The sequence below is a fragment of the Pelodiscus sinensis genome, chromosome 8, assembly GCF_052426305.1.
Source record: "Pelodiscus sinensis isolate ZL-2025 chromosome 8, ASM5242630v1, whole genome shotgun sequence".
In the NCBI taxonomy this organism is placed as follows: Eukaryota; Metazoa; Chordata; order Testudines; family Trionychidae; genus Pelodiscus; species Pelodiscus sinensis.
The window spans coordinates 46,358,007-46,502,185 of record NC_143059.1 but is presented as its reverse complement, the minus strand read 5'-3'; the positions used below and the strand labels follow the sequence as shown (position 1 = coordinate 46,502,185).

The window sequence follows — 144,179 nt, the reverse complement described above, 5'->3', positions numbered from 1 at the left end:
TTTCTTTGCCTTCAGGTTTCTGAGCCTTTAATGTGCACTTAGGTCACATTTTCAAACTCTTCTCCACAAGCATGAGGGCTAGAAACTTCTGTGTTTTAAATGAAATTTGATATTCTTATGCAATCTCTTGATCTGGGGTATTAAGAACAACATCAAGTATCCCAAGACTCACAATAAATTTCAAGTGTTGGCAATATCTTTTGTAAAAGCACTTTTTCTTCTCCCCGGTTCAGATCAATATAAAAATAAACATGCATGTGATGAAGTGGGTCTTTGCCCACGAAACCTTATGCTCCAACACATCTCCATTGATGGAGCCATGTAAAGTAGTTTACTCGACATAGTCAATGAAGCAGGGATTTAAATAATCCCTTCTCCATTAAAATAAAAATGACCGCCGTGCTGTGCCGACAATCAGCTGATCTGACACAGCACGGCAGTCTATACGCGGCATGGTCGACAAGTGAAGCCTTTGTTGACTGCTCCAGTATGGCTAGTGAAATGATGTTTAAATCCCCACTTCATTGACTATGTCGAGTAAACTACTTTACATGGCTCTATCGATGGAGCCATGTAGTCTAGATGCACCCTAAGGTGCCACAGGACTCCTTGTCGCTTTTGCAGATCCAGACTAACACAGATACCCCTCTGATACTTGATATAAAAATAAAATTATTGCATCAAGGTGTACAGAGTGTCCTTTCTGGTTAAAATGGCAAGAAACTGTTTTTTCTTTGTGATCTTGTCTGATATCTGTTTTGTGAGGACACTCTCTCAATGACTTAACCACCTGCATTCTGCTACAAAGACCTTTTACATCTTCACTTGAAAGGGAATCCTCTGAACTGTCATTCATGTTAGAATTCGACACTCTCCAAAAAGGAATGAACAAACACTCAAACTATCTTACCCATTACCAAGATAGCTTCCCCAATTATCACCTCTAATACCATTAACTCACAAACATCCCACTCTCCCCACCTCTAATATCATCAATTCACAGACACTTACCTTCCTTCCTTCCCCCCCCCCCTCCCCCTGCATCCCTCTCCTGTTCTGAAATGTGATTTGTCCTTTTCATATGTGTTCATTTTTTTAAATTGTATCCTTTGGTACATATGGTTGTGACTATTTTCTTCCACTATTTGATCTGAGGAAGTGGGTCTGGCCCACGAAAGCTCATCATCTAATAAACCATCTTGTTAGTCTTTAAAGTGCTACATTGTCCTGCATTTTGCTTCAGCTACCCCAGACTAACACGGCTACATTTCTATCCTTAGACTATGGCTTTCACTTGGAGTTATAAGACTCTACCTTTTCTTTAGTGCAGTGCAGATGCATGTACAAATATTATTTATAAGACAATATTCTTTCCACATAGGCTTACATATTATTTTTCTGAAAGAAACTCTTCCCCATTGTTCTAATGTAACTGGATTGGGAGGGTTTTGTGAGGATGTCTTTAGAGGACAGCAGAGGTATGCATCCTGGAAAGAGTTCCTCCCCTTGGTGTAGTGACAGTTTGGTAAGTTCCATCTGAAAAATAAAAGCTGATCTCTTTGCTGAGTCATAGCCTCTTCGGAGCTGAAGTGCAATAGCTGGAGTTTAGACAAGAAGGGAAATGCTTGTGTTCTTAAAGCAAAGGTGAGGAAGGCTTTATTCTGCAATTTTTTGATGGGGTAGTTTACTATGGTCTTAATAAGATTTTCTTTAAAACCTTACTGTGAAAGTGATTGTCAAATAATATTATAAGACTGATTCTGTCTGTATAACTTCACATTGATTTCCATGTATTACAGAGCTTTGGAATGCAAGCTCTTCTAAGACAAATGTAGGGGGAATATTTGAATTGTGACAGCTTGCTCCAAGGGTATGTCTACACTGCAGTTTAAAACCTGTTGCTGGTTTGTGCCAGCTGACTTGGGCTAGCAGGGCTCAGTCTACAAGGCTGTTTAATTGTGGTGCCGATGACCATGGTCAGGCTGGAGCCCTGGAGGTAGGCCTTTCAAAGAGGAGAAAGGTCCCAGAGCTTGAGCTTCAGTTGGAGCTGGAACATCTATAGCACAATTGAACAGCCCCAAATCCTGAGCCCCATGAACCCAAGTCAGCTGGTACGGACCAGCCATAGTTCTCAGTCATATTCTAAACATATGTATGGACTCCATCCCTCTGCTAAGGCAGAATATAGTGCTACAACTGGAAACAGCAAAAATTAAATTGCTAGTAAACTTGATCCTGGGTAAAATGAACACTGGTTTGTGTGTTCTTTTTATATTGTTCATTTTATATTGTACCTTTCTAGCCATCCATTGATGTACACGGTGAGACAGAATAATATAGTTCTCTAAAGATGGAAAACCTGTTTAGAAGGCAGCTGCAGATGGAAAAGGGGCACTTTGCCAATGGGGCAGACTGGGTAATTAGAGGAACTGATCAGAACATTTCCTTCAGAATAAAAAATTTGAGAGAAGGCATAGTTAGTAAAAGAAAATTTTTTGTCATCTTATCCGATCTAGTGACCCGACTGAAGGGTCAGGAGGATGGGTTCCTCCAATGGTGGAATTTGCTAGTACCAGATAAACTGTCTATTCTGTGTCTCTTTTTAACTCTTGGTTTACAATCCACTTCCTCAGTGTTGTGTGATCTCTCTGTGATTTCCTTAACTCTACCAAAAGTGTCTGTTTCAATCTAATTGTCTGAGGGGTTTCTTCAGCCATTGGTTTAGGTTTTGGTTGCTTTTCAGGATCCACAGGTGCAGTAGCTATATTTGGACTTGCAGTTACGCAGTTCATTTAACCATTCAACCTTTCTTATCTGAAGCTTATCCACATACTTAAGTGTAAAAGGCTGTGTTTGAAAGCCAAAGAACAGCCTCCTCCCCCAAGTATCAAGCTGGAAGGAGGGAGTTAGATTACTTGGTAGAGCGTATGTCTTAGTTACTTACTATCGAGAAACTGTACACATTCAGGGTACATCTAACAGGGATAAAAGCTGTGTGGCATAGCTGTGGCTGGCCCAGGTCAGCTAATTTGGGCTTATGCAGCTCACGCTGTTGAGCTAAAAATCACTGTGTAGAGATTTAAACTTGGGTGGAGCCCCTGCTCTTGAAGCCTCTAGCCTTGAGGATTCCAGAGCTCCGGCTCCAGCCTGAGTCCAAACATCCACACAATGAACATTGCAAATCCATGTCAACTGATGAGAACCAGCTTGGGGAGAGGTATCCCCATGTAAACATTTCCATAATGTACAAACAATAAAATGTGACACTAACCATTTGAAATTGAAATGGTTGAAAAATAGCATTTTTGTGGATCTCTACCTATATACTACTATATACAAGAAATATTTCTCATGGTGAATATTTTAAAAAGATAAACGGCAACCTTTTTAAATGCTGATCACTGTATACATTACACACACACTTTGTTAAGAGAACATTATTAAAGTTGCAGAAGACATGCACATAAAAGTTAGGAAATGCCAAAATTAAGGTTACATGGTATGTTTCTTTGGGACGGTGGGGTAGCTTGGCGTATCATTTCCTGAAGCTTTAAAAAAGCAAACTGAATTAATAGAAATTCCACCATTGTTGTCGTGCTCACGTTCACAGGGATCATCAGCCAGGCTGGAATCTTTAGATCCACTGTACAGACCTCTGCCACTTGAGCTTACCAAGTCACTGATTGACATCCTCAGTGAGAACCTGCATTAGGGAGGAATGGGGTTTTGTTATTCGGAGAGTGTGTTTTGTAGCTATTTTCCGATAGCAAAGGAATGTGTCTCAGGAATCTTGGGTTCCTTTCCAGGCTGTGGAGGGGAGTGTACTCTAGCTGACATAGACTCCTCTGACCATTTCTCCCAAGCTTGACCCATTCTGCCCTGGTCCCTGTAACTTGTCTCTGTATCATGTCTCTTTCCCACTCCAGCTCTTTGTGCCAGTTCCCTTCTCCTCACCTGCCCAGTCCTTGTCTCCTTGCCCAGCTAGTCCTAGCTTACCTCTCTGGCTCACCGTCTAGTCCCAATCTTCCCTTCTCCACTGTCAGTCTCTCCCCTCCCCACACCCAGTCCTAGTCCCTTTGCCAGCATTCTCAGGACTGTCCTCTCAGTTCTTCAGGTGACCTATGTCTATTCCCTCCCCTTCACTCCCAGTCCTATTCTCCTTCCACAGGCTGTCTCCCATATCCCTCCAGAGCACTTTGCCCAAGTGTATTTGCCCAACCTGTCCCAGTTCTCCCTCCACACACAGATCCTTGCTAAATTGGTCTCTCTCTTCTTACCCCTTTTTCTTGGAGGGTTCCTAATCCCATTCTCCTCCCATGAATGAACTCAGTGTTCATCCCTGGTCAACTGGGTCCCTAATGCAGCCATTACAGTGAAGATCTGTCTTGGCCCCTATAGCCTTGGACCATGGAGCATACTCAGTTACTCTGTGGAAATCATGCACGTGCAGTCTACTCAGCTTGGCAGCTGTGAAGGGGTGCTCATTAAGGACACAATCTTCAAGAGATATATAGCTGCCAAAAATGAAGAAGTGTCTTAGCGTGTTTTAACTGGGCCCCCGCCCTTCCCTAAAGACTTATAAATAGGCCAAATCTGGGTGGATTTTCACAGGAATGACAAAAGGTGCATCCCTGATTAAATTTGGCAGAATTTGTCTTTTTAAGTGCCAGCTTCAAATCACAAGGACTCTAGTGATAATTTGAATATATTTTATTTAACAAATGGTTTTCTAGCCTTTTTTCTGTGCAAATGCGCTAATTACAGAGGAAAAATCTAGCTTTTGTGCAATGTCACAGTTGATATTAAGCATGGCGAGCCCATTCAAATGCTCTTGTCTCATAGCTGAACAGTGATAGTTCTTTACCTGCTTCCACACGTTATATATATATAAAATTAACTAAAAAGAACCCAAGTGTCTAAATTTGAGGCCTCCATTGAGTATGAGGCTCAGGCCAAATGGCCCTCCTGCCCCCGCTCCACAACTGGCCCTGGGTTTTGTGATTTATTTCACTGAATCACATTAATGTCACATTAATGGAGGGATTTTTTACATTTAATTTCCTTGGCATTTAAAGAATAAAAAGGAAGAGCTGAGCAGAACAGAGAAATAGCCATTTCAAATAGAAGGGGGGGGGGGTGCCATTTCAGATAGAAACACTAGCTTTGCACCAAGCAAGGTGACTTCATTAACTAGTGGTGCTCTGAAAAAACAAGCTGTACTGCCTGTAATGCCAGAGAGGACGGTATTGTACTTGAACCCAGGATTTTTAGTTCAGTTCTTGGCTCTGCCATAGATTTTCTCTGTCATTCTGTGCTTCAGTGTCCCATTTTATACATGATAATAATATTCCCTTTTTCTCACCTTTGATCTCAGCCCTGATTTAGAGAATCACTGAAATATGTGCTTGGGCCACTACAGATGTTTTACATTGGTCTGCCAGTGTAAAAGGGCTTTAATGTTGGTATAAATTATATTTGCCTCCACATTAATGCCACTTTGCACTGCCTAAGTAATGGATAGCACTTACCGTGTACATGAGAATCAGGTCCACTTTAGACCATCCCTTCTCAGTGCCACACTTAAGAACTCGATGATTTCAAGGGAACTTGAACCCGTGTTTAAAATTAATCACATGCTAAAATGCTGTCTTGAATAGGGATTCTGTCCTGAATTTGGTCCTACACTCTTCAAGATAGGGATTGTTCTTACTATTTGTTTGAAAAAGGTGTAGCCAGGGGCAAATTTACAATGAAACATACCATGTCCTGGCATGCCAACCCCTCCCCCACCAACAACATGGAGCCCCCAGGCCTGGGCAGTCGAGCACTGGGTCCGACAACTCCCCCATCCCTGTACAGGGGGCAGCTTCTCTGTGTTAGGGATAGTCGCTCTGCAGCGAGGGCTGTGGAGAGAGCAAGAGAACAGGGAGAAGCAATTGTTCAGCCACATTGACAATAGAAAGTGCCTCTTTACAAAATATTACAATGACTTAATTGTTGATTTTGTAAAGAAAAAATGTAGAATAAAAGCTAGCTGATTTTTTTGTCAAATTGAATAAGTTTCTTTAGAGGAAGTTAACCTTTATTTTTCCATTTGTGCATCATCTATACATTTTATTTGTACACATTTTCCATGTTGGCTTAATGCAAATTCAAGCTTTCATCTAGACTGGAAGTTCTCAAACTGTGTCCCAAGAACTCCATTTAGGTGAACTGAGGAAAGGTTGTTATGTTTTTTTGTTTTTATAAAGCGCTCTTAAAAGCACTTTACAGTGGTACAAACAATATATGGAATGATCATTAAGTGGTCCAATGAGACCTTAGGCAATTTTCAGTTGGTCTGTGGAAAAAAAGTTGAGACAACAAAAACAATCAAGGTACCTCATTTTATTTTCATTTAATTTTTATTACTTATAATATAGAATCATAGAACCATAGAGCTGGAAGAGACCTCAGAAGGTCAGTAAGTCCAGCCCCCTGCTCTAGGCAGGACCAATCCCAACAAAATCAATCCGACCAAGACTTTATCAAGCCGAGACTTAAACACCTCTAGGGATGGAGACTCCACTACTTCCCTAGGTAACCCATTCCAGTGCTTCACCACCCTCCTAGTGTAGGAGGAGGATGAAGAAAAAAAGAATGAAAAATGGGAGGGACAAGAAGAGTGAATGTTCTTTTTCTTGGCAAGGTCCCAGGGGGAGCCTCAAAAAATGAAGCTGAGCACAGGGCTCCACTAACTCTAAATCCACCACTGGATGTAGCATAATGAGGCATCAGTCTCAGTTGAGACTTAAGGGCTGTCAGAATATATAATTTGTAATATTCCATTTCCATTGCGCTGTGATACAAATTAATAATAGTATGTATGAAGACACCCTAATGAATCTTAAAAATATATGATTTTGCTGTTGGATAATCTATAGTGGCAGGATAGCTCTAGATACTGTTGTTTAAATGATGCAAGTCTGAGATGATATGAGACATTGGTAGAGTTAAGGACATCACAGAAATACCTTTTCATTTAATGTGAGTGGACCCCAGAATCCTATTATAGAAGATAATGTAGTTGAATATTATCTAGCCCATAGACTTAATATTAACTTGAGGTGGAAAGGTCTCAGTTATCTGCACTCATCCATGCAGGAAAGTCTGTGATGATTGTTCAGTGAAGAGTAGAAGTTAGAGAGAAAATAAAGCAGATAGAAAAGGAAAGTGAATATCCTGCTATGTCTCCTATATGGAACCTGACTTATTTCCTTATAGGAGAGTGCTACGTTTCTTTAAAAGAGCTTCAAAATTAAAATCTGTGATGAATGAAGTGAAGAAATCAGGATTCAATATGGTAATTGAGAATGGGCCTTATAAATTACACACGAAAGGAAATATTCTTGCAAGCTCAGCAGCTATTTTCTTGGTAAACGTCATTGAGTTAAAGAGGAACTAATGCACTACCAAGACAGATTCTGTGACAGAAGCCAGAACCAACAAGCCTTTTAAAATGTTCCTTTGGTCTGTTAATCAAAGCACATCCTTTGGATGAAAAGGGGAGGAAAGCTCAGGTATTTTAAAGCAGGCACATAAACTATATTTGAAAATTCAGATATTTGCCTTGCTTCAATACTCTTACTTCAATTCCTAACGGCAGGCCCTTTAGCCATCTTTGGAGTTAAGATTTTGAAATGTTGACTCCAGCATAAAATGGCCAAAAACGATTGTGAAAATTCTGTTGCCAATAGCACATTGGTCCATAGAATGTAGTGTGCCTGGCTATGCAAAAGATATATCTTGCATATATTCAAAGCCAAGCTTTCTTTCTGATCAATTATTTACTATAGGCTTGCACTTGACAATACTTGGGAACTAACCATAGCAACAACTAAAATAGGATCTGTTTTCTTTTCTGCTTGTTGTTACTGACATTGGACTCACAGACAGGCTGTGTCTACATTGGCCCCTATTCCGTAATAGGGATGCAAATGTAGCCCTTTGGAATAGGCAAATCCGCGGGGGATTTAAATATCCCCCACGGCATTTGCATTAACATGGCTGCCGCTTTTTTCCGGCTTGTAGATAAGCCGGAGAAAGCGCCAGTCTGGACGCGATCCTCCGGAAAATAAGCTCTTTTCCGGAGGATCTCTTATTCCTACTTTCAAGTATTGAAGAAAGGCAAATATCTGAATTTTCAAATATAGTTTATGTGCCTGCTTTCAAGTAGGAATAAGAGATCCTCCGGAAAAGAGCTTATTTTCCAGAGGATCGCGTCCAGACTGGCGCTTTTCTCCGGCTTATCTACAAGCCGGAAAAAAGCGGCAACCATGTTAATGCAAATGCCGCGGGGGATATTTAAATCCCCCGCGGATTTGCCTATTCCAAAGTGCTACATTTGCATCCCTATTACAGAATAGGGGCCAATGTAGACACAGCCATACTGTATGGTGGTATTATAGCATTTAGTCATAATACTGCCTCAGGCTGTGTGATGACTATTCCTGTCAGTAGTGGGAGCAGTGGGCTTGTATTTATGATGTCCTGCACCTTGTGAGCTAATTTGCAGTAGTGTAAGGTGGGTTTACCAACCAGAGTGGTTGTGTTTTCCTCCTGCTTTGCACTCAGTTTGTACTGTTGTAAATAAGAACATAAGAACATAAGAATGGCTGTACTGGGTCAGACCAAAGGTCCATCTAGCCCAGTAGCCTGTCTGCCGACAGTGGTCAGAACCAGGTGCCCCAGAGGGGATGGACCGAAGACAATGATCAAGTGATTTGTCTTGTGCCATCCATCTCCAGCCTCTGACAAACAGAGGCCAGGGACACCATTCTTACCCCCTGGCTAATAGCCTTTTATGGACCTAACCTCCATGAATTTATCTAGCTTCTCTTTAAACTCTGTTATAGTCCTAGCCTTCACAGCCTCCTGTGGCAAGGAGTTCCACAGGTTGACTATGCACAAGGAGCAGTGCAAAGAAAGGGTTGATTGGAAGTGGAATGTATTTTACTAGAAAAAAGAATATGACCCGCTGCATGTAGTACCATTCCAAATTGGATAATTTACAATGGTCTAGCTAATCTTGCACACATTCTCAGACAGTAGCAAATGCTGCATAGGATGGGATAAAGCTTCAGTAATAATCTTGTTCTGAAATACTCTCTGTTTTTTGGAGGGGGAGGGGCAGAGAGAATAATAAAAGCTGAATATTGGATTTTATTCTAAGCCGCTGTTGATAATTACTTTATACCCTAACACATGAAGACTGATATCTCTAGGTTCAATAAACATTTTCATTTTTAAATGTGTTTAGAGCTGTTAGGTTACTTCTTGGTCTTATATTATTGAGAAGGGTAAATGGGAACATTCTCTTGACCCTCTATACATCACTTGTTAATTTATATTCCTCCTAATTTCTTCCATTCATATTTATACTATAGTTCTTTCAGAAGTGTGAAAAATTCATACATATGGTGACTATATTTTCTGAACCAAAATTAAGGACACGTTAGCCATGCCTTCTGAACCCTATTAGCCATACCTCCTGACCCTCATTAGCCATGCCCCCTGACACAAGAAATCCCACCCCTGGAGGTAGTACTCCAGGGATCAAAATGGACACAGGACTGGAAGTAAAGGGTGTCATGTGACTCCTCTAAGAACTCCTCCCACCACCCTCTACCAATAGGGTTGGATTTGACCCCCATAAGACCCCTACCATGCAACTAGCCTACAATTGCATTAACCTAACTTGCATTGTCTTAACTCCAGGGGAGAGGCGGGGGCAGTGTTCCCTCTAAGATTTTTCCACCCATGAGAGAGTGAGTTTTGTCTTGTGCACCAGTATTGAGCCCATGTGCACTTGTTCAGATGTGTGCCACTGTGGCACCCAAGTTATTAATAAATATCTTATAAACCTCTCTCTTTTCCCTCTGCTGCCATGTCTCCTACCCTTCGCTTGCCCCATATGCTCCCTTTGTGCCTGCTTCCCCCCACCCCTCACCTGCTCTGCTGTCTTGACTCCTGCCCTTCTCACTCTCTTCAGACCTTTGGGGACTTCCCCCCCTCCCCTATGCCAGCCCTTCTGTTCCCCCACTGTCCACTCCTCCTCTAGCCCCACTCTGATCATCTGTAGCTACCCCTCCTCATCCCCTCTCCTAACACCTCCCTCTATCCACTTGCCCTGCCTTTCTCCTCTAGTGCCCATCCCTCCCCTCCACATGTCTGCCCTTCTGCTTCATCCCTACAATACCCCTGGCACCTGCACCTTCCCTTAGCTCTGCACCCTCCTGGTACCTCTCCCTTCTCTCACTGCACCTGCCCTCCTCACCCACTTTCTTCCTGGTGCCCACCCCCTCACCACTCTCTGCCCCAGTTTCCTCATGCCCATCTGTGTGTTCACACATGACTTGCTCCGTCCCCTGCCTTCCTCATGCCCACCCTTCCTTTTAACCCCTCTTCTCCTAGCATCCACCCATCCCCTCCCCTCTTCCTCCCTCTTGCCCCCATTGTCCCTCCACTCTCTCAGCATCACCCTGTCCCTTCCCCACTCCAACTGACACCTTCCCTCCCCTCTCTCCCTGGTCTTTCCCCTCATTGTCTCCTTGTGGCCCCCAGGCATTTGTCTCTCTTCCACCCTGCTCCTTGGTGCTTTCCCTTTTCTTCTCCTGCCCTGGCCTCCTCCTCTCTCCTCAGCGCAAGCCCCTTCCTCTCTCACCCCCACTTTGCCCTTAGTTTTCTCCCTGCCCCTTCCCTTACCTTCTGCCTTCCATGTGGGAAGCAGTTTGCGGGGGCTGGAGCCAGGGCCCCCGCAGCTCTGGCCCCAGCTGCTCCTGGGGTGGAACTGTGTGCTGGGACTGGAGCAGAGGCCGTACATGGTGCTATTGTTAGTACCGCAGTCCCAGTCCCCGTGGGCGGCCCCTGATCCAGCTGGAGTCAAGTGGCAGCTGCATGAGGCCTGTTTTAGTGAGGTTACTCTGGCTGGGGGATGAGGGTGGCCAGGTGGGTCCAAGAGCATACCTCGTGCAGCTGCCGCTTGACTCCAACTGGAGCCTGGGCCGCCCATAGGGACTGGGTCCGTTGTATTAAAAATAGCACCATGGGTGGCCCCAGCTCCAGCTGGAGTTGAGCAGCAGCCACACGAGGCATGCTCTTGGATCTGCCCGGTGCCTCCCGCCCCCGCAGCAGCTGCTGTACAAAGAGCAAGCGGCCATCTGGGGATGGAGGAGAAGGTGGCACAGCTGGATTGAGCTGTGTGCAGCAGAGGCATCCCGCAGAGGGAGGGACAGAGAGAGGGGGCCACACAGTGGTGAAGCAAGGGTTGGCAGGAGATTGCCCGGTGGCAGTGTGCACTGCACTGGAGCTCAAAGAATGCTCCAGACTCCAGCTTCTGACCCAACCCAAAAACCATGCTCCACTGAAAAAGGCCCTAGCTGTTCGCTGGCAAAGCACTCAGGGAGCCACCTACATGTTGTGGGAGGGAGGCATTGCTGATGTGCCACATTAGGGTCTCCGAGGCTGTCCCACCAGGGGAGGAAAATTGTGGTTCCATTTCTAGCCAGATCTGGTGGGGCTTTTCAGAACATTTCCCTACTTGATGGGGCACCAGGACAGAGCATTTAAATTTGGGACTGTCCCAGAAAAAATGGGACATATGGTTAGCGTAAGTATACACGATTTATTTTACAATGGTATATGTTTTCTTCTCATTTCCTATCTCCTGCTTAACGCACTTTAACATCTTATTCACCTGTTAGCCTACATATTCAACATGCTCACAACAATAACTTGCTTGTTTCTCTACAAGATAACAGCTAGTCCAAAATCTTTGTGTGTAGGATATGTCCAATTCTGTGCCTCCTAATGGATATTATCTTGTACTAATCAATCCTGAATTACATATTGCCTAATTACTTTCTTTTGCTTGTGTTTTATATTCTTCCCTGTTCCTGACTCACCTACATAATTTTGCATTTCCAACAAATTTTTACACTTTGCTATTCATTCTGTCTTCCATGTAACCAATAAAGAGTTCAAACACCACCACTCTTAGTGCTGAGCATTGAAGTTTTCTGTTATTAATGTCTTTCCTCACAAACTCCCATTTATTCCTGCTGCTTGCTTCCTACCCTAAGTCACGCGTTTATCATGTTACTCTTTCCTTAAGAACTAGTTCAGTACTAGTTCTCAGCCTCTGAAATTCAGACCTGCATAGAAATTCCACAGCAGCAGTGGATATAGGGCAGGGCGAGTGAGGCGGCTGCCCCAGGCCCTGCGCTTCAATAGGCCCCATGCCAGGGACGGACTGGCCTGGTGGGATACCGGGAATTTCCAGGTGGGCCATCTGCCGAAGGGCTGGCTGGCGGCTGCTGGAGGAGAAGGGGGATTGTGACGGGGTGCCGCAGCCCTGCACTTTAAATTCCCCAGTGCCGGCCAGTATGGGCCATGTGGGGCCAAGGGAGTGCATGCGCAGCGTGCTGAAACGCCGTGAAATAGCTGAGAGGGGAGACGCCCATGTGTGGCATGACATCATGGCCTGGGACTTTAAAACTGCACAGCCCAGGGTTGCACTGCTCAGTTCGGCATGTGGTCTGGAGCCTGGGCTGGGGTCGCGGCCGCCCTGCAAACTGGAAGGCAGAAGGTGGATGGCAGAGGAAGGGGCTTGTGCTGAGGGGAAGGGGGCAGGTCAGGAGAAGAAAGGGGATGGTACCAAGGGACAGCGTGGAGGAAAGACAAATGACAGGGGACCAAGTGGAGACAATGAGGAAAAGGGCAGGCAGGGAGGTGTCAGTGGGAGGGGGGTCAGGGTGATGCTGGGAGAGGAGAGGGTAAGGGCATTGGGGGCTAAAGCGGGGAGGGAGAGGTGTTGGGAGAAGGCTTGAAAGGGGGGTGGGCATGAGGAAGGGGGGATGGAGCAAGGCATGTGTGAGGGCACAGGGGCATGAGGGGAACGGGGGAAGAGGGTGGTTGACGGGGTGGGCATCAGGGAAAAAGAGGGCAAAAAGTGCAGAGTCAGTGAGGGAAAGGGGAGGCACCAGGAGGATGCAGGGGTAAGGGAAGGTGCAAGTGCCAGTGGATTCTGGGGGTGAAGCAGAAGGGCAGATGCCTGCAGAGGAGAGACCAGCACCAGAGGAGAGAGGCAGGGCAGGTGTGTAGAGAGAGGTGTTAGGAGAGGGGATGAGGAGGGGTAGCTCACATGATCAGAGTGGGGCTATTGGAGGAGTGGGCACAGGGGAGGATGCCTTTTTTCTATTTTTCTCCAAAGGGGGGCCCTGCAAAATTGTGCTGCCCTAGGCCCCACAAAACTTTCATCTGCCCCTGATCCACAGAGTGTAGTTTAGAAATCTGGGGACTGGTTTAATATTATCTCTGTTATTGATGAACTTCACCTGAAGACCAGATTGTTACCTCCTTACTCCCATTAGTGACCAGCTATTTGTATAAGCTAGTCCCAGTGATTATCCCAGCTAGTCACTGGATTTAGTTGGGTATGTAGATGCTTGTTAGTGGGAGAAAAAAATTCACAGTACTTTACCCATTTTAAAATGTATCATGAATGGTTTTCTGAACTATTGCTCCTTTCAGTGGTAAATTGAAAAAAAAAAACCCCCACAGGCTTAGAAGTGGTATCATTCTTAATACTATTTAAAAAGTGGTTTACAGCTTATCATTGCTCTCCAGTACGGATGCTGGTTTTCATGATTAAAAACATATTTGTTCAAGTGCTTAACTATTAATCGGCAATGCTGCTTTAAAATTGGCCTTCACAAATTGGAGCCATTCTAGTACAAAGCAACCAGAAAAGTAATATATAAATGATCTACCCCACAAGACACTAATTGGCATTTAATATTTACTGATTGAGTAGATGATGGTCAAGGAAATAAAAAAAGGGGATGGAGATTTCCTGATGAGCCATAGAACAGCTATCACTTCTCCAATCTGGAATAAAGGCAACTAACTTTAGACTGCAATTAGACATTCTATTGTAAAAACTCCATAGAAACCCACAATTGGGCAGCCAAAACTTCTGGTAATTTTTGCCCAGTCATTTTTAATGATACACTTACACATCCCTTTTTCAATTGCGCACTAAGAAATCTAGGGATTACACTTACTGTCTATATGTCTGTTGCTTTAAAATAGTAGAATATGCCTTGTGCTTAAAACTAACATATTGTTCTTTACCTACAAATGAACCTATTATTGATGTAACTGCAAATTCCATGCATAGTTCTAGAATAGAACAACTGGCTCAGAGATGCTTATGAGAATTAGTTAATATGTTTCTACAGTGACTTCTGAGATGCAACATGCTACTTAAAGGGGATCTACTGTTACAAGAGTGATTTATAAATATGATGTTCTGAATATGTTAAAATAGTTGTTAGATAAGATGCTGAATATATAGCATAGATATTGGGTTTTATAAGACAAATAAAACATGTTGTTCACTGTAAATGGTTCCTCTTTATATAGAGTTCTGTACCTTTACAACTCAGTGCAATGGAGTAAGTGGCGTAAAACTTCCATTACACAGATTTCCTGGAACATCATTATGTGCTTTGAGGAGAGAGCAGGCTGCATGGGGCCTTGACTTATTGCAGCATGGGGTGCAAGGGGAAGCTGGTTAATGAGCTAAGACAATGGAAGTGTGGGAGGAGATGGGGGAGGGGGGGAGAGAGAAGAATAAACAGCATCCTGTAAATGGCTGCTGCAGATTACTTCCAACTCTGTTATCACTTTCTTTCCTGGCATGTTCTTGTGATAGCACAGATACACATAGCCCCATGCAGTCTTGTCCTAAGTGCTCAAAACTATTATCTTGAGGGAGTCATACCTAGGAATAATTTTAAAAATAAGCAATGTAAGTAACTGGTGGAGAGGTTGAGGCAGAGTCTGCAAGTTGTTTGTACCAGCATGCACCAACATTTCCAAAAAATAAAAAAAAGTAAGAGTGGGAAAATTTTGGCATTCTTGATGGGCAAGCCACGAAATAAAAATTGTCAGCAGCCAATGAGTCTCTTATTAAATTATGCAGAAAGCAGAAAGTCAAATTTATTGTAATCACTTACACCTTATTCAGATTAAAAGTACTTTTTTTGAAACCATAGTATTTTCATTCACATACACGGTGAGATCTGGACAGTGGTACAGTTTTTCTTTTACTCCCATGATAGCATTATTGATATGCTCTGACGTGTAGATGAACTTGGTTTTCTGTAAGAGGCCAACATACTTCACTCATTTCATTATATTCAATTGATAGCTTCATTTAAATATTAATTGTATATAGCACAAACTAGTATTATGGCTTTTACTATACTAAACATTATAAAGCATAGTATGAAGTTTCCAATAATAACAATTAAACTGAACTTTTGAGAGAATGAGACTACATAAATGGTCTTCTGATATTTGCTCTCTAAAGACCCTGATGTCAAGATTTCAAAAAATACTGTGATTTTTTTTATCCCTTTCAACCCTAAAAAACAGATACAGTCAAATTAAATGCAGTGGTGTTTTATCACCCCATGTATTCATAGCAAATATTATGTAAACTAATATTAAAGCATATTTTAAGGACATGCATGTGTGCATGTGCATGTACACATGCAGATGTGTTGAAAGGCTAACGTAAATTCTGGAGCCCTCATATTTGCCTGTTCCCCAGACAATCTGTTTTCTTTCCTAGGAGTGATATTGTGGCTGCTCTGTTGTGTTAATTAACCATCTCCTTCCAATGGAAAAAGGTCAAGATGTCCACACATGTTCTTTTTGATCTATCACTGCCGCTTAATTTCATTGGATATATGATTTTGTTGCCTTTGACCAGGATTGATGGGTCCTTTTGGAAGAGTTGAGTGGATCATACTTGAGTAGCTGAATTCATTCCTGTCAGAGAGATGATGGTGGTGTTGGCTAATTGCTCATCTAGCCAGAAGGCATTTCTGTGAAGGAAGGAAAAGGTTCTAGTCTGTCACCTCACCTGCTCAACATGAATGTGAGGCTGTTGAGGAAGATACAGGCAGTCCCCGGGTTACGTACAAGATAGGGACTGTAGGTTTGTTCTTAAGTTGAATCTGTATGTAAGTCGGAACTGGCGTCCAGATTCAGACACTGCTGAAACTGACCGCCAGTTCTGACTTACATACAGAATCAACTTAAGAACCCCAGGCGTCCCCAAGTCAGCTGCTGCTGAAACTGATCAGCAGCTGATTCCAGGAAGCCCGGGGCAGAGCAACTCTGCCTGGGGCTTCCTGTAGTCAGCGCTGGTCAGTTTCAGCAGAAGCTGACTTGGGGACGCCTGGGGCAGAGCAGCTGGGGTGCTACTGGACCAAACCAGCAGCACCCCATCTGCTCTGCCCCAGACGTCCTGATTCAGCCGCTGCTGAAACTGACCAGCAGCGGCTGAATCAGGACCTGGGGCAGAGCAGCTGGGGTGCTGCCGGGTTGGTCCAGTAGTGCCCACGGGCGCTGCAGGACCAATCGGCAGCGCCCCAGCTACTCTGCCCCAGAGTCCAAAACAAAAGCCTGGTCTGCTGGGGGGGGGGAGCACACTAGCTGCGCCCCCTCCCCCCAGCAGACCAGGGACACGGGGAGCAGAGCCGCAGCGGCAGCGGGGTGCCGTGCCTCTGAGGCTTTGCTCTGGCAAAGCCTCTGAGGCGCGGGACCCCCCCCCCCGCGGCTGCGGCTTCAGTCCGGGTGCCTGTGGTCTGCTGGGGACCGTCCCCAGCAGACCACAGGCACCGGGACCCAAGCGGCAGCAGCGGGCGGGTTCCTGCGCTTCTGAGGCTTTGCCAGAGCAAAGCCTCAGAAGCGCGGGAACCCCCGCTGCTGCCGCATGAGACCCGGTGCCTGTGGTCTGCTGGGGACGGTCCCCAGCAGACCACAGGCACCCGGACTGAAGCCGCAGCCGCGGGGGGTCCCGCGCCTCTGAGGCTTTGCCAGCGCAAAGCCTCAGAGGCGCGGGGAACCGCCGCTGCTGCCGCTTTGACTGAAGCGGCAGCAGCGGCGGTTCCCCGCGCCTCTGAGGCTTTGCGCTGGCAAAGCCTCAGAGGCGCGGGACCCCCCCGCGGCTGCGCCTTCAGTCCGGGTGCCTGTGGTCTGCTGGGGACCGTCCCCAGCAGACCACAGGCACCGGCACCCAAGTGGCAGCAGCAGCGGTTCCCGCGCTTCCGAGGCTTTGCTCTGGCAAAGCCTCAGAAGCGCGGGAACCCGCCCGGTGCCCCTGGTCTGCTGGAGACGGTCTCCAGCAGACCAGGGGCACCGGAGCAGCTTACGAACGGGGCTTTCTTGCCCCGACTTCCGGGGCGAGAAAGCTCCGTTCGTAAGTGCGGATCCGACGTAAGTCGGATCCACGTAAGTCGGGGACTGCCTGTAATGAGATAATTGGGCCCATGTTGCCATCAGCATGTTGTTAACACACACAAATATATTTAAAACAATGAGTAGTCCTGTGGTGCCTTGTTTGTTAGTCTCTAAACAAACAAGATACCACAGGATTTCTCATTGTTTTTAAAATTACAGACTAATACAGCTACCCTTCTGAGACTATATCAATATATTTAGTTTTCATTGGACCTGCAATATGTGGTATCCTTGCTTCCATGGAGCCCGGCAGAGATAGGAACTTAAATAAAAATGAGCTGAAGTTGCTTAAAAATAGATAAAATGGAGAAATACTAGAGAATTCAACTGAGATGGTGTCTGCCCCCATTGAGGGGCATCCTTCAGAAATCAGGCTTCCATTGTGGGGATTCTTCTGGCTCCTTGTTTGATTCCAGTGCCTCAGGGAACTTCAAGGGCTAGAAAAGACTTTTTTCACCTGCACTCGGTGTGCCATCTGCACCTATTTCTTATTGATACGGATATTGTTATAACAGTCCATGCTTTTGTGACCTCTAAATTAGAGCACTGTACTATAGACTTCCTGATGCAGAATATGGTGATCTGTTCATTTAATGGGACTGAACAGAGGGGGCACATTAACCCTGTGCGTGGTGACTGCTGTGGATTCTGCTTCACTCCTGAGCGTAATTCAGGATGTTAAGCTGAGGTTTTGAAGCTGTGCATGATTTAGATCCTAACACATGGTGTATCTCCACATGCCCCACTGCAGCAGTTAAGAGCAGCTGACTCATTCTCAGGGCACGTCTACACTGCATCCCTAGTTCGGACTAGTGGGGTGGAGCAGGGCTGGGGAATGTGGCGGGGAGCTTGTCCAGGCCCCATACACCCCTAGGGATGGCCTGACCCTTCTAACCCTTTGATTCTCTATCATTTATACCAGGGTGGCTAACCTGTGGCTCTTGAGCCACGTGCAGCTCTTTGCTCACAGAAATGCAGCTCTCAGGGTTAGGGCTTGTTCGGAGCCGCATGCCCACTTTGTGCACGTGCCCCAATTCCTAGAGGGAGAAGTGCGTGGCTGTGCCCCATTACATCCCCTCCCTAAGCCCCTCCCCACGTTGCCCTTTTCCACCCCTGCTATGCTCCCTTACCCCCTCCCCTGTGTGACGCAAGCTGGAGGATTACAAGGGGCTTGGCATGGCAGCGGGAGCCGGAGCAGCGCAGAAGCCTGCTCTGCCCCGCCCTGCCCCCCTCTCCCAACCCACTGTGTTTGGCTTCTCCGCAGTAGGGTGAGGCAGAATGGAGAAGCTGAGCGCAGTGGGCTGGGAGAGGGCAGCAAGATGCCGGGCCGCTCTGGCTCCCCCTGCCTCAGTGAGTGTAGGGTGGGAAACCCCGGCTGCTGCCCTATGCCAGTCCCCCAGGTAATGCCTTGGGTCCTAGCCATTGTCCAGTCCCTGGCACTCATGGCAGATCTAAGTATTCTCTATCATCTCTCACAGTTGCTTGTCTAACCTGCTTAAAATGAGGCAGATTTCGCAGCCTCCCTGACAATTTAGTGTTTAACTTCCCTGACTCTTAGGAAGTTTCTCCTAATGTCCAACGCAAACCACGTTGTTGCCATTTAAGCCCACTGTTTCTTCCCTATCCTCAGAGGTTAAAAAGACACATTGTCTCCTTTCATCTTGTAACAACCTTGTAAGTACTTGAACCCAAGATGTCCCCTCCCAAGTCTTCTCTTTGCCAGACTAAGTAAACCCAGTTTTTCAATCTTCCCTCACAGGGAATGTTTTCTAGACCTTTAATCATTTTGGTTGCTCTTCCCCGGCTTTTTTCCAATTTGTCCCCATTATGGCCAGGAGGAAGGGCACCTTTCCCCTGGCCAGAGGAGGTCTGGATGAGGCTGGGTGGAGGCCAGAGAAGGGGCACCTATAGTAGCTCTGATGCAGGTCCATGCAGAGGACTGGTGGGGAAAGGTGCCTCTCCCTGGCCACAGAAGCTCTGGGTAGGGCTGATGGGCAGAGATGCCTCTCCCTGGGCCCCAGTCGCTGCTGTTCCCAAAATAGCGGTCCAGAGCCCCAGTCCCTTTTACATTGCCAAGCCCTGGAGCAACTAACTGCTTCCTCCTTCCTCTCTTCCCTCCATTCCCTGTTGGAAGCCCTGGCTGCGTAATAGTTTTGGACAGCAATCTGCAGTGGTCTAACTTTTTTTATTTGTTCTTTTCCTTCTTTCATATATTGTTGCTGAAGGTGGTAATATTGCAACTTTTGATTTATTTGCTCTGCTTCTGAGAGAATTTAGAGTCATTTAGCCTGGGGAGTGGTGACAGTGTTTTCATTAGGAAACACAGCCTTCAACCTCTCACCCTGTGTCTTGCTTGTCTTAATGAAAGCATTAACAGAGTTCATGCCTTTAAAAAAAAAAACGCTGCATTTGGAAATCTGAGTGTTAAAATTGCCCTGAGACATAGTCTTTCTGTTCCTTTTGAAAACCTAGAATGTTTTAACCAGGGGTTTTAGACTGTGTTATGGACAGAAAGTGTTCAGCCTGCTTATTGCTCTGCTGTATGAAATTGCACAGAAGTTGGTATTTGAATATCAGCAACATGACTAGAAAGAATGAAGCAGCATCCAAAATCAGATCAGCTTTTTTTTAAAAAAAAAAATCAGATTATAGCTTTAAAATGTTCAGCTCTCTAGGTCTGGATATTGCACAGCTACCTACACAGAATGAAAATTACCCTGGCAAGGTCAGCAGTGACAAAACAATGCATCTGCATATCCCCAGCCTAACAATAACTTCAGTGATGTGCTTCAGACATAGGAAGGCTCTGTTTCATACCTCACTGAGCATTTCTTGTTCTTGTTGCTTTGAGCATTTTTCTCACTTTGGTTGAGGTTTGCCACCACCAGCAGCAACAGCTCCCTCTCTGCAGAAGACATCAGTCTCTCTGCTTTGTCTCTCGGGGGAAGTTTATCATCTACCTTTTTTAAAAAAAATTCTTTATGGGTAAAAACACACATTAAGAAACCTAACCAAATGTAAGGGGAAGGGCATTCATATCTTATGCAAATATTGAGATTTTTGTGTGAAACGAGGGAGCTGTAGATGCAGGCTGTTACTTAGTCAATTTATATCATATAGGAAGGATAGGCTCAAAAGTCTATTGGAATCAATATGTTTTTCTGTTGGCTACAGTGGGGTTTGGAGCCATCCCTTGGTTTGCAAGACCATACTTTCCTTTTTTGTTAAACAATTCTTCAGTTATGCTTTGTGGCTGAATATTATTAATCCAAATGAATGTTTTAAATGCACAGCTACTTATTGCCATGTGTCCAAGTGTTGGCTAAACACAGTGTGTATATTTAATATACTATTGCAATACACAACCTGCAATCCTGTAAAAATACCTTCTTCAAGTCTTCTGGAAATAGTACATCCTATATGTTCTTTAGCATAATAAAAACGTATCCCTTTCTTGGTACTTTACATTTTTCAAAGCAAAATAACCATTTATATATATATATATATATATACACACACACACACACAGTGTCCAGCTCTCAAAAAAACAGACACATTTTAGCCTTCACATCACAGCTCATATGCAGAGGTTTAATGCTGTGTCTCCTGGGAACTGTTTTTGTATACTCTGGAAATCCATAGGAAAATATTTACCCTTAAAATGCAATCAAGTTTTGTAGACACATAGCTGATCTGCTGAATAAGTGCTTTGTGTGCAAACTGTCACAGACTGTGAATTAGCCCAATTTGATTACACTATTTTTTTCCAGAATGCATTCACACTTTAACATGCATGTCGGTGCCATCAAGCTCTGGCCCAAACTCCTCTTTTTTGTTTAGTTCATTTTTATTGCCAGAATTTAAGAATAGTTTTACATATGAATGACTGTTGCAATGTACGTGCACCCCAACCCATTCAAGTATGGACACTGGGATTCACTCTATAGGGATGCCTCCCAGGTTTGTGACCCCACATTCCATGGTCCAGGGCAAAGGCACTTGCCTCAGTGTCCCTGGAGCAGCATGGTCTATAAGCCAGAATCAATGCAGTGGCCCTTTGCTCTGGGGCAGCGTGGCCTACAAGCCAGAGTCAGTAAGGACCTCCAACAAAGGGCTGGGGGCCCAGAAAGGAGAGCCAATGGCCCAGGACCCTGACAGTGGCAAAGCAGACCACCACTGGCTCAGCAGAGAATCCCACCAAAACACACTGAGCTCACCTGGGTGGGAGGTACCACTTGCTCACCCACCCAGGGCCACATGCTACTATAGTCTTTGGTGTGTCACTCCATGAAGCCTCAGGAGCTCCAGGTTCCTTAGTGCAGGCTGCTTCCCGATGATCCATTGACCATGGAAACCTAATCTAAAACTGGGGGCAGGAGCTGTTGCTGGTTCTCAGCAGGTGCTTCCATCATACATCCTTCTTCTCTAACTTCCCAGCTAGACTGAGCTGAGCAGCTTCCCTTTATACTGGCTCAGCACCTCGAGCATGCCTGATATGGTCAGTGGGATGGGACTTCCTCAAACACAGTGTGACGTTAACCCTTTCCAGCCGAGGGAGGGGTATGCTCACCCCATCACAATGACATACAATGCCACAGGCTGCTGGCGGGCTTTGGAGCCAGCCTTATACTACCACGGGCTGTTAGAAGTTGTTGTGGGGCTCTGCTCCTGTCACCTACTGCCATGGGGCTCTGCCCCCAGACAGGCTACCAGCCCTACTTCCCCCAGCCCTGGCCAACCTTCCTGCCATTAGGTTCCTGGGCTCTCTGGTCCAGGAGCACCCTGTCAGACCAGGAACGTTGTCAGACCAGAGAATGCTGGTTTTTAGAGGTGCAACCTGTAGTTAACACATTTCAAAGGACCAGTCAAGGAGAAGTGGCCCATTAACATTCCTCCCATCAGAGGGAGGAATGGAAGTGAGAAAAACCAGCTGCTGGGCTTGGGGGCATTGTTAGCATATTACAGCCATAAATCAAGGTGGATGGCACCACACCAATCTCCAGAAAGGGCACATCTGGGAAGTTTGTGGTCACTGCTGTGTTTCCACCTCTACTCCTGTCTACTTCCAAAATCCTTGGAAGCAATTCTTCTAATGCCTACAGCCACTGGCACCTCTAAGAACCTGAATGAAGATTGATATTTCCTAGTACACACAAGCCCTGGTATTATCTTATATTGTTTACTTCTGTAAATAATTTTTTTTTGAAGAAGCAAACTTGTGGCTATTCAACTAGGGCTCCTGAGGAATTTGCCTTTTTGGCTTAATAATAGACATGATCCAGCTCCTATTGGCTTTGTTGGGAATTGGCCCAGGCCTTAAGACCTAAAGAGCTAATTCAAAGCCCTGAAATCGGTGGAAAGATGAGGCTGCAAAGGGCCATGGCTGTTTGAAATCAGATCACTGCATCCAACTAAGTCACCCCCTAATTCTTGAACAAATGGACCCTTTCCTGAACATATGCATTAGATATGGTTAAATAATGTTCTGTGACTAAGTTATCCAACTGATCTAGCTCCTTTTCTCTCCATTCACAAATAGTTTGCAGATTCTGATTTCTACAGATCATTCATTATTTACAGGTATTTATTAAATAGACTATACAAACAAATTTCAGCCTGATTGTGTGCTTTTTGGTATGATTATGTCTACTTCTGTTCAATATATATTATTCATGATGTGTGATTGGTCATCTAAGCCAGGTGGCATGGTTTCAAACCCCTAGCTGCATGGCTGAAACATTTTCTATTGGAGAATAATGAATCATTTATAACATATTTTCAGTATGGATTTTTGTATGAATCTTCATATCTGCTAAAATTTAGCAGGAGGAGGTGGGGGCGAGGGGAAACCGTAGAATAAAACTGGTGGTGATCTGAATATTGTTAAACAATGAAGACTATGACCCGCTTTAATAAGACTGGAGAAAATTCATCAGCTTTGTCTACACAAAGAGGGAGAAAATTAGGACAACTCTAATATGAATGATTAGATAAACATTCAGTATGCCATAGTTGTAGTGTATAGCATTGGATTTGATTCATCCATCCTGATTGGAGTCCAAGAAGTTGTAAAAAGTACTTTCTGTTGAAAACTGAAACTTAACTTTTTGCCCCCATTGAGGATGCTGATAGACTGCAAGGTACATGGTACCCAGGAGAAGTTGTTGATATGACTTTGAATTGGTTGTAATTTGTTATATGATACTCAGCTGCAGCGGCGGATTTAGGGCAGGGCGAGCAGGGCGGCTGCCCCGGGCCCCGTGCTTCCCGAGGCCCCGCGCATGCGCCTTGGCACCACGGCGCATGCACTGTGTCAAAGGGGGGGCCCCGCAATATTTTGCTGCCCGGGGCCCCGCGGCGCTGCCCAGGGCCCCGCAGCACTTTCATCTGCCCCTGCTCAGCTGAATGCCTTTAGGTTTCTATTAAGTCTTTGCCATAGAGTAAAATATACACATCCAGGCTGAGGTATTGTATGTATTTGTAATCTTTCCAGTGACATGTGATAGAAATTGTAATTAACTATTGGTGAAGTTTTATCTATCCTGAGCATGGTATGTAAGTATTCAAAAATAATTGTCTGGGTATCATTGCTTGTAATGTGCAGTTTAATCTCACCTATAAATATTACCAATTGGAAAACAATCCCAACTATACATATAAAATGATGGGGACTAAATTAGCTGTTACCACTAGAGATTTTGGCATTATTGTGGATAAGGTCTCTGAAAACATCCACTCAATATACAGGAGCAATCAAAAAAGCAATCAGAATGTTAGGAATAATTTAAAAAGGGGTAGAGAATAAAACAGAGAGTATCTTATTGCCTCTATATAAATTCATGGTACACCCACATTTTGAATACTGTATGCAGGTTTAGTCACCTCATCTCAAAAAAGATATCTTGGCATTGGAAAAAGTTCAGACAAGGGCGACAAAATTATTAGGGGTTTGGAGCAGCTGCCATAAGAGGAGAGATTAATAAAACTGTGATTTTTCAGCTTAGAAAAGAAGAGACTATGATAGACATTTGACAGGGGTCTATAAAATTATGACCAATGTGGAGAAAGTAAATAAGGAAAAATTATTTGCTTCCTCCAATAACACAAGAACTAGAAGTCACCAAATGAATCAGTAGGTAGCAGATTTTAAACAAACAAAAGAAAGTATTTCTTCACACAACACACAGTGAACCTGTTGAACTCTTTACTGGGGGATATTGTGAAGACCAGGACTTTAACAGGGTTCAAAAAAGAACAAGGCAATTTCATAGTGGATAGGTCCATCAATGGCTATTAGCTGGGATGGGTAGGAATGGTGTCCCTAGCCTGTTTGTCAGAACTGAGAATGGGTGACAGGGGAGGGATCACTTGATGATTACCTGTTCTGTTCATTCCCTTTGGGGCTCTTGTCATTGGCCACTGTCAGAAGACAGGATACTGAGCAAGTTCAGTGTTTTTCAAAGTGGTCCATGAAACCACTCTGAGAAACCTGCTAACTGGCCACGCCAATTTGTTTACTTACTGGCTCTGCAGCCACAGAGCCTCACAGCTTCCATTGGTTCCAGTTTGCCATTTGCAGCCACGGGAAGCAGCGTGGGGTGGGCTGCCACTTCCCGCAGCTCCCTTTGGCTGCAAATGGTGAAGCAGGAGCCAGTAAATAAACAAACCAGCAGCCAGTTAGCAGGTTTCTCATAGGGGATCCGTGGACCACTTTGAGAAACACTGACCTAGATGGACCTTTGGTGTGACCCAGTTTGGCCATTCTTATGAAATGCAGCAATAATTCTTTGTTCTATGGTTGCTCTTTTCTGTTAGTGAAAAAAACGTAATATTATAATTCTCCCCTTTCTGTGTCTAGTTTGAGATTTATACACAGCACCTTCGTGAAATGCTGAGACATTGCTCTAGGGAAGAAGTATTGTCCTGTACAGAACTGGGAGCCAGACAACCTAGGTTGTATTTCTGGTTCTGCCACAGACTATTTCTGTGACCTAGAGTGAGGTGCTTAACCACGAGGTGTCTCCAGTCATTGTCAACAAGACTTAGGCTCCTAAGTCACCTAGCTGCATGCCTCCAGCTTCCATCCCGGACACACCACATGATCCATTGTTTACAGCCAAGCACTGAGGTACAACCGCATATGCTCCAACCCCTCAGACAGAGACCTACACCTACAAGATCTTCAGCAAGCATTCTGTAAACTGCGATACCCAGACGAGGAAGTGAGGAGACAGATTGACAGAGACAGATGTGTACACAAAAGCCTCCTGCTACGGGACAAGCCCAAGAAAGAAACCAACAGAACACCACTGGCCATCACCTACAGTCCTCAGCTAAAACCTCTTCAACACATCGTTAGTGATCTACAACCCATCCTGGACAATGATCCCTCACTTTCACAGGCCTTGGGGGGCAGGCCAGTCCTTGCCCACAGACAACCCGCCAACCTGAAGCATATTCTCACCAGCAACTACACACCACACCATAATAACTCTAACTCAGGAACTAATCTATGCAACAAACCTCGGTGCCAACTCTGCCCACATATATACAGCAGCAACACCATCACAGGACCTAACCAGATCAGCCATACTGTCACTGGTTCATTCTCCTGCACATCTACTAATGTAATATATGCCATCATTTGCCAACAATGTCCCACTGCTATATACATCGGCCAAACTGGACAGTCCCTACGTAAAAGAATCAATGGACACAAATCAGATATTAGGAATGGCAACATACAAAAACTTGTAGGGGAACACTTCAGTCTCCCTGGACACACAATTGCAGATCTAAAGGTAGCCATCCTGCAGCAAAAAAACTTCAGGACCCGACTTCAAAGAGAAACTGCTGAGCTACAGTTCATCTTCAAGTTTGACACAATCAACTCAGGATTAAACAAAGACTGTAAATGGCTTGCTAACTACAAAAGCAGCTTCTCCTCCCTTGGAATTCACACCTCTAGATCAGCTACTAGAAGTGGGCCTCATCCTCCCTGATTGGATCCACCTCGTCATCTCCAGCCTAATTCTGGCCTGCATATTTATACCTGCCTCTGGAAATTTCCAGTACGTGCATCTGACGAAGTGGGTCTTTGCCCATGAAAGCTTATGCTCCAACACTTCAGTTAGTCTATAAGGTGCCACGGGACTCCTTGCCGCTTTTGCAGATTCAGACTAACACGGCTACCCCTCTGATATTAGGTACTATTGAAAATTTTATCCAGTGTGTTTAGCCACAGGGAGCCAAAGGTTTTCTTGGTCAGACCCTTGTAAGCTATCACAAAAACATGTATGTAAGTTTTCAGACAACAGTAAAAATAACAAGGAGTCCTGTGTATGTATGTAAGCAATTAGTCAACTACATGATATGCATATGTTTATCAGGTGGTCAAGTAGTGATTCAACGTGTTGCTTCCATCCCCCATTGCTGCCTGAGGTAGCAAGGGAGAAGGCAGGAGCCAGTGCTGGGTGGAGCCAGCTTAAAAACTGGATCCCCCAGCACTGTCTCCGTGGGGGGGCAAAAGAGACAGAGACATAGCAGGGGGCCTGGGCATGAGCCAGAAATCACCTGTCCCAACTTGCACCCGGTCACAGATGTTGTGCCTCTGCCTTTCAAATGTATTAAGAGCCTGGTGTCTCTTAATACATTTAAAAAGCAGAGCCACAGCAGGGTTAGCGGGGCTAGGAGCTAACCCTGCTGTGGTTCTGCAGTTTCCTCCCTTATTGACTAATTAAGTTGTTGATGGAAATTCATCGACTACTACTGCTGATTAAACACAATTTAATATCCCTAGTCCCGTGGCACATTAAAGACTGTTTGGGCATAAATGTTCATGGGTAAAACCCACTGTGTCAGATGCACTGGAGTAGAAATTAGAGAGGCAGGGATATATACATATATATGTACTTGTATCCCAAAGAAGGAAGTTATTGAGTGTAGGACCAGTGCTAATGAAGACAATTCAGTCAGCGTGGATGTGGTTCACTCCCAGCAGCTGCTGGGGAGATGTGAATATCAAGAGATAGAAAATTGCCTTTGTAGTTAGAGAACCATTCTAAGTCCTTATTCAGTCCTAATTTGATTGTGTTCAATTTGCAAATGAATTACAGCTTTGCTATTTCTCTTTGTAGTCTGGTTTTAAAGGTTTTTGTTTTTTGTAGAAGAATAGCTGCTTTTAAATCTGTTACTGAGTGTCCAGGGAGGCTAAAGTGTTCTCCTATCCATTGATGTATGTTACCATTTTTGATGTCTGATTTCTGTCCATTTTATCCTTTGGCGTAGACAGTCCAGTTTGGCCAATACACATGGCAGAGGGGCCTTGCTGGCACATGATGGCATAATTCACATTAGCAGATGTTATGGAGGACTAATCAATTAATAATGTAATGAGCCAATCATGTACTTTGAGAGACTAAGATAGCTATCAATCTCAGTTATCAATGTACCAATAACATGAAAGCCACAGTTTATTTCCTCATCATTATTCCCATGTTAGTATATTAATATCTAGAGCAGGAACTGGTCTGATACCAGTAGTTTAGTCACCGAAATTAGTGATTAGACAATGACATATCAGAATCTCCATATAATGTAGAGCTCTTTCAGCATCTCTGCAAGAACGATGGGATTTATACCAGTCATGTCTCATGTGGCTTTGCTCCTGATCTGTCTATCCAGTTGAAAAGCATCTTAACTCTGCATCTTCATTTCCTAGTGCAACTTAACTTTTTGCCCCCATGTAATTTCTATAATAGTGCCCTATGGTAATTGATCTTTTTGGTATTGATTTCTGCTCAATACCATTGAGGATGCTGGTCAACTCTAAGGTACATTGTACCCAGGAGAAGTTGTTGATGTGACTTTGAACTGATTGTGATTTGTTGTTCTTAATTTTAGTTCAAAACCTGAAATAGCCATCATAGCTTATTCTTTCCTTCTGAAACTGTTGACCATAATAGCATGCTTATTTTGTGTCTACTGTGGTGACTATATGTTGTATTATTGTAATTCATCTTCCCTTTCTTGGATATTTCCTCTCTGGCTTTGTTTCCTTTGAAATGACAAAACCTTTTAAATTGCTTGTTGTGCCCCTGTCATCACCTTCCTAATTTGTCTTGGAAGAATAGACTGAATAGCTCTTGGATCGGAACTAGTGATGATAAGAATTGGTGTTACTGGACTGGGTGCATCTTCCTTATTCCTTTTGACATTTCATCCCCACTTCCTGGGGGTAAGGTTTTATGGATAAGTCATTAACAACACAAACATGGATATAAAAACTACTTTGCCTGGATATTTACCTCTGCCTGTGGTAAAACTGCTGACTGTCATGCTGCCAGTTAACTATAACTGTATGTAGAAATGATCTGCAGAATACACTCTGTTGTGCACCTGCTATTCCAACAACTAGTTTTGTATCAAGTGTTCCAGATTCTGTTGATTTACAACCCATTTTGCTGAATTTTTAAAATCATTATATGCTTTTAAAAATATATATATTTATACTATCTGAGGTCTTTGAATGACAAAGCAAAGATACCTAGATTTTAAGGCCAGATGGGATCATTAGGATAATCTAGTCTTACATCCTGCATAGCACAGGAAGTTCTCCTAGGCTATGTCTAGACTGCACACCTTTTTCGACAGAGGCTTTGTTGATGGATACTGTTGACAAAGCCTCTGTCGAAAAAGAGCGTCTAGACTACAACCACTACTGTCAAGTCTAGACTCTCTTTTTCAAAACAGCACAGTTTGCATGCAATAGCACCATTTTTCAAAAGAGTACTTTTGAAAAAAGGCATTATTCCTTGTAAAATGTGGTTTACCACTGTCCACAAAACTGCCACATTCTGTTGACTTACTGTCAACAGAACTCAGCGTTAGTGTAGACGCAGGTATAGTTTTTTCAACAAAAGCCAACTTCTGTCGAAAAAATCCTGTAGTCTAGACACACCCCTAGTGATTCCTACTTCATTTCCAATGTTTATTAACCTCACTGATTAACATCAGGATTATTATACCCTTCCTTTACCAAAAATCACTTGTATTTTGTTAACTGTAGGTTACCTGTTGATATGCTGACTCTAAGCACATACTATTTTTGAGGTGGAGTTGAGTAGAGGGCAAATGAAATCATTTGAAGTGAGTTTGGCTCTTGATGTGTCCATCTCCCCAATCACCTTTTTCTCATCCAATCCCTTTCATTACCATTCCAATTCCCTCCAATTTATCACATTATAAGGTGGAATTATGTGTACAATGGATAGCCATCAGCAAAGCACTTTGCTGGAATACAATTAAATGCAGATATTTAATCTTTATTTATGAGCTCCCAGTTGCTATTTTGTGTTAGCTAATGCTGTCCCCTGATTATGGTACATTTTCTGATTGTTATAGATAGGACTCAAGGTAGAATTAGCAGTGCTTATAAAGTGTGCTTGGTTGGAAAGGTGATGCCAAGCAGAAGTATGCTTACAGCATACTTACATTATATTACTTACTTATGTTATATGCTTAATATAATAAATATATATTACTTACTTATATTATATGCTTTAAAAAAATGAGGAGTAACGTTAGTTCGAACCAAGGGGCTTGGTTTGAACTAACGTGTCCTGGCGCACACTTTCACTTTCGAAACAGCTGTTGAGCGGAGTAACGCGCCGGTGAGATCATGCTAATGAAGTGCAAGATATTAAATTCCCGCTTCATTAGCAGTTTTGGTCGCCTACATTTGCATCCCTAGTTCGAACTAGGGAGCAAGTGTAGACGTACCCTAAATGTGTAGTTTTCATTCACACTTTTGGGGGCTAAGAGGTTCATTCACTCTGTGTCCATTAAAATGTTTGCCTTTCTTCCAAGACTTTCATAGATTCATAGAATCCTAGGGCTGGAAGAGAATCCAGCCCCCTGCTTAAAGCAGAACCAACCCCAACTAAATCATCCCAGCCAGGGCTTTGTCAAGCTGGGACTTAAAAACCTCTAGAGATGTGTTTAGTTATAGAAATTTAGTTATAAACCGGGGACACATCAGTTGGAAGTAACGGAAGAGGAGAACAACCTCGGAATCCTGGTTGATTACAGGATGACTATGAGCTGCCAATGTGACATTACCGTGAAAAAGGCTAATATGGTTTTGGGATGCATTAGGCGAGGTATTTACAGTAGACATAAGGAGGTGTTAGTGCCGTTATATAAGGCATTGGTGAGACCTCATTTGGAATACTGTGTGCAGTTCTGGTCTCCCATGTTTAAGAAGGATGAATTCAAACTGGAACAGGTACAAAGAAGGGCCACTAGGATGATTCGAGGAATGGAAAACCTGTCTTATGAAAGGAAGCTCAAGGAACTTGGCTTGTTTACCTTAACCAAAAGAAGGCTGAAGGGAGACATGATTGCTCTCTTTAAATAAATTAGAGGATTAAATGCCAGGGAGGGAGATGAATTATTTAAGCTCAATACCAATGTGGACACAAGAACAAATGGATATAAGCTGTCTATTAGGAAGTTTAGACTCAAAATTAGGCAAAGGTTTCTAACCATTAGAGGAGTGAAGTTCTGGAACAGCCTTCCAAGGGAAGTAGTGGGGGCAAAAGACCTATCTGGCTTCAAGATTAAGCTAGATGGGCTTATGAAGGGGATGGTTTGATGAGATAACATGATCTTGGCAATTAATTGACCTTTCACTATCAGTGGTAAATAGGCAAATGGTGGGAAGATAGGAGTTACTATAAAGAACTTTTTTCTGGGTGTCTGGTTGATGAGTCTTGCCCACATGCTCATGGTTCAGCTGATTGCCATGTTTGGGGTCGGGAAGGAATTTTCCTCCAGGGTAGATTGGCAGAGGCCCTGGAGGTTTTTCGTCTTCCTCTGTAGCATGGGACACAGGTCACTTGCAGGAAGATTCTCTTGGGGTCTTTAAACCATCGTTTGAGGACTTCGATATCTGAAATATAGGTGAGTAGTGGGTGGGTGAGATTCTGTGGCCTGCATTGTGCAGGGGGTCAGACTAGATGATCATAATGGTCCCTTCTGACCTGAAAGTCTATGAGTCTATGTGTGAGAACAGTGATGAAAGTTTATAAATATGTGTACTTATCTACTAAGTGTCGACTGAGCATACCCAAAACACTACCAAATAGCACTGGCTTTCACTCACTCCCAGTTTGAACAAAAATGCTATTGGCAGTAAGACTCCCTTGATTCATCCAGTTTTCAATGTCCAGTTTTCAGGGTGAGTCATTTGGGAACTATCATTATTATTATTATTATTATTAAATAGATCTAAAAGGTAATGCTTTTTTAGCCACACTAAGGAGATCATTATAAGCTCTTTCATAAATTGAATACATCCAAAGAACTGAAATTCTATAGACAATGTTCAGCTAAATCCTGTCTTCAGTGCTCTGAATCCAGCTGTGTTGTGTGTTCATGCTGAAAGGGTTTGGGGAGGTAAAATAAAATAATTATTTAGGCCTGTTAATAACATGCTTAAGAACAATTTCATAAAGAGCTTTTGGATCATGTAATGCCATCTGTGTTAAAGTTGATTACATTTAATTATATAGACATGAATTCTACAGTAAAATGGATGTCGTTGCTTTAACAGTTTGTTTGTGTTCAAGACAACAGGCTGACAAAGTTAAACAGATGGAATTAGAGTTGGAGACACAGTCTGCTCTTAATTAGTCTAGTATAAATGAAAGAATCAGCTGCATTTCCTTCCTTTTTACTGTTCCAAGGAAGGGGTTGAAAACTACTGAAACTGCTGAAAAGTTCAAGAACTCTTATATTTTCAGTCTCAGAATCTCAAGTGTTCTGTACATTATTCAAATATGGCAATATCCACCACATCTTCCACTTTCATTTAAATTATTTATATAGTATACATAAAATTCTATTAATATAATTCATTCCCTGTGTTAATTAGGAGGAATACTATGTAGGCTGTATATCCATATGAGTTACATAAAAAGCCAACATTTATTATACGTTGGAAACACATTCTCTTGTATAAAACACGGAATGAATATATAAATAATGTTTATAAGAATTAAAATTATGTTCATGGTTTCTCAAATAGTCTGACCAAGAAAGGGTTACTCTGAACTATAACTGGAGGATTAATCTTTTGAGTAAAATCCAGGTCACCAGGATTGAGCATGAGTCTGTTCAAGCTGTTTCTAAAATTGTACTAATCCTACACAAAAACTTTGCCTAGACTTTCATCAGAGGAAAATGATTACCATGTATCATTATATTAACAATGCTTACGCAGATCTACCCAGGAGATGGACATAGCAAATTTATTTCCTTTCTTTTCCATCCCCAATCACACCTTAATCTTGTTCTGACTAGGCCATTTCCACCATCTGATATTCATCTACTAATATATTTTAGGTATTTCCAAGGCACCTATATCTGAAAAAAATCCCTAGAGATAATAATCCTGTGGCACCTTATAGACTAACTATAATATAAATATATAGTATCATAAGCTTTTGTGGGCAAAACCTATTTCTCCAATGAAGAGCTCATATGAAGAAGTGGGTTTTGCCCACAAAAGCTCACGATACTCTCTCTCTCTCTCTCTCTCTCTCTATATATATATATGTTAGCCTCTAAGGTACCATAGGAATGGGCTGCTCATTGTTTTTAAAGTTACAAACGTGTCTGTCCTTCTAAGGCCCGAGCTAATGTCATTTCCCTAACAGAATTCCACTGTGTCCATCTCACCATGGTCCAGATATTTTTTCAAATCATATGGGTTGTTGTGATATATGAAATCACATTTCTTCATGAACAGAAGGTGCTTATTAAAGAAAACAACTATAAAGTACAAACATGGAAATGGACTTCCATTTATCTTGCCTTCTGAAGGAATATTAAGGGGACAGTGCCGAATACTTTTTGTTTATCAATCTTTTGAGTAATTGGTGGTAGAAAAGTCAGATATCATTTCAGCTATAAAATAAATTCTTTTTTGTTTTTTCTCTTCCATAACTCAGAAAAAGTCAAATTATTGTCCTCAGATATGGAAAGTTTCTGTCAAAAGGGAGAATTTTTTAGAAATTTCACAGCTTTTTATAATTTAAGAATATAACAGCATGGTTAGCTTTCTTAACCTAAAGTCAATAATAAAGTGTGTATCTAGTGCACTCTTTCTCAACCAGTGGTATGAGTATCCTTAGGGGTACTTGAGAGAAGTCCTGGGGGTGGGAGGGTTGGGAACATCAACACAACTGAAATTTGGAGAAAACTGAATTTTTATTTTAAGTTTTACAGCACTTTATTATTTTTGTACTTTTTACACCCAAAAATTTCATTGCCTGCCCGGCTACGATTAAGTTGTTTAAACAAATGTGTTGCAACGGCAGGAAAAAAATGGTGTATCTGAAAACTGTAGGTACTGGGGGTACTTATTTTTTTTTTTTAAAGGGGTACTTTATAAAAAAAGATTGAGAAACACGGATATAGTGTACCTATGTAGGTAAAAATAGCCAGCCAGAATTTCACTTATGCATGGATTCCTATGATCCTAACATAGCCCAACAATATAGTCAAACTTAAGGTCCTTTCACACACATTGTCACTCACATTTGCTCCCGGAAAAGAAGTTTTTTTTTCTTTTTCCGAGTATAGCCAGGTGGAAGAGGTGGATGAGGCCTTTTTTAAACAATTAACAAAACTATCCAAAGCCCAAGATTTGGTGGTGATGGGGGACTTCAACTATCCAGACATTTGTTGGGAAACTAACACAGCGAGGCACAGGCTATCCAATAAGTTTCTGGACTGCATTGGAGACAACTTTCTGTTTCAGAAGGTTGAAAAAGCTACCAGAGGAGAAGCTGTTCTGGATTTGGTTTTAACAAATAGGGAGGAACTAGTTGAGAACTTGAAAGTGGAAGACAGTATAGGGGACAGTGATCACGAAATAATAGAGTTCATGATCTTAAGGAAAGGTAGAAGGGAGACCAGCACAATTGAGGTAATGGATTTCGGGAAGGCAGATTTTGATAAGCTCAGAGAACTTGTAGGTAAGGTCCCATGGGAAGCAAGACTGAAGGGAAAAACAACTGAGGAGAGTTGGAAGTATTTCAAAGGGACGTTGTTAAGGGCCCAAAAGCAAACAATTCCGCTGTGTAGGAAAGATAGAAAATATGGCAAAAGACCAGCTTGGCTTAACAAGGAGATCTTGCACGATCTCAAAATAAAAAAGGAGTCATATAAAAAATGGAAACTAGGACAACTAACAAAGGATGAATATAGGCAAGCAACACGGGAATGCAGGGGCAAGATTAGAAAGGCAAAGGCACAAAATGAGATCAAACTAGCTACAGGCATAAAGGGAAACAAGAAGACTTTTTATAAATACATTAAAAGCAAGAGGAAGACCAAGGACAGGGTAGGCCCACTGCTTAGTGAGGAGGGAGAAGCAGTAACAGGAAACTTGGAAATGGCGGAGATGCTCAATGACTTCTTTGTTTCGGTCTTCACCGAGAAGTCTGGAGGTGTGCCTAACGTAGTGAATACAAGCAGAGAGAGGGTAGGTTTAGAAGATAGGATTCACAAAGAACAAGTTAAAAGTCACTTAGGAAAGTTAGATGTCAGCAAGTCACCAGGTCCTGATGAAATGCATCCCAGGATACTCAAGGAGCTGATAGAGGAGGTATCTGAGCCTTTAGCTATGATCTTTGAAAAATCATGGCAGACAGGGGAGATTCCAGAAGACTGGAAAAGGGCAAATATTGTGCCCATCTATAAAAAGGGGAATAAGAACAACCCAGGAAACTATAGACCGGTCAGTTTAACGTCTGTCCCAGGGAAGATAATGGAGCAGGTAATTAAGGAAATCCTATGCAAACACTTGGAAGGTAATAAAGTGATAGGGAATAGCCAGCATGGGTTTGTGAAGAACAAGTCATGCCAAACTAATCTGATAGCTTTCTTTGATAAGATAACGAGCCTTGTGGATAAGGGAGAAGCGGTGGATGTCATATACCTAGACTTTAGTAAGGCATTTGATACGGTCTCGCATGATATTCTTATTGATAAACTAGGCAAATATAACTTAGATAGGGCCACGATAAGGTGGGTGCATAATTGGCTGGATAACCATAGTCAGAGAGTTGTTGTTAACGGGTCTAAATCCTGCTGGAAAGGGATAACAAGTGGAGTTCCTCAAGGGTCTGTTTTGGGACCCGTACTGTTCAATATCTTCATCAATGATGTAGATATTGGGATAGAGAGTACGCTTATTAAGTTTGCGGATGATACCAAACTGGGTGGGGTTGCGACTTCTTTGGAGGATAGGGACATAATTCAAAATGACCTTAGCAAGTTAGAGAAATGGTCAGAGGTAAACAGGATGAGGTTTAATAAAGAGAAATGCAAAGTGCTCCACTTAGGAAGGAACAATCAGTTCCATACATACAAGATGGGAAGCGACTGTCTAGGAAGGAGCATGGCAGAAAGGGATCTAGGGGTCATAGTGGACCACAAGTTGAATATGAGTCAACAGTGTGATGCTGTTGCCAAAAAAGTAAATATGATTCTAGGTTGTATCAACAGGTGTGTTGTAAGCAAAACTCGTGAAGTCATTCTGCCGCTCTACTCTGCACTAGTTAGGCCTCAGCTGGAGTACTGTGTCCAGTTCTGGGCGCCACATTTCAAGAAAGATGTGGAGAAATTGGAAAGGGTACAGAGAAGAGCGACAAGAATGATTAAAGGTCTAGAGAACATGACCTATGAAGCCAGGCTTCATGAACTGGGCTTGTTTAGTTTGGAAAAAAGAAGATTAAGGGGGGACATGATAGCGGTTTTCAAATATCTAAAAGGGTGTCACAAGGAGGAAGGAGAAAATTTGTTCCTCTTGGTTTCTGAGGACAGGACAAGGAGTAATGGGCTTAAAGTGCAGCAGGGGAGGTTTAGATTGGACATTAGGAAAAAATTCCTAACTGTCAGGGTGGTCAAATATTGGAATAAATTGCCAAGGGAGGTGGTGGAATCTCCCTCTCTGGAGATATTTAAGAACAGGTTAGATAGACATCTGTCAGGGATGGTGTAGGTGGAGCTTGGTCCTGCCTTGAGGGCGGGGGGCTGGACTCGATGACCTCTTGAGGTCCCTTCCAGTCCTATGATTCTATGATTCTATGATTCTATACTGGACTTAGAGCCATCTTCCTTCCAAAACAGATTTCATTAAGGCACGATTCTCAGCAGGCCAACTCTGTGATAGCACTGGTCATGGCTACTAAGAAGGTTATCATGCTGTCCCATGATTTTGCACAAGATCACAGAGAATCTATTCTCATCCTTAATGTTACCTCCTGTGACTTAGTTGTTCCCTGGATGTAAGGAATAAGAAAGTCGTAAGGTGTAAGAAATTTTTGTTTGCCAGAGTTCATTTCCCAGGTGAACAGCTACTACTGTCATGCCAGCTTTCTCCTGTCAGAGTCCATTAACCAAATCTGTATTGATTTTAATTCAGATGGAGCCAGATAAACTAATTTACAGTTCAAATTCTAAGATTCGCACAGTAATGTATTTTGTCTGAGAAATATATGCACAAAAATAGCACATGAAATGATTACATTAGCAGAACCTTTGGTCTAATGTAAAACATACCCTCTATCATAAGAAACATAATTTTCTTGTGTTGGGATGTGCAGACTCTGCAATCTTAAATGAAGAATTGAGATTACACAAGAAGAAATCGCACACGTGTAACATCCTGGAAATGAGGACTTAGGCATCAGCAACACTGCCAGTCTATTTTCATGATAAATGTTTCATGCAATAAACAAATATTTATGAGTAACCCTAAAATTATAAATGAATTCTTCCATAAAAAGGACAGAGAAAAAAACATCTCACAATCCTTCGTCATGCTATTTAAAATGGGTAAATGTTGCTAGCATGGGGTTTCTACTCAAGTCTGTGAAGCATAGCTGTACCGCAGACATTACTTTAAAAATGAAAAACAATGTTGGACTATTGATTTCAGACACTGCGATCTCAAACACATTTTCCAGTCTTGATCTTGAATAACAGGTCAGGAGGCAAAAAGAGCGATGAGTCAGACTAAAGATGGCATTAATAAGGCACCGCAAGCCATCTTTAATATAAAACATGCAAGGCATCATATACATAATATATTCTCCCAGTATCAGAAATATGAAGCATTTATTATTTTGTTTAGATGAAGTAAGCTGAATTGCCCCCATTGGCCTTGCGTGATTCATTCTTATTGCAATAAAACAGGAATTGTAATAGCAGAAAAAAGCCATTTAAAATAAAGGCTATTAATGGATTGCCTCAGATAATCGCCTCCATACTGCCCGTGTCTATGTAAGTGATTGTGCTGCTGTATTTAATGTCATTCCTCAAAGCATTTCTTTTGAAAGTTTTAAGAGTGGCAACTGAGTATCAGCTACTGCAACCAGAAAATTGGGGCAAACGATGAACTACTTTTATGTCTTCTTGCATGTAAGAGGTTCTTGTGGCTGAATTCTGTACAGCCCAGAGTTCTGTTTATTAGGGACTTTTCAGAAAGTGAAACACAGGTTCAGCTATTGTATGCTAACGAGGGTATCCAGACTTCTATAAAGACTATTCTTTTTTGAGTGCTTGATCATGTTGATTCCATTCTGTCTCTATGGCTGTGTCTAGACTGCATCCCTTTTTCCATAAAAGGGATGCAAATTAGACACATCACAATTGCAAATGAAGCGGGGATTTAAATCCCCCCGCTTCATTTGCATAAACATGGCTGCCACTTTTTTCCGGCTCGGAGCTTTGCCGGAAAAAAGCGCCGGTCTAGACGGGGATCTTTTCTGAAAGATCCCCGTCTAGACTGGTGCTTTTTTCCGGCAAAGCTCCGAGCCGGAAAAAAACGGCAGCCATGTTTATGCAAATGAAGCGGGGGGATTTAAATCCCCGCTTCATTTGCAATTGCGATGTGTCTAATTTGCATCCCTTTTACGGAAAAGGGATGCAGTCTAGACACAGCCTATGTGTATGTGTACATGCACCCACATGCACAGTCATTGTAGACTTTTGCCTTAGTGTTATCCTTAGGGCCAGCAGCTGTGCCTCTGAAGTGACACAATGGTATTGATATATCAGGTGCCACTGATCCTACACCCACTCACTCCCTTTTCGCCTTCCATGATGATTGATTGGAGCACAATGTATTGTATTGCAAAAGCATTAGTGGTTCCTTCAGCCCATTGTTCTGTCTCCTTTTCAGGTAGATTTTAGGTACTCAGTGTGATCATTCAGTTAAGTGTAAGATAGTTTTAGTAATTAGTGTCCTGCCTGGGACTCACTGCTCAAAAGGATGGCCACTAACCTGAACCTGGAGGTCAAATAGCTAGTGGAGAAATCCGACAACCCCTTCAACATCATATCATCCTCCACCCCAGCCTGGGTCACATTGCCTATCCACCCAGGGGAAGTTGTTGTGGTAGACACTTGCTTCCATTCTGCCTGTCACCAAGAAAGCAGAAAAAAAGTATGTCTTGGCAAATGGATTTGAATACCTGTCTACCCACCTTTCTGGGGGGTCCCTAGTAGTCTCTGCTATGATAAAAGAGACAGGCAGGGACAGGTCAGTGGTACACTAAAAAACAAAGATGCCAAGAGGCTAGAATTGTTTGGCAGGAAAATTTATTCAACAGCTACCAAGCAATTTTGGATATCTAACCATCAGACACTGCTGGGCAGGTACAGCTACAACCTGTGAGACTCCAAAACCAAGTTCATGGCAGGCCTTCCACAGGACCAAACTCAGGAGTAGATAAGGGCAAAGCAATGGTGAGAGGAACCTTCCAGACGGTCTGGGACACTATGGACTTGGCAGCCAGGGTGGTTGGCTCTGTGTTGGTCATGTGATGAAGTTCCTGGTCAGGGTCATCAGGGCTGCTCCATGCTTGAAATGGAGTAGCATCCAGAGCAGGTAAAGGGGGATAAGGAAAGAAAAAGTGGCTGGGGGGAGGAGAAGGAGGAATAATTGGCTGAGAGAGAGTCAGAGGGGAGGGAAGTTTGGAGGGTCCAATCTGCATGAGGAGGGAGAGGCAGGAACTCAGCACACTCAAGCTTCCTAAGAAGAGGGACATAAGGGGCTGACTGAGTAGGGTAGGTGGGGGAAAGAAGGGGTGAGTGGGTGCTGGCATTGGGGTGAGGTGGAGGCAGGGGGGAGTAAGTTTGTGCAGTGAGTTGGGGGGAGGTGTGGATAATTTGTGCTTTAGCTGGGAATTAGGACAGGACAGTCTGCTGGTGCCTGCTAATTTGAGAAGCAGGATTTTATCCCAGTCCCCACCTGTGGGGAGCAGATTGCACAGGGATAGGTGGGGGAAAGGAAATCGGTGGACGCTGGCTTCTGTGCAGGTAGGTGGAAGCAGGGGACCATTTGTTTGGAGTGTCGTGACTCACTGCAGTCCTCGCTGTCTGACTGGTTTGGAGAGAAGCAGGCTAGATGGGATATGTATCTGTGCCAGGACACTTGCATGATTACATTTCATACCAAGTTTACATAGGTGTTAATGGCTTAAGGTAAGAAAGAAAAATATTCTTTTCAGATTTTTTGGTGTGTTGCAGATATATAAAACTCTGATCTTAATGATTTTTTTAAAAAATCTGTTACTAATTAATACATGGTAAGCTGTATTGCATTAAGGCCAGATCTTTGCTATCTGGTAGAGTTATGAATCAGAAGTAGCAAGTATTAGGTGTGATGCTAGTTGTTTTGTAGGATGAAACCTTATTTGCAAGCTCTTTGAAATATGTGTCTGTCCACAAACCCTGAAGTCATGTGTCAATTTATTCTGAGGCTTCTACATCTATATATATTGTGTGTGATGTTTGTTTGTATTGGTGGTGCACATCCACACACTGCATTAATATTGGTGTTGTACATAAGGATTTTCAACCCACCCCCAAAAAAATTCAACCCACCCAAAGATAGAAAATGTTAGAGGGAACACTGGCCCCAACCACTGCCCAGGATCCACTGCCTGCTTTTTCTTCAATCCTTCCAGTCAGTGTGGTTGTGACTGATTTTGGACTGTTGGGTGCTGGGCACAGTTTCTTTGGGCTGCATTATGTAATTTCTGCAGCGGCAGGGATTGGGGGAGGGGAGGGGGGGGAGGATGCACAACTACTGCCACCGTGCAGTGCCAGGTTCTCTTCCCCCCCCCCCAGTGATCCCCAAAGTTGCATATTTGGGAACAGGGTGCCATGGGGGGAGAGGATGGTACAATGGCAGGAAAGGGTGAGGTTTGGGGGCCAATAATAGACAGGCCCCGTCCCCTAGCCTGCCAGGTCCACAAGCCAGGAGTTTGAGACTCTTGGTCTTGCAATGCTTTACCTGAAATGATAATTGCAGTGTCACTCAATTCACCTCTATATTATTCTATTTTGTCAACAGGCAGAAAAGTCTAGCCTGTACATCCTTTTGCTAGAAGCAGTCAGTCCTCTCTGAGCAGCTGACACACTCTCCTTAGTTTGTTTAACCTTTTCTGTAACCATTATAAGTATGAGATGTCTGCAGATAAAAAATGCGCTCAAGATTTCTACTGGGCTTTACCACAGAGGACACTGTCCTTGCTGAATAGGTTTCACTGAATCGGATAAGAGATTTTACAGCCTCAATCTTAGTTAATGAACACAAGAACAGCAGTAAAGCTAAGAAAACATCCAAATTTTAGAGCATCTTAACTATCTAAATGTGACTTTCCCAGACTAAGCAGAACAAGTCCCTCTCCAACCATTCCCTCCATGGTAAACCACAAATTATTTTAACAAGGGCATCCCTAATAAGTAAAAAATTAAAATAACTCTTAATTAGACCAATAAATTATAGGAATGTGACACAGACAAATTTTCTGGCTTTAATCTCCCAGCTAAGATTGATTGGAACTTAGAGATGTCCCTAAATAAAATCTCTCCTCAGCTTCCCTTCAGCTTTGATTGGTTCATCTCCTGTGCTGAGAATGTGCAAGACTTGCAAAACTGCCTGACGCTTCCTCTTGTAGATTTTTTGTGGTCACTTGTAGCTGTGCTGTCTGCTCTGCTTTGTACATGTACAAAGAGAAAAGCCATGCAAATTTTTCAAGGGCTGAAAAAAAATCCTTTACAGTATGAGACATAAAGAGCTTAATCTGTTTACCTTATCCAAAGCAACAACAACAACAAAAAATCTGGAAAAAAAACCTCAAACAAACCAAGAGGTGATGTGATTTTGGTATACTTTCATCAGGGAGAAAATACCAAGTAATAAATGAATCTTTAACCTAGATGAGAAATGCATAATAATGGCCGGAAATTAAAGTCAGACAAATTCAAATTAGAATAAAGGGCATTTTAACCATTGGTACAAATTAACAAGCGCAGTAGCAAATGCCACATCTCTAAATGGATTAAAACCCAAACTAGATGTCTTTATGAAAGATGTATTGTAGTGAAACATAAGTTATTGGCCTTACTATACAGAGAACTTGTGAAATTCCATGCCCTGTGTTATACAGGAAGTCAGATTAGGTGATCTATTGGTTTCTTCTGGCTTTAAGATCTGCAAACAAATCCACTGTTCTCCCTTTGTCAGGCCATAGTGGAAGACAGAGAGGAAGCAATGGATATGGTTTAATTTAGGCCACTTTATTCACTTAAATATCTGGGACCACCTGGCAACAAATTGTACAGTGCTTGTCAGTATCCCTTCCTTAATCAATTCCACATATTCTCCACCCACGGCCAGCTATCTTGCAGCTGTGACCTCCTCCCCCCACAGTTCCTTTCTGTGAGGTGAAAGGGGGCTGTGAGGAGAAGGGTCAGCTCCCCTCTATTCCAAATGTAGACCCTCAAACTTCTTCCTCAGCTCCTTTGATGGATGCTTTATTTCAAATCCTGGACCAGTCCCTGTCATCTGATAATTGTATCTCATACATATTGAATACCTGCAGTGGACATCGATCACAAGGAAACACCAGATGATGCCTGGCTGTATCCTCTCCCCACTCCCCACCAGTTCCCAGATATTCACTGATTCCTTTCTTTTTTTAAAATTGATGTGAACCATAGTCACATCTCTTGCCTGCTCCCAAGCCATTAAAGAGTGTATGAGGGGACTCAGCTAGTCCTGTAACAGGCCCCTCCTCTCAGGTCAGTTCAGGATTGCCTCACACACTGAGCAGAGCTCTGTGCTGCCAAAGACTAGAAGACAGTACCTATGTGCTTAGTATATAACCCTGAGCCCTCAAATCCACACCCATTTGCATGATCCTTGAAAGTAGAAATACAAGAAAATTAGCTCTGATTCTCTACCTAAAGACTGATGTACATTCTGTGTGCACTTGAATGACATCATTCAATTACCTGAATCATTGTGGCCCTTGCCCTATCTGGAAAAGTTTTCCATTAAAAGCATTTTCAGAACAGAGCGTCTAGATTGGCACGGACACTTTTCTGTAAAAGCATTTTTTGTGGAAAAGCATCCGTGGCCAATCTAGACGCACTTTTGCGAAAAAAGCCCCGATCAACATTTTCGCGATCGAGGCTTTTTTGCGCAAAACAAATCTCAGCTGTCTACACTGGCCCTTTTGCTCAAAAGTTTTGTGCAAAAGGGACTTTTTCCCGAAAGGGAGCAGCATAGTATTTCTGCAAAAAGCACTGATTTCTTACAGTAGGAAGTCAGTGCTTTTGCGGAAATTCAAGCAGCCAGTGTAGACAGCTGGCAAGTTTTTCCAGAAAAGCGGCTCATTTTCCAGAAAAACTGGCCAGTCTAGACACAGCCATAGTGTTGGGTGATCTGCAACATTGGCAACTTACCATTGCTTTGTTGTCACTCCAAAAAGGCATGATTTTGTTTGCAAATTCTAATCCCTAAATAGCTTCTCCTACCAAAATGGTAGTTTTACAAAGAAATATCAATGTACAATGTTCTAATAAAATGCTACCAAGTTACTGAAGCTACAAAATTAAAAATAATGCTAAATGTAGCAATGAAAATAAAAACAAAAGCATTTAAACAAAATTAGTATTTGTAAATTGCTAAAATCACTGAGTTCTATAAGGTGCAAGCATGTTCATTGCATTTGTTAGATAACAAATATATCGCTGGGGATAATTGACTTCTTGGTCACCTTCTTGTTGCTTGTATAGCAACAATATTTTGACCTCAGTAAAGTTTCATTAAGTGTATAGTAACCTATAACAGGGAAAGTGTTAGCCTTTGGCCCCCTCTTGTGTCTGGTTCACATAAAATGAGAAAATACTATAGCTACCAGTATGTGGACTTTTTCTTTTGCTCAAATAGATATCTCATACCTTCCAGTGATGAAGATCCTGGTTCAAGCCCAGCTTGAAGTAGTACTTTGGAAATGTAGGCTCAGATTCTTAGCTGCACTGTAGTGACTTTGTATCTCAGCACTGGTGTAAATACTCACGTAGTTGGTCCTGGAAGTGTCCCCCTCAAAGTAAGAGGCTCTTCTGGTGATGTAGAGAGCTCCTCTACCGTCACCGTGTGGATAGTATATAGAGGATGTGGCAGGGGTAAGAGGGAATGCCTTGGGCATCACTATGTCCAGCTGATTCCCGGCCGCCACATGTCTTTGAGGCCATTGGAAGTTGAAACATTCTAGAGCATTAAAACAGACCCTGTCTGGTCCACTACCAGTTCAGGATTGAGAAAGTACAAAGATGGTTTAAATCCATGTTGCACCATGCATTCATTCTGCTGGCAAGCTGCAGCTGAGCTCTGGTTAAATCAGTATGTTGCATTGAAAATCTTTCCATACGCTCACCTCAAAGCTGAATAGTAGCGAGATAGGGAGAAACGGACTGGAGGGGATAAGTGTGGTTTGGCAAAAGTAAAAAGGAGTGAAAGGGTGGGAGTGGAGCAGAGGGGCAGGGAATGAAATAGAATACAAAGGAGCAAAGATGAAGAGGGAAAGAGATGGGTCCCCCAAATTTTAGTGGATTTTTCCCCACAGAAGATAATTCAATAAAGCCCTTTCTGCAGAATATAGGAACTACTACTTAAAAAATAAATAAATAAAAGCAGATGTCTGTCAGCCTGGAGCACTCTAAGAGCTTTAAAAGATAGGATGGCTTTTAAGGATTGTAGGTTAAGAAACATATTACAAATGATCAATTGTATACATTCCAGGATTAAATGATTGCTCTTTACTAACACTACATCATCATCAAAACAAAACATAGCTGGATTGCTCCAATCTACCAATGATGATTTGATTTAAATAAAGAGCTGGCAGATGAATTGCTCTCCATGTAAACTCTATGATACCTGAATCTGAATTTTGTTCCCTGGAGCTGAGCAATATGTTAGATCATGGCAGGTCGTACCCTCTGGTGTTTGTTTGAAAGCAATGTTCTTTTAAGTCCTGCATTTATCCCCCCAATCCGCAGATGGTTTTAATTAATCATTTGGTTGCACAGACATGCACTAACGGACAGCACTTGCTTTCTTCGTGTATCACAAGGCTAGGACAACTTTTTAAGACATAACTTAACACTTATTTCATGACTTCCTATAACTATGCTTGTCTTAGTACACACAAAATAATGTGATCATGGACATCATTAGAAAGCTGCTTTAATCTAGCCAGTATAACTTCCCATTATTATCCCTTGGAATAATAGTTTAGTGCAGCAGTTCTCAAAGTTTAGCAACCCAAGGAGCCCTATTTTGATTTAAATTTTTTGGCAGACCCTCAAACCCTCCACTTAGCTGTAGGCCTCAACCCATCTCCACTCTTTCTCTCTAGGCCCGCCCCCAAATACACCTCTTCACACCTTTGCTTCACCCCTGCTCCTCCTATTTCCTTTATTTGGTATTCCACAGTGCCCCTTGCTGAGTCCTCCATATCCCACAGTGCCCCTTGCTGAGTCGTGCCCACCTCCTGCCCAGGCCCCAACCCACTTCATGATGCCCCACGGACACTCAGTGGTTGAGGAAGGCAAATAAATATTGCAGGACGATGACCACAGGCAGAGGGAGCCGTGATACAAATGTGTGGCGGTGAGAGAGAGGCTCGGATGGGGATTAGGGAGCTCATGCAGCAGAGGGAGGGGGGCAGAGAGCAGTGAGAGATCCCTCCATTGGGAGAAGGGGCTGGGATGAGAACAAGAGGATCCAAGGAAGGGTGGGATACATGGGGACGTACAGGCCATTGTCAATAGCTACAGGAAGGTGTCTGGTGGGATTAGCAGTTTCTGCAGCCCTTGGGGAAAAAATCTTCAGTATCTCAGTGACCAAGTCCAGGTCCTGGAGGTAGGAGCTGTCCAGCAGGGGGTCCTCACCTGGTGGGGAGTAGAGGGAGCAGAGGTGAAGCAGAGTGGCCCCGTGTAGCCGCTGCCTGGCTCATCTCTCTCAAAGGATTTCAGTAATCCACATCTGTGACCCCAGCACCTAGAATTGCCAAAGGGAGGGGGGTGAGATGACAAGCAGACTCCCTGGGAGTACCCTTGTGTATACCCAGGAGTCTGCAGACCAATGTTTCCTCTGAGCTGTGTGGCAGCACAGCTTCACAGCTGATTAACCAGCCTTGCCTAATCAGAAGCTCAGAGCCCCGTGCAGACTGATTGAGCGGGGCTGATTAATCACCTGTGAAGCTGTGCTGTTGCCCAGCTTAGCGGGAACACTGCCACCAACCCTAGTGTGAGAAATGCTGGTCATGTGCATACATGATGGACCGATAATGTTAAACCAGTGGTCCCCAAACTTTTCGGGCTGCCGGGCGCTTGGGGGCGGGGCCATTCATGGGCTGTGCATCCGGGGTGGGGCTGTGCGTGAGTCGCGTGCCCGGAAGTCAGGGCCAGCACATGCGCCACGTGCCTGGGGGCTGGCACCACTATATGCCGCAACCCCGGGGCAGAGGCCGCCCATGCGTCTTGCGCCCGGGGCTGGCACTGCACATGTGCCATGTGCCCGGGGGCAGGGCCAGCCCAGATTGTTCAGCGGGCACATATAAATGGCCCGGCAGGTGCCATGGTGCCCGTGGGCACCGCTTTGGGGACCACTGTGTTAAACTATGCACGTCCATTTCTGAGCAGTCTAGTGATGCATTTTTGTGCAGCTTCTTTGTATTTGCATTTTTCAGTTCCTAAAACTACTTAATATGGATCTGCACCTTGTTCAATGTATTTTATACTGTACACTGATCTAGCTCATTAGACAGTTTTGGTTAGAGTCCTGAACTTTGGAATTCACTTTCTCATGTACCAGAACCCAAATGTAGCTACTTTTAAGCAGCAGTGCAAGACACCTTGTCTACTTTGACTTATTTTTGTCAATTAGATCTGTAGCCAAGACTATTATTTCCATTTCATTTGTAGAGGCATAGAGCTGGGATTGTATTGGGTGGGGCTGTAACTCCATTTTGGGCCAGTAGTTATTCATATTTTTTCCCTTTTATTCTTGGTACCATACCCAGATAACCCAGCAAGAGAGGTCCATGCAAAAGTTAGGTTGCCACAGCCTCACTTGGTCACACAATGGTAGAAAGGGAAGTGGGGCTCCTCTTGTTCTCCTACTTGACCCTGCTCAGATTGTGACTCTGGCTGCCAAATTGGCAATGCGGTGTAGGAAGAAGTGGAAGCAGAGGGGCAAAGTAGGAGGAGAATTGGCTCAACCCCACTCCCCCATTTATTAAGCTGAGTAGCAGAATGGGGCAGGAGGGAAGGAGTGAGCTGCTCCATGAAAAGAGGTAAAATGATTTATTCCTCTAACTTGACCAAAGGAGGGATTTAGACTCTGAATTACAATTAATTCTCTGATCTGTTCCTGAGACAGAGGAGCTATGAACTGTCCTTTATTCTAGGCAGACTGTAAAGTTAAAAATCTAGATTGAATAAATAATTATTGTATTACATAAAGCATGTATTATTTATTATTCCTGTAGCTTTTAATTCTGTAAGGGTATGTCTACACTAGCCCCCTAGATCAATCTAGGGAGGCTAATGAGGGTGACCGAAATTGCAAATGAAGCACGGGATTTAAATATCCCGTGCTTGATTTGCATGTTCCCGGACGGTCGCCACTTTAGAAATTGACTAGCCCGAAGTAACTGCCCGCGTCTACACGTGGCAGTGAAACGGGATTCCAAAATAAAGCCCTAACTCGAATTAACTGGTATTCCTCTTGCAATGAGGTTTACCAGCTAATTTGAGTTAGGGCTTTATTTCAGAATCCTGTTTCACTGTCGCATGTAGACACAGGCAGTTACTTTGGGCTAGTCAATTTCTAAAATGGCGACCGGCCGGGAACATGCAAATCAAGCTCGGGATATTTAAATCCCGTGCTTCATTTGCAATTTCAGTCACCCTCATTAGCCTCCCTAGATCGATCTGGGGGCTAGTGTAGACATACCTTAAGACATTTAGGGACACCAACAAATATAAGATACTATATAAAATGCTTATTGCTGTTGCTTTTTTGTTTCTGATATAAACTCACAGAGAGTTTTTAGCTAAACTCTGTGGAATCATTTGAAACAATGTCTTCTGATGCTTCTATGTAGCTCCCAAATACTTTCTTGCAGATGAATATCAACCCTGATATATATTTCATGAATTGTCAGGAAAAAAATAAACCCATTTTTTAGGCTGTAGGAAAATAAACCTTCCATAGAAGTGCACATTTTACAGACCACTGTTAAAACTTTTCAGCTTTCAAAATTCTGAGATAGATCCTTTGTTAGGGTATGTCTACACTATGGGACAAAATTGAATTAAGATACGCAACTTCAGCTATGTGAATTGCTTAGCTGAAATCGAAGTAGCTGAACTCATCTTTTGGTGCTATCTACACAGCAGGAAGTCCACTCTTTCTTCAACTTCCCTTACTCCTCGTGAAAGCAGGGTTACCAGCATTAACCAGGGTTCCCCTTTTACTTTGAACTAGACCACTAATTTGAACATTAGAAGATCGACAGTGGCAGCTTCAATCTTCCTCCATAGTGTAGATGTACTCTTAGTGTAAATAGGCAGAGCATCCATGAAGTCAATGGAGCCACATCTGTTTATATCAGCTAAGGATTTGGCCCTTTCCCTTGAGACTTCACATCAGCCAATCAATTTACAAAGAATAAGGTAAATTCAAATAGGTGGAACCAGGATTTAGCAATTTTGCAACTTCGAGTCTTCAAACCCAGGTGCTTTTTTCCATGACAGTGCATAACTAACTCCTTTTGAAAGAAGGCTGATCCTGCAAGGAAATTGATATCAGCACGTTTCATTAACACTCTTTGAAAATCCCAGATTCCAAAGTTTCTATACATATGATAAAATTACAAAATCACTGCAACCTGTAGTTCAATCTGTGACTGCAGTATAGCATATTGACTCAGTGATTGTCCTTCGAAGTCCTTCAGAATTTGCTCTGTTATAATGGAGCCAGCTGTTCCCACAGGAGTTTCAATATGGTAAACTTCTGTTTTTACAGGTTTATAAATCCACTATTGCCTCTGCTCCAAAACACACACACACACACACACACACTTATTCTATTATATAAGAAGGGAAGAAAAGATTAAATTCTGAGATTAAAATAGTCCAATATGGTCAAAGCCTGATTGAATTGTATGGGGATATACTTTTGTTGTGTGTGGGAGTCCACCACTTTAGCTGATTTCAAAAATGTTCACCAGTGCTATCTGAATGTCATAAAAAAACAAATTACTGTGCAATGTACAATACTCAGGAAGGAAAAATCTAATGCTCAAATACAAAATGGGGAATAACTAGCTACAAAGTAGTACTGCAGAAAAGAATCTGGGACAGTAGCATGGGAACAATTTTTGTAGTGGGGGTGTTAAAGTGAACCACCTTACTTCAGTTTGTGAACCTCACTGCCCCTTCAGAGTGGGGCCAGAACCCAGGACCCCGTATGTGAGACTGGCAGCCAGGACCCTGGATCCAGCTGTTTGGCAGGATCCTGCAAGTGGGGCCTGAAGGGAGAGGCTAACAGCTGAGACTCTTTGCATGGGGACAGTAGCCTAAAGGAGCCCAGGGCCAGAAGCGGAGCCCCTGGGCTGGAAGCAGAACCACCGGGGAACAGCAGAGCCAGTACCTGGAACCCTCTTTGCAAGGCCTCCAGGAAACCTGGGCAGCAGGGGTTTGTGGCTGAAATGCCCAAAACCAGGGATGCTGCAACACCCCTGCACTTCTCCTTTCCATGCCTATGATCTGGGCGTTACAGTGGATCTCTAGCTGAATGACAGCCATACTGTGATGCACTTGTGAAAAAGCTGTTATTCTGCAGTGTATTAACAGGGGGGGACATATGTGAGACACAGGAAGTAATTGTTCTGTTCTAATTTGTATTGGATTGAGCTTCAGTGGAGTATTGTGTTCAGATTCATGTGCCACACTCTAAGAAAGATGTGAACAAATTAGAGAGAATCCTCAGTGCAGCAACAAAAGTGATAAAAGTGTTAGAAGTCATGACCTATGAAGAAAGGTTAAAACAACTGAGCATGTTTACTCTTGACACAAGCAGACAAAGGGTTGGTCTGTTTTCAAATAAGTTACGGTCTGTTATAAAAAGGTCTGTGATTAATTGTTCTTCATGTCTACAGAGGTAGGACAAGAAGTCATCAGCTTAATATGCAGCAAGGGCGATTTATTAGATATTTGGAAAAATTGTGTATTCTAAGGCTCCAGGGGGTAGCCAAGTTAGTCTGTACAGGATAAACTTAAAAACAAAAAACTGGTCTGGTAGCACTTTATAGTAACAAAACATGTAAATGGTATCATGAGCTTTTGTGGGTACAGCCCGCTTCTTCAGATGACCGGAGTTTTGAGTTTAGGATGTGCAGACCCAAAATAAATAAGGGAGAAGGGGGAAGAAAAAAAAGGAGGGGGAGCAGGAAACAAGGAGCAGACGTTATGAAAAAATCAAAGGGAAAAACAGGAAGGCAGAAGGGTCATCAGTATACACCTGGGCTGTGTCTAGTCTGCATCCCTTTTCCGTAAAAGGGATGCAAATTAGACACATCGCAATTTAAATCCCCCCCACTTCATTTGCATAAACATGGCTGCTGCTTTTTTCCGGCTCGGAGCTTTGCCGGAAAAAAGCACCAGTCTAGACGGGGATCTTTCGGAAAATAAAGCCTTTTCCGAAAGATCCCTTATTCCTTTTTTAAAGAGCCGTTTGCACCTTCATTGAATGTTAGGTTGGTAGTCCTTTGGGGGGAAAAATAAACTAGGAAATAAAATTATTGGTATTTTTATTATAAAGAAGAAAAACAATTTAAATAAATCTTTGTCTTTATTTTTTTATATAGGAGCAGTACATTTAGATGATGGTTTTTGCTTGTGTATGTTGTGTTTCATTTTTAAAGAAAGAAGGAAATGGGCTTCATCTGTAGGTTGCTGGCATTCTGCTGCATTCTCATCAACTACTATAGTGGGCCTCAAGTTCTTCGAACCAAGGACTTTTAACCCAGCTCTGTCCATTCCTGGGGGGTCCTGTGATTTGATCTAATGAGGCACAAGTTATGGTTATACAGTATCTTTTGTTGTTTTTGACCATGCTGCTAGAGAAAACAACTTTGATTTAAAACAACTTTTCATGGTGACATTTTAATTAATTTATACTAAAAATTGCTACATTTTAAAGGTCAAAATCCAAATAAAATGTTTTGAAATTATCAAAATATTTTTCTTGACCAGCTCAAATATGATTATTCTCTTCTGATTTTCATTTGCAGAAATATTTGCGATTTTTTTTTTACTTTTTCTTCCATTTCAAGATTGAAATATTTTTTAAAAAATCTCTAAAACTCTCCTGGTATGGCAAAAAGGTTTTCTGCCCAGTTCTATGAAGTTGGCAAGAAACATGAATTGTAATGGGGATTTGGTAATGTTCAAACGTGATCTTCACATCTAAGCAGCACAGCGAAAGGAATTAAAGGAAACTTTGGCACAGTTGGGATAATTAGCCATCTTTCGTTTGCATGTACCTGAGGTATCTTTACATAAGATTTTTACATAAGAACAGCCATACTGGATCAGACCAAACATCCATCTAGCTCAGTATCCTGTCTTCCAATGGTGGCCAATGCCAGATACCGCAGAGAGAGTGAACAGAGCAGGTAATCATTGAAGGTGCATCTATACTGCATCCTTAGCTTGAAATAAGCTACGCAAATTGCTTAGTTTATTTTGACTTAATTTCAAAATAGCTTATTTAGAAATTTGGCACTGTCTACACAGCATCAAATTTGAAAATAGAGCACTATTCCAAAACCTGGAACAAGGTTTACAGGGATGTAGGAATAGCTATTTCGAAATAACAGGTGCACTGTCAAGATGTGGAAAAAGCTATTTCGGGATACCGAAAGTATCCCCAAATAGTGCCACTGTCTAGACTCAACCTGAGTGATTCCTTTACTGTCATCCATTTCCAGCCTCTGACAAACAGAAGCTAGGGACACTATTCCTACCCATCCTGGCTAATAGTTTAAAAGATGGACCTAACCTTTTGTTTTTGTTATAAAAACAGCAGCTTCACAAAATTTTACCTTGAATGAAAGAAGGTATATTAAAGGAAGATAGACAGGATTATTGACTTTAAAATCACATAAATGTGTCCACATCCTCCTGACCTAGTAACAGACCATGTGTGGACTGAGGTTAACATTCTGAATAGTCTTTCCTGATGATTTTTGTTGTTATGAAATGACGTATGATTGAGCCACTGAAAAATAGAACGGTAATTATAGATCATGAGGAAGAAATGAGGTACTTTGAGTGATCTGCTGAGAACTTGTGTAGCAAGTTTTGTTCCCATGGCCGGACATATAACAATTTTCAGAAAGTGTCTGTAAACTAAGAGTTATGTGAAATTGGATTAAATAGAGACACATTTTAGAACTATTTTTCTTTGGTGAAACTTGCTTCTGGGCAGACAGGACAAGGGTTATGCATCATGTAAGATTAGCCTCAACAACCAGAAGAGGAAAATTGTACATAGCCTTTGTGCTATATCTTTCCCTATGGGGATGAATTTCAGCCACTTTGACAAAAATGTTTATTTTAGCTTTATTTCATTTTGCAAGGAACATAAAAAAAGTCCTACTAAACCTCTGATGCACAGAATGTGTTCAGCATAAAAATTCAGTAACTCTGCTGATCTTACCTCAAGAGTACTGACTTATCTTCATTGATAATTTGGCATCCTAATTTCTACACATCCAGTATTGGACATTCTGTGTATGTTTAATTATGCTTTCCCCCAATTCAGAAGTTTTGTTGTGGAACAATCATGTGTACACTACTTCCAGTGGCTGACATTAAAGTAGTAGAGAGTCAAAGCTTTGTCTACATGGCGAGTTTTTGTGGCAGAAAATATGCCAATGAGGGACTCATTAGGATAAGTTGCAATCTCATTAGCATATTTTCTGCTGTTTCTTTTTGCGCAAGGAGTTTTTGAGCAAAAAGAAGCAGTGTAGCTGCTTTCGTTTTGCGCAACATCCCCCCCCAAATTTGCGCAAGATACTTATGCCACTCCGGCTATGTCTACAACATGTCTAAAACATTGCAGACTGTGTCTAGACTGGCAAGTTTTTCCGCAAAAGCAGCAGGAAAAAATTGCCATCTGTTTACATTGGCCGCTTGAATTTCCGCAAGAACACTGACGATCTCATGTAAGAAATCAGTGCTTCTTGCGGAAATACTATGCTGCTCCTGTTCGGGCAAAAGTCCTTCTGCGCAAAAGCTTTTGCGCAAAAGGGCCAGTGTAGACAGTTCAGATTTGTTTTGTGCAAAAAAGCCCCGATCACGAAAATGGCGATCGGGGCTTTTTGCACAAAAGCGCGTTTAGATTGGCACAGATGCTTTTCTGCAAAAAGTGCTTTTGTGGAAAAGCATCTGTGCCAATCTAGATGCTCTTTTCCGCAAATGCTTTTAACGGAAAACTTTTCAGTTAAAAGCATTTACAGAAAATCATGCCAGTCTAGACATAGCCGCAGAGTTTCCACACCCGCGGAGGGGCTCCGGCGGCGGGGCAGCTCAGGCGTGCCTGGGATGCCCCGCCACCGGCTTCCCCCGAGGCTTTGCAAAGCCGCGGAGGGGCTCTGGCGGCGGGGCAGCCCAGGCGCGCCGGGGCTGTCCCGCTTCCGGGGCATCCTCAGAGGCTTTGCTCCCGGTGTCCCTGGTCTGCTGGGGACCGTCTCCAGCAGACCAGGGACACCGGGAGCAAAGGAGGCGGAGGGGCGCTGGGGTATAAGACGAAATCCTATCTTTTAACTAAAAAATTAGGGGGTCGTCTTATACGCCCAGTCGCCTTATACGCTGGAAAATACGGTATGTGGATGCTCAACAGGGATTCTTGGCACAGAAAGAGCCTATCACAAAAAGCACAGGTGCTCTGATGGCCATTCATAGAATGGCCATCAGAACTTCCTTGCGCAAGAGCATCCATGCAGTATGGACACTCTCTGGTGCAAAAGCACATTTCTTTTGCGATGTGCTTTTGAGGTGTGGATGCACTTTTGCTCAAGAAGTTTTTGCGGAAGATCTCTTCCGCAAAACGCTTCTTGTGCAAAAGCCCTGCAGTGTAGACAAAGCCTTCGTGAGAGGCATAAGGATCTTGCGCAAAATGAGGTTTTTGCACAAAACAGAAGTGGCTACACTGCTTCTTTTTGTGCAAAACCCCGTTGCACAAAAAGAAACGGCAGAAAATATGCTAATGAGATTGCAACTTATGCTGATGAGACCCTCATTAGCATATTTTCTGCCGCAAAAACTTGCAGTGTAGACATAGCCAAAGTGTGTGAGAAAATACCTTTTACTGGACAAACTTCTGTTGATGAATGAGATAAGCTTTCAAACTTTCAGAGCTCATCTTCAGGCCTCTTCTTCTATCGTATTAACATACAGTTCATATTACTTTTAAGAGGACTCACAGGCACTGTCTCTCTTTATAAATATCATTGTTGTAGTCTGTTATTTGATACATTAATTAATCTTTGTAGATGCATGAAAATTAAAATAATCTGTTGGCAGTTGTTTACCATAGACTTGCTGAGTTATGCAAGTTGATATACCGGGGGAAACAGTAGGCTATTAGTCACTGTGACATATTGTATTACTCTGAAGTAACTCATCCTGAACTGCTTTGAAGTCTGGCCTTAAGTCACTACAAAGGATCTCGTTATATTCTTATTTGCTAATTGTGGTGCCTGCTAAACTCTGGCACTTTCATAACAGTTGTGATTCCCTCTTTCTAGGTGAGTAAGAAAATGTAGTGGACAGAGGCAAGGAAGAGAAGCCTCAAGTGGTGGAACGGAGGGTTCTCTCTGTTTGGGATTTCACCCTCCCTATCACGCTGCCTCACAATGTCAAAGAAGAGTGCCAGCAGCCGAGCTAAGGGAGAAAAGCCTGATGCCTTAGCTGTCTTACAAGCTGCCAATGAAGAGCTCAGGACAAAACTAACAGACATTCAAATAGAGCTCCAACAAGAGAAGAGTAAGGTGTGCATCTTTTTTTTTCATTAATTAAAAAAATATATATCTGTTATTTTCTAAACACCCCTCCTTCCCAGCTCTCCACAATGGTGGGTGAGGTACAATATGGAATTTTTTCATTTATGAATGCGTCTACATTGCACTCGTAACTCAAAATAAGCTACTCAATTTGAACTATGCAAATGGCATAGCTTATTTCGAGTGTGTTTCAAAATGGTTTATTTTAATTTCAAAATAAATTGCTATTCCGAAATGTCCCGTAATCCTCCTGGAATGAGGTTTACAGGAATGTTGGAATAGCAAGGCCGTTATTTCTAAATCTATTTTGAAATGACAGCTGTTTAAAAGACACAGAATATCTATTTTAGGATACTAGAAGTATCCAGAAATAGCACTGCAGCGTAGGTGTACCTTTACAGTGTCAGAACTGGCTTTGTACTGCAGCATTTTTGTTGGGGTGCATTTTATGTGTTCTTTGGGGAAAGTTCGTAATCTGAGTAAATTAGAGCCAAGATATGCAATAACTCTTAATAAAATAGTGCTAAGTATTTCTGAGAGAAGGTTGCTCATGAAATAGTGCAGTAAATTTTACATGGATTCCTTTACTTTTTACTTTTAGTATGAAATCTGCAAGTTATGTTTGATGAATTATATTTTTGCACAAATCCATGTCTTAATGCCTTATTTAATAGTCTAATTGGCCCCTCTGGTGGAAAAAGATATATTATCAGGAGGTACTATCCATCAGAAAAAAAGGGACGATACTATCATTAATTTGTTAAAGGTACACATCAAACAGGCAGGCATGGTAATTTATACTCAGGACAATTTGTTCCTTAATTCTGAACTATGGTAGCAAATTAGATTACATGGCTGAGTATTCAGAAACATAAAGCTTGGATTTGCTTTTAGAAGTTTGCTGACCTGTTTAGGAACAGTAAAAGTATTTTGTGCCTTATAGAAAAATTCTGCAAAAGATTCTTCATGAAAGCAAATTGTTATAATATATGTATATATGTAACCTTAACAACTTTCCTGACATTCTGTGTGAGGCAGACAGAGATAATCATGACTTTTAAAACTGCCTTAGTCTATAGCTGAAAAAAAAGAAGTCCTGTGGCACTTGAGAGACTAACAGATTCACTAAAATTAGCAATTTTAGTGAATCTGTTAGTCTTTCAAGAGCCACAGGACTCCTCATTTTTAAATTTCATCAGTTGTATTTCAAAGTATGATATGAGCTAAAAGATTTTATTCCCTATGCATGTCAGAATCCATCAGTTCATCATATATAGTACTTTCAAGGTTGCAGCCTTTTGGTGGAAAAGCAAAGGAATATTGATATCAAATTCCTTGGCAGCCAGTGACTCAGCTGCATACTGAATGCTTGAGACAGGAGGAAATGAAGTTGAAAAACAGTACAGCTAAATGCCAGCAAAAGCTACAAGAAAATAAGCCTCTATCCCAAACCAGACAGATGGCATGTTCGTAGCGGTAGGCTCAATGCTGTCCAGTCTTTTGTCTCTCTCATGAATACTTTTCCACTAAATGTTTATCTTCCTTGCAGAGTCTTTGTATGATGCAGGGACTATTCTTGTCCTTTCCTTCTTCACACTCATGCCAAATGTATCTGGGGTTTCTACTAGCAATCCTTCAAGCTGCATGTATGTGACTCTTTTAGATGAAGTTCCAAAACTGAGACCCTGATTTTCCAAACTCTAGTCACAAACCAGGCCACAGGTTTGATTCATGCCTTTATAGGCCAACAAACAGTGAAATTTGGATCTGGTCTTCCAGACATAAAAGTGTTTTGGATCTTACTCCTAATTATGCTTTGATGAATTTGCTAAAATGAAGTCACCTCCCCCCCTATCTCAGTTAACCATGTATTAGAATTTAATTTTTCAGAAGAGCTGAAATACAACATAAAGTGTACCTACTTCTGCAGAATGTGCCATCTTTTATTTCAGCTGGTCAGCCACAAAAGGAGGACAGAAAGGACTTTAGTTTAACCACCAGAAAACTAATTCCTAAGGGTATGTCTACACTAGGAAGTTATTTTGAAATAACTAAATTCAAAATAACTCCTGAAATAACTGTTTCAAAATAAGCTTATTCCCCAAGGAAAGCAGGAGTACAAATTGCAAAATAGTGGGTTTGGTAGCGTGAACACTCTGCTTATTTCGAAATAAAAGGGGTAGACCAGGGTTTAGTGTTTAACACTAGTTAATTTCTAAGGATTAAGAGTTGGTGACTGTGAGCTCTGAAGAGAGAGGGAGTGTTTCTTGAGTTTAGGCCTGTTTGGGAATCTTATCTTCATTAAGTACTGACTAGTCCTGGCCATATCTCCTAGAAACATCATCTTCCCGTCCTGGCCTACTCTCCTGCGTGCCTCACTACCCTTCCCATGCAGCCAGTTTGTGTCCTCTCAAATCAAGAATAAATGAACAGAAGTGGAGACATTTCAGAGTCACATCAGGCATCTGGAGAGCACAGCTTCCTTTTCTTTAGACACACCTCAATTTTCTGCTGTCATGCCTTATTTTCATCTGCTGCATTAAGTCTGTGTGCGTGTCATTTGTTATATTGCTATTGCCCTCTGCTGCACATATGGCCAACAGTCTTGTTGAATGCACTGCACTTCTTTTCTTGTTAGCATGTGCCTCAAAGTGGATGGGACAACTGAAGCCAACATTTTTTTGAAATTTCAGAGATTACATTTTCACCAGCATATAAATTTGAACTACAGCACATAAGTACTACCGAATAGTAGTTTGAAGGTTAGGATGTGAATAGAGAGGAAAATGGTCTAAGTATAACAGGAGAAATGGCTTGGAAGAGAGATGGCGAAGGAGAGAATACACAGAGAGTATTTATAATAGCCAGACTTTTGAACTCTACAACTTTCTTCCTGTAACTCAGGGGTGGGCAAATACTGGCCTGCTGGCCAGATGTGATCCACCAAGGTCAGGGTTTGGTGGGCCCATACACCATCATACTTACCTGAGACACCACAGATACAGGGGATTACAGTTCCCCTTAGTGGCAGATTGCTGTTCCTGTCCAATTGAGCTGAGATCTCCTGTTCCTGTGGAGGTATAGGTAAATATAGTGGCAGCAGCCCACCAGGGGCGAATCCTGGTGAACCCTGCTGTAACCCAGTCATATAATGGAGTCAGAGTTTGCTGACAGTTGGGCACAGTGCAAAGTCTATGTGTTTATTCGAGAATTTTTCAGAGAGAAAGGGTTGATTAGGAAATTTTAGATTAGGAGAGAAGCTCTTACATTTTGGAATAAGAACAATGTTGTTGCTGCCAATAGGTAAACTATCTAGATGTACTCTGTGATTATATTATAAATTGCTAATAATCAGAGTATTGCATAAGTATATTTTTATTAAATAATCTAGTAGAAGAGTATCCTTGGGTAAGTCACTTAACTTCTGTGTTCTTCAATGTACTACTCTAATCAATGTGAATGATAAATACTTACGTATATACTTACATTGTATTAATTAATGTTTATAAAGCACTTAGGGTACAGCTCTCATTAGCTCTCATTAGCCTCCCTAGTTCAATCTAGGGGGCTAGTGTAGACGTACCCTTAGAGGTCTGTGGATGAAGGATACCTAGAATTGCAAAGGTTATTTGCTTGATTAATTGTGATAAAATCCAGAAAAATCAGGATGTTGTCTTTCAGACTTTTAGCTTCGTTACTGATCATTTACAGGTTGAACCTCCCTTAACCAGGACTTCCTGGTCTGGCAGGACCTCAGATGTCCCAGGGCCAGAGAGTGCCTGTGGAGGGCTGGTTGCTGGGAGCCCTGAACAGGGGCTAGAGCCCAGCAGTAATGGGGCTGCCCTGTGGCAGCGAAACTGGGAGCCCAGGAGTAGGGCTGTTGCCTGGTGCCAACATTTCAGGGAGTGCGGGTGAGGAGGGTGGGAAGCAGTGGGGCTGGAGACCAGCAGTGAAACTGCCCTGTGAGACTGGGAGGCAGCGGGGCCACCCTGCAGCACACCCTGGAGCCTGGCAGCCCCGCTACTGCCAAGCAGCTCAGCTGAGCGGCAGGACTAGGAGGCAGCGTGGCTGCCCCATAGAGTAGGGAGCTCTACTGCGGGGCTGCCTGGCAGTGGGGCCACGAACCTAGGAGTGGGGTTGTTGCCCAGCAGCACAGATCTGCCCAGTGAGGCTGGGAAACAGCAAGGCTACCGAGCAAGGCTGACCCAAAGTGGGGCTGTTTCCCTGCAGATCAGCTGGACCCAGCAGGGGGGCTGCCCTATGGGGCTGGGAGCCCGGCAGTGGGTTTGTGGGTGCCAGCAGTGGGACTGCCACAGTGGGGCCAGGAGCCCTGCATGTGGAGGGGCTGGTGCCAGGGAGGAGCTGGTTGGGAGGCTGGCAGCGAGGCCATGACTGGGAGGCTGGTGATGAGGAGGCCCCCAAAGAATGACCTGTCCTGGTCTGGCAAAATCCCTCATCCAGGTCCAGTCAGGTTCCAAGAATGCCGGGCCAAGGAGGTCCAACCTGTACAAAGGGCTGTTAAATTTTACTTCTGGTTTTCCAAGCCTAATTATGATTCATGTGGTGTTGATCTTTAAAGACATTTGGTCTTTTCCTTTGACTTATTTCAGTCCTTCCTCTTATTTTCATAATTTACCTTTCCAATTGAGGAATTGTCTATACTTCCACATAGCTATTTCTCAAGAGAGATTTATACATCTGTCTTATGCAAATATATTATTTTCAGAGTTTCCTCCTTTGTGAACTAGTTTTAGGGTCAACACAGCTACAAGATTTTTGCTACTGCTTTTGGGAGTATCTAGGTCGCTCTGAGTAGTTTATTTTGGAGAAGGGCCAATTGAGAGTGGAGACAAAGGCTGATATATATGTTTTGGGTAGCTTAGGTGTTTTATAAATATGTCATAAATGCTGTTAAATGATCGTGTCTCAGGGTATGTCTATACTGCCACCCTAGTTCGAACTAGGGTGGCTAATGTAGGCATTCGAAGTTGCAAATGAAGCCCGGGATTTAAATATCCCGGGCTTCATTTGCATCTTGCCGGGCGCTGCCATTTTTAAATCCCCGTTAGTACAGACTCCGTGCCTGTGGCTACACGCAGCACGGAGTAGGTAGTTCGAATTAGACTCTCTACGTGGAATGAGGTGTACCGGTAGTTCAAATTAGAGAGCCTAATTCGAACTGCCTATTCCGTGCCTCGTGTAGCCGCGGGCATGGAGTCCACACTAACGGGGATTTAAAAGTGGCGGTGCCCAGCAAGATGCAAATGAAGCCCGGGATATTTAAATCCCGGGCTTCATTTGCAACTTCGAATGCCTACATTAGCCACCCTAGTTCGAACTCAGGTGGTAGTGTAGACATACCCTCATAGCTTTCAAGTTATTGGTGGGAATTTTGTAATGGAATTAGTGTAATTTTGGAGTTTGAGTTTAAACAGTCAGTACAATTATATTTATGGGCACTGTTGAAGGAAATTTGCTTGCAAAAGTGAAAGATGCAAGTTTCCCTATCACCAAAAGGCTCTGGGAATTTGATCCAGTACAATTGAAACAAACAGGAGTTCTGTTGATCTCAATGAGAGCTGGATCAGGCCCTCATTGATAAATTGGAAAGATTGTTCTAAACAATTCAGTGAATTACCAGTATCACAAGGATACTTGCACAAGTCTGGATTCTGAAAAAACTTAGATATGCGCTTAAATCCATCCCAGGCCAGGATATCTCTTAAACACATCTGCATTAATTTCAGTCAGATACATAAATGTTATCCTAGATAAGAATGCTTATTTTGAATCAGAGTTCTGAAGTGGTGGTTGAGGGTAACTGAAGTCCCCTAATTTCTTATATATTTTTGTCTCTTATTTCTTCTTTCTGGCTCTTTTGTTAAAAAATAGAAAGCCCTTCTATCACCAACCATGCTGATGCCGCTGGCATTCTACAGTTATTGTGGATGTATGTGCCTCGGTTATCACGGACCCCTTAGAGGTACTCCAGTTATCACAAATTTCTGTGGCTGTATAGCTGTGTAAAATTAATTCAAAAATGGACGTCAAAACCAATTTCAATCAAATTTGATTTTTTAGACATGTCTGCAGGTTAACTGTGTGTGGGAAACTGCAGCCCAGGGTAATTTTTCATGCGGTAATACTGAAACTCATAATTTACAGCCGAGGTCCTCAATCTTCTTGGGCTCAGGAATCATTTGTAAATGTTTTGTGATGATGATCCAGTAAATAATCTGGGAGTGAAGGCCTTATGGTGGTTTCAGTCAGATCCTGCCCTCTTTGGGGAGGTTGGTTCCTGCCCGAAACTCATCACCCACTGGCCACTCCTGCCAGCTCCTGTGCTGTGGGACTAGCTAGGCTTGGCTTTCCATTCTGGGGCTGCAGCATCTCTTAGGTTGGCCCCAGCCTTCTTGACTGGGTCAAATTTGTGTGAGTGGAGTTGTGACCTAGGGTTGCAATGCCACTCACTCTAATTGGCCTGCCTGGACTCTCATCTAGGCTAGACACTGCAATGCCTAGAGGGGGGAGTGAAGCCCTGTGGGACCCCACCACTGGAATGTCCCTCCACAGCTGGACATGGTGTTGCAGGCTCTTTCGCCATCTGGCATCCTGTGACACTCTCTCTTCTTGTAAAAGAGACCAGGCAGGTCATAGAATCATAGAACATTAGAACGGAAAAGGACCTTGAAAGATCATCAAGTCCTGTCCCCTGCCCTCATGGCAGGACCAACCACCTACTATATCATCCCTGACAGGTGTCTGTCTAACATGCTCTCAGATATCTCCAGAGATGGAGATTCCATAACCTCCCTAGGCAATTTATTCCAGTTTCTAACCACCCTGACAGTTAGCAAGTTTTTCCTAATGTCCAACCTAAAGCTCCCTTGCTACAGTTTAAACCCAGTTCTTCTTGTCCTATCATCAGAGGCCACAGAGAACAGTTTTTCTCTCTCCTTCTTGTAACACCCTTTTAAATACTTGAAAACAGTCTTCTCTTTTCTAAACTAAACAAACCCAATTCTTTCCATCTTCCCTCATAGGTCATGTTCTCTAGACCTTTAATCGTTTTTGTTGCTCTTCTCTGGACCTTCTCCAATTTTTCCACATCTTTCTTGAAACATGATGCTCACAACTGGACACAATACTCCAGCTGAGGCCTAATCAGCACAGAACAGAGTGGAAGAATTACTTCTCGTGTCTTGCTCACAACACTTCTGTTAATGTATCCCAGAATCATGTTTGCTTTTTTTGCAACAGTGTCACATTGTTGACTCATATTTAGCTTGTGGTCCACTATGACTCCTGCATCCCTTTTTGCAGTACTCCTTCCAGACAGTTGTTTCCCATTCTGTATGTGTGAAACTGTTCCTTTCTAAATGGAGTACTTTGCATTTGTTCTTATTGAACTTCATCCTATTTACCGAAGACCATTTCTTCAGTTTATCCAGATCATTTTGAATTATGACCCTATCCTCCAAAGGACTTGCAATCCCTCCCAGCTTGGTATCATCTGAAAACATAAGAATGGACATACTGGATCAGACCAAAGTTCATCTAGCCCGGTATCCTGTCTTTGAATAATGGCCAATGCCAGATGCCCCAGAGGGAATAAACAGAACAGGTAATCACATGTGATCCCTCTCCTATCTTACATTTCCAGCCTCTGACAAACAGAGGCAAGGGACACCATTCCTACCAATCCTGCTAATAGCCATAGATGGACCTAACCTCCATGAATTTATCTAGTTCATTGAGCTTGTCTTTACATCTTTACATCCATCTCTGCTTTTCCATGCTCTGTTCAACAGCTTAATGCATCCCACCTGGGGTATGATGTGTCCTGATGGTAATATAGTCTATACAAGGTTATTAGAAATACATAATGGTTTCCTACTGACTTTCAGGAAGATATTTTTCTCACTAACGTCACTAAAGAACAATGAATCAGGGTTTCTCAGGCTAAGTCTACACTACCAATTTTCAGCTCTAACTTTCTGGCTCAGGGGTGTGAAAAAACACTCACCCACTGAGCACAGCAAGTTACAGTGCTAAAAATGCCGGTGTGAACCAGTAGCTCTCTGAGGCTATGTCTATACTGCAGCCTTCTTCCGCAAAAGCATATGCAAATGAAGCACGGACCAGAATATTGCTGCACCTCATTTGCATAATTAATGAGGCTCTGTTTTTGTGTAAGAGGCTTTTCTACATGGCTCCTTTTTGCACAAAAACCCTCTTGCACAAGAGCTGTTCTTCCTCATTTTTTCAGGAAGAACGGCTCTTGCACAAGAGGGGGTTTTTGCACAAAAAAGAGCCGTCTACACAGCTCCTTTTTGTGCAAAAGTCTCTTGCACAAAAATGGCTGCTAATAAATTTTGCAAATGAAGCACAGCAATATTCTACTCTGTGCTTCATTTGCATAAGCTTTTGCAGAAGAAGGCTGCAGATAGACGTAGTTAATGTGCTTGTGCAGTGGCCCCACTTTAGTTTAAAGTGCTGCCACAGCTGTGCTTTAAACTTTCTAGTGTAGATAAAGTCTCAATTACTACTCATGCTAGTCTGTAGAAAGCTTTAAAGGTGTGAAAAATAGGGAAACCCATACACAGTTTAGTTTTGAAAAATATTAGTAGTAATAAAAATTAATCTTAAACAAATAATGAAATAATATTTAAAACCCTTTCAAATCTTCCATGGAAGTGCATTCACACCAGGAAACTGAAGCCACTGTCTCCCCACTCATGCCATTTTCCTGGGTTGCTGGATTTGAAGAATCCATATATTGACATCCCCGGTCATGGCTCACAAAGCTATGGAGGCCACTCGGCTCCAGATATTCAACGGGCTTAAGCAGCATGAATATTATTGCACAAGCCATGCACACTAGTAATTTATTCCCCTATGTGAATATAATGTAAACACTGAACCAGTGCAACAAGGATAATGTGGTAAGGCTGGAGGATTGACACTTCCTTTGCCAAGATCCACAAGGAAAATGCTTGTTTACAGAACTCCTTATTAACAGCTGTCAGAGGGTATGTCTACACTACAATGTTAGTTCGAACTAACGGACGTTAGTTCAAACTAACATTCATAGGCACTACACTAGCGATCCGCTAGTTCGAATTTGAATCGAACTAGCGGAGCGCTTAGTTCGAACTAGGAAAACCTCATTTTACGAGGATTAAGCCTAGTTCGAACTTACTAGTTCGAATTAAGGGGTGTGTAGCCCCTTAATTCGAACTAGTGGGAGGCTAGCCCTCCCCAGCTTTCCCTGGTGGCCACTCTGGCCAACACCAGGGAAACTAGTCTGCCCCCCTCCCGGCCCCGGACCCCTTAAAGGGGCACGGGCTGGCTACGGTGCCCGTGCCAGGTGCAAGCCTGCCAGCACCCAGCCAGCAGACCCTGCACCTAGCACGGCACAGAGCCACCCACCCGATGTCCCCCAGCCCACCCCCTCTTCCCGGGACCAGGCTGGCGGCTCCCGGGAGCTTGCCCTGGACCGCAAGAGGAGGGCACCTTCCTGGGCTAGTGCGGACATCGTGGACCTTGTCCACGATCTCCGCACTAGGCACAGGAAAGTGGCCGTCTAGGGCAGGAGAACTGCCAGCCTGGCCACCCAGGAGCAGGTGTGCATGAAAATCAAGGGGGTCCACTGAGACCCCCGACCCTGAGCCCTGAGCTTACAATGGCCGTCCTGGGTCAGACCAAAGGTCCATCTAGCCCAGTAGCCTGTCTGCCGACAGCGGCCAACCCTAGGGACCCTGGAGGGGATGGACCGAAGACAATGACCAAGCCATTTGTCTCGTGCCATCCCTCTCCACCCTTCCACAAACTTTGGGCAGGGACACCATTTCTATCCCCTGGCTAATACTACTCCATGGACCCAACCTCCATGACTTTATCTCACTTCCCTTTAAACTCTGTTCTAGTTCTAGCCTTCACAGCCTCCTGCAGCAAGGAGTTCCACAGGTTAACTATTTGCTTTCTGAAGAACAACAACTTTCTCTTACTAGTTTCAAGCCTGCTACCCATTCCTTTCCTTTGGTGTCCTCTAGTCCTTCTTTATGGGAACTCAGAAAGAACTTTTATGAATGCACCCTCTCCACCCAACCCCTGCTTTTAGAGACCTCTATCCTGTCCCCGCTGCATCTCCTCTTTTCTAAGATGAACAGTCCCAGTCTCTGTAGCCTCTCTTCATATGGGACCTGTTCCCAACCCCTGATCATGTTAGTTGCCCTCCCCTCTCCCAGCCTTTCTCTTCCCTTCTCCCACCTCCTTTTCCCAGTCTCCCCCAGTTTTGTTCAATAAAGACAGAGTCAATGTTGGAAGAAACGTTATCTTTATTTTGTACATCAATAAGAAGGGGGGCTAGGGAAGGGTAAGTGGAAGGAGGTGAGGGAGGAATGGGGTACGAGCCCCCGATGGGGAGGACTGGGCTGGCTCTGCGGGCTTCTGGGGGTGGAAGCTCTCCTGCAGCCCCCCAATTGCCCCTCTCCCCAGATGGCAGCCTGTGGTAAGTGCAGCCGGGCTGATGGCCGAGTGGTGTGATGTGCCCAGTGTGGGTAGTCCGGCCAATCCAAGGCAGGACTGCTTTGCAAGCGGGGCACCCCTTAGAACTGTCTGTCTGGGGTGGGGGTCGGGACCCTTTAAGCGCAGCGCTCGGCTAGCCTGAGACAGCATCTCCATGCTCTAAGTCCTCCTCTGATGCCCTGCCGGCACTGCTTCCGGCCATCCTTAAGCCCTGTTCAGGGTCCACTCAATGTGGACTTGCTAGTTCGAATTAGCAAAATGCTAATTCGAACTAGTTTTTAGTTCTAGATGCGTTAGTTCGAATTAGCTTAGTTCGAATTAACTAATTCGAACTAAGTTAGTTCGAATTAACGTTGTAGTGTAGACGTACCCAGAGTGATTTGAGAGGAGAGTTGCTTCTTCTTAAATATGGCTAATTCATTTTGGTTTCTCAATCTGTATTTGTGGAATAAGCTTCAGAAATAAGCAGTTTTTAGCTGGAAGAAAAATTTCAAGTCCTTTATTTTTGCTATGTAAACATTTCTTATTTTAAGGTGTTTCTTAGTGCTACTTATGTGTGCTGCAGTGATAGTCCATTGGCATTTAAAAACCTCTTGCTAGCTCAAAATCTAAAGCACAATGACCATTTTTTTCTTTAAACTGAAAAAAAAAAACTTTTGTAGTGAGATGTTAAACCTGAGCTATTTTAAAAGGTTAGGGTCAGTTCCACAGCAGATGTAAATCAGTGTAGCTCATTTCAAGTCAATGGAACTATGTTGATTTACACCGCTGAAAAGATCATGCTTCTGTCTTGGAGGCAGTATGGCACATCTTTGGGACAATGATCTCCCAGAGCTCTTTAAATACTTAGGAAATCAACAACTGTGTGGTAAACTGTTGTACTAGACTATATCTTCCCCATAGTTCTTAAGTGTAATTTTATTTTCTAAATCATAACTGATCTGACAAGCCCTCATAGCAACATGCTTCCAATCCTCCCTAATGAATATCTGTTGTGTCATTAAAGGTGATATTTATTTGGACATTTCTTCTTCTTTCCATGATAACACCAGCTTGACAACATAAACAGTGCATCTTTTGTTGAAATAAACATGTATGCAAGGCAACAAAACCAGTAATCATGAATTAAAAAGTAAGAAAGTTATGTCAGATGTAAGTGGTATAAGTAAAAGATATCTTGCTATGGATGAGCAATTATATTCCAGAATTTTGAATAGACAGCATACTTGTAATTCATTTCCATTTAAAATACATGGCGCCTCTACTCAATGCTTGTTCCAATATTCTCCTGCAAATTAGGTGTTCAACCAGTTCAACATTATTGCAGTACTGAATCATTTATGTAACACAGCAGCGTTCCTGGAATGACATTATTAAACGCAGTCTAACAACACACAAACAGTAAATGTTTAGAGCTTTAAGTACTATATAACACTGCTTCTATTTTCAATAATTTCAGATTTGATGAAACCCCCAAACAGACAGCAAAATAGTCAGTAAAATGGCCTACATTTATTTAAATGTTATTTTATCATTGTAATTTTAATAATTTTTTTAGACTTGGGAGTCTATTTTCTTACAGATAGTTTGTTAGTGTGTGTGAGTTGATGCTCTAACCTTATTTTTTGTTAGGAGACTTGTGGTGTGTTTAAAAGTGTGTGAAAATTATAGGGTGTCATTTTAAATTTCAGGATGATAGGGGGGAAAAGAAGTCTAGTTCTGTTCACAGGCTAGGGGGCTCTGTAGGGAAATGTATGATTTGGATCTAGCAACAGCTCAGTAGGTAGTGTTCAGCAGTTTTTAATGCAAACATTTTAATCCAACAAGCTGAGTTGCTTGCTAGCTTGGACAGTATTTCCTAATGCTGGAGTAGCAGTTTCTCTTTCTAGGCCCAAGCATGGATTTAAGTGCTTTGTTGAATGAGGTCCCTAGAGTGCAAGCATAGTGCTTCTTCTGTGATCCAGACTCAATATGATTGACCTTGGTCAGTTCTGAGGAAAGTAAGAATGTGTAGGAAGTAGAAAGTAGATATGTTCATGCAGAGGCTGATTCAAAGTCCACTGAAGTCAGCAAGAGTCTTTCCATTAGCATTAATGGATTTTGGATCCAGCCAACCCAGCAGCATAAAATGCCTTTGCAGCCAAATCCTGGATGCTTTAAAAGTGTGATAAAATTATAGAAAAGGAAAAACTATGTAGCACTTCAAAAACTAACAAGAAGGTTTAATAGGTGATGCGCTTTCGTGGGCCAAACCCACTTCCTCAGCCCACAAAAGCTCATCACCTATTAAACCATCTTGTTAGTTTTTAAAGTGGTGCACAGGTTTTCTGTTTGTTTCAGCAAGATCAGACTAACACGGCTACCTCTCTATTAAAATTATAGTGTGGATGTGAGAAAAGCCAGTGGGATTTGGTGTTTGATCTTAGATATAAGCAAAGGGTTTGCTTAAAGCACTGGTAAGCATTTATCATGGAAACATTTATCTACTGAAAAAACATACCTGTCTGACCCAGATGACTTTTTAGATAACATGTTTAATTAGACACCATGGTGAATCTAAACTTTTTAATTGCCTTACTTTTGTGTTTCTTTGAAAAGAATCTGCATTTATTTTTTAATCATCACCCACTCTCAAAAGTGTCACAAGTAGAGCCCTGAAATTCTGCAGATATCTGCTTTATATCCATTGGTACCCACATCTGCGGTTGTGGATGCCGATATCCACTGCTCATTTTTGTGGACAGAGATGCAGATACAAATTTTGTCTCCACACAGGGCTCTAGTCACAAGGCTAGTTTCTGATGCAATTCCTCCAAGCTGGATGTTGAACTTAATTAGATTGTGTTCACTATTTCATATTATTTCTATTTTTGTTAATTGTGTGTTTCCTATGCCTACAGGCTTATGTCTACAGAGATGTTGAGAGTCTCTGGGTTAGGCTAAAAGGGGTAAAAAACAAGGGTGATGGCATGCTAGGGGTCTACTACAGGCCACCTACCCAGGTGGAAGAAGTGGATGAGGCTTTTTTTAAACAACTAACAATATCATCCAAAGCCCAAGATTTGGTGGTGATGGGGGACTTCAACTATCCAGATATATGTTGGGAAAATAAAACAGCGGGACACAGACTATCCAATAAGTTCTTGGACTACATTGGAGACAACTTTTTATTTCAGAAGGTTGAAAAAGCTACCAGGGGGGAAGCTGTTCTAGATTTGATCCTAACAAATAGTGAGGAACTGGTTGAGAATTTGAAAGTGGAAGACAGCTTGTCTGAAAGTGATCATGAAATCATAGAGTTCACAATTCTAAGGAAGGGTAGAAGGGAGAACAGCAAAATAGAGACAATGGACTTCAGGAAGGTGGATTTTGGTAAGCTCAGAGAGCTAATAGGTTAGGTCACATGGGAATCAAGACTAAGGGGAAAAACAACTGAGGAGAGTTGGCAGATTTTCAAAGGGATATTGTTAAGGGCCCAAAAGCAAGCTATTCCGCTGCATCGGAAAGATAGAAAATATGGCAAAAGACCGCTTTAGCTTAACCATGAGATCTTGCATGATCTAAAAATAAAAAAGGAGTCATATAAAAAATTGAAAGTAGGACAAATTACAAAGGATGAATATAGGCAAACAACACAGGAATGCCGGGGCAAGATTAGAAAGGCAAAGGCACAAAATGAGCTCAAACTAGCTATGGGAATAAAGGGAAACAAGAAGACTTTTTATAAATACAATAGAAGCAAGAGGAAGACCAAGGACAGGGTAGGCCTGCTGGTCAGTGAGGAGGGAGAAACAGTAACAGGAAACTTGGAAATGGCAGAGATGCTCAATGACTTCTTTGTTTTGATCTTCACCAAGATGTCTGAAGGAATGACTAACATAGTGAATGCTAGTGGGAAGGAGGTAGGTTTAGAAGATAAAATAAAAAAAGAACAAGTTAAAAATCACCTAGAAAAGTTAGATGCCTGCAAGTCACCAGGGCCTGATGAAATGCATCCTAGAATACTCAAGGAACTGATAGAGGAGGTATCTGAGCCTCTAGCTATCATCTTTGGAAAATCATGGGAGACAGGAGAGATTCCAGAAGACTGGAAAAGGGCAAATATAGTGCCCATTTATAAAAAAGGGAAATAAGAACAACCCAGGAAACTACAGACCAGGTAGTTTAACTTCTGTACCAGGGAAGATAATGGAGCAGGTAATTAAGGAAATCATCTGTAAACACTTGGAAAGTGGCAAGGTGATAGGGAACAGCCAGCATGGATTAGTAAAGACTAAATCATGTCAAACCAATCTGATAGCTTTCTTTGATAGGATAATGAGTCTTGCAGATAAAGGAAACATGGTAGATGTGGTATACCTAGACTTTAGTAAGGCGTTTGATACGGTCTCGCATGATATTCTTATCAATATACTAGGCAAATACTGGGCTTACTATAAGGTGGGTGCATAACTGGCTGGATAACCGTACTCAGAGAGTAGTTATTAATGGTTCACAATCCTGCTGGAAAGGTATAACAAGTGGGGTTCCGCAGGGGTCTGTTTTGGGAATGACTCTGTTCAATATCTATATCAACGATTTAGATATTGGCATAGAAAGTACACTTATTAAGTTTGCAGATGATACCAAGCTGGGAGGGGTTGTGACTGCTCTGGAGGATAGGGTCATAATTCAAAATGATCTGGACAAATTGTAGAAATGGTCTGAGGTAAACAGGATGAAGTTTAATAAAGACAAATGTAAATTGCTCCACTTAGGAAGGAACAATCAGTTTCATACATACAGAATGGGAAGCGACTACAGTGGACCACAAGCTGAATATGAGTCAGCAGTGTGATGATGTTGCAAAAAAAAGCAAACATGATTCTGGGATGCATTAACAGGTGTGTTGTGAGCAAGACACGAGAAGTCATTCTTCCATTCTACTCTGCGCTGGTTAGGCCTCAGTTGGAGTATTGTGTCCAGTTCTGGGCACCGCATTTCAAGAGAGATGTGGAGAAATGAAGAGGGTCCAGAGAAAAGCAACAAGAATGATTAAAGGTCTAGAGAACATGACCTGTGAAGGAAGGCTGAAATAATTGGGTTTGTTTCGTTTAGAAAAGAGAAGACTGAGGGAGGACATGATAGCCGTTTTCAGGTATCTAAAAGGGTGTCTTAAGGAGGAGGGAGAAAACTTGTTCATCTTGGCTTCTGAGGATAAAACAAGAAGCAATGGGATTAAACTGCAGCAAGGAAGGTTTAGGTTGGACATTAGGAAACAGTTCCTAACTGTCAGGGTAGTCAAACACTGGAATAAATTACCTAGGGAGGTTGTGGAATCTCCATATCTGGAGATATTTAAGAGTAGGTTAGATAAATGTCTATAAGAGATGGTTTAGACAGTGTTTGGTCCTGCCATGGGGGCAGGGGACTGGACTCGATGACCTCTCGAGGTCACTTCCAGTCCTAGTATTCTATGATTCTATGTTGGGTTGTTTTATCTAAAGGTGTGATATTAAATTGCTTTAGTTAAATCCAAGCAATTTCTGTGTGTAGGCCTGGCCTAAACTGAGAATACCCTCTGCTCTTTTTTGCTCTACAACTAGCTGTGCCAAGAAACACTCATTTAAAGTGTTCAATGGCTTCTCGACAATGTATTGTTTTTTGTCAGTTTATATGCAGGTAGCTTGTTCTGTATGTTTGAGAACAAGCTTACTGAACATTCTTTTTGGATAATTTTATCAAAGTAAGACTATAAGGTTAGGTGAACAAATATTGAAACCATTTTGTCTGCAAGTGAGTACTGAGGCAGCATTTAAAAGCAATAATTGTAATTTCTGAGTGTCCTTTATGGGGATCTTTTAAGGATAGCTTGCTGTCAATTCAAATGACTACAAACTGATTTAATGAGCTTTTTATTACAGCCTGCACTGTGTCTACCTGTGGGAGCAATAGAGAAAAAATAAAAGCTAACATGGAATGTTAACATTTAAAAAATCTTAGCTTTTAATTAATTAGTATTTTACTTACCCTGTGCTGTTTGGTCACCAGCCTTATATTTATTCTGTCAGAACAAATTCTGCCTCTTTGGAAAACATTTATGTCCTGATGATCAGCCATTACATACATACTCATGGAATAATCATTTATTAATAAAAGTAATTGATAATACTTCATTTCTAATGCTTTGTCATTAAACTTTTGCATTCAGTGTAGTGTGAATCATGTAACAGTTTAATGGATCATAACAAATTCATATGTATGTATATATATCTAAAATTGTATTGCAATGTAGCATTTATTAATGTATAGAAATCCAGGGCAATAGCTTACAATTCATGGATAATTATTATCAGTTCTAATTCTGCTGGCACTTCCTTGCATTAACTTAATCGTTCATATTAATCATTAAATTAACTCCAAAGGCAGGTTAATAGAATAACCTTTTGTTTTTATTACTATGAAAAAATGACAGAAACTTGAGTTGCTATAAAATATTCTAATCACCGTTCCTCTAATATATTATTATTATTAGCAGGAGGAGATCCAACAATTTTCTTGTGTGTTGTTTATCTGTCACTGTCTTACCCATTTAGGGCGGGCCTGATTCAAACCTCATGTAAGATAATGTGAGTCTTTCAATAGACTTAAAAGGTCTTTGGTATTGAGAAAGGTTTTCAATGCAGATTTTCTGTGTTTTGCAGTGTAGACTACAATCCATTGAGATCTTTTAAACTAAGCAGAATTACTACTTTGACAGGAATACTTCTAAGGTCCTCCTTTCTTTCTTAGCAACTCTTTGCAAGGAAAGGACTCTCATTAGTTTTCTAGAGAACTGCTAGCACTGCTCCCTGGACTCTTAGGCTGCATCTAGACTGGCATGATTTTGCGGAAATACTTTTAACGGAAAAGTTTTTCCGTTAAAAGTATTTCCGCAAAAGAGCATCTAGATTGGCACGGATGCTTTTGCACAAAAAGTGCTTTTGCGCAAAAGCATCCGTGCCCAGTATAGACGTGCTTTTGCGCAAGAAAGCTCCTTTGGCCATTTTAGCCATCTGGCTTTCTTGCGCAAAAAATTAAGGTGCCTGTCTACACTGGCCCTCTTGCGCCAGTATTCTTGCGCAAGAGGGTTTATCCCTGAGCAGGAGCATCAAAATATTTGCGCAAGAAGCACTGAATTCTTACATTAGAATGTCAGTGCTCTTGCGCAAATTCAAGCGGCCAGTGTAGACAGCTGGCAAGTTTTTGCGCAAAAGCAATTGCTTTTGCGCAAAAACTTGCCAGTCTAGACACACCCTTAGGGTAGGTTTAGACTACATGCCTCTGGCAACAGAGGCATGTAGATTAGTTTACTAGACATACACAAATGAAGTGGCAATTTAAATAATCGCCGCTTCATTTAAATTTAAATGGCTGCTGCGCTGAGCCCATCAGCTGTTTGTCGGCTCAGCGCAGTAGTCTGGATGCTCCGCGGTTGACATCAAAGGCATTTGTCAACCTCCCCGGTATGCCTCGTGGGATGAGGTTTACCGAGGAGGTCAACAAATGCCTTTGATGTCGACTGCGGAGTGTCCAGACTACTGCGCTGAGCTGACAAACAGCTGATGGGCTCAGCGCAGCAGCCATTTAAATTTAAATGAAGCGGCAATTATTTAAATTGCCGCTTCATTTGGATATGTCTACTAAACTAATCTACATGGCTCTGGCGACAGAGCTATGTAGTCTAAACATACCCATAGTTACCAATTTTATAACAGCAAGTCTGTATCCTGAGTTCATGTAATTTTAAACAAGGCATAAGTCATTCTGCCGCTCTACTCTGCACTAGTTAGGCCTCAGCTGGAGTACTGTGTCCAGTTCTGGGTGCCACATTTCAAGAAAGATGTGGAGAAATTGGAAAGGGTACAGAGAAGAGCAACAAGAATGATTAAAGGTTTAGAGAACATGACCTATGAAGCCAGGCTTCATGAACTGGGCTTGTTTAGTTTGGAAAAAAAAAGATTAAGGGGGGACATGATAGCGGTTTTCAAATATCTAAAAGGGTGTCACAAGGAGGAAGGAGAAAATTTGTTCCTCTTGGTTACTGAGGACAGGACAAGGAGTAATGGGCTTAAAGTGCAGCAGGGGAGGTTTAGATTGGACATTAGGAAAAAATTCCTAACTGTCAGGGTGGTCAAATATTGGAATAAATTGCCAAGGGAGGTGGTGGAATCTCCCTCTCTGGAGATATTTAAGAACAGGTTAGATAGACATCTGTCAGGGATGGTGTAGACGGAGCTTGGTCCTGCCTTGGGGGCGGGGGGCTGGACTCGATGACCTTTTGAGGTCCCTTCCAGTCCTATGATTCTATGATTCTATAAATAGACCTATATTAAATCTATTTACAACTTTTAATGTGGGAAATTTTAAAATGATGATGATAAACTCTGGAGTGATACTTCAGTCTTGTGGATACTATCTATTACTTATTATCTATGATCATTATTTTTTACCCTGACACATGGCTGATCACTAAGTTTACTAGTAATGACTACCTAACTGTAGCCATCTTCCAATCATTCTCCGGTAACCTTCAATAAATAGGATTGAATTCAGCAGGTCTCCAAAAGTGAAAGGTTTGATTCAGATAAATACTCATCAGTTTGTGCTGCAGATCAGAATACTATCTTTTTGTTATGAAACTGGGCAGGAAATCTAGTTAGAATATGCTTTCTGTGCAATCCCAGCACTTGCAATTTCTGTTTAGACCAGATGTCTTCTCAGAACAGGATCTCTCACTGTATTTTGCTGCTTCTGCCTAGAAACTAGAAACACTGTCTTGAAAACACCTGGGACAAAAGAGACCTGAACGTGTTTGTTTGTTAACCTCACAATTGGTTGGATCATATTCTGGGTGGAATATACCGTAAAAGCTCTGCCGCGTCCAAGGAATACTTTTGCTTTTTCAGAACAGTTTCCAAAAAAGCAGACATGTTTTTTCAGCATCCCTGTATTCCTCATTGTATGAAGAATAAGGGATGTTCCGAAAGAGAAGGTTTTTCTGAAATATGGCCCCATGTAGATGGGCCAAAATTTAGAAAAGCCTCTTCCAAAAACAAAAAAAAAAGCTGAAAAAGATACACAAATTGCAGTTTGCAATTTGCACTTCTTTTCCCGATAGAACTCTGCAGTCTGGACATAACCTTGTTTTCTGCCAGGCACTAGGAAATTAAAGGTGCTACGCCATTTGAGCTGAAAGGAAAAGAGGAATAGAACTGGGTGTGCTACGTGCATCTTACTAGAACTACAGCCCAGATTTTTTAAAAATTTTCCTCAGCATAACACAAAGCAGGGGGTAATCCAAATCCATCTGGCAGAAGATGCATGAGAGCTGTGTCTGGGCAGATAAGCAATTGATCAAAATCTCATTCTGTAATCTCATGGAGTCAAATCCTGTTCCCACTGAAATCAAAAGGAGTTTTGCTATTGAGTTCAATGGGAACAGGCTTTGACATTTGGAGAGGAAAGAACAAAGCCACTGAAGCCGGGGCTTATACCACAGGTATCACAAGCTGCTGACTCGTGAGTAAGTCAGCAGATATCTGATTTTTTGTTCACTGCAAGGGAGAAATCAGCAATCAATAAGGCTAGAACAGTTTCTGTACCATATCCAACTCATACATCCACCTGCAAAGGTTTAAGAATGAAGGCTCCAGATTACCTTAATGTCCTCAGTTCCTGATTAGAATGCTCCCATTAGTATATGTTTACAGGCCAGAGGCAAAATGGAGATGTTTCCACACCACAGACTTTTTAACATGTGTTGAGGGCCAAGTAAAGGGAAATTCGTTCTTACTATGAAAGATGGTATTTAGAGTTGCATGTCCATCATCCCCACCCACATTATACTTAAAATGTTCTCAGGCAATGTCCATTAAGTGTAGGCTGGTGTTTTCCAGGGTCCATTGTGACCTAAGTGTTCTTTAATGGCCATTCAACTTGACTTGTCCCTTCATGTGCTGGCTAAATACCTGTGGGTGTTTTCACGGGAGCACACATGCAGTAAATAGAACTCATACCGCTAACTTCAGATATTAAGATGAATATACATGTACAGAAATAGCATAATTATAAGTACCAGCTATTTCACATACATGTCTATTCTCAAAAGAGATTATGGAAAATTACATTATGTACCTGACACTCTATGTGCCAGCACCATGCCCCCCTGGAGTTTGGTTAATTGATATGTAACAACATAGATTGAGCCAGTAACATGACTCTGTTTAGCCTTAAAGAGCAAGGTTAATTTTTAGCTGTTCAGGTGTGACTAAGCTGTTAGTCAGTGAGGGCATACTGGCTGGTACACATTCAGATTAATGGGCTTCAGTGTTCCTTTGCAGTTAACTTTTTAATATCCATAAACCTGGTATGTGCTAAGGTGGTTTAAAGCATAAAACAGGATTTTAGGTTTGCAAATCAGTGAACTTCTGCCTCTTTGAGATTTATTATTCTTATTCTTATTATTTATTGGTCATAATGTGGGAGGGTATCCTTTTCGCACTCTGCACATGAGGTATTACATTAAGTTCAACTACATTTTCCAGTCAGTGATTAAATGTGTTTTGTATATACAAGCATCAATATGTTTACCTACACAATTTCCCTCTCATGGGGCGGTACTCACTGCCACAACAGCGCCTGCTGGTAGCACTGGGAATGACTCATCAGCAGGGCCCGCCCTCTGGCTGGTATTTCCCTATGTTCTTATCCCATGCTCCAGTTCTAGACCCCATCGCTCCCAGACTAGGGAGTCCTCTTTAGGACCCTGCCCTCCAGCAGTGCCCAGTACAGTTGTCTCTCTTCCCCCTTCTGAGGGTTTATTAGCAGTTCTGTGTCTCTGCATTCTGGTGTCCTCCCCTCCCAGGGAATCCCCAATTCTTCTATACCCACCTTGCCTCAGTGACCCACTACCAATTGTCAACTAGACCCTTACCTAAGAGGCAAACTGCAGTCTGGAATGGCCATTCATCATTGGTATGAACCTGTTCTGCTGCCTCTTTCTAGTTTGGCTGTCTCCCTGCAGCCCTAGTACACTCAGGCTTCGCCGCAGGCCTTGCAGCCTGGCAGTGAGATCAGGTCAGAACTCCCCAGTCTTTCTCCACCCCTCCTCCAAGTCAGGAAGCCTCTAGCTTCCCTGGTACTAGGTTCCTCCTGCTCCGTAGGTAGAGCAAGAGTGTGTCTGAGGGTGTGTCTACACTGCACCCTTAACTTGAAATAAGATACATAATTTGCGCTATAAAAATAGCGTATCTTATGTTGATTCTATTTTGAAATAGACTATTTTGAAATCTGGCACATCTACACAGCACCAAATTTCTAAATAACACACTATTTTGAGACATCTATTATCCCTCGTGGAACGAGGTTTACAGGGATGCCGAAATAGCGTGTCCACTATATTTCGCAATAGTGGCTGCGTTCAAAAGATGCAGGGTAGTTAACATCACCTCTGGTATCATAAAATAACCTTGCAGTGTAGACATACTCGGAGTCTTCACTCCCATCCTGGAGCCCTTATTTATATAGCCCCCAGCTGGGCCCTAATAGGCAGTATCTACCTCAGCTGTGGGCTTTGCTCTCAGCCCTCTCCCAGGGCTGGCTTTTACCCTTGAAGGGCCAATACGGAGCAGATGCCCCATCACACTGCTGAATAAGTGGTATTTCAAGTCTGTTTATACGGAATATGAGAGTTGGATGAGGAACCATTTTATTTCAGTATATCTATGACTTGTATTATAATTGAAACACCAATTTTTAACTAGAACTGAACCCTAAATTGCAGTATGGTATTACACTCCTAACACTGTAATTCAATGGGAAATTAAATTTAACTTGATAGGAAGAGAACTGACTCCTGAAACTCTTACCAAAAAAGTGGTCCATAGTCATGCAAATAGTCCCCCTGTTTTCAATAATGAGTCCGGTGGCACCTTAAAGACTAACATTTATTAGGGCATCAGCTTTCATGAAATACAACTCACTTCTGGGTGGAGCGGAACAGACAGCCAGGTCTCTTCAATTCCCATTGCCACAGTGAGTGCAGGGAAAGTGGGTGACCCCTATTGCCACTGTGTTCCAGGCTCCCCGGTTCGTGTTGCTTAGGAGAGTGGGCGGAGCACGGGTGGGAAGGGTGCAGCTGGGAGCTGAGCGGGGGCAAGGGTGAGGCTTGGGGGAAGGGGTGGAGGGGAGGCAGGGGTGGAGCAGAGGCAGAGCAGGAGGCAGGGCCTGTAGTGGAGGGTTTCTTTGGGGGCTATGCCTAGAAGACTGGGGGAGGTTGCCCCAGGCCCTGCATCCTCCTAGGAACAACTCTATGTGTGGTTCACCCACTAATTGTGAGTATTTTTGTAGGTATGCAGGCACATACAAACAAGTCAATAGCACATTAACATAAATTTAAGAGAAAGGGAGAAGAAATGTAAGGATGGAGGATTTTAGTCAGTGCTTACTTCCAATGTAATGACCAACCACATTATAAAATACTGGTCATGCTTTTATATTTTGTATCACAACTGATTTAGAGGATGATGTTAACTGAATATATAAGAATTACAAAGAAGACACTTATCTGGGCTTCTGGATCAGCTGTATGAGACAATGAGTTTACTTGGTAATAAGAGTATAAATGTTCACAAAGAAGTGTTATTGCTGCAAATAGAATTGGCTATTATCAGCGAAGAGTCCCCTGGACTAAGTCATCATTTGGTGGAATTTCAAGACTAGGATTGGTTGCAATAAACTCCTTAAAAAGATCTGATATATTTGTAACCAAAGATTATGACACTGAAATAAAACATTTTTCTTAACATTTGAAAAAGCTTTTTCCTCCCCAGAAAAATATTGCTGTATAGATTTTGTTTAGCTCTATGAACATTCAGCTTGTCTTTTAAGTATTCTAAACGTATTGTATTCCCTCATTTTAAGGCTATTTCTAGCATAAAGAAATTTGGTGCAGTAAAGTCTATAGTAAATTAATGAATATGTCGTCTGGACATCAAAGGAGTTAAGTACCTGAGTTCAGTGATGATTTTCATTTGGAGCCATTGGAAAAAGAAACATTCACCACATAATAGAGTGACGGATTATAAAAATATGAACCAAATACCAAATAAAATCTAATTCTATAGCACACTGTAGTAGGTTTGTGTTGTGAGTTAATAAACAATTACAGCTCTGAGTTACAAAATTATGAAAAGACAACTCCCAGGATAGAATGCACTGTATTAGAATACAGAGAATTAGTTTGCTTACAAAAAACTATATTTTTTATTCTCTCTTTAGATCAGCAAATTGGAACGAGAGAAAAATCAGGAAGTTAAACAGATCAAAGAGCACGAACAGCATAAAAACACGGTGTTGGTCACAGAACTGAAGGCCAAGCTTCATGAAGAGAAAATGAAGGAACTCCAGGCTGTTCGAGAAGCACTTTTGAGACAGCATGAAGCTGAGCTTCTTAGAGTCATAAAGATTAAAGATAATGAAAACCAGAGATTACAAGGCCTTCTTAATGCTGTGCGAGATGGGGCTCCTGATAAGGTTAAAACAGTGCTTTTCACAGAAGCGAAAGAAGAAGCCAGGAAAGGGTTTGAATCGGAGAAAGTAAAAATGCAGCAAGAAATTTCAGAACTTAAGGGGGCTAAGAGACAAGTGGAAGAAGCCTTAACTTTGGTCATTCAAGCTGACAAAATTAAAGCAGCAGAGATAAGGAGTGTGTATCACTTACACCAAGAGGAAATCAGCAGGATCAAGAGGGAATGTGAAAGAGAAATTCGCAGACTGGTATGTGTTGATGCAAATATATATGGGTTTGGTTTGGTTTTTGGATGTTTACTCCAGCTCAGAGCTCTTTTTTAATGGTTCAGATGCACATGTCTGAGCATCCAAACTTTTGGATGGTTAGTCAAGCAGGATCTCTGATGACTTTGAGTCTCAGAGGGGTAGCCGTGTTCTTCTGTAACTTTGAGGTTCACACATCACAATGACAGTGTCTAAAATGAGGATGGCTAAATACATATGCTACATTTTTAACATATTTTTACAGTATTCTTTCTACCACTAATAGAAATGCTTGAACCAAACATTCTGTTAATAAGATAGATAAGGGAAATCCTGAAAAATGATGATGTTTCTCAGTTCTCAGAAATTTAGTTCAAAGCTTTTCCTTGTTGTGCTGCAGCATCGTGTGTTGAAATTATAATTTCTGTTCCAAAAGGAAAGCTACTTCATCACATTGGTGAGCAATATATGGTGGCTTTGAAAACAGTTAGTTTCACAAAGCTGCTAACAGAAATGAGCTGAAATCCTAATGCCATCTGTCTAAATTTGCCCTTGTTATCTTTAGTTTGCTGTAGATTTAACTACTTAGTGCCTGCAGAAGGATAATGGGAGCATAAAAGAAAAGGGAAAGTATTATGCAAATTTACCTGCACCAATCCACATTGCAAATCTTATCCACAATGTGGGTTCTCTTATCTACTAAGTAAATTTCTGTTCTATTCAATATTCTGCATGCCTGCCCCATATGAAACTGCCAGTTAAGTGAATGGGATTTCTGTGCCTAGAACAGAAGTTATTATTATTATAATGAGCATTAGAATTTATGTTGCTTTTAGAGCCCCCAGTAGAGATGGGTGCCTTATTTTGCTGTACGCTGTACTCCTGTGCAATATCCATACTGCAAATGCAGCTGTTTTCAGAAGCAAACATAATTGAGTTAATTATTTTGTTCTCTGATTCTTTTAGCTACTATTCCACAGAAAATATCTTCTGAGTCCCTTTATTATGTTATTAGCATTGGGTGAATACAATAATTGCAGCTGATCAACTTACAGAATGGCATAGAAGTCTAGAATATTTTAGTGGGAAAATGTTAATGCCAGGTAGCAAAGTATGTATTTTTTGTCTCAAACTGGAAGTATGTCTCTTAAAATTCCTTTTTTAATAGTTCTGCAAAATGTGTTAGTTTCCATTGAAGAAAATCTGTTTTGAAGCCAAGTTGATCTCCAAAGCAGTTTGTGGAAAGAGAATGCAAACAACTAAGGAAAAGCACATCACCATCACAAGTATAGACAGATAACTATGAATTTATAAATTGCTAATAATTAATGGGAGATATAGTATAAAAATAAGGATTTTCAACTCCTTTTGAAGAACTAGCAGTTAGCCCACTAAACTTCAGATTTAGTTGAAAAATAAAACACAGAGTAGTTTCACTACAAGGATAAGGGTAGGTTAGTATGGGTACATCTACACAGCAGCATTATTTCGGAATAACTGACGTTATTTTGTAATAGCATAGTGAGCATCTACATTGCAAGCCCTTATTTCAAAATAATGTCGAGCTGCAGGACTTCTTTCCCCGACTCCTGTAATCCTCATTTTACAAGTAAGGGAAGTTGAAGGAAGATGGTTTTTCCTTCGACTTCCTGCTGTGTGGAGAGCACCAAAAGTTGAGTTAAGCTATTTTGACTTCAGCTACGCAGCTGACATTGCTGAAGTTGTATATCTTAATTTGGCTTTCACCCTGTAATGTAGACATGCCCTGTTAGTCTTTCTGCAGATCTATTCATGTTAGTGGACACAACATAAACTTTTGTAGCAGCAGGCTATTTTTCCATCTTGTGCAGCATAGAGTTTAAGTAGCTTGTTATGAATTATCAGATTTGCGCCAAGTTTCTTGTTCTTGCATTGTTTAAGTGTCATTGCAGAGTACCTAAATACTATGTCCATGTGTTAGGTAAGTATTGTATTACCTGAGATCATTTGAAAAACCTACCCATGCAGCAAGTAGCTCAAATTTGCCTTCTGGGTTCATCTCAATGAATTGTGATGCATCTAAAATTCATTTTTAATAATGGTTGTTGTATTAATAGACTGATCATGAAAGCATGAGACTAAGAATATTAAAATGTTTTACAACTTTACAAGAAGTTGGTGGATAAGCCAGATCTGACTTAGATCATTAGATTTTTTTTCAGTCTTTTAAAATGAGAAACTTTAGAATGAAAGTTGAAGATTTTCATGTACTTAATTTCACCTAACTTGGTGTGGTTAGTGTGCCCTCAGAATTACTATTGTATTTGTATTTATTTGCAATAGGTTAATAGTAAACCTGATTCAGCAAAGCAATTAAGCATGAGGTTAGATCTGAGCATATGCCTAATTCTCATTGAAATCAATTCTTAAAATTAAGCATAAAGCTAATGTTTTGCTCAGCGGAGCCAGCAGCCACCACAGGCCCCCAGGTAAGGTGTGGGGGAACAGGCTCCTTGCCCCTGGAAGGGTGGGACCTTGGGTGGAAGAGGCAAGGCCCGGGCAGCCAGCCCTTGATGCCACCCAACCCCCAGTCCTCAGAGCTGCGTAGATTTCCCAGTTCAGTACTCAAGAGGCAATTTAAAGGGTCAAGGGCTCGGGCTGCCCCCACTCACTGAGCCCCAGAGCAACTGCTCCCTTTGCTCTCCCATTGGTGGGCCTGCTTTTGCTGCATTGGGACAATGTACTTGATACTGCATGGGGCACATAAAAGGCATAATCCTTGCCCTGAAAAGATAGTAGTAAAATTTTAATGGGACTTTCAATGGAGTTGTAATTCCTTAAGTCCGCGTTTCTCAAACTGTGGGTCCCGACCCACTAGAGGGGTCGTGAGCAACTTAGAGGGGGGGTCACAGTATCACAAAGTTTAAGAACCCCTGCCTTAAGTACTTGCTCAATATTGGAACAGATATTTTTCTGTGAAGTTTACTTTCTCTGCTATTTTTTGCGTCATGTGTCTAAATTGCTCAGTATGTCCCCATTGTTAGAAAGATATGTTCCATGTGCATCCAAATACAGACTCCACAACAAATCCTGAAAACTCTAAAACAAATGAAAGCCCAATTTACCTTGCACCATTCATGTGCCAATATGTCTGATTGTATGATTGTACTTTGGCTGATCTCCTCAGCAGTGTATGTCACATGCTAGCTTCTTCATTTGTGGTCATGTGGAAATGAGGGTTTTTTTGAGGGAAAGTAGCAAATTTAGAAATATTTGATCAGACAATGTAGAAAATATTTGCAGTAAAATAATAGGGAGATGTAAATAATGCTGTTCCCCACAGATGTGTTCTGGGTTTTGTGCAGTTCAACATATTTGTAAATAATCTGCAAAAAGAGGTGGCAAAATTTGCAGGCCATACAAAATCACCCTGGATAATTAAGTCCAAAGCTGACTGTGAAGAGTTACAAAGACATCTCACAAGGGAGCTGAGTGGCTAAACAAAATGGCGGGTAAAATTCAGTGTTGATAAATGTAAAGTAATGAGCTTTGCAAAACATAATCCCAACAATGCTTATAAAATGATGGGATCTAGCTTAGCTGTTACCTTACAAGAAAGAGAACTTGGAGCCATCATGGATCATTCTCTGAAAACATTTGCTCAGTGTGCCGCGGCCGTTAAATACGATAACAATGTTAGGAGCCATTAGAAAAAGAATAGCTAAGACAAAAATATCATAATGCCATTATATAAATCCATGGTACACTCACACTTAGAATGCTGTTGTAACTTTGGCTTTGGCAATAGTTCCACCGGTTGAATATGCATTATGTGAAGTGCTTTCTTATGTTCATTTTAAACCTGTTGTCTATTAATTTCATTCGGTGAAATTCTGTTATGTGAGGAGGCAAAAATCATTTCCCTATTCACTTTCTGGTGTCTCACATTTCTTTACTTACAGTTCTAGTGTCCTCATCTCAAACAAGATACATTAGAATAGGGAAAAGCACAGAGAAGGGCAAACAAAAATGATATGGGGCACAGAACAACTTTCTTATGAGGAGAGATTAAAAAAAACTAGAGCTGTTCAACTTTAAAAAGAGATGATTAAGGGAGGATATGACAGAGGTCTGTATAATCATGAATGGTGTAGAAAAAGTGAGCGGGGAATTTTTTTTCACATAATACAATTTCACCTAATGAAATTAATACGTGGCAAGTTTAAAATGAACATAAGGAATCACTTCACATAATGCATAGTGAACCGCTGGAACTGGTTGCCAAGACCAAAATTATAACTGGGTTAAAAAAGTAATTAAGTAAGTTCATGGAGGATAGGTCTATTGATGGCTTTCAGCCAAGATGGTCAGGAAAGCAACTCCATGCTTTGGGTGTCAAAGCCGGGACTGGACAACAGGGAATGGAGCAATAAAAAATTGCCTTGTTCTGTTAATTCCCTCTCAAGCACCTGTCCACTTGTGTATTGGAAATCATTTGTCATATAGCAAGATGGGTATATTCATTGGAGTTCATTCAGTGGCCATGGAGAACTTTAAAAGGCTCTTCAAAAATCCATTGTTTCTGTGACTGTTCCCATTGTTACAAATTAGCTACTCCAAGGGCATGTCTGCACACCAGTGTTATTTTGAAATAACTAGGTGAGCATCTACACAGCAAGCCCATTATTTTGAAATAATTTCAAAATACCGAGCTTCTTATTCTGAATTCCATAACCCTCATTTTATGAGGAATAATGCTTATTTTGAAATAGTTATTTCAAAATAGGGCGTGTGGAGACAGGGCAACTGAAGTTATTTAGAAATAAATGGCCTCAAGGGATTCTCACAGCTGCCCTGCTAGCCACTCTGCCCACACTCACCAGAACTCTATATTTCCCTTTCCACTGCAGGCTTTAAAGGTGCAACCTCAGGGAAAACAGTTTGTGGCAAGACATAAGCCCTGGTAGCTCTGTGCCATACAGCAGGGCCCAGCTGTGACTTCCCTGCTACTATGGCAGACCCCAGCACGCCACCTGAGCCCCCCCACAGCTGTCAGCACAGCTGCAGACAGCTCCCAAGCCCCTGCCCTGGGGTGCATGAGGCATGCCCCATTCTCGTCTAGTGTGGATTTCCGGGATCTCATTGAGATCTGGGAGATGAGGGAAACCTCCAGGGATCTCTGCACCAGTCACAGGAATATTGACATATACGGCCGGAAGGCTGACATCTTGGGCCAGGGGGGCTACATGTGCACCCAGGAGTAGGTGTGTATGAAAGTAAAGGAGCTCAGGCAGACCTATACCAAGGCTGGGGATCACAGCTCCAGCTCAGGGGTGGCACCCCAGACCTGCCCCTAGGTAGTTCGAATTAAAGCACCTCATTGCAGGAGGAGTAATGGTAGTTCGAATTAGGAGCTTTAATTTGAACTACCTAGCCCATGCTGCATGTAGCCGCGGGCAGGGCGTTCGAACTACCGGGCATTTAAAAATGGTGGCGCCCAGGAACATGCAAATAAAGCCCGGGATATTTTAATCTCGGGATTCATTTGCAAGTTCGAATGACTACATTAGCCACCCTAGTTCAAACTAGGGTGGCTAGGGTAGACATACCCAAATAGCTTATTCTGAAATAACGCTGATGTATAGACCCACCCCAGGTGATGCTGAGTGATGCTGAGCTGGGGAAGTCTTCCAGCTCTCTGAATTGTGGGACACTGATTTTGTAGGCTAATATCTTTGCTTCAGGTAGATCACAGCTAAGGCTCAGGCTGGATATGTGCGCAATATTCCTGCTGCCCTTCTTCCAAGAGAATATAAAACTGGCTTCTCTGACCTCCAATGATTTATACCAGGTGGGGATTTGGCCTATAATTCATAAACATTGCTTTGCTCTTCACTGAAGTGCAAATGCCCTATTGCACATTTAGGGTACGTCTAGACTGTGGCACTATTTCAGGATACCAGAGGTAGCTATTCCATGTCTTTTGAACCAGCCCGTTATTTTGACATAGCTCACTATTCTGATGTCCCTATAACCCTTGAGGGTTAAAGGACATTTCAGAATAGCAGTTTATTTCAAAATTAGATTTAAATAAGATACGTAATTGTGTAGCTCAAATTGAGTATTTTATATCGACCTTCAAGTGCAGTGTGGATTCACCCTTAGGGACTACATGTGCACAGCAGACATTCAGCTCTGAACTGTTAGTGGAATCATGACAAGGTTTCAAAAGTTCCTTGGTTTATGTGCAATTCATTAGTTAGTTATTTTAACAAAAGAGGTCTGACAAACCATGCAAACAAACAAGTATTCCACCCATTAAAAAATACTGCTTTTTGTGAGTGTGGACGAGAATGGGTTCTACTCAAAGATAATCACTAATTTTGCAATGAGATTAAACTTTTTTAAATAAAAAACTCTTTAACGCTATTTATTGCTGAGATGTACACTTTTTAATTTCTAAGGCAAATTATTCATTTATAATTACTCACAGAAAGTATTCTACTGCAGCATGGCAGGCTTAGCTGTAAAATAGAAAATAGATCCATACAGATGATAAATTTGCTTTAAAAAGGTATTTTTTTTCTATATTCTCTTTTCAACTTAAGATTGATATTATTTTCCTTTTTACATTATATGTAGATACAATATAGAAGATACATCACACTTTAGACCTGTAGAAAAATATAAAATATCCTTTTAAGTCATAAATATTATGTCAACCTTGAATAAATAATGCATGACTAAGTCAGTAATCTTAAACTGTGAGCTGCAGGGTAAGCGCTAGTTAATCAACCAAGGAGCAGCATTATGTAAAAGGGGAATCTCCAGAGAGTCAATTTAATCCAGAGGGGATGAGAATTAATTCTGGTCATGATCCAGTAAAGTATTTCACTGTGCTTAACTTTAAGCACCCGGAATGCACCTCCCTCCCTCATGTTGTAATTTCATGCGATAGGTGCTTAAATTGTCCTGCAAATGAAAATTGTCCTGCTTATAGCTAAAAGAGGCTCTCAGATGATCAATTTCACAGTTAGTATTTACCAAAGGGGAATTCCAACCTATTACAGAGTGCAGCAGTTTCAGAGGAGTAGCCATGTTAGTCTGTAAGGGTATGTCTACACTTGCTCCCTAGTTCGAGCTAGGGATGCAAATGTAGCCGACTGAAATTGCTAATGAAGCGGAGATTTAAATATCCTGCACTTCATTAGCATAATCTCACCCGTGCGTTATTCCGCTCAACAGCTGATTTGAACCAGGAAGTGCGCCCTGAACGTGATAGTTCAAATCAAATCTCTTGGTTCAAACTAACGTTACTCCTCAAAAAATGATGTTACTCCTCAGTCATTTTTTGAGGAGTAATGTTAGTTCAAATCAAGAGGTTTGATTTGAACTAATGCATCCCAAAGCGCACTTCCTGGTTTGAATCAGCTGTTGAGCGGAATAACACGCGGGCGAGATTATGTTAATGAAGCGCGGGATATTTAAATCCCCGCTTCATTAGCAATTTAGGTTGGCTACATTTGCATCCCTAGCTCAAACTAGGGAGCAAGTGTAGATGTACCCTAACTGAAAAAAAAATTAAAAACAGTTAATAGTTCTACAGGACCTCAGAGATTAACAAAAATGTAGCTGGTATCATTAGCTTTCGTTGGCACAACCCACTTCAGCAGGTTACTTACCAAGTGACTGGGGAACATTTATATGTTAATACCAGTGATCCATTAAATAATAGACGTTGGACTCATTTCAATGCAACTACCTGCATCTATAAACGTTGGAGAAAAGAAAATTTAGGATTGAAAATGGGTATATTAATTCATCTTCTAACAGAGTATGTAAAACATTTCACTCAATAGACTTCTCAGACATTTTATATGAAAGAGCCATGAAGTTATGACTTATGTCTCTTGTATCTGAGCACTTGTAATTAGATCAGATGTTAATAGCCCATTGCTGATTATCTGAAAGCAAATGTCGCCCATCAAACAATATTTCTGGAATACAACGTATATGTTATTTTGTGCACACAGGGTCAAGATGTTTGTTGAACATTTATTTTCAGATTTTTACATGACAGGTTGTACCTCCCTCGTCCAGCACCCTCAGGACCTGACTGGTCCTGAAAAAGGGATTTGACAAAGGAGGGGAAGACCCTCCCAAGATGGCCTTTGCTGCCAGGACTGCTACTAGGACTCCAGCTTAGCCCCGCTTTTGCCTGCCCAAGGCTCTGGGGCTGCTGTAGCTGCCGGGACCAAGGTTCCATGGCTGCTGGGACTCTGCAGCTGCTGCCGGCTGGACCATGAATGTTGCCAGACCACAAAGTTCTAGTTAAGGGAGATACAACCTGTAGTAACATGTAGTATCATAAATATATATTTCAGAAGTCAGTGGCAGCTGGAAATGGATCAGAGCTAGCAGCCATCTTTTCTATCCCAATGTGGTGGATTTTCAAATAGGCTATTTCTGATTTACTATTAAATGTTCTAAAAGAGCAGTCCTTTGTTGCTTCTTTTGAGATATTATTCCAATTTTTACAATATGAGAGTCACACTGTTAGAAATTATTCCTTTGCTCAACAGCATCCCATTGCCAATCTTACTTAAGCTTTCTTGGCCCATGCTAAAAATAATTTATTTTGTTTACTTCTTTAATATTTGTATATACCTACAGTTATCACATCACCTTTAGTCATTGCTTTGCCAAACTGCACCTGATTCATAGATTAATATCTTTTATGGCCAGAAAGAACTATCATGATCATCTAATTTAACCTCTTGCCCAATGGATCACCACTTTGTAAGGCCATCATGAAGCTGATCTTCCTATGCACCCTAACCATGATTGTCTCAGATGTGCTACCTTCTGCTTATACAAAGAATACAGTTGGTCACATATGATTAGGAATAAATAATGTGTTTATTATACAGCCTAAAATTGTACTGGTTATTTCCCCTTATCTTATTATTATATAAGTAATGGATTTTTCAAAAAGGATCCAAACCAAGGAGTTACCAGTTTTGTTTAGCTTGTGAGACTAAATGAGATCACAACCTTAATTGTATGGCTGCAGACATACACAAATCCAATAAAAATTTCATTGTCACATAAATAAAATTCCATTTATAGCTGAACTAAGATTGAGTTCACAAGTGCATTTCAACATCAAAGGCAAATGCTGTGCGGAAAATAAAAATTTCTATGTAAGTACTGAACTTAAATTGAGTATTTTAGAAAAAAGCATTAATTAGAGGCAGAAGTCTGCAGAGAGCAGGTAATGACATCGACTCTACTTCTTGTGCCAAAGAAGTTCTAATGCACAGGGCTTATTGTTTTTAAAATGTGACATCTGTTTTGAAAATAATACAAAATGTGATTTTGTAAAGCTGAGATTTTGTATATGGTTTATAAATCATTACTCAGTAACATGTTTCCTGCTGGAGACGACAGAATTTAAAGTAGCTTTTATCACCCCAACTTAACATCTGGTATGTGATCTCTCATTACACTTCTAGTTTCTGTGGCTTTCTATGTCTGTGACAATGCATTAAATCAAAGTCCTCTTCCACTGATATTGTCCGTCCTTATGAAAAATGTTGCAAGAATGTGTCCCACATTTAAAAAAATTAGAAGAGTTTTAGTCACATGGAACAATATTTTATCCATTTAATCAGGAGAGAAAGTTATAGTTCCTAAACCCAAGACATTTTTTTCTTTTTGTACATATGGCACAACCTCTTTATGTATGGAAGGTTTGTGTGTGATCTCCAGAGAAGCATAACTTTAGCACAGTCAAGCTGTCCCTGGTTCACTAGCTTAAATACAGATGTAAAAGATGAAAATCACATTATATTGTAACAAGTAGACATATAAACAATGTCCTCTTAAAAACTTATATTCTTTAATTAATTTTATTTTTATTTTTTAATTTGTGACTCTATAAATACCATAAAATACTACCAAATTGGTTTTAATTACATTCTTAGAGTCTTGGTTCCCTCCAATACATTCATGCTTTCTGTTAACATTAATGGAAGTTTTATATGCATAGTAAAGGGGAATTGACCTATTAATGATTTCATATCAGATGTGCGTTGGTCAGCAAAGGTAAGTGAGAAGCAAGAGGATAAAACATACAATAGGGAACTGAATTATGGACCAGATTTTTTAACATTACTCTTGTTGACAGAGACCATTTAAAAGATGAATAGCCCACCACTATGCATTATTCCAAATATGCCTGTTTCTTATAAAGATATTCCAGCACATAGGCCAAAAAAAAGGCAAAAATCTTGTTGATTACCAAGCATTATATGTTTACAGACACATGCGTCTGACACTTCTCACTTTCCTTAGGAAGTGATAACATATTGAAGAAACGTGGGTGTTAAAGTAAAGTGTCAGGTGAGTAGAGTAGAAAGCAAATATCTTTAAATTGCCCATTTCACATTTGATTGACTCAGTCCTTTATTAGGAAATAAGAAAAGAATGGAAGACATGCTAGTGAAAAATTTCCATGTGCAATAATAAAGGTGTTTTCTCTGTTTAATGGGATCTCCATTGGGCTTCCTGTAGTTGGAACTAATCAAATTATTAATTGAGAATATTATAATGTACTTAATATTCATATCTACACACTAGATAGTTCAGATGAACAATTATTAGCTATTAGCTTGCTTTCAAACTGAGTATTGACCATTCATTATTTTTGTGTGATGATATTTAAGTCATATAATAAACAATAATAGGATGACTTAAACATTCTGAAATTCAAATGATGAGTAGTGAATAACAAATAGTGATGTAAATGTGAACATTGTTGTTTGTGAAGATTTTCTTCCATCATTCAAACAACTAAACCTCTTTCATGTGGTTTTTCCCGAAGAAGCAAATTGTTATATAGAGGGGTTTCTGGGGGCACTGCTGAGAGGGCCAAATCAGGATGAACTGCTTAGAGACAGGGCTATTTACAGCCCAAGACTGGGGATCCTCCATTATGAGGCTGCTCTGTGGCTATTCATCTGTAAAGGCAGCATAGAACTAAGAGTAGCAATGGCACAATGCTCCTGCAATAACCCTGCAAACACCACCCCCTATTCCTCCCTCCCCCCCCCCCCAAAAAAAAATTTCTTTGGGTCAGTATTCCTACAGTTATCACACTGTGAAATTTCAGATCAACATTACAAGAAAACATCAAACTTTAATCTGGATTTTCAAATCAGAATGGCGTTTCAATTTAAAAACCATCATATACCAATAATGTGCTTTTTTGTATATAACATACATTTGAAATTTACCCAAAGCTCTTATATATTTGAGATGTTGTTCTATGGGATGGTATTCTTTCATATTGCACATTGGAAACTTTCCTCTCAAGGTACATTGTGCATCCATTTTTAGTTCTACTGACATTAGTGTTACCTTTTTTAACCTTAGTGATTACTAAAAGAAGTAGTGTTCAATCTCTCAGGCTAGCTTCAATAGTATTAGAATATTTGCTAGCTTGGGAATACTGTGGTTATGGTGGAAAAACTGTTTCTATTACACCCTGTTCACATTTGCTCGTTATTTTCGCAAATATTCTGAGCTAAAATTTTCATTTCAGGGTCTCAGATAAAAGGCTGTGTTGAAGGTGGGGAAAAGTTAAGGGAATGATCTTCAGAGTGCTGAGATAAATCCGTGGGAACACTACATCTCTGAAAATCATCTCTTTTTCTAACGTAAGCAGCTGGAGACTATGACAGGGTGGTGCTTACAAGATGATAACACTATATTTTCATATTGAATTATAAACCTATATTTTCAAAGAAATATAAAAAATAATAAAAATGCATTCAAAATAATCTTTAGCATTTAGGCCCACATGCTTTAACTTTACCCTTTTTATCAGTGTCCACAAAAAACCATCTCCTCTACTGGTGTAAATCGGAATCATCTTCAGCAGCTTCAATGCATCCATGCCAATTCAGTTTTGATAATTTGGACCACAAATGTTGTGCAGACAAAAGAAAAACAATATCCCTTGTATTTATGTATGTAAATGGGCTTTCTTCATGTGCATGGACAAATGTGCAACATGGAGCCTTTTGGGAACAAGGGGAGGTGGTGATGGCTGGTAGGGAAATGACTGGAGAATGAGAGTGAGGGACAAGCTTGGCATAAGAGCAGAAAGGGCTTGAATTGGGGGTCAGGGGCTGGAATGGGACAAAATTTCGGAGGCTAATAGGCATAAAGAAAGAAACTGTCCAAGGGCCTCCCTAAACTCCTAATACACATCTGTTTTTGTGATGGTAACTCCAAGGGGCCCCTGTTGTGATCAGAGACCCATTGTGCTTTGTACTATATAAATATTGGAACAACATCTCCAGCCCCGAAGAGCTTACAGTCAAAACTGAAGAGAAAAAAATGGGAGGATCATTGCCCCCATTTTACAGGGAACTGAGACACCAAGAAAGTTGGCCAAGAGCCCACATAACTGACAGAATTGGAAACCCAGATCATTCAAGTCCTAGTCCAGTGACTTAATGACAGCTATTTTGGTCACCCCTGATTTCCCCAGTATACGTGTCTGCCTCTTGTTTCCTCCAACTCCACCAGCTTCTGAAATTTTTAGACAGTAGGTTCCTGCTACTCATAGGGCATCTGGAAGGGAAATCTGATATTTTACATTTTGGGAAATGTCATGTATGAAAATACACAGAACTTAGCAGTTGTGAATTGCAGGCACAAATTCAGCCTTTTTTATAAAGTGCATGCACTCAGGTGCTTGTTTGAGTGCTTTAGATGTGCAGGTCAAGGCTAGCAAGTGGGTTGTTTCTGGTAAATTTTCACTAGAAGCTTACACAACTTCAGAGCAGACTTTGTCCATTTGGCATTTGCTTTGCCCATGGGCCATGTCTGAGTTATTTATGATTGGTTAGGACAGTTCAGGAAGGGGCGCTGTTCATCCAGCACCAGTTTTGATTTAATCAAATTTTTCATTTAACATATGGATTGTGTGCAGACACTAAATGGATGGATGACAGGCAAAATAAATGCATAAGAAAAATGAAATCAATAAATAAAGTTTATCATTGTTTTTGTGTTGGAGCTGGAGTGTGAATTGTTAAAACTGTTTAGGAAAATGAAGGATATTTCATCATCAATAGTATCACCTTTTCACTGCTTTTCCTGCACTGCATCTGCTGTGTTGCTATCGTCCATTAATAACTGAATGGACTGAAATCAGTGTGTTGATACAACGCATATGTTTGGCCTAGATGTGCTTGGAATATTTAGCAGTAAAATTACATTTTGGACTTTGACTAATTGACAGTATCAATTCAGAGGGATGCTGTCATATCCAATCAGTTTATAAAATCTAAAACAGTAATCTGCACAATTGTGTAATACCCATGCAATGTTCTGAGTTATTCCCTGCAGTCTGAATGGTTTTACAAGGACATTAAGGGCACGTCTATACTAAAGGGGAAGGCTGATATAAGATACACATTTCTAGCTACATTTGTTATGTAGCTGGAATCGATGTATCTTAAATCACCATCCACACAGCAGGAGGTCAATGGGAGCAAATGCTCCATTCAGCTTCCTTTACTCTTCACTAGGAGCAAGAGTACCTGTTGTCACAGGGAGCACCCTCTCAGTTTGAATTAGTGGGTCTTCATTAGACCCACTAAATCAAACCCCAGAAGCTTAACTGTGGCAGTGTCGATCTTCCACATAGTGTAGACATAGCCTAAGTGGTTAGCCATTCCTCTGTAGTGACACACATTAGAAAAGAACCAAAGAGGCAAATATATATGAATTTCAAAACACTGAGAAAAACCTTCATGTTGAAAGAGGGAATATGAAGTTAAACTGAATAAGGATAAGTGCAATTACATATAGAGAGGTTTACTGGGTCTCTCCTTCTACCAGAATGCAAGTGTACATTCCCATAACATCAGGGAAACTTGAGAAGAGATCTCCTTTCTTTTAATCTAGCACTTTTAGTTACTGTTCCACTAATAAATGATTGACAGATCATTCACCTGCACTTCTGACATGGTATGAAACTGAGCATTAATGCAGATTTTCTTACACATTCTAATTGCTTGCTCTGACATGATGCCCATGGGGAAGTGTTTGTCATGTAACAGCCTCTGCCTTGGCAAAGATTTTCTCATTTGCAATTAAAAAAACCTTTTTCTGGGAATAGCTTTGGCTTTTTTAGCATAGACACAGGAAGCTTCAAAAGCAGACTTCTTCTGCTGTTTACAGCCATGTTAATGATGCATATGGAGACTGTAAAGCTATAAATGTCCCATGAACATTACAAGAGAACATTTTTAGAGCACTGAAGGTCACATATTGATTTTTATATTGCCCTAGAAATTGTATTATAGGATTTGAAATCAGCATGATGAAAAATATTAGAAATTTCATTTACTAGCACAAGGGATTTGGGGGACCCAACTTTTCATGTTTTTGCTTTTGCATAATTGGCAGTAGCTATTCTCACAGTCTGTTTATTAATTAGCACATCGGCATAAAAATTCATTGTAGGCGGAGACAGCCTGATAAAAATAAAGTGGGAATATCCATGCTGGTAAGCAAGACTTTCTCTTTTAGATGATTGGATACAGTGCTAATATATATTCATTGACATTTTTTCACAAGTCATCCTGTTATCTAAAGCAACCAGATACAAATGTAAGGAAGGTAGGCACATTAATTGAAGGTAGTTCAGTGTTTCTGTGTAGAGTAATGAAACAAGTGCGTGTGATAGCTTTTTCTGGAAATTGACAAAGATTTTCCAGTGAGTTGCAAACAATTTTCTTTTTTTAACAATGCCTTAATATTACTAATGCTGTGAAGAAGAAAACTATAAAATAATTTTAAAAAACTTTATTCATTTATTGAATACCTCTTGCTGCTATAAAATGATATGAATATATCAATGTTTAACAATGAACTGTAAATGTAAGAACATTTGTCTTTTATCCATAATTATGAGCATAAAGAAGAGAGATGAAAATATTGATGCTTTCTTATTTCCTCCCAAAGCTAATATATATTCTTTTTTTCCTGCAACAATCAAAGCCTTACTAGAATAAAATTTTTGTATTGAGTTTTTTGTAATTGTACTAATTTCATGTTTTTCTTAGTTGAAAATGTAGTCTGTGTTACAGAATTTCTTTGTGTTCATATAAGTGGGACTTTGGCAATATAGTTATTTTTTTTTCATTTAGAATTTCTTTGTTTACTGTTTTTGCATGCCAGGTGAAGAGTTCACCAGACATCTTTTTGTTATGAGGCAAACTTTAGTAGAATTCTGTATTGCTAGGTATTCAATATTTTAAAGCATTTTAATAGAGTACCACATAAAATATATTTTATTGCCTCAGTTTTCTAAGGCAATCTAATTTTGCATAATTTTGCATAGAAGAAAATTGTACATGCATATATTTAAATTTTTTACACATCCTTTTAACAGGTAGTTTACAAATCATACTTTGTATCCACTTCCTATAATAATGTATATCTTACTTATGGGTTTATTCTTTTTATTTTAATATGTGTATAACTGGTGAAGAATTGTGAGGAATTGTGAATACTTTAGATAGAGCACATATCCCTCCATTATTACTGCAGGTGCTGCTAGTACTTTCGGATAATGAAAACTAAGTACATTGTGTATTCTGTTGCTCTTACCCCCAAAGGCTGCACAATAGGAGAGCTTTGCATCTTTAAAATAATCAGTGGAGTTGCAAGACTTAGGCTATGTCTGCGGTACACAAATTGTGTTTTTTTTAATTTACTTTCGAAAGAGGCTTTTTTGAAATTTGATGTGTGTACACGGCACAAAATTTTGGGGAAAAGTGCTCTTTCAAGCCACCCCTCATTCCTCGTAGAACGAGATTTGCAGGGATGGTAAAAGAGCATGTCCGTTCTTTTGAATGGATGTGGCATTGCTTTTCCAGGATACAGGAGTTATCCTGAAAAAGCAATGCAGTCTAGACATAGCCTAATAGATCTATATTCCTCTCCCTCACAGATGCCTTTACTGAGGCTTTTAAGGAAGGAGAGCAAGTAGGGCAGAGGTAGTGCTCAGCTTCCCATATTGGGTAAAATCCTGACTCCACTGATGTGTTTGGCAAAACTCCCTGTGACTTCAATGGGGCCAGAATTTCAGATGTAGCATTTCTAGCCCAAGGCTCAGTGCAGATGGATTTGCAGTTTAGTGTACATATTATTCCCAGCTCTATTAAAAAAATTACCAGATTGATTCAAACAAAGAAATTCAGAGTCCAGTCTGGCATTCCCTCCATTAAGCAGTGAGGAGCCCTGGGCGACTTAAAGACTGAGGGTATGTCTACACTACCCCGCTAGTTCGAACTAGCGGGGTAATGTAGGCATACCGCACTTGCAAATGAAGCCCGGGATTTGAATTTCCCGGGCTTCATTTGCATAAGCGGGGAGCTGCCATTTTTAAATCCCCGCTGGTTCGAACCCCGTGTAGCGCAGCTACACGGGGCTCGAACTAGGTAGTTCGGACTAGGATTCCTATTCCGAACTACCGGTACACCTCGTTCCACCTAGTCCGAACTACTTCGTTCCACCTAGTCCGAACTACCTAGTTCGAGCCCCGTGTAGCCGCGCTACACGGGGTTCAAACCAGCGGGGATTTAAAAATGGCGGCTCCCCGCTTATGCAAATGAAGCCCGGGAAATTCAAATCCCGGGCTTCATTTGCAAGTGCGGTATGCCTACATTACCCTCCTAGTTTGAACTAGGAGGGTAGTGTAGACATACCCTAACAGATTAATTTGGGAATAAGCTTTTACGGGTAAAACTCACTTTGTCAGATGAATGTAGTGGAAATCACAGAGGCTGGAAGATATATGTATGTACTAATATATCAAAAGAATGCAGTTACTTATCAAGTGTAGGACCAGTGCAGTCAGGGTGGATATGGCTCATCTCAGCAGTTGAAGGGGAGGTGTGAATATCAAGAGAGGGAAAATTGCCTTTGTAGTGGGTGCAGGATTCAATGAGGATTGCAGGCTCTGGGAGGGAGTTTAGGTGCTGGCACAGGGCTGGCACAGGGGTAAGAGTGCAGGCTGTGGTCAGGAGGTGCTTACCACAGTCAGTTCCCGGTTGGTAGCACAGTGGGGCTCAAACAATCTGCCTCTGTGTGGCCCTACACCACTCCTGGAAACACTTGCAGGTTGAGTGGAGGCACCTTCTGTGTGCGCCCTCTGGAGGGAGATGGAGAGGGGAGGGGATCTCTATGTTTTGCACTGCTGCCCCTGCTGGTAAAGATGCTGCAGTCTATTAGAGTAGTGTGTATTATCACAATCATTAAAGAACCATTCAGGCTGCTCTTGAAAAATTGTTATTCATTAAGAAGCAATGCATGGTTGGTCCTCTGCACAAAAGTAACATTTGGATCCTTAAAGTAAACAAGATTGCAATGTTTACTATTCCAATTTTGGGGCGATTAATCTTTTGGCCTCTCTTCAGTCCCAAAGTTGGTTGTTTTGTATGCAAGGTCAGTCCAGCACAGAGGTAGAGTCCAGCTCTGAAATTAGAACCCAGATATAAATTTCAAATCATATGTTCTGCAATTTTTTGGCGGGGGAGGGACAGTTCTTGAACATAGTTTTTGATCCACCACTAACTCAAAGGTGCCTGGTACTGATACTAGAATTCAATGACAATAATCAAGTAGTAGTCTCAGAGGGGTAGTTAGTAACGAACTGTTAGTCTGTAACTTTAAAAAAACAACTATATTTAGTATCATAAGTTTGTGGGTAAAACCCACTTCTTCAGATGAGTTGAGTTGTTGAGAACCTCTTGATACAAAATGATCATTTCTGCTGGATGGCTCCCAAAAGTGATTGAAAGTGTAGAAATAATGTAATATTACTGAAGCAATTAAGCAAGTCCATGCATATGGCCACTGTCAAACACTCATTGCTATTTTATTTTCCAAAAGATGGTGTTTTATGTGTTAAGGAATGTCAAATCTGTGAAACTGACTGTGCTATGGTTGCCTTTGGGTACAATCCAAGATGGGATGCTGCCAGTTTCCATGGTAACCAGAGACCTTAATGTGCATGCGTGTATGATTGTATTTTGTTCTCCTTGTAGATGGAGGAAATAAAATTTAAAGACAGAGCAGTCTACGTGCTGGAAAGAGAGTTAGGGGTTCAAGCCGGGCATGCTCAGAGACTTCAGCTCCAAAAGGAGGCTTTAGATGAACAACTTTCCCAGATCAAAGAGTCTGATCGACATCTGAGCAGCCCCAAACGGGAACTTCCTTATGCAAGTGGTGCAGGAGACGCTTCAGATCATTCAGGAAGCCCCGTAAGCACTTTCACGTGGTTTCGCCTAAACAAGCAAACAAAAAATGATAGAATCTTGATGAGTGTGCATTTAAGCAACAGCTTTCCCTTAGCAATACAGAGCAAACCAAAGAGATTTCCTTTAAGACTGTAATTCAACAGCAGGATCTTTAAAATTAAAATCAAATCATCATGGGAGAGCTTTTGCTTTTTTTTTGGTTTAGTTTGTTTTTTCTTAGCAAGGTGAAATATTCATTTTTTAAATGTATCATACTGCAAACGCCTGCCTTAATTTGACAGTTTGACATAGTATCTGCTAACAAATTATGCAAATGCTTTCTAGTAATGTATGCGTGCTAGTTTTCCAGACTATTAACAGTATGTGTTGTAAGCAAATGTACAAGAACAATTTACAAAGGGAAATCAGCGAATGTAGTGTAACCAATAGCATGCAAGCTTACAAGGTACTGCAGTCCTACTAGTACATCTCTATTATAAATATTTACATTATTACATGCTGTTAAGTGCTTTTGCTTTCAACCAGTGCTGTAGGAAATGAACAAAATATTTCTAACCTATTCTCTATTGTTTCTTTCATACTATGCAATATCCTATGGCATCAAATTTTAGTCACCTTTTTATATTGGCTTTCTATGTAACTATGCCATGTTCCTGCTTCTGTATTAATTTGCTAATAGTAAAATATTTGAGTTAACTGACTTCATATGTCTGCGACATATGTTAACTTTTTTCATTGTTGATTCTCATCAAGATTTATTTTACAGTGATTCTTAATTTTCTCAGTAAAAGTATAGATAATAGAAAACATACACAAAAAAATCCTCTCTTTTTATTCATTATTCTGAGTCTCTCCTGCACCTGTTGAATGAGGAATTCCAGAACTTCTGAAAGTTCCATTAAGATCATGGACATTAATTTGCTTGTTCTGATTAAAGTTCTGTACTTAAGTTTTATCAAACATTAGAATAATACTATTGAAAGAAAAAATCCTATAACTTTAGTAAATATAATGTAATTGTTCTCTGATTTAGAAGAATAAAAACATGTCTTTTTATATTTGTATTCATTTAGAATTTGATTTAAACATTTTCACTTTTTGGTTGATTAAAGCATAAACCTTTATGACTGACACGTTAGAAGCTAAAGTAGGGCCATAACTTCATAGAAGAGAAACTTATGCAATGGTGTAATTGCATGGATTTTCTACATGCATTTTTCAGTATTTCTAAATATCATTTCCCTATAACAGAATATTCAGAGTGAGTCACATGTCTTAAACAACTCAGTTCAACAGTGGCATATGTTGGAAACATTCCCTTAGTTTTAGTTTTTGTCTTTCATGTTTCCAAGTTTAACATTTGTGACTCAGTGTTTGCATATACATAATTTTGCATTTTCATACTTTCTTACATTTTTCTGCTCTTTCAATTTTCTGTTGGTCTCATCTTGAAGCTTTCATTTCTACTAAGGCAGCAGTTTTCAGTCAAGGATCCAAGGCTACCTGGGATTTGAGAGCAGGTTTCAGGAGGGTAGCCAAACAGGACCAATGTTAGACTTACAAACATAGGTTGTGTGGGGCTAATGTGTGAGGCTCCCAACCCTTCCATCTGGGGCTCAAGCTGAAGCCAGAGCAACTTAACCTTGCAGGAACCTGCCTGGCATAGATCTCTAGGCAATTCCCTGAATTGCTACCCTCTAATGCTGGCCCTCATATTTATATGCAAAGAAACAAAGGTTGTGGCACTGGTGGGCCATAGAGTTTTTACAGGACATTGGAAGGACCTCAGGAAAAAAAAGTTGAGAACCCCTGTATTAAGGCACAGAGTACATTCTCCTGTGTAATAGGTTAGAAATGGTTGGATTCAGACAAGGACCAAGTTGATTTCTTTGAAATTATTTGATCTTATGAACAGTTATTTGCAGTTGATCTTTGTTTTAGGAACAGCAGCTGGATGAAAAAGATGCCCGGCGTTTCCAACTTAAAATTGCTGAGCTAAGTGCAATCATCCGGAAGCTGGAAGATCGGAATGCATTGCTGTCCGAAGAAAGAAATGAGCTTGTAAGTAGAAACTACCATTATAGTTCTAGGAAATTAGTGCACATCAGAATTTGCACTGGCATGTGGAGCCTCACCAGAGATAACACTAAGCTCCTCTATCATAGTTCATATATGATCTATTGCAGAATATATTCACAGAGTAAGAAAACATCTGCTTTGGAAGATTGAAACATTAGGTACTATTAGCTCTCAGTTATCCCTAGTGGGTGAATGGGGACATTATCCAGGCAGTGTGGAATATATGAAGAGCACAATGGAATTTGTGGAAGTGGGCACAAAAGGGTGCCATTTCTTGAAGGTGCTTTCCAGCTGGCAGAAAACACCCTAAGAAACACTTATCACCATAAAATTAATTACAACTTTAGATTCTGAATTGGGTTTGGATTGGGTTTTTGGAAAAGATTAGTAGATTATTTAGACCCATCAGAAATTAGAGGGGGCCTGACCTTAAAAAAACCTGCTGCTGTTATATCACATTTGGCTCAGTTGCTTTTTTTTTCTGTACCCCTATTGCTCAATATGTGAATGAAGGGTTTATGTGTGTAGGCATTATGTGTGTGTGAAGGATGAGGGCTAGACATGTGGGTGAAGTGAGGGGCCAAGAGGTCAAGTGTCTTGTCCAAGACCACACAGTGAGTCAGTGGCAGATACAGGAATGGAACGTAGGAATCCAAGAAAATGTTGCTTTGCCTTTTTCAAAATTGAAAGTGAATTCTATTATTATTGTAGTAAAATTACTTTAATTGTAATAAAATATATGAATATGCATTATAGTGATAAATAGAAATAACTACTATGTTAATTCATTTTTAAATATTTTAGTTAAAACGTCTAAGAGAAGCAGAAAGTCAGTATAAACCTCTCCTGGACAAAAATAAGCGTCTCAGTAGGAAGAATGAAGATTTATCCCATGCCTTACGTCGAATGGAAAATAAATTGAAATTTGTAACACAAGAGAACATAGAAATGGTAGGTTTCCCTCCTGCCACTGTCATCTATAAGAAGAGAAAATAATATGTACAATTTTGAGGAAATCAGGTATTTAACAAAAATATCATAATATTGCAGGATATTAAAGAAGTGTTTTCATTTTTCTAAGTTTTTTTATATGATGTTGTAAAATATGTAATGAATGATTTACAGGTTTTTCTTATTGATAGATGAGTTCCAGTTATACAGTGGGAAGGTAGTCAACAAATAGTTTGCTTTTCAAGAATTGATATCCTAGCTCAGCCAATGTTTTATTTTAGCTGTTTTTTTTTTAAATTCTGAGCTATAAATTATCTCATCTGAATTATGAGTTTCATATCACAACTGCTTTGCGGTGATTTGGAAATTTGCATCAGCGACTCCATATTTTTATTTGCTTATGTTTAAATTTCAAAATTAACAGCAGTTGAGTAAGTAAGAAATTACCTGCAAGCTGCAGGACCAAAACCACTTTTTTCCCCCTAAAACAATCAGTTGTTCCCACGCTCTCCAGATCCAGTGTTTCTGAATAATGAGAACAATGCAGAAAAAAATTAATCTTAGTTTAGGATTTCTTTGGCCACATCTTTCAATTCCTCCTTCAGAGATATAAAACTGAACAGACTGTCTTTTCCAAGACTGATGTTAACCTGAGTCCTCAGTGGGCTACCAGATGATGTATGAGAGTTATGTAAACTACATTTCTTCTCTGGTGACTATGAGGGTGATGCCTTCCTGATGCTCTAGCATCTAGCTTTTTTTTTCTGGCCTGAGAAGCTATAATGCCAGCCTATATTTCTTGTTTGGGTGGGGAAGGAGGAGGAGATGGGGGAGACAGAGAGTAAGAATCACCACGGCTGCATCTAGACTGGCAAGTTTTTCCGCAAAAGCGTTGGCTTTTGCGCAAAAACTTGCCAGCTGTCTACACTGGCTGCTTGATTTTGCACAAAAGCACTGACATTCTACTGTCGGAAATCAGTGCTTCTTGCACAAATACTTTGACATTCCCATTCGGGCAAAAGCCCTTTTCCGGAAATGTTTTTGCTCAAGAGGGCCAGTGTAGAAAACTAAAAACTGTTTTGTGCAAAAAGCCCCGATGGCAAAAATGGTGATCGGGGCTTTCTTGCGCAAAACTGCGTCAAGATTGGCATGGACACTTTTCTGCAAAAAGTGCTTTTGCGGAAAAGCGTCCGTGCCAATCTAGATGCTTTTTTCCGCAAATGCTTTTAACGGAAAAACTTTTCCGTTAAAAGCATTTGCAGAAAATCATGCCAGTCTAGATGTAGCCCACCATTTTAGCATAGTCCAGATGAATTACTGGTTGTAAAAGTCTCAGAGGGGTATCTGTGTTAGTCTGTAACCCTGGACTTTTTACTGCATTCATCTGAAGTGGGTTGTGCCCACAAAAGTTCACGATACCATCTACCTTTTTTGTTAGTCTCTAAGGTGCTGTAGAACTATTCATTGTTTACATTTTTTGGTGGTAAAAGGATAGGACTGAATGCTGTGCTTTGGCAAAGACTTTTACTCATTTGCAGTTTTGTTTTGTGGGTGTTTTTTCCAGAGACAAAGAGCTGGAACAATTAGGAGACCAAGCTCTTTAAATGATCTAGACCAAAGTCAAGAAGAAAGAGAAGTTGAATTTCTGAGGCTACAAATTATTGAACAGCAAAATATCATAGATGAACTCTCTAAGGTAATCAAATAGCACAGCTGTCCTAATGCACTAGGTATAATTGAGCTTCTTTCAGATATTCTGAGCCTTCTGGGAAACACACTGATGACCATATCCTATTCCCATTAATGTCAATGGGAAAAAAAATCTCTTTGACGTTAATGGGAACAAGATCAAGCCTAAAAGCAGAAGACTTGTGAAAAGCAATATTTTCCATGGTTTTAGGGTTATTTTAAGATAATTAAACCTTTTAAAATTTGATTTTCTTTTAATAAATTGTGATCGGCAAAGATGTATCTCTAGATCCCAGGCGTATAAGGGAGAAAATGAAAGCAAGCTTGTTAGTAATTTTTTTTGGGGGGGGGCGGGGATTTTTTTAAACATTTCAAAAACAGATCTAGAACAACAGTGGACCATAGGTCATCTACATGAGCTAATGCTGCATAATGTATTGGAAGTTCACTGAGTTTTCCATTGTGGGTGGGGGCATTAAGAAACTTCAAGTTGTCATAACTTTCTAATGAGGAATCTTGCTGGGTTGAGGATTGTTTATTCCACAGATAGTGAGTGTCTTCCTGGCTCACCCCCTTCACCTCAGGGGATCCCAACCCACAGTACTCCAGGATGGGAAAGAGCAGTATGATGTTATAAAGACAGAATGCCTCCACACCTTCTCATCCCTCCTCCTGGTTTGATTCCCTCTACATGAAGTGTTGGGGAGGATGATTTGGCTTTGAAAGGTCCCAATCATTAGTCCTTACTTAGGTAAAATTCCAACTACAGCGACTAAGAGTTAAACCTAGGTATGGACTACAAAATGGGATTTTCAATGAGTTAAATAATGCTCTATTGCCAGGGCTGCTAAGGATGAAGAGAGAAAGAGAGAAGCTGCCCTGAGGCCCAGCAATTTAAAAATAGCCTGGGATTCCTGGCTATTGCTACCATGACAGCAGCAGCTACCAGAGCCCTAGGCAATGCTGAGGGTTGGCTGGGGTAGGCTCAGTGCAGTCCAGGCTGACTGTCTCTAGCCCCATCCATTCCAGAGGGCCCAGGGCCAAGCCCCTCCTACATTGCACAGGACCTGGAGAAGTCTGTAGTCAGTTCTGTCTATTGCAATACTGATTACAGCATTAAAGTGGCACCACCACATGATGCTAGTCACGCAGAATGGAATTTCGAACACGTCAGCAGTGTCTCATGCAGGGTGGGGTTTTTCCTGAGTAAGTGACAGGTTTCTTGTGTCTTTTAATTCAACTAAAATAATTCATACTTTTTTTTAAAAAAGTGTAAACAGGCTTTGCAATTAATCATAAAGCAAATCAAATTTATATATCCTTGCACTTAATGATATTCTCTAATTGTTTTTATTAGACCCTTGAAACTGCTGGCTATGTGAAGAGTGTGATAGTAAGTAAGGCATATATGTAATTTCACTGTGTTCATCTGTGTGTATTTTAGACGGTGGTTCTTTGAGATGTCACAGGCCAGCTACAACATCTCGTGTTCTCATGTATTAATGAAGTGTTCCAAAGTAATGCTTCTTATGCATTTCCTTTATACTCAGAGTCTAGATTTAACCCAGGGACTCTATCTAGGAAGACCCTAGCAGTGCAAATTTCTTGATGTTTGAGCATGATTGTAATACTGGAAAACAGTTTCAACTTCCCTTTCACCAGTGAGATATATAGAAAGATAGCACAGCCTAAAATGTCAGCATGGGCAGTTGCCCAATGTACCAATTAGGGCATCAAGTAGCCTGAGTAGTGGGGTTTTGTAGCCCCCTAAAACTATGGAGCTGCTTTGTGAGCTTAAAACCCACAGGGACAGTTTCCACCAGTTTCTGCCAGTCATGCTTTCTACAGTGGGCCTGAAAATAGTCTTGGCTTATCCATATTAGCTATTGGGAACCTGTGCAGGGGGATCTGTTGCTATCAGCTAAGGATCACTTTTGCTATTATAGATGGGCATTTATTGAATGCAAGTTACATCTTGTAATTTTTACTGGCAAAAGTTTGTTTTCATAGCTGCCAATGAAGCTAAGAAAAATTATTTACATTCCATTCTGCCATTCACAAAACCATTAGCATTAGTTTTCTGTTTAAACGATCTCTGTCATAGGCAGTAAGAACATGTTATCAATCTATCCCATAATAGGTTTTGAATCGTGTGAAGAAATTAATAAGCTAGAGGAAAATAGGGTTTGGTCTTTTCTTTTAACCTGTATTGTTTTTATCAATATTGGGGCTTAACCACCCAGAACAAAATGTTTTTCATAGTGTGCTAAAATTCAATACCACTAGTATTAGATCTTTGATAATAGGTACTGAATAAAAATACTCCGGGGTAACAGCAGAAGCTGAAGGCTGATTTTCATAGGTGCTGAACACCCACAGTTCTTGTTAAGGACAACTGAAGTTATGAGAGCTCAATGCTTTTCAAAATCAGGCCTGGAGTTTTCTACAATTAGGAGCAGATGACAAGTGCCTGTGGTTTCATTTGAAAATAATAGAAGCTACAAACCTATCCACAGGCAGCATTTACCTTACATCTCAGTACTGCTCAGAAGAGCACTATAACACAAAATTTCAAAGCTTCTGTAAAATCAGGCCCAGGATGTCAATGTGCAGTATGTAGTATTCAGTTTTCCTTAGTTTTCAGGACTTTCCTCTATATACTCAAGTAACTGATATGTTCACACTGCAAATTGGCAAAAATTAGAAAAAGTAATTTCCATCAATCAAATGCTAACTGCTCTCCAAAATCTTGTAAGTTTAAGAAATAATGCAAACATTAATGCAAAACAATTAAATGATAAAACACTGACATTAGTTAACACATGTATCTAATTAATTTTTCTAGGAACGTGACAAGCTTTTAAGGTACAGGAAACAAAGGAAGAAAATGACAAAGCTCCCTAAGGTAAAAAAAAAAAAAAAAGATTTAAATCTTGATTTATTTGTGTAGTTCCGATGCTTAAATTCGACACTTTACGCCCCGGTCTAAACAAAGACATTAATTATCTTACCCATTACAAAGATACTCTCCCCAATTACCACCTCTAATATCATTAGCTCAAAGACATTTACCTCCTCCCCTCATCCCCCTTCTGTTCTGAAATTTTATTTGTCCTTTTCACATGTGTTCATTTTTTTGATTGTATCCTTTGGTATATATGGTTGTGCCAATTTTCTTCCACTATTTGATCTGAGGAAGTGGGTCTGGCCCACGAAAGCTCATCACCTAATACACCATCTTGTTAGTCTTTAAAGTGCTACATAATCCTGTTTTCTGTTTAAGTAAAATAAATGTGACGAAGGTCTTGTAAAAAAGAATTCCATGCTTCCAAATAACAAATAAAATAATCTACCCAGTGAATTAAAGCTACATACAATTTTACTATGTTTACTATTTTACTGTTCATTTTCGTTATGAATGGGATGAAAAAGTTTACCACAAATTTATAAAGAAGCAGCTTCTGTATTTTTAAATAACTAATGTATTAAAAACCCTCCTGATATTTTAGTTTGAGAACAATATGTTTTCACCTAAGAGAGTACATTAAAGCAAATAGATGGAAACCACACTTTGAAAAGCACCTCTCTATATGCTGAGTTCCAAGTCTTGAATACAAATTTCTTGTTTAAGCCAAACTCTGCTTTAGAATTACTGGGGATACCCATGAGAGGGTTTTTTCCAAACATTTCAAGAGGCCCAGCTGCCTCTGCCATATTGCAAGCTATATTTGTATAGTTCAATTGCACTTACACATTGTCATTTGGTCAGAAGCCGGTCGTGGAGACATTTTTTGGCTATGATGAAGAAGCTTCTCTGGAGTCTGATGGTTCTTCTATCTCGTATCAAACTGACAGAACAGATCAGACGCCTTGCACTCCAGATGATGATTTGGAAGAGGTATTTTTCCATGAATCTAGACTATTTGATGACACTTAAATTTATGCTGCGTGTTCTTATTCTTGTTGATCATAGTATAAAACCAATTATCCTGCTCTTGTTTTTGGAAAATTCCACATTGATATGGCCTTTAGTGAGAAAACTAAACTATGGTATAGTCAAATAACCATGAGCTTAGTCATATGCATGGAGGCTGATATTTTTTGAGGCAAGTCCTTAATCACCCCCACAGTTGGCAAAACCTAAAACTTTATATAATTTCCAACCCTAGGAGTGTGGGATTTAGCAGATTTGTTTGAGGTCAGAATACTGAAAAGGCTGTAAGGACTTTATTGAAGTGTTTTGGCTGGGAAGATTCATATTGGGATTGAATGCATATTTAGCTTCACGTATAAATTGGGCTCCACAAAAGGGTATGTCTACATTACAAGTACAACAGTGGAACAGCTGCAACTTTGCAGCTACACTGCAACTGTAATGTGCACAGCAATGACAAAAGGTTTTTTTTTTCTGTCATTGTAGTAAATTCAACCCCTAAGAGGCAGTAGTTAGACTGACTAAAGATTTTTTCATCCACTTAGCTGTAAATACCAGCACAGGTTAGGTCATCCTAATTGTGTTGGCATAGGGTATCAAATGTTTCAGAGGCTTGAGAAATATAATTAGGTCAACCATTGTGTTGCTTTGATGTCAGAATAAGAAGAGGTAGCTGTTAAGAAATATTGCAGGCAGGCACCGATGGCCAAATAACACTTGTATTTTGAAGATGATTCCCAGAAGTCAGTGCATGTTTCAAAATCTCATGTCAGTTCTGTTTATCACAGGCCTGCTGACTGGCGAGGGGGAGGGGGAAGGAGGCGCGGGAGTGACAGTTGCCCTGGAGTCTGGTGATTTAAAAGGAGAGGGAAGAAGCGGCAGCGGCCGGAGCTCCAGGCCCTTTAAATCACCACCAGAACACTGTGCAGCGCAATCTGGGCAGCTTTCAATTCTGGTTAGGTGAGGTTGTCAGCATGGCATGCTCCAGGTGATGCTGAGGGGTGGCTGCCCCTGCCCCAGCCCCACCCTTTCTATCCAATGCCTCACCCATTCCAGTGTGTGGAGCCATCCCCCGACCTTGCTTAGGCCCCACAAGTCTGTCAGCCCCACTCATGTGCTATTACCTGTCTCTAGGCTCCAGCAAAAGCCTTCCCATACAAAACAAAAGCCCCATGATAGTGATCTACATTTTTACATCTGATTCTCTAATGCCTGCATCATTTAAACAAGCCCTTCACCATCTGTTTACAGATCAGTTACGGATTTTTAAAGAAGGGAGTGTAATGATTCATATCTATTAGCGGGCTACATGATTTAAAAGGGGGTGAGTGTGTGTGAGAGAGAAACATGAATCTGTTGATTCATTTTTAATACAGACATTGAACAGATTCTCTTCTTCCTATAGCATGAAATTCATTCATGTGCAGACAGTTGGCCTAAGTTCTATATACTACTGGGTTACGTCTAGACTGGCCCCTTCTCAGGAAGAGGCATGCAAAGCAGGCAAGTCAGAATAGGGAAATCCGCGGGGGATTTAAATATCCCCCGCGGGATTTAAATAAACATGGCCGCCGCTTTTTTTCCGGCTTGGGGAAAAGATGGAAAAGAGCGTCTAGACTGGCGCGACCCTCCGGAATAAAGCCCTTTTCCGGAGGATCTCTTATTCCTACACTGAAATAAAAGACGAGCAGCACAGCCACATTTGCACTGGATCAGCTGACTTGGACTTGCAGGGCTCAGACTGCACGGCTAATAACTTCAGTGCAGTGTTTGGACTCAGGCTGGAACCTGGGCTCTATAACTCAAAGGGGATAGGACCCAGTTTCTGGGCTCCAACCCAAGTCCAAACATCTGTACTGCACTTTTTTAGGCTGGACCCCCATGAGCAAAAAGTCAGTTGATCCAGGCTCTGAGTCATAGTGCCCTGGGGGATTTTATTGCAATGTAGACATATCCACTGACTTCAGGGGGAGTCTCTGAAAATTGGGTCATCCATTCACTCTGTGGTTTTTGTCTCATTTTAAGAACTTAGCCCTCAATGCAAATGTCTTATGTACAGAAATGCCACTAACACATCACTAGTGGTGACTGTGTGTGGTGCCATGATTGAGGTTTGGTTCACAGTGCCTCGTGGATTATATACTCTGCCTCTTTCCACAAAAAGGAGGAACTTTTCTTCTTAGTGGTTTTGATCAACAGCGCTGACAAGTAGTGTCAACTGAAAGAAAGAAAGAAAGAAAGAAAGAAAGAAAGAAAGAAAGAAAGAAAGAAAGAAAGAAAGAAAGAAAGAAAGAAAGAAAGAAAGAAAGAAAGAAAGAAAGAAAGAAAGAAAGAAAGAAAGATGTTGCATTTCAGCGCAGTGTGTTTAAGTGATATTTTACTGGGAAGACTAAAGTAACTAAAGAGCACATAAACAAGACCTTATGAACAACACTTGAAGACTTGTTTATTAAAAGTATTAATAGTTGGTTCTAATGCCATCAGCTTCCTTCTTCAGAGAAAACATATAAGTTGCTGCTAGTCTTTCTTTTCTTTCAGTTTTGGAAGAATCAAATGATATATATATATATATATTTCTTTTTCATTTCAGGGCATGGCCAAAGAAGAAACGGAACTGAGATTTCGGCAGTTGACAATGGAATATCAGGCTTTGCAACGAGCATATGCTCTGTTGCAAGAACAGGTCGGAGGAACATTGGATGCAGAACGAGAAGTTAAGGTCTAAATGGCTTATATTACATGAAAATAAAGGATTGCAATTATATACATTGTTTCTAATTTTGCTTATTCGGCTTGCTGTCATAACTAATAGGCCAAATCTTTAGCTTGTGTAAATTGGAATAGCTCCATCAAAAGTCAAGAATCTATGTCAGTTTACACTAGCTGAGGATCTGTTTCTGTAGTAGTTTAATATGCATGTATCATAGGTTTATAAAGCACCTTTCATGATTATAGGTTCTAGAGTGATACACAGAGTAAGACCACAGTTTAGCCACGAACCATTTAAATGCAACTATTTCTGGTCCAAAACACTGCAACAGCATGCAGAAATCTGGGACAGTAAGTGAAGATTAAAATTGCAGATGGACTGTGGATTGAATGAAAGTAATTACTCAGATTGGAAGTTGACCAGAGTGTACTGTGCACCCAACTGTATGTCAGCAGTAAATTTAAAAGAGTTAAGCTTGGTTTCAACATTTTTTAGGATGTTTCTCTCTTTTTTCCTTCTGATTTTCCTTTAATCCTCCATACCACTTCTTAATGTGGTCAGAAAAAAAATCTGTTTGATATTCCTCCTGTGAATATCTAATGCATCTATACTGCTGTCTCAATGCAGTGTCGTAATTTATGGTATCTAAAAGCAGTTAGATTTCCACTCTCTTATATACTGAAGTGCTGGTTGCTGGAGAAACCATGGCTAATGCAATTATATTTCATAACACTGATCAGCTTAAGAGTCTGTCAAGCAGAATATTTTATGGAAAATTAAGCTCCCTGACGGTAAAAATCTATTACCAGTATTCTTAAATAGTTAATGTCTAAAATTCAAACCTGGATTTACTGAGATTACATGATTCTGCATAACATTTTAAAGAGGCTTATAGTTCAATATGAGATTCATTTTCCTAATTAAATTGCAAAATTTATTATTCCATTGTGCCTTCCTATCTTGCTCAGTTGTCCCCTCAGAAAGGCAATTGCAGCTATGTAATTATCTTGCATTAATTTACATTATAAATAAATATATGTATTGCAATATGGATAAATAATACATTATAAAGTGCTGGAAGCACAGTCAAATGAAATTCTACTTTTTGAAAATGGAGTGAAAAGTTTAGAATGTATCTCCTTTGGAAAAAGAACCAAATATGTACATATTAATTCTGCCGGGACCTCCATTCTATGCAATTCCATTGATGGAAGTGTGCCTACAAGCTCTTAAATTGATCCTAAATCTGTTTATGTAAGTGATGGATTGGTCATTTTCACTTTTCATAAGCACATTGTTCCAGGAGAAACCAACACAGTGCTAGGGTAAAATGGCCAAATTAGCAAGAACTCTATTAAAATTATTAAAAGTTTCAAATACTGGTAAAACCATATTTCCTACATCATTAGGGTATTATGATGCTTTTCCAATCCATCGGCAATCCCTTGAGCCAAATTAAACATGAAATGGATAACCCCAAGTTCCTCTGCTCGAGTTCTAAGATCGAATCAATCCTTGGCTTTCCTAACCTGGACATTTAGCTAATGCTTCATTTTCACTAAGTTAAAGTAATGAGTAAGTAACTCCACAGCAGCCTACACTTCTGGGTTTCTTTAATATGCTCAGAAGTAAACTAATCCCTTGCCTCTAAGCTGGCCAGCCTAACAGAGAGATATTGTTTCACTCTATTTGATCCATGAAACAATTTTAGAAATTAATCTTCTTTAAGGCTAGCCTGCTCTGTCATAGTAGAAGATGCAAATGTAACCATCAGCTAGCAGATGTGAACCTGGGTTCATCTAGAGCTTAGTGTAAGGAGCCTCTACAAGTCTACAGCTTGAGCTATAAAGCCAGCTGGCTCCCAGCTTAGGCTATAGAGCTCTCTTATTCTTATTGCTCACTGTAAGTGGTCTAAGTGCCATTACATGGGACACTGAATCACACTAGGGCTAGGTCTACACTGCAATGTTCAATCAAAAAAGAAATACAACTTGCAGTACGCAAATTGCGTACCTTTTTTCAATTTACTTTGGAAAGAGGCTTTCCGAAATTTGGCACATCTACACGGTTCCAAATTTCAGAAAAAAAGTGCTCTTTCAACACATCCTTTATTCCTCATAGAATGAGGTTTACAGGGATGGCGAAAGAGCACGTCCGCTTTTTCAAAAAAAAATTTCTGGAAAAGCGGACATGTTCTTTGGATGCAACATTGCTTTTCTGGGATACCTTTGGTGTCCCAGAAAAGCAATGCAGTCTAGACGTAATATAGGTGTGTGGGTTACATACTTTCCCTAACTGAGGAAGCATACTCATTTATCCATGTTTTATGTATAAAAACAGATAAGAGTAAGAATTAGCTTTATTCTCTATAAAATATATACATCCCATTTACAGAAATGTGTTAGACTGTGAACTAGCTGTTCATTAGTTTTTCTTCTTGAAATCTACATATAGCAGAGTTAAATATTCATGTACTCATAATTATGGCCTTAAATGTAGAGGCTGCTTTTGACAATTTGTGCCATCATATTTGTTGGTCTCTTTTAAATCAGTTTGAAACTGCAAAAATAAAGGGAGAAATCACTCATGACCTTCAGCCTATTAACGTATCTATCCTCACATTCTTGTGGGAAAACAAATTTCTACATTACTACATTTGCATTTTTAAACATCCTGTTTTGATAGAACTGAGTAAGGGCAAAAGCTCTTTTGATCTATCAAAAAAGAGTGTTACAGATATTCTTATTAAGAAGCAATTGATCTTTTGCTGTCTAAATGGCTAGTTACCTGGATAATATTCATTTTAATCTTAAATTAAATCTTAAACATTTTATCCCATCATTCAAGTTTTCCTTTTAAAATTTCTAATGGTTGATATTGTCATAAGTACTTCCCTGCAAATTAATTCCCCCAAAGGTCTTAAATAAGTATTTGATATATTTTAAGTGTTTGATATATCTACATTAGCATTTTGGCTTTTAGAGAAAGTTTGATGTATCTTTTCTTTTCCTACAGACGCGTGAGCAGCTCCAAGCAGAAATACATAGATCACAAGCTCAGATTGAGGACCTAGAAAAGGCACTTGCTGAGCAGGGACAGGTAATGTACTCCAAGAAAAAAATATTAATTATTGCACACTCTAAGTATAATTCCTATATACTCAATCATAAGCCAAATTTTCTTGGTGAAAAAGCACACTGTAAAGGGCGGGGGTCAGTTTATGATTGGGTCATTGTGCTTCACATTTTTTTTCCACTGGAGGGAGGGGTCGGCAAACTTCAATTCCCAGCTCAGTAGGGCAAAATACAGGCGCATCAGGACATTTTATGTACCTGGAGTGTCTACCGGCACAGAGCCCCTCAGCTCCCAGGCACTGTCCTGGGTCAACAGGAGCAGCAGGAAGTGGTGACTCTCACATGCCTTGGCTCACACTGCTTCCTCAGTTCCCATTGGCTGCTGTTCACCATTCCCAGCCTATGGAAGCTATGGGAAGCGCATGGGTAAGTTGAGGGGAGTTGTCTTATGTACAAATAGATTTATGCTCAGTATCTGTTCTGTAAATTTTCAGTCAAAAATATATTATAAAGTTTGTAATATGTGAGAAAAGATAGACGTATGTGTGACGGGGTGCAGTCACAGAAGACCCTTTGGGGGTGCTTCCTGGAGTACTAACAGAGCTACTGACACTCTTCTCCTTGCTTTGTGGAGCTTCTCACCACCCTGTCCTGGTGGGCCAGCTCACCTGGTCTCCCCCAGCCAAGGCATGGAGAGAGCTGAGATTATTGCCCCCGGTAAGAGCAATAGAGACACTGAATTTTTTCAGGTCTGTAGTTTCAGGCCCAGCTTCCAGGAACCCAACCCCAGATAAATCATTCAGGTGAGCCCCATATAACAATGAAAGGAGGATGTACTCACTGATTGCTCCCCCAGGTAACAATTATTTACACAGGGCTTGATAGTATATAAAAGTGATTTTATTAAGTATAAGCAGTAAGGTTAAAGTGGTTGCAAGTGAAAACAGGCAGAGCAAAGTGAATTACAAATTTAAAATATCAGAAAACACATAGCTAGTTCTAACACTGAAAGCTCATTACAAACTTACCCTAAAACTGTTCTTATTTCAGCTAAATCTCTAAGTCAGGGAAGATCTTTTCTCCCTAGGGTCTCTGGTTTTTTCCATTGGGAGTGACATGCCAGCCAAAGACAGAGGGATAGTTAGCTTTCCATTGTTTAGAGACATGGTTACCAACTGGTTGATCCTGATCAATTCCTCAATTGTGAGGCCTCGACCAGTTGATCGCGAGGCATTCGGCCCGCCCCAATTTTCCCTCTACCCCCAATAAGCCCCACTACGTACCTCCAGCAACAATGGAGGTAGTGCCGGCTTCCCGCAGGGTGAACAGAAGTCCTGCAGCTTCACGCCACTTCCGGGGGTTCCGGAAGTGTGCTGGCTGCTCCCCTTTTCTTTGCCCTTACAGCAGCTATTCTTTTTTTAATGTGCACAGAAATATATCCTAGCTACTGATCATTTGTGAACTCAGTACTAATTAAGCTATCTGGTCTACTAGATTAATATTTAACCTAGTCTGTGGTGTGCGGGGGCATTGGCCCCGGAGGAGGCGTGTGTGCGGGGCTTTCCCTGCGCGCAGGGTGGGGGGTCGACCCTGGGGGAGGCACGCGCAGGGGTTTCCCCACACCATGGGAGAGGGGAGTCAGGCCCGGAGGAGGCACGTGCCGGCTTCCCTCTGGCGGGGATGGGGAGGGAATCCTGGAAGGAGGTAGGTGCAGGAGACTCCCTGCCCCCACTGGCACCCTGTTCCCTTGGCCCTCTGCCCCCTGTTCTCTGCCCTCCCTGCCCCCTGCCTTCCCTGTGCCCCCGTTCCTTGTTTCCTCTTCCCTCCCTGCCTCCTGTTCCCTCTTCCCTGCCCCCTCTTCTCACTCCCCAGCCACAGAACTCTGTCCTCAGCGGCACCCTGTCCCCAACTGCAAAAACCTGTCCCCACCGGCACTCTGTCCCCTGCTGCAGAACCCTGTCCTCTGCCCTCCCAGCCCTGTCCTCTGCCCTGTTCCCTCTCCCCTGCCCCCAACCACAGAACTCTGTCCCCACTGGCACTGTCCCCTGCCGAAGCACCCACTAGCACCCTTCCCCAGTACTATGTCCCCTGCTCCCACCAACACAGTTGGGGCCACATTAGTGAAGCTTGGAGGTGGGGGGGAGGTTGGAGGAGGGTTTTTTGCATCTCACTTGTGTGGCTTCAACTGACTTTTTTCGGTGGGTCAGTGACTCCTGACTCAAAACAGGTTCCCTACCCTTCTCAGAAAGACAATGCAGAAACTTTTTGTGTTTGAAATAGTATTTTGTTTAAAAATGAAGCCTGGCCAACAAACCCCCAATTGGGGCCAAGCCCCCATCTGGCCACAGCATCATAACACTCCTGCACTCTCCTTTCCCCCAGACCCTACATCTGAGCCTATAATACACTGGAACCCCCTGCACTGAGCCCCTCACATACCCCAATCCAAATTCCTGAACCCTCACATCCAGAAGTCTGTGGCTTGCTTAGTACCCCGACCCTACATCTGATCCCAACACTGCCTGGCCTGGAGCCCCCTCCCCGAGCCAGCGTCCCCTTATTCACCTCCTTCTGCATCCAGATTTCCTCCCAGAGCTTGCACTTCTCTCCCCTTTCCAAACCAAAATCCCTCAATTCCCACCCCAGAGCCTACACATCTTGTCTCAACCCAGCGAGGGTATGGCTAGACTGCAGGAGTTTTTCAGGATTCCAGAGATATCCCAGAAAAACTCTTCTGCATCCAGGGATGCTTTTGTTCTTCCGCTTCTTATAGTGAAAGAGCAAACATGCTCTTTCAGTCACCCCTATATTCCTCTTTCCATGAGGAATAAGGGGGCTTCCAAAAGAAGTTTTTCTGACATTTGGTCCAGTCTAGACAGGCCAAATGTTGGAAAAGCTTCTTTCTAAAGAAGAATTGGGAAAAAAAGCAGCAGTATAAGGATTGGGGATAGCAAGTGATGGAGAGGAGGAGAATAGAGGTGGTGGGGCTTCAAGGAAGAGGCGGGGCAGTAGATCTTGGCTTGTTCTGTCATTTAAAAAGTGATCTTAGGTGTAAAAAGGTTGGAGACCACAAGTTTAGAGAGTCCATGTTGGGTGGGAACTTGGATTTCTCTCCCCCACTCTCTATGGAAAATTACCTGGTCAGACCCTACTAGTGGAGATGGTCACATGCAGGGCTTGACAAATAATACAATCTACTCACCTGTGGCGAGTAGATTTTAACCCGGAAGAGCCAGATTCGGGGGATCTGCAATGCGCAGAACGATCTGCGCATGTGCAGATCGCCGGACAGCACGGCTGGCGAGCAGGGCTCGCCGCGGTTCGGCGAGCCCTGGTCATATGTATTCCTAAAACCAACCACTGCATAGGCTCAAAGGACAAAAGAGACTGCTTGGCTGTGTCTACACTGGCATGAATTTCCGGAACTGCTTAAAACGGAACACTATTCCGTTTTCAGTTTTTCCAGAAAAGGAGCGTCTACATTGGCAGGCTGCTTTTCTGGAAAAGCCCTTTTTCCGGAAAAGCGTCTGTGGCCAATGTAGACGCGCTTTTCCGGAAAAGAGCCCCGATCGGCCAACAGTGTTCCGGAATAAGGACTTATGCCCGAGCGGGAGCAGAATAGTTTTTCCGGAATAGCGGCTGATTTTCCGGAATAAGTGGCCCAGTGTAGACACAGCCAATATGTTTAGGTGATCACCCAAACATTGAGGGAAACACCCTTGATGGCTTTCATTTGTACAATTAAAACCATTAACCACTCTATACTCCATATTTCTAACTTTACATACCACCAAAATAAGATATACTGATTCAGAGGAGTATGACATTAAGATTGATAGGTTACATGAGGTATTTTGTCCAAAGCATCTGCAAATTTTTCATATTTGTGTCCATAAGTCAATTTCATAAAGTGTGGGTCAAGGGTGGGGGGGGGGGGGGCGGGACCATCACAGTGTATGTGTGGAGAGAGAGAGAGAGAGAAAGCATTCAATTGGACCACACTACTGTCTTGTATCTAATATGATTTGTTTAGATTATATATTATATATAAGTCATTGATAATACTTCCTAAAATATTTGTCTCTTTATAAATTACAAAATAAATCTATCAAGCAGCATTATTGACATTTTTTAATCTATTTAACTCTCTTGCCCTTCAAACTGTGTATCACTGGATTAGGAGAGATTATTAACACATTTTCAACAAATGAGTTGAATAATTCATTAGAATGGAACATTAAATCCATGCTATCTAGGGCTGAATGAATACTGAAAGAAAATACTTGTGAATATTCATTCATTTTCCTAAAGAGAACTTTACATTTGTAAATGTGACTGTTATACACTAAATAAATCAAAGACTAGGAGGGGTAATCGTGTTAGTCTGTATCTGCAAAAACAATGAGATACCACAGGACTCGTTGCTGAATCAAAGAGTTATGGTCATCAGGGCATGTAATATACTATGTTACTCAGGAGCTAGACTCTCAGTTGGTGTAAATCTTCATAGCTCTATTGAAGTAACTGGAACTACGCAGATTTACTTACTTATATGAGTATTGGGCCCATAAGTACCTAATCAAAACTACAGAGCTTGCATTTTGATATCAGCTGTCCATGGATAGAACAAGAATATTTCACAAAGAATATTTGGCAACTAATTGAATAATGAATACATTTTGAGAAAATTGCTACCTATTACTGGACAGTTCATGAACAGAAAAAGCAAATTTAATTAAAAAATTATATTTTAAGGATTATTTGCCCATTTTAACTACTGTCAAAAATCTCTTTTATGGGAGAACAGCTTCTTTGCTCAGAATTTTAAAAATATTTTAACCTCAGACATAAGACAGATGCTACCACACTGAAATATACATCATTCAGCTGTCAGAAGAGGAAAGATGGTCCAATGTTTAGGACATTACTCTAGATCCTAGAGAAACCTAGTTCAGTTCTTACTTTGCCATGGACTTCTTATGTTTTTTTGAGCAATTTGGTTAGGGCTAGGTATTTACGTACCAAAAGATGCAAATAGGAATTTAGTGGTATCTACCTGCCTTTGAAAATCCCAGGAGGTATCTATCTCTGTCTTTATCTGTCTTTAAAAATCTCATCCTGCATTCTTCAGGTCCCCATCAGTAAAATGGCACTTCAGAGCTGTTGTGTGAGGATAAATATATTCAAGATAGTGAGATGCTTAGGTACTAGAGTAATGGTGGCTATATAAGTGCCTAAAATAGATATAACGAAAAACAGGACTATGTAGCACTTTAAAGACTAACAAGATGGTTTATTAGGTGATGAGCTTTCGTGGGCCAGACCCACTTCCTCAGATCAAATAGTGGAAGAAAATTGGCACAACCATATATACCAAAGGATACAATTACAAAAAATGAACACATATGAAAAGGACAAATCAAATTTCAGAACAGAAGGGGGATGGGGAGGGAGATAAATGTCTGTGAGCTAATGATATTAGATATTAGATATTAATGATAATTGGGGAAGCTATCTTTGTAATGGGTAAGATAATTAAAGTCTTTGTTCAAACTTAGGCTTAAAGTGTCGAATTTAAGCATGAATGACAGTTCCGAGGATTCTCTTTCAAGTGTGGTCTGAAAAGGTGTTTGAAGCGAGATGCAGGTAATCAAGTCGTTGAGACAATGTCCTTTCTGGTTGAAAGAAAAAACATTTTCTTGCCATTTCAACCAGAAAGGACGTTGTCTCAGTGACTTGATTACCTGCATCCTGCTTCAAAATGAGATGTATCTTTCTGAATCTTGGGAACCTTAGTAATCGTAATATTATAACTGCTATTATCTGTTTATTAAGTTATACCACCTCACTTTCATTGAAAATCATCATTCAGGTGAGATTGCCTGACAGGATTTTTTTGTGTTTTTTTTTTTAATTGGCGTATTTATATTCTAGTTACATTTTAAGAAATACCATAGTGAGGGGAAAGTAAGAAAATGTCAAAATTACGATTGCCCATTAAATTTTAATTTGGCTTCTTGTGTGTACACATTTTGGCATAGTCTTTAATTACATAATCATGTACTATGGCAGCACTGTCAGTTTCTTCTATAATATTAATTATTTCTCTTTTAAGGACATGAAGTGGATTGAGGAGAAGCAAGCATTATATAGAAGAAATCAAGAACTCGTAGAAAAGGTATTTATTGTTAGTTTTTCTACTTCTTAATGTATTTTATTTATATTCATAAAAAGAGACTAAGGATGGATGAGGTTGGGCCAGAACTGGCCCAAGCTATGGGCTGACCGGGCTACTGCCCGGGGTACCCCATTGTAGGGGGTGTCATGTGGGGCTGCTGGGCCGGGTGGGGGTGGCACTGCGCATGCTCCCTGCGCCCAGGGTAGCGCCATGCATGCGCCTGGAGCCCAGGGGTGCCACATGCCTGGGGGCGGGCCACACATGCGCTGGGCACCAAGGGGTGGGAGGTGCCATGCTCCCGAGGCCCCGGGTGCACGAATGGCTTGGGCCAGCCCTGGATTGAGATGCTATGTAGTATTGCTGAGGAGGAGATTAAAGATAATCTAGATATGTCCCGACACCTAAATGAATGTTTTGTATCTGTTTTCAGTAAAAATGTCAATTAGGTACAGGTGATGGAAATGAGTATCCAGTAATTAAAATAATCACATCTGAGGTGGAAGAATTTTTTTTTTGAGTTTTCTGTGCTCAGATCAAGGGGAACAGATAATATCCATCCCAGAATATGAAAAGAACTGGCTAAAGATTGGCAATGACCTTGGAAATTATTTGCCTTCCTCTGCAGGATGTGGGTGTGAGTTGTTGCCAGGATTTTCTGGAATATCTCTGCTGTAACAAATAATAAACTAATTTCCTGTGGGTTGTAATCGCCTCATTTCAGTTGTTGGATTTAGTGTGTGGGAGTTGGTGGCCTCTGATATACTGGAAATCAGAGCAGATGATCTAGTGGTTTGTACTGGCCTTTAGTGCTATATTTTTAGAAGCTTAAGGAATACAAGTGGTTTGTTGGTATTACTTAAGTACCAGTATAGAATATTTAAAAAGTCCACACAGCTCTAATTGGAAAAATTTGCATATAGTAATGATATCTTCATCATGCCATAGTACAAATGGATGGATAAGGTGATTTTTTTGGAGCTCTTCACCATCCTTAGAACTCGTTAATAATGGGAAGTAAGCAGGCCTGGCCAATGAGTTTGCAGTGCCCAAGACAGTTGGGTATGCCACATGGCCAGCCGGGCAGCGAGCAAGTGGCCAGGTGGGCGGGTGTCAGGTCCCTGAATGCGCAGCGCCCAAGACAGTCACCTTGCTCCCTTTGCCATAAGGCCAGGTCACTCTGGGGAGTGGCTTCTGAATTTCCACGTCTCTGATCTATTTACTCAGCAATCCCTTTATTTAATTCTGTGTATCCAGCTGTGCAGAGTCTATTCTTACTGAGGACTTATAATACATATATAGGTTTTGAATCTGCATCTTTACCCACTTGGGCCATCGCTACACTACATGAACAATTGACTCTGCTGTGGTCAATCTTTTGAAGTTCAATTTAGCAGGTCTAGTATAGACCTGCTAAATTGAACTCAGAGGACAACCTGTCAGCACCAGTACTCCTGCTCCTCACGAGGAGTAAGAAAAGCCGATGGGAGCATTTGCTCCCGTCAACCTCCCACGGTGTGGACAGTGTGCAAATGCAAATTAAGATACATCAACTCCAGCTACCTAAGTAATGCAGCTGGAGTTGCATATCTTAAGTCAACTTTCCATGGTAGTGTAAACCAGGCCTTTGAGTAGTACTTTACTCAGCAAACCTTCTAATTAGAAATAGTATGAGGGCTGGAGAATTAAGCTTGACCAATCAATTCTGTTCCACTGTGTGTAGGATCTAAGTGGAATGCTATCAGAGATGCGAAGAACAGAATCACATCTTGGACCCAGAAGATTTGCAGTGATCTTGAAATATCATGAATTCAAAATATTTGCTTTTTACGCCATGAGCATTGCTCAGAGAAACTGAATTCTTAGCAGATTTATACAAAAGTGAAATGAACCATGAAATATTTTTTTTTAAACATTTTATTTTTCAGATAAAACAAATGGAAACAGAAGAAGCTCGGTTAAAACATGATGTCCAGGATGCTAAAGATCAAAATGAACTCCTGGAGTTCAGAATTTTAGAGCTTGAAGTAAGCAACAGTTATCTTTACAACCATTGTCACTCTTTCTGCATTATGTGTTTCTAAGGCAGCAATACATGAGGAAACCCTTTGCTTTTATATTGATTATGGGTGCTTCCTTAAAAGTGGTATCAGTGACTGATACACAGTGGTACTAAAAAAGGATTAAAAAAAACAGACAGAATAATTTATCAAAATTGACTAACACTGGTGTCTGTCTGTCTTACTGCATACGCTTTTAAAAGACCCAGCCCTTTGAGCTCTAACTAGAGCCCAGTTTATGTCATAGATTATCTTTTTACTCTGCTGTTCTTCCCCTACATCTGTCTGAAAATTTAGCAAGTGAAGCAAAATCAAAATGTAAGACACAGAACAATAATTATGGAAATTTTTAACTGATTGCTAAAAATCATTCAGCAATATATTGTTGTTCCACATGGAGATCAAGGACATTGCATAGCCCGCCACATTGTACTCATTTTGGTGAGCTTTTTTTAGCATGACATAGACTTTTTATAGCATTTATAGAAAGCCTAAACCTTCAATCCTTGATCAACACTACTGGTGTGCAGCTTTTGTCAGACAGTAATATCCAAAACAAATGTCACTTAGGGTATGTCTACACTACAGAGTTTTGTCAGAAAACTTGAAGAAAGTCCACATTGCAATTGCTCTCTTCCTCAAGAAAATCGAAAGAACAGAGGGGGGTTTTCCAGCATCAGTAATCCTCATTCTACAAGGAAGAAGCCTTTTTGTGAAAGAGCTCTTTCGCAAAAAGACATGTGGATGGGAAAGAGGGAGTTCTTTCGGAAGAAGAGGAAAGAGGAATAAGCACAGGTGCCCTGGTGGCCATTCCGTCCATAGCAATCACACCTTACATATGAGAGAGCGTCCATTCAGTCCTGACACTCTTCTTCGAAAAAGCAGAGCACTTTTTCAATGCACTTTTTCATTGTGGACACTTTTGGTAGAAGTTTTTTCAGAAGATCTCTTCCAAAAAAAGCTTCTTCCGAAAGAAGCCTGCAGTCTAGACATATCCGCACATGCCTTTGGTTTAAAACACATCCAGGCTACCCAAATGTAGCCTACATATATAACCAAAATAACAACTAGACAGTCATGGTTGGTGAAAATTGATGAAGCAGTGTGAATGGTTGTGCTGGAAACTGGAATCACTTACTACAATATAAACTTCCTTTATCCTCCCTGTGTAGAACAGAGATTTTCACCGCCTGCCAATATAATAAAATCTTTCACAGTCATTACATCTTCTCAAATGAATAGCACTTTTTACTTTGCATTTTAGAATAAATAGCTATAAAAATGTTTCCATCTTTTTGTACAGTAAATATAGATTCTTATGAATCTACTCTGCTACTCTGTAATTTACATATTTTTGAGGTATTAATTTTTTAGAGTACATCTTTCTGGAATGCCCATATTTATAACATATTCTTAATAAAGCTGAAACTTATAGTAAAATATGGCACTTAAAAATTGAATCTCCTTAATTATAATTATTTTTATTTTAGGAGAGAGAAAGAAGATCACCTGCTATCAACTTTCATCACATTCCTTTTACTGAGGGAAAAAGTCCTCTCCAAGTTTACTGTGAAGCAGAAGGTGTAACAGTAAGCAAGACCGATTTCTTAGGATTGTTTCCTCTAAATACCAGATGATGCTTTATTCTGACTCCTTGTTTTTTCTGTACACTTTTCTCTTGTTAGGATATACTAGTAGCGGAGCTAATGAAAAAGTTGGACATTTTAGGGGATAACGCCGTAAGTGTATGTTCCTTTAATAAATTGTGCATGTTTCTGTTAATTATTTGTTCTGTTATTAATGTAGCAATAAGATAGTCTAGAGCTTTTTTTGGTTTGTGATTACATACCTCTTTAGCCTTGTAACTGAGGCACTGGGCTGCAAGCAGAATGCTCTCTTCAACTTAACATAATGGCTACGTCTACACTGGCCCCTTTTCCAGAAGGGGCATGTAAATTTCACCAGTCGTCGTAGGGAAATCCGCGGGGGATCTAAATATCCCCCGCGGCATTTAAATAAAAATGTCCGCCGCTTTTTTCCGGCTTTTAAAAAAGCCGGAAAAGAGCGTCTACACTGGCCCCGATCCTCCGGAAAAAGTGCCCTTTTCCGGAGGGTCTTATTCCTACTTTGAACACATGTCACATGCATCTGACGAAGTGGGTCTTTGCCCACAAAAGCTTATGCTCCTACACTTCAGTTAGTCTATAAGGTGCCACAGGACTCCTCGTCGCTTTTACAGATTCAGACTAACACGGCTACCCCTCTGATACTTGTATTTATTTGGTTTTGCATTTTAATAACTGAATTTTAACTTTGTAAGGCACCTTCAGCCTTAGATATAGGCACTTTTAAACTGAAATAAATAAATACATATATGAATTAAATAGAAATAGTTTAAATAGTGCTAAGAAAAGAGTATGTGGTATTTAACAATTGTGGTCTCTTCCCACCACTTTAAAATAATTTGCATTTATTTTTTAAATTGTTTTCACACTCTTTTTTTTATGTTTTTGGATTTTTTCATAAAGCCTGAGGTACAATCTTTGTTTGGGTTCAGAGTAAGGATAATGCGGAGATGAAATTCACTCCCTTAATCCAAGAGCCAAGCTGCAGGGCTGTTGCACAGTCTTCCTGCACCATTTCTCCACCTGTTATTCTACCGGGGCTGAATTAGCAGGCACACTATCTGTGAAGCAAGGCTATAGAAGATCTGGAAGCTTGGCTTAAGGTACACAATTCCAGTTATATTACAATATGTAGCTGGACTTGGTTTACCTTAAATTGAGCTTGGCGGCATTCCCCCAGCAGGCAGCCAACAGGAGCAAATGCTTTCATCAGCTTCCCTTACTCCATGGAAAAGGAGAACTGGAGGCTGGTGAGGGCGCCCTCTGAGTTTGATTTAGCGAGTCTTAACTAGACTCACTAAATCAAATTCTGAAAGATCAATCATAGCAGTAGCAATCTTTCATGTAATGAAGACAAGCCCTGAATGGTTGTTCTGGAAACAAGAGTCATTAGCTCTACATAAACATAGATGCAGTTTCTAACCTGGCCAGCCCCCAGTTCTCTCCTCTGGGAACATTTCACAATAGCCCGGCAGAGTCTAGGTCCATGGTGCAAAAGGGGTTTTTTAACTGATCAACATCTAGTACAGCCTCTATATGATGTTTAAATGATGTGGAGGGTCTTGTGCTGGTCCTCTGCACCAGGGATGAGTTTGACACTTACCTACACTGCGGGTAGGCATACCAATGTTAGTTCTAAACTAGCTTGCACAGGTAAAAGTGCCAGTGTAGACGTGGTGGCACAGGCTTCAGCACAAGTTAGCAACCAGAATACATAGTGTGCCTGGAGGGCTTGCTTTTTTATTTGTCCTCATGAATGGAAGCCCATGCCCCGATAAATCTACCCTGATACTATTATCTATGCTAATGAGATTAAAGTGAGCTGGATTAATACGTGTATGACTACCTGTGTTAAATCACACCTATATTTGCAGTGCAGATGTATCTTCAGTGTTTAAACCCAGCAGGATTGCAATGCTTTCTTTTGCTAAAGCTGGGATAGGTCTGTTAAAAAATCCTCTACTTAGCTTTTGCAGTAGAAAGTGAGACTTGAATGTGGCTAGCCAGCCTCAAAGCTCCAGTCAGGCACATATGAAGGCAGATTAAATAGCCTCTCTTTTCCAGTGAAATTCTAGTGAGGCCATGTGGGTCATCATTTCTTCATAGGCTGTTAGATCATTCTAGGGCTACATATACACTGTGAGCTATGGATGTGATTCTCAGTTCACATATGCATACTTGCACTAACTCATACCTGAACTAGTCTGCTAAAAATAGTAGCTTAATCTCGGACAGCAGTGACATGAACTAGCCACCCTAAGTACATATTCATGAGGTTCATCCTAGTTTGTGTTGCCCAGATCCAGGACTACAGAACCAGGCAGCTGAGATGAGTCAGAAGAAGAATATGAGCATATTGCTATTATTAATAATATTCATATTAACATCAATATGAATATTAATAGGGTTGCCAAGAATGATTTATAGCTGTACACAGGTTTGAATTAACAATCTAAATGTTGATCCTACAATCTTGCATGTGAGTAAATTTACTAACATGAAAAGTCTTCAGTTGAACTACTCTTATAAAGTTACCCCCATACATAAATGTTTCCACTGTAGATACACATAGGGAGGAGACAGAAGGGAAAATACAACACACAAGAATGTTTTACTATTAATGGCAACCAGTTACTCAACACAATTAATAATAACAAAAAGGGGGAAGGAACACAAGCCAAATCAGGGAAAGAATGGGTTAAAGAATATTCATATAAGCTAGATATATTCAAGTCTGCAGGACCTGCTGAAATTCATCATAGGCTACTTAAGAAACTTGCTGAAGCAGTCTCAAAACTATTAGCAATTATCTTTAAGAACTCATGGAGGATGGGTGAAGGACATTGCAGAAGGGGAATAAAGAGCATCTAGGGAATTACAAATCAGTCATTCTAACTTTAATACCTGAGAAAACACTATAATAAATTGTTAAACAAGCAGTTTAAGCACCTAAAAAAGAATAGGGTTATAAAGAGTAGCCAACATGGATTCATCAGGAACAGTGGTGGGCAACCTGTAGCACATTGGGGTTCTATATATGGGCCGCAAGACCTTTTGTTTACCATTGCCCACATGCAAGGTTGCCACATTCTGTTGGTTTCCATCTACATAGTTTTTTTCTACCAATTTTATCGAATGAGATCCAGCAGGGGTCATTCCTGGATCTGGTATTATTATTCAATATTTTCATGAGTGTCTTGGATAATGAAGTGAAGTATATATGTACAGGAAGTCCCCGGGTTACATACAAGATAGGGACTGTAGGTTTGTTCTTAAGTTGAATTTGTATGTAAGTCGGAACTGGTACATATTGTAGGGGAAACTCTAGCCAAACATTTCTCCAGAGCTCAGTTTTATTCTCCCACACCTCACTTCCCTCAGTCCTTTATTCTCAAGCTGAGGTGTCTGCTGAGAAAAGCCGCTCCGCGTCTCCCTGGTCTGCTGGGGGGGTGGGGGGGCGCTAGCCTCGCGTCTCCTTGGTCTGCTGGGGGGAAGCAGCTAGTGCGGGTTGCCTCATCCCGTTTGTAAGTAGGGATCCGATGTAAGTCGGATCCATGTAACCCGGGGACTGCCTGTATACAATTTGTAGATAACACTGAGTGGGGAGGGGTTGCAAGCATTTGGAAGAAGAGGATTAGAATTTAAAATGACTTTGACAAATTGGGGAATTGGTCTGAAATCAATAAGATAAAATTCAATAGAAATAAGTCAGAAATACTTTACTTAGGAAAAAAATCAAATGCGCAGCTACAAAATGAGGAATAACTAGCTAGGTCCTAGTATTGCTGAAAAGGATCTGGGGATTATATTGCATCACAAACTGAACATGTGCCAACAACATGATGCTAATATTTTGGGATGTATTAACACTAGTGTTGTATATAAGACATAGGAGGTAATCATCCTGCTCCATTTGTCATTGGTGAGCCTCTGCTGGTGTATTGTTTCCATTTCTGGATGCCATGCTTTAGAAAGATGTGGACAAATTGGAGAGCAACCTGAAGACAGAAACAAAAATGACAAAGGTTTTGAAAAAATAACTGTGAGGAAAGCTCAAAAATGGAGGCATGTTTAATCTCAAGAAATTGATACTAACAGGGACTAGTAACAATCTGTCATATGTCAAAGACTGCTTTAAAGAAGACTGTGATAATTGTTCTCCAAATTCTCTCCACTGAAGGGAGGACAAGAAGTAATGGGCTCAATCTGCAGCAAGGGAGACTTATTTTGGACATTAGGAAAAACTTTCTAACTAGAAGGATAGTTAAATTCTGGAACAGGTTTCCAAGGACGAATGTATATTCCCCCCCACTGGAGGTTTTAGAGAACAGGTCAGATAAACACTTACCAGGAATCGGCTGGGTTTACTTTGTTGTGCCTCAGCACAGGGAGTTGGACTGTTCTCAAGGTCCCTTCCAGCCCTTCACTTTTATGATTCTATGATGTATAGATGTCTCTCTGCCAAATAAAGTCTCCGTTGATTCATATCTGTCTGTCACCATCATCTTATTTAGTTAGATCAATGAGCCAAGCATTATCCTGTAGGCACCAAGGGGGTTTTGGGGATGGGATGGTTGTTGGTTTTTTGTTTTGTTTTGTAGTTTTACTTTCATCTCTAAAAACTCCCTGAGGACTTGAGGCCTTTAACTGATCCCAGTTAACCTATAGAAGTTCAAGGTTCGCTTTAAGGATAGGAAGTGTATCATTGAAGGTGAAGTAGACACAGAGGATAAATTGATAAAATATAATCTTCTGGCCCCCTATAAAGAAACATAAACATAGAAGGATTATGTTCACAAATTACAATCCCTCCTCTCCAGTGCACGCAGTCAAAGGAAACCAGCTGAGGAAATACTTTTCAGAGCAGCAAAACCCCAACAAGGTTCTTGTCAATATGCTGAGAAAATTAACTATTTTATTTAAATAATGTTATTTATTTTCAAGTACCAGTCAATAAACATTTTAAATAATTGTATTCAGATAGGAGATCATTATTTATATTTACCTTAGGCTGCCTAATGCATTCTGGACTCAAATCCCTTCCTGACCTTCGCTATCTTTTCAGTCTTATTGCTGTGTGCAGGAATTACCTGGTTAATTTATTTAGTATCAAATCCAAAGTGATCACTAGAACATCTAGTGTGACCTCCTGTATATTACAGGCCATCCACACCACCCAGCTGCCTATGTCATTTTCTAAAGCATTATTGCTTTTCTAGCACAGCAATATGCGTGCAAAGCATGATGGGGAGAGATGGACCTGATCTGAACCATCCTCCCCAACCACCCAGCCTGCAGAGGGGCTCCAATGCCTGGCTTTCAAAGCACATCCATCCCAATCTGGAAGAGGTTTGTTCCCTTGATTGACTTCAGAGGCACAAAAGATGATTAAAAAAAAGATAATCTTGTGAGACTTCAGCCATTCAAATTGGTAGAAAATTTGTGAGATTACAAATATTGCAACATTTGGGTTCTTTAGGACAGAAATTTCATGACATTTCAGCATCCCTCAGCCCTGGCTTAAATTCAGCCTCAAATCTGTATACTGTGACCTCGCCTAATTGATCTTGATACTTACATAACCTTCCCAGCCCATGTCAGGTTATTGCCTCTGGCCATGTTCCTGCAAATGTGTGTAATTTTACATGTGTGAACAGTCCCATTTAACTCAGTGAACTGCTTGTGTGCATTGGAGTTTGCAGGACTGGAGCCCTTCCTATTTTCTCTTTCCTCTAAACATTTCATTTATATCATGAACATGTTGATATTCAATGTGCAAATGAGCCAAGGCCCAAGATTAGATTGGGGACGTCATTCTTGTGCAATGCGTGGCTTAATACATCAATGTGAACCACCAGAATGCTTAGTAAAAAACTGAGATTCAGCTTTCAGCACTGGATGCCCCGTAGCCTCTATAATTCTAACTCCATAATGCCACCTGGCTATCAGTGACAAAGAATGAGGTCTGTTAAGACTTTTACAACAGAATCAAAGGCATAAAAATAACATCCTGGCTGAATAATATACAAAATTCAGATACAGCCGCTCCCCGAGTTAAGAACAAGTTACGGACCAACACTTGGTCCATAACTCCAAGTGTTCGTAATTCGGATCCCATTGAGTTACATGGCAACCATGCTGTTCGTAAGCTCGGATCGCCGTTCGTAACTCGGATCTGCATTTACGACCACTTTGGTCATAAGTGCGGATAGTCGTAAGTGGAGGTGGTTGTAACTCAGGGAGCGGCTGTAATTTCAAATCCATTAATATTTTAATTTCATTACAGTTCATAAGTGTAGTTTTATTAATTTAAAGATTGCCAACAATAAACACACACATCCACATATTGACAATGTGTAATAAAAATGTGAAATAAAATGAAGTTTTTAATTGGACATTTTCAGCAACCAATGCTTCTGGGACTTTCACATTTGTGTCTTTTCTTTTCTTTACTATGTGTTGTCTTGTGTAATTGTGCGGTTATCCTGTGTTGGGAAAAGAAAGGAAACAGTGCCATTAATAAAAATCAGCTGGTTTTTGATGTGCCAACAGTTTGTTGGTAAGTGTCATGCTTTTAAGGAGAATTAGGTGTACTTACAGGTACATTATTGTGTATGAGAATGTCTAGGAAATATTTTTACTGTAATAACTGAGCATTAATTTTAAAAAATGCAAACATATGCTATATTCAGATATGAAAGTTTATTTTATGTAATATTCCATGAGAGTCATTAACTATGTATGTATTTAATGCAAGCGCTGTCCCCAAAATAATACCAAGTCATTGAGGTTTATTATGCTCTCCTTTTGGTGCAGAATCTGACTAACGAAGAGCAAGTAGTTGTCATACAAGCAAGGACAGTTCTGACGCTGGCTGAAAAGGTAAAAATTATACATCCCTAAGAAGAGAAATCATGTTATACAAAGTTTTCCCATCTCTGAATGAGTTGACTTGAGCACATTGGGAATGTAAATCATTGTTTCTTCACAAAATGATAGGATTTTTAAGCACAATTATACTTTTGTAAAACTTAGTCATTTATGAGAGAAAAATATATAAAGATAATGTTCAAACTGTACCATCATTTATATGAATGTCATTTGACTTGTAAAAGATAAATTGAAGGTTCTGGAAAAGTCCCTTTACCAGTCATCAATTTGTATCTAATACGCTTGATTTCCCCCCACCCTTCTACTTAGTGGCTGTAAATTAAATGTATCTCATCTGGCATGACAGAGTTGTAATAAAAGTTGAATAGCAGAGAAAGCTCTTTGGCAGAAGCCGAATGCTGCCATTTTGACTCTGGAAACTGATCTATCAAGATTTATGACTTAACCTCTCGTTATGTTTTATATACAGTGGCTACAGCAGATAGAAGTGACAGAATCTGCACTGCAGCAAAAGATGCTAGATCTTGAGAATGAAAAGGTACTAGAAGGAGTGTTCTGCCAATTAAAAAAAATAGTCATTCAAGTTGTTGAATGTAATTCAGAGATAACCAAGTCATCTATATATCCTTAGGCGCTATTTAGTAAACAAAAGGGATATTTGGATGATGAACTTGACTACAGGAAACAGTCTTTGGATCAAGCACACAAGGTAAGAAAAGTCATTCTTGGCAGACTCATACTACTTTTAATAAATTGCATTGTATAATTCTACAGTCCTTTGGCTGTAGAACTCCTGTTGAGTTGCAATGGCTGGAAGATTAGGGAAATTGAATTGTAAGCAAACTATTTAGAGCCGTGTTTCTCAACCAGTGGTACGAGGACCCTTAGGAGTACTCGAGAGAAGTCTGTGGGGTACATCAACACAACTGAAATTTGGAAAAAAATGAATTTTTGTTTTAAGTTTTACAGTACTTTATTATTTTTCTACTTTTTACAATCAAAAATGTCATCGCCCGCCGGGCTAAAATTAAGTTGTTTAAACAAATGTGTTGCAATGGTAGAAAAAAAATGTATCTGAAAACTGTAGGTACTGGGGATACTTATAATTTTTTTAGAAATGGGGGTACTTATTTTTTTTTTTTAAGAAAGAGGTACTTTATTCAAAAAGGTTGAGAAACACTGATTAAGCATCTAATGCAACAATGAACTACACATGGACAAGCTTTTGATGTTGTATGGTGCTCTTTGCAAGATCAGGGCCTTAAGTATTTGGGTATTGTTTTTATCATTCATTTGTATTCTCTTTCCCCTCCAAAAATAAGTCTTCTATCTCAGGGTTTGTCCCAGGAACCTAGGCTACAAATCAAATAGCTAAAATCAAGTTAAAGGTGTTCTCTGCATCTATGTTAGGACAAACAAAAAGTTTACGTTTGATTTACCTAGCACCTATTTGCTAATCCTGACATAAATTTGACCTCTCTACTTACACAGTAAACAGTTTCCTACAATTATGATTCCATTTACAGCTATACCAACAGATTCTAACTACTGGAAAAAACTATCTAATCATACTTATGAATATTTATACCAATATGTTGCATAGTTGTAGCTTTTTCCTGTGCTTTGGGAATTATTTGTATCTTGGATACGATTATGTCTTCCAATGGATGAGAAGAGCATTTTAGTAATCTTTTTGACTGTCTAATATGTGCTATGGTGTGCAAACATTTGCAGGAGCTTTTATTCAATGAGCTTTTTAGGGTGTGGTGTTTTTTTTTTAAGAACTTGATCTTCTCAAGTGCTCAGCTTTTCCTGGAACTAACATCCGCAAACAATGTGGAGATGATCCCTGGTCAAGAACTGCATATAATAAGCAGTTCAAAAACTGCTCACTATTTCTGAAGTTTTCTGAAAGTGGGCATATTAGTAAAGAGGGGAAGAATGATTGGCATTGTCCAAAAATCTGTATTTTGTAATGGAATCTATAGAATAGCCCACTCAGCACCAATCAATGGATATTGATTTGTTATAGATGTAATTCCATGACATTACTATGGCTTTATGCCAATCACTCTTTCACTTAGTACTTCATGCATTATCAGTTCTGGGATCCTATGTTCACTAAAGAATCTCAAAGCAAATCATCTTTCAGTATTGCTGTCCAGAGAAAATGAAAGAGTGAAAGATTGTTTGTTAGTACCTTTGTACTTGGCTGAAGATCCCCTGCATTTTCTCATAAATGGGAACACCATGGAGCAGTGGGCGTCACACCAGGAATATACAAAAAAGTAGAGAAAAAATTATGAGAACAATTCCAATGGCAAAAGAATGTTTCATCTGCTTTTGGAAGTTTTACATCCATCATCACCCAGTGTGTTCTACAGGACAAGAAGAGTCTGTCCTTTTTCTGACACCAGGGCTGTGTCTACACTGGCATGAATTTCCGGAAATGCTTAAAATGGAATACTATTCCGTTTTCAGTTTTTCTGGAAAAGGAGCGTCTACATTGGCAGGCTGCTTTTCCGGAAAAGCCCTTTTCCCGGAAAAGCGTCTGTGGCCAATGTAGACGCGCTTTTCCGGAAAAGAGCCCTGATCGCCATTTTCACGATCGGGGCTTTTTTCCGGAAAAGACTACTGGGCTGTCTATACTGGCCCTTTTCCGGAACAGTGTTCTGGAATAAGGACTTATGCCCGAGCGGGAGCAGAATAGTTTTTCCGGAATAGCAGCTGATTTTGTACAGTAGAGCATCGTTGCTTTTCCGGAAATTCAAGGGCCAGTGTAGACAGCTTGCAGCTTATTCCGGAAAAGCGGCTGATTTTCCGGAATAAGTGGCCCAGTGTAGACACAGGCCAGCTGTAAACTATGAGATTACCAATGATAGTTAGTAAGTTTGTTCACTATAGCTTTCCACTCTTTGCTGGACTAGAGAGGTTCCACCTGTACAAAGTTAATGCAAAATTGAAATATTTTGCTTGTTCTTCAGTTTTCTGTACAAAAATAAAAGATAGTTTTCAGATGTAAAAACTATTTTCAATGAAGAAAAATTGTCTTTGTGAGTGCTGGATTTCTGCCAGGATCAGTTTTTCAAAGTGAGTGATTTTAGCACTCAGCAGAACTTCAGCAATTTAGTTATAAGGAGCTGTGCTTTCCGGAGGAATTAGCAACATTTTACTTCAGACAGATGTGTGAATAGTAACAGATGTAATTATTCAGGCACATCTCTCTGCCGTGACTTCTGCTTCCATATCCCATGACAAAGAATTACTGTTATACTAGGAAAAATAGAACTGCATAAACAGAAAAATGCACCTGAACTGCACTATTAATATGTGTTTATTTTTATACTTCTTTAGAACTACATATTCATATGTCCAGTACTGTAATGAGGCTGTATTTCTACATATAATAAGGTCAAATCCCAGTCCCTAGTGTAAACTTTGTTCAGGGGACATCTACACAGACTGTAGAGTATTCCCATGTAAGGATGTGGATCTCTAGTACAGCTGCTTGCTTCCATGGGCTTTCAGGCTTTCATAGATGCTGGTGGCCTCCTGAAACTTCCACCACACACACACACACATGCACACATATGAATTTAGACAAGTGAGTCTACTCCGCTGGCTATTATCTGCAACCTCATATTCTTTTCTCTGTTGCAGAGGAAATCCTTTCCCTCACATATTCCTCAAAGTTCCCACAGCATAAAACAAACCAAAGAAATAAAGTTGTTGTGCTATCGCAGTATCGCCACCAACATCATCTGCAAGAGGAAAAAAATTGGAGCAATTTCTGAGTGCAGTTGCGCATATTGTAAATCAGCTATTGCATCCTCCCAATGCAATCTGTCTTAATATCAGGGAAGGAATATCTCAGAGATGGAAGGTGTACAGAGGTCATGGAAAGCACTATAACATTGCAAGCCTAAGAAATAACTAATCATCTCTGGAGAAATTAAATGTAGCTCAGCCACTAATTTATCTGATGTCCACTATCCAGCTGGTCAGGTTTGCTCACTCTTGTGCCATATGCAGAATGTTATTTATCTGGGATTATGTAATGATGCATGAAATGAAAAAAGCCCTGCAGACTGAGCCTAATGTACAGAGAATGCAGTTCAGAATTATCATAGGCAGAGCAATGTTTCTTCACCAGTTTTATCTTTAGGGACTGATTTGAATATGGAAATCTTCCCAGATCAAATATTTATCCACATTACTTAACAAAGAATGAAGTTTTACCAGGGTGTGTCAGAATTATATTATTCCTGGTGAATGCACCATTCCCCTCCATTATCTGTGTATAATTCCACCAAAAACTCAACAGTTGGTGGGCAGGCTGCTGTATTGCTATTCAGTACTTCTAGCTTCCTGTCTGTTCAGTAGTTTATGTCCCATGAAATATTAACAAATTTAAAGAAAAGCAATAAAATAATTGGTGGACTGGAGAGATTGATTTATACTGAGAGCTTGCATGTTTATAGATAGATAAAATGTATCTATCTCTACTTATTTATCTAAGCTAAGCAATAATTGAAAGAGGACATAGGTCGACTGGAATTTGGAGAGTATATATAGTAAGGAGAGAGAAGCATTATTTATAATAGTAAAATGGAGTATAATATGGAACAATCAAATGAATCTGAGAAAAGGAAAGAACATAGCCTGTGCATCAGGAAAAAATTTCCTGACAGTGAGATCTATTGGACTATATGATAGTCTATCAAACAAAGTGGTGGAACACCCCCCTACATACCGGAGATTAATAAGCAGGTGGGACTAAGCATGAGTAAATGTACAGTAGAGAATAATTTTGCTTTGCCAAAGAGATGGACTAGATAACCAAATAGATCTTCCCATACCCAGAGATGCTGTAACATTTTATACAGTGGGGGTGCAGAGAGGTATTAAACCAAACTGTAAGCCCTATATATGATGAAATTACTCCAAGCCAGGGCATGTAACAACACCCCTGTTCCAGCACTTATACTCTTAACTTGATTCTTAAATTCAAGATACACAATTTATCTCATACCAGCTACTTGGGAAAAGGATGAGCTGAGAAGATGAATCTTTAGAGAGAGTCTATAATACAATTCAGAAATGAGACACTTTTCTCCTCGTGTTTTTGGTCACTTCCCAGATCTTTTCTGTGACAGTCATGTTATAGAAGAGTTTCAAAGGGACAAATTGGAATGTGGTGGCCAACTCCCAGGGAAAAACAATGGGAGTTGAGCATCTAACTTTCTTTTTGCCTTTGCAGATTCCCCACGTAAGTACTAGCGAGGCTATGTTTGGACCTACCTCATACAAATCATTGGTTTCCAGATATGTCTTTTAGTTTGGGATGTGGCTCCTGAACAGTGGCTGTAGAGGTCAAGAGGGGTCAATATAGCTTTCTGCCTTGGCATAATAGCTACTGTGGGCTCCCCAGTCTTAATCTAACTGAGAGATCTCTGGTGATGCTGGAGTCAAGATTGAGTACCAGTTTTGTGGTCTGGAAGAGATTTTTCCCATATGGCACAATTGGCAACCTACTGTGTTTCATCCTTTTACCCAGCATCCAGCAGGTCTGGTATGGGGACTTAACTTACAATTGTCTCAAATTTGTTAGTTGATAGGCTAGAAAGGGTCCAATGTGGGCAGAGATAGGGTCCAGAGTGACCTAGACAGATTAGAGGATTGGGCCAAAAGAAATCTGATGAGGTTCAACAAGGACAAGTGCAGAGTCCTGCACTTGGGACAGAAGTATCCCAAGTATTGTTACAGCTGGGGACCAACTGGCTAAGTAGCAGTTCAGCAGAAAAGGACTTGGAATCTGGCCTGCCACTATAGAAAGGATGTGGCTGCATTGGAGAGGGTTCAGTGGAGGACAACCAAAATGATTAAGGGGCTGGAGCACATGACCTAAAAGGAGAAGCTGAGGGATTTGGGCTTATTTAGTCTGCAGAAGAGAAGAGTGAGGGAGGATTTGATAGCAGAATTTGGCTTTCTGAAGGGAGGTTCCAAAGAGGATAGAGAGAGGCTGTTCTCAGTAGTGACAGATGGCAGAACAAGGAGCAATGGTCTCAAGTTACAGTGCGGGAAGTCTAGGTTGGATATTAGGAAAAACTATTTCACTAGGAGGGTGGTGAAGCACTGGAATGGGTTACCTAGAGAGGTGGTGGGATTTCCATCCCTAACGGTTTTTAAGTCCTGTCTTGACAAAGCCCTGGCTGGGATGATTTAATTGGGATTGGTCCTCCTTTGGGAAGGGGCTGGACTTGATGACCTCCTGAGGTCTCTTCCAGCCCTAGTATTCTATGATTTTAATATGAGGTCCCATAACCCCAGTGAGCAGTCTGGGCAATGAATCTGAGCATAGAATTGCAGGTGACAAGATAAACCACAATATTTTGGGTGGCTCCCTTAGTTTTCCTGCTTCTAGTTTAGAGGAGGGGAGCAGGTCAGAACCCTGCTTTTCATGCAGGGTCCAATGGCAGGCCTGAGTTTATAAAGGGAGTGTGGCCTGCACACTCACCCAGAGATTAATAGCCCACCGAAACAGTTGGTGTCAGTTGAGAACTGCACTGGAACATCCTTGCTGTATGGTTTGAGGTGCTTACCCTGGTTGTATAAAGTTGAATAAAGTTGTAACCTGAGTTTCATCATATTATAATGTCTGTGTCTCATTTCTGTGTCCACACCAAATGTCTATAAACATGTTTTTCTGCTGGGATTTAAACAATTCCCTACAAACGAAACATGGTGCCAGCATGAGAAAATGCAAGTGACAAGAAATAGAGAAGAGAAAAATAATTAAAAAGTGAACAGTCGATTTTCTGTCTTCAAGTTCAATGAAATATAAAACCTAAGTAAACCGTGTGTGAAAACAAATATGCCTTCCCACGTGTTTATTAATCACACAAGTCACACCACTTGCTCTTTTTATGTATTGCTCCTTTAAGAGAAATACTTCCTGCCAGAACCCTGAAGGAAATATTTTCTTCACGATGTTTGTAACCAAATTCTGTGTGCGAACACAAAAATTGCATTTTAAAACACATTGTCAGGGTAGAAGAACGTGGCTTGTTCCAAGCAGTGACACAATGGGAAGCGATACAGGCAGACTTGGTGCTGAGCCACCTGAGACGCACAGCACAAACAGCATAGCCCATCAGGAAGGGAGCAAAGATTCCTTTAAGCCCCCTTCTTGTTACCTGGACTCTGGACTGCAGTGACAGACAAAAAGGGCAGTGTAATTACAACAGTACTCTCACCTGCAGTCCACACACCTGCCTTTGTGCAGCCCAGCGTCATGATAGTCCTGAGCGCTACAGCTATGTGCGACCCCTTGCACTGTTGAGCCAGAGGCACTGCCCTGACCCTTATGTCTCCGTTATGTCCCTTGTGCACTGCTGGAATGGTATACATGAGCCAGGACTTGGGCACAATCCTCCCTGCAGCACATTCCTGAAATAAGAGTTTACATTCAATTACTCAACCCAGATATTAAAGGTGTCCAGATATTAAATCAGTATATTCCAGCCTCTTCTAATGTATAGATGCCCTACTGATGTCAATGACAGTTTGTCTGTACCAAGTTAAGGGATAATTTAACCCTAATATATAGTAGGGAAGGCATAAGATTACAGTCCAGTACAAGACGATGTTTGAAGTCAACGGGAACTGTTTAAGATCTGCAGGACTGGAGAAGAATTCTAATAAACATTGGTAACATCTTCCTTTATAGGACATATAGGCAGACCCAAACTTTGACTTTCCTTCATATAAGATCCATCTAATTCTTTTCCTGGATACATTTTATTATTAAATAATTGCTTCAACACTTTGTCAAACAAAAGTCTGCCTCCTCATTACTATATTAGCAATATAGTGTAATGTAATGAAAATGAAAAACCCATATAATTTCCATGTCAGTTTCAAGTTTCTAAGAGGTGGTTAATAATACAAACAAGGTTGGGAAATAACCTTGTGTTAAACAGTAAAAATCATTCTCAATGGCGTTGACAAAATCCTCGACCATCCTGTAAGAGAAAAAGATAAACAAATACCCTTATTTTGGTTTTGTCTAGCAAATTCTGGAATTAGAAGCCATGCTGTATGATGCCCTGCAGCAAGATGCTGGAGCCAAAATGTCAGAAATTCTTTCAGAAGAGGAGAAAAGCAAGTTGAAGAATGCTGTAGAACAATGGAAACGTCAAGTTTCGAGTGAACTCCGAGAGAGAGATGCCCAGATTTTGCGTGAAAGAATGGAGCTCATTCAACATGCACAGCAGGTACACACTGCTACAAAGATGGTTGTCTCCTTCATTTTTAAGCATAATGAACACATGAGCACTGCCTCTTTCTTCTTGACTATGCTGCTTCTTTTATCTTACAAGTGGTAAGTTGTATTATTATTTTATTATACTGAATGAGCATCAGTATATATTTCAGCATTGTGAATCAAGTGTTTCTGTTGGTTCTTGTCCTTTGCCATCAAGACAGTGTGTCTGGCTGAAGTTAAAATTAATCATTTAGGAAGTTTTGAAAACCTCATTCAGAACCTTCAGGTTTTGAGCCAGATTCCTATTCGCCCTATATAAGCCCCGTGTTTGCTTTTTTAAGTCCTTTTCATGCAGGCAATGTATTGGCTCAGGACACATCTACAAATGAAAACACAAATCAGTTTGAATCCATAATGTATCATTTATAGTCTCCTTTTTAAAAAGACATTCTCCCAGTTCAGAAAACTTTGTTACTAACACATTATTTTATGGTTTATATTTTACAGAGAATTAAGGAACTAGAAGAAAGAATTGAAGGTCAAAAAAGACAAATAAAAGAATTAGAAGAAAAGGTATGGTAATAGAAACGAAACATTAATGATAAGATATACATATATATAGCAATATATGCATATATCTTAAGAAAATAAATTTATCAAGAAAGTAAAGTTGAAATTAAATGTTCTTTTAATATCAATTCACTCTTGCACTTTTGGTGTAGATGGTATCATTGCAAAATTTTGTGTAAGAGATGGACAAACCTCTTAAGACTAAGGTCCAGTTCAGTTAAGCATCTGAAATAGTGATGCGTTTCTGAAGTTTATCCAAACTTAGCCGTGGCTATTTGGTCTGGAAAGCCTATTCTCACCAGTTCTCTGCATTCTGTTTGGATAGGAAGCACAACAACAGAACTCTTTCCCTAGTTATTTCAACACTTAGGCTGTGTCTAGACTGCAGGCTTCTTTCGAAAGAGGCTCTTTCGAAAGCATCTTTCGAAAGAGCCTCTTTCGAAAGATCGCGTCTAGACAGCGGGCGGATCTTTTGATAGAGGAAATCCGCTTTTTCGAAAGAGAGCACCCAGCGAGTCTGGATGCTCTCTTTCGAAGACGGCCTTTTTACATTGAAGAACGCCTTCCTTCGAAAGAGGAACTTTCGAAGGAAGGCGTTCTTCCTTGTGAAACGAGGTTTACCGCCATCGAAAGAAAAGCCGCGTTCTTTCGAAATAATTTCGAAAGAACGCGGCTTGAGTCTGGATGCAGGGGAAGTTCTTTCGAAAAAAGGGTACTTTTTTCGAAAGAACCCCTGAGTGTGGACACGGCCTTCGGCTGCCAGTCTTGGCTAAAAACAGGAAGCACATAGAGGCATACGAGCAAAGAAACAACCAAGTTTACTGGACCTTTTCAGATGGATGGTTGGATGGTTTGAGTTTGGGGCAAAATTTTAAATCAGTTGTCATTTTATTGTAACTTGTACCAATACAAGACAGGTTTTAGGTCATAATCTCTTTGAGGAAGACACTGCCTTTCTCTGTGTTTGGGAATCACCTGTCACATGCACATTTTAAGTGCTACTAGAGAGCAAGTAGACTGTAAAAATTATCATAATTTCAAATGAACCGATGAGCTTAAAAAGCAAGAATATATATGAGGAGATGCATTAGCATGGTATCTAACATGCATCACTTCAATACTCTATGTATAACAGCATAAGCTAATACTAGAGCATCCATCCGGGAAATAATGCTCTTAGGTTGCCCTTTGATTTTTCCTTTCTTTACCCTACACAGATGCCTAGTACATGGGTTTTGTGTGGAGAACCATGCAGATTTTTAAGGAGGAAGGAAACTTTCTAAATTGGAAGCAGGTCATAGGACTGCAGAGCATCACCTTTGTAACCACTTCTCAAGCCTTTAGGTGGAACAGTGGTTTTGCTGTTCATATTTCCTATGTACAGGTTCCAAATACACTGTCCTCAGCCTGCCATCAGTACTCCCTTGTCCTGACACATTTGGAGTTGGCATGAGGCTCATTTCCCAGCAAAAAAGGAGATTCAGAGTGCCCCTCCCCTGATCACTTCACCTGTCATACTTTCACTCAGCTCAACACAAGGGAACATCATAAAATAGGAGGCCTTGCTCATGTTCTGGACCAATGGGTAAATGTTACCCTAAAAATATAGTAAAACACATTAAAAGCATTTTTTCCTAAGAGTAGTCCAATAAGTTCATGTATAATAGCAATTTGTCTGAACTTCCACCCAAAACTAGAACCTAACTTAAAGAAAACCATTTTGGAGGTTCAAAGGAATTAATCAAACCTCCCCACCACTTCATTTATTCCTGCCCTTCTTGCTTCCAGCCAGGCCAGGATGAAAAAGTGCAGGAAATCACAGGAGAGTCTGCTCAGATTTGCAGATTCAAGAGGTTCAGCTGAACAGTCAGAGACTCTGAACCTCTGGAAGTTCACCCATCACTACTTATTTCTCTTTCTTTCAAATGACAGTTTTGCCTTCCTCTTGTCTGTAACCATGACTTATTTCTCACTAGACACACTGTAAATTCTCTTTCTCTTTCTTTTCTTCTTTCCTTTTCTCCTTCCTCCCCTATTTCTTTTTCAGTTTTTATTTTTGTTTTTATTTTTCTCTTTAGCTTTCATTCTTTGGTCATAGTTCATCAGCCCACGTACTGACGGTAAGTATTTTGTTTACTGATTATCTCCTGTTTCTGTTCCAATTCTTATCAAGAGCTTGTGCTTGGCCGTCACTATGTAGGCTCCATCTGTTGTGTCTTCAAGTGAGCCGAGAGTCACTTGATAATGGAAATAGCTAACAGCTTTGAAACATATGGAAAAGAGTAAGGCATCCAGAAATGGTCTCTGTATTTAACCTGAACAAACTCTATTTTAAGATTTGTTCATCCAAAGGGAAAGACAGAAAGGGCACTAACTACTAAGCTACATCAGGAAGCTGCTAGAAAATTGAAAAATAATGTCATTTTATCAGTATTTCCCCTGATGACAAGATTACATTCTGGTATGAACAATTCACTGTAGCTAGCCATTATCCAATAATCTTACTGAATATGAATCCATTATGTACTTTCAGTATCCAGCTAGGCTTTCTTAATGCAGGGTTTAAGCTGAGCCACTTCTGTAATCTTATCATTTTTTCAGAGCAAACTGCCAGAAATTGTTTCCTTTAAAAGTAGTATGTCTCAGGGCCTTTACATTTTTTTTAGTATAAATTTTCAGTTCTGGTGAGTGTAACCATGTCTGTAAGGAAATAAGGGAAAATTTTTGTTGGTACTATCATCATTCTAATTGACGGCATTGTGTGAGACAATTCTTACTGTACAGAACATGTCAATACAATATAATGCAAATCCTCTATTATCCATCTAATTTAAATTATTATAGATTGTTAATGTGAACCCTATAGATACTTTAGACATGTTATTTCTTTTACTGACTATACTTTTCTTTGATCCTATGTCTTTGCAAATTTTCTTGTTTCAGATTATTGAGGAAGCTAAAAATGCTTACACTCATACTGAGCAAGACAGCATTGGTCACCAAGATGAAATAAAAAAGAAAACATTGCAATTTCCAGAAACCCAAATATATATTATATTTTGTCACTGAAGACTGAAGATATAATCTTTCTGACCCTTTTAGATAGTGAATTAGGATTTATGGGAATTTCTTAAAGTGGAGTCTGCTCTTCTGATGTCTATGACTGAACATTTTTACAATCTAGAATTAGAACCATCTAATAAGAAAGCCAAAAAGAAAATTTAAACATTTTTTAAATTAACAAATTATAGGCTTCCCTAAAGGAAGCCCGATCTGTGCTGCTCAAAACAATTTTCAGCTTTACATAAAAAGCAGTATACTAATTCAGATAAAATGAATATATTTTGGTTCCCTGCTAAGCAGGTAGTAAACTGCTTCTGTAAAGAAGTGATCATGTCCTGTTTTATACATCACTCATGTATATGTGTTACTCATAGTTATTTAAATATATGTCTTGAAGGAAGATTTTAAAAAGAGTTCGAAACTAGTCTATGATGAAAACATATAAGTGAATGAAATGAAGCATTGTGTTCCAAGATGTTTTTCCATTACCTGCAGTGGGAAATAGAACTAATTCACCTGATAATCTCAGAAGAATGTATTTGTTTTCCATAGCACAGGGTATGTGTAATGGTCTGTTGAATATCCCAAGCACTTAATGATAGGGGGGAGCTGTGTCTGCAAAGTTCTGAACCTTCAGAATGTGAAGGTTTTCATTTTGTTCTGAAGTTTCAGTAAACCATGCTCTGTAACACGAGGAGAAAAGTGGCACAATAATGTATACTGCACTTAAGTTTCTCAGTGAAGATGAAACATTCAGCAGTGTCCCATGGAAACTTTCAACCTGTAAAGGGAATAGAAATAAAAGTGTGTCTTTACTGAAGTGAATGTCCAGAAAGCTGGAAGGTCAGAAGGTGTATTAAAAGAATATTTGTTTAATCTGAGAAAAGAAAGCACAAGCAAGGAAGTGGGGGATCCCAGATTGTATCTCTTGGATTTAAATGTCAGAAAAATGAAAGAAAAAGTCTTCTGTAGAAAGATACACTAACAAAAGACTCTGAGAGAAAGCACACACATGTACTTCACCAAAAAGTAACAAGAAAACAGAAACAAAGTGCCAAAATCTGGATTTACCAGTGAATATAGAAAAAAAATCTCATCTGGCCTTTTCCACAACTGCTGTGTATCTAAAATAAAAATCAAAGAGATGACGAAGAAACTGTACCTCTTCTCTTGGAATTATAACCGAGAAAGCATGACTTAAAGAAGTTACTGAAAGGTAAGAAGAAATGTCTAGTGGACCATTGATTTGCTTACACTTTTGTAAGTACAAGAATAAGGTTTTGATCCCACAGTCCTCACCCAGGCCAACATTGTTTTAAGTACAATGTAGAAGAAATTCTGGCCTGATCAGTATTTTTTTTATAAAAGTTGTGTACTCCATTCATGTTAGGCAGTGGCTCATGTATTATATTTCAGTATAATAAATAACAACTGATCATTTTATTCTTTAGATCAATGTTTCTTCTTAATCAAAATTTCTGTAAAATTATCAAAGACTATCACATTTGTACAAGCTCCCTGATGATCATATACACGTAACAGAAGAGAAGAGCCGTTTTCTTTTGGGACATAAAAGACTGCAAACTTTGTTAGATAATGCATATCTGTTTAATTCTTTCACACAGCTTTTCTGTAGAAAAGGAGTTTATGTTGGTGCTTAATTATTTGTATGCATATCAAGGAAAGAACTGTGCCTGCTTTTTTAAAATTCAGCTGCAACATTATTTGAAATTGGTTTTGGTTCCAGTCTGTGCTGCATGATTTAGAGGAATTTAAAGGGGGTCTCCCACATCTCACTGAGTTTATGTCTAGACTATGGAGTTTTTCTGGGTACTGGAGGTATCCCGGAAAAACTCCACCGCATCCAGGGAATGTGTATGCTCTTTTTTTTTTATAGAAGAGCAGACATGCTCTTTTGGAAGCCCTGTCTTCCTCATTTTAAGAGGAAGAAGGGCTCTTCCAAAAGAGGAGGCTTTTCTGAAATTTGGCCCGTTGTAGACAGCCCACATTTTGGAAAAACCTCTTCCGAAAAAAACATCAGAAAAATGTATGCAAATAGCAAAGCGCAATTTGTGAATCTTTTTCCAAAAAAAAAACTTTCAGTCTAGACATAGCCTCAGGTGAGTGCCCTAACCAGTGGACTCTAGGACTATCTCTCTATCTCTCTTTTTCTTTGTGTCTCTGGCCAGATTGATATTTAATTATTTATATGAAGTGCAAGAGCACAGATTGAGAGAATATCATTTGGTTTTGGCCAGCTCTACATTTAATTGGTGTGATCAAGTAGTAGTAAGCAATGGTAATTGACACATTATTGTTTTATATCCAACTCACATCATTATGTTCCAGTTCTGCAAGGTGAAATTTGTTATTGCGAGTTCAGAGTTCAGTCATTTGCATTAGAGTTATGCATTAGGATAAGCAAGGCCAATTCCACACCACTACTTTGCTTTCAGATTCATAATGGGGAAAGTGGTGTTAATTCCTGCACAATCTGTTTCAAACTTTGAATCCTGTGAACCGTGCCAACCAGGTTTTCTACAAAACTTTGTGAATCCATTTGGCACTGAAATGGTCAGTTTGCACAGCTCTTATCAAATGGTCCAGAATTTTCTAATGAAACTTATTTAGGAATAAAAGTACTGATTCACTGAACCAAAATTGATTGAGAAAGGATCAGTTTCAGTGACTCTTTTGTTTAAAAACATTTCTAAAGGAAAGTTTTGAAATTGTAAAAACATCCTGTTTGACATTTTCAAGTATCACTTTTGTTTTAAAAATTTAGTTACTTTATGGTAAAATGATTTTGTTTTTTTAAAAAAGGCAAAACCTGAATGAAATATTTCATAGTTATGAAACAAAATATTTTGATTAACCTAAACCAGAAATGTTTTCAAGATTATCAATTTGCAAAACTGAAATTTTTAACTTTTTGTCCAGCTTTGGGACACTATTTTTTTTATCATCTCAAAAAGTGTTGCAATATGGAAAAATATTCACCATCAAGTTCCATACAGAAATATTATAAGCTATTATGACCTAATTAGCATTGTTTCCAATGAGATTACCTTGATAGATTATAACTCACTGTGCAATCCATCATATCCCCATTAGCAGAAGAGGACTAAAAATCATAAACAGTGTCTCTTTCCTTTTCCCCCACCAATTCCCTCCTCTTGTAATATTTTTTCCTGGCACTGTTTTAACAAGAGTTGGAATGAAGGCAGAAAGATCAGATATTGATTTGAATTCCCCCAAAGTTTAAAGGTATTTGTAGGCAGAGTGTTGTTTTGTTCCATTTATTTAACTTTTTAAAAAAATAAACAAAGAAGGGAATGTAAGGACAGTATGTATGGGATATATAGGCAATCATTCTGAACTGGTAATGTCAGGTTTAGTAATGCATATTGTTCTTATATAATTACAGGTGCATAAATTGCTTTCATGTTCATTCTTATTCCTACTTTGTATCATTTTCTTTGAACCCTTAAGCCAGTCCAGTTGTCCTACAGTAGCTGGTATTTCTCAAATCTAGTGGTCTAACATCTTAAGAACAGTGGCTAAGACTGCACT

The 144,179-nt window shown here is 40.8% G+C and overlaps 1 protein-coding gene across 1 annotated transcript; it reads left to right on the top strand.

Annotated features, from left to right (window-relative positions):
- Window positions 1-54,627: 54,627 nt before the first annotated feature.
- On the top strand, window positions 54,628-142,164 carry JAKMIP3 (Janus kinase and microtubule interacting protein 3). Its single transcript, XM_075935632.2, is given in 22 exon segments — window positions 54,628-54,857; window positions 78,699-79,196; window positions 97,307-97,522; window positions 99,461-99,580; window positions 100,403-100,549; window positions 102,114-102,245; window positions 103,596-103,631; window positions 105,084-105,143; window positions 106,008-106,136; window positions 108,763-108,891; window positions 111,898-111,981; window positions 118,072-118,134; window positions 120,060-120,158; window positions 121,682-121,780; window positions 121,877-121,930; window positions 128,633-128,698; window positions 129,177-129,245; window positions 129,339-129,416; window positions 136,780-136,983; window positions 137,481-137,546; window positions 140,487-140,594; window positions 140,597-142,164. Coding segments are annotated over 22 exon segments (2,673 nt in total). The 5' UTR covers window positions 54,628-54,722; the 3' UTR covers window positions 140,678-142,164.
- The last annotated feature ends 2,015 nt before the right edge of the window (window positions 142,165-144,179 follow it).